The sequence below is a fragment of the Melozone crissalis genome, unplaced genomic scaffold (assembly GCF_028551555.1).
Source record: "Melozone crissalis strain CALT ecotype California unplaced genomic scaffold, PUWL_Pcris_2 ptg000012l_1, whole genome shotgun sequence".
NCBI classification, from domain to species: Eukaryota; Metazoa; Chordata; class Aves; order Passeriformes; family Passerellidae; genus Melozone; species Melozone crissalis.
This window is the reverse complement of record NW_026535790.1, coordinates 1630769-1735254: the sequence shown is the minus strand read 5'-3', so window position 1 is coordinate 1735254 and position 104486 is coordinate 1630769. Positions and strand designations below refer to the sequence as shown.

General features: G+C 57.5%; 8 protein-coding genes across 9 annotated transcripts in view; 5 read left to right on the top strand and 3 right to left on the bottom strand.

Annotated features, from left to right (window-relative positions):
- FBXL16 (F-box and leucine rich repeat protein 16) overlaps positions 1 to 11665 on the bottom strand; it is a 15325-nt gene extending 3660 nt beyond the window's left edge. The window contains exons 1-2 of the mRNA XM_054270891.1: positions 11364 to 11665; positions 635 to 1345 (exon numbers count right to left, since the gene is read on the bottom strand). Of these exons, the coding sequence (XP_054126866.1) occupies positions 635 to 1330 (696 nt within the window). The 5' untranslated portion in view covers positions 1331 to 1345; positions 11364 to 11665. The remainder of the gene's footprint in view (positions 1 to 634; positions 1346 to 11363) is intronic.
- Positions 11666 to 20321: 8656 nt separating this feature from the next.
- On the top strand, positions 20322 to 23711 carry METRN (meteorin, glial cell differentiation regulator). The gene is made up of 4 exons (XM_054270904.1): positions 20322 to 20407; positions 21331 to 21752; positions 21867 to 21926; positions 22662 to 23711. The coding sequence occupies exons 1-4, from the start codon at positions 20322 to 20324 to the stop codon at positions 22976 to 22978; spliced, it is 885 nt and encodes a 294-aa protein (XP_054126879.1). The 3' UTR covers positions 22979 to 23711.
- Positions 23712 to 32970: 9259 nt separating this feature from the next.
- On the top strand, positions 32971 to 35882 carry ANTKMT (adenine nucleotide translocase lysine methyltransferase). Its single transcript, XM_054270908.1, has 5 exons — positions 32971 to 33156; positions 33572 to 33676; positions 34277 to 34417; positions 34956 to 35006; positions 35554 to 35882. The coding sequence occupies exons 1-5, from the start codon at positions 32971 to 32973 to the stop codon at positions 35740 to 35742; spliced, it is 672 nt and encodes a 223-aa protein (XP_054126883.1). The 3' UTR covers positions 35743 to 35882.
- A 132-nt stretch (positions 35883 to 36014) lies between these two features.
- Positions 36015 to 56302, bottom strand: CCDC78 (coiled-coil domain containing 78). Its single transcript, XM_054271157.1, has 15 exons — positions 56219 to 56302; positions 55863 to 55985; positions 55589 to 55675; positions 55199 to 55399; positions 50520 to 50663; positions 50389 to 50442; positions 49676 to 49764; positions 47932 to 48001; positions 47116 to 47241; positions 46091 to 46302; positions 44974 to 45109; positions 42785 to 42828; positions 40567 to 40633; positions 38945 to 39045; positions 36015 to 36933 (listed from the first exon to the last, which is right to left on the bottom strand). The coding sequence occupies exons 1-15, from the start codon at positions 56249 to 56251 to the stop codon at positions 36015 to 36017; spliced, it is 2406 nt and encodes an 801-aa protein (XP_054127132.1). The 5' UTR covers positions 56252 to 56302.
- An 8343-nt stretch (positions 56303 to 64645) lies between these two features.
- IGFALS (insulin like growth factor binding protein acid labile subunit) lies at positions 64646 to 67281 on the top strand. Its single transcript, XM_054270889.1, has 2 exons — positions 64646 to 64661; positions 65468 to 67281. Exons 1-2 carry the CDS (start codon positions 64646 to 64648, stop codon positions 67279 to 67281), a joined length of 1830 nt encoding a protein of 609 aa, XP_054126864.1.
- A 1721-nt stretch (positions 67282 to 69002) lies between these two features.
- On the bottom strand, positions 69003 to 72851 carry NUBP2 (NUBP iron-sulfur cluster assembly factor 2, cytosolic). Its single transcript, XM_054270907.1, has 7 exons — positions 72790 to 72851; positions 71410 to 71528; positions 70669 to 70867; positions 70296 to 70450; positions 70059 to 70169; positions 69731 to 69800; positions 69003 to 69193 (listed from the first exon to the last, which is right to left on the bottom strand). Exons 1-7 carry the CDS (start codon positions 72821 to 72823, stop codon positions 69051 to 69053), a joined length of 831 nt encoding a protein of 276 aa, XP_054126882.1. The 5' UTR covers positions 72824 to 72851; the 3' UTR covers positions 69003 to 69050.
- A 384-nt stretch (positions 72852 to 73235) lies between these two features.
- SPSB3 (splA/ryanodine receptor domain and SOCS box containing 3) lies at positions 73236 to 85618 on the top strand. Of its 2 annotated transcripts, none has more exons than XM_054270895.1 (7): positions 73236 to 73267; positions 76168 to 76301; positions 79489 to 79666; positions 81384 to 81571; positions 83340 to 83442; positions 84229 to 84354; positions 84584 to 85618. In XM_054270895.1, exons 2-7 carry the CDS (start codon positions 76188 to 76190, stop codon positions 84928 to 84930), a joined length of 1056 nt encoding a protein of 351 aa, XP_054126870.1. In that variant the 5' UTR covers positions 73236 to 73267; positions 76168 to 76187; the 3' UTR covers positions 84931 to 85618. The 2 variants fall into 2 exon arrangements, with proteins under 2 accessions (XP_054126870.1, XP_054126869.1); XM_054270894.1 differs by having other exon boundaries at positions 79486 to 79666.
- Positions 85619 to 96129: 10511 nt separating this feature from the next.
- Positions 96130 to 100518, top strand: LOC128933807 (nucleoside diphosphate kinase 3-like). The gene is made up of 5 exons (XM_054270909.1): positions 96130 to 96238; positions 96667 to 96797; positions 97180 to 97281; positions 98158 to 98270; positions 99560 to 100518. The coding sequence occupies exons 1-5, from the start codon at positions 96130 to 96132 to the stop codon at positions 99675 to 99677; spliced, it is 573 nt and encodes a 190-aa protein (XP_054126884.1). The 3' UTR covers positions 99678 to 100518.
- The last annotated feature ends 3968 nt before the right edge of the window (positions 100519 to 104486 follow it).

Below are 104486 nucleotides of genomic sequence, written 5' to 3'. Positions count from 1 at the left end.
GTCTTGGTTGGGTCCAGTCTTCTCCCTGGGACCTCCCTGGCATGGGTTTAACACCTGCCTTAGGTCACACCAGCGTGAGTGGGGAATGGGAGGAGACAGGCAGGGACCCCTGGCTGCAGCCCCAGCACTGTGCCAGGTGTTCCTGCAGGGTGGGGATTGATGCCGCTCCCAGCACAGGTGAGATGTGCCCACGGAGCAGCTGGTGCTGTGTTTGGCCATGGCACGGGGCAAGGATCTTGGTGGGGACCTTGCCCAGCCCCCTGAGTTACCCTATCTCTACCTGACCCTCAGCCCCTTGCTTGGGTGACCCCCTTGCTGGGGAGCAGCCAGCCAAGCAGGGATGCCCTATCCCCAGAGATTGTCACCCACTGTCACATCATCACCTCACCTGGCCCTGCCTTCCTGCAGGGATGCAGCCCCGACAGCCTCCTGACCCTGCACAGGCTGCACCCATCCCACAGCCCAGACAACAGGCAGGGCCTCCCTGTGCTGCCAGCACCTGTGGGGTGGCCATGCCACCTGTCTGCTCCTTCATTGTGACCACTCTGTCCACATGTGTGTCCCCAAGGCCACCAAGACTGACCCGCCACCAGCACACCTCAGTCACCCCGGTCACTTCAGCAGGGTCACCTACCTCCAACCCCGCATCTGTGATGGTCGACCTCTTAAGGCTCATGGACTTGACCCCCTTCTTGGAGAGGGGGTAGTTGTCAATGAACTCACAAATGTCCAGGTCAGAGACGCCCACGAGGCAGAAGCCGTCGAAGCCGCGGACGGCGAAGCCCTGCAGGCTGACGAACTCCTTCTCTCCCCCGGGCAGGACGTTGTAGAGCTCTTTGGTGTGCAGGACGGGCGTCAAGCCCACCCAGAACTTGGGCTGGTAGAGCACCCTCCGCCATGCCTTGCACACCTGCGCCAGCACGCACTTCTCGCACGCCGAAAAGTACCAGAACAGGCGGTTGAGGATCTTCTCGTCCACGGCCAGCTGCCTCTCCGAGGGCGAGCCCGGCAGCCGCTCCGGGGACGGCTGCTCCGAGCCCTCGCTGGCGTTCAGTCCCACCAAGGAAGCGCCGGGAGGGGAGGACACGCTGGCCAGGGTGGCCAAGGAGAGCGGGGAGGCCAGGCTGGGGATGGGCAGGTCGCTGCGGTGGGCTAAGGCCGGGCTGAGGATGGCAGGCACGGAGGAAGGCTGGCACAGGCGGTTTTTCACGGCGGGGGTGCCTTTGGTGATGCTGGCGGAGCCGAGGCCGTTGGCTTGCGTGGGGATCTTCACCAGTCCATTGCGGGGCAAACATGGGGGCTTGGTGTCGCCGTTTCTCGGGTTCGACATCTTCCACGGGTGTCTCTGTAACACAGGGTGTGGGGTCAGGGGCTCTGGGTCTGTGGGGGGGTGGTGGCACCAGGGAGGGGGGAGATCCTGGGGGCCCTGAGCAGGGTGGCACATGGGACCAGGTGGGCACAGCCACAGAGGGGACCTGCCTGGGACACAGAGAAGGGTCCTCCCAGAAGCCACATGGCCCTGGTGCCCCCTGTGATGAGGGACAGATGGGGATTTGTCCCTGGGTATTCACATCCCTCTCTGAGCCTAGAAACAAGCATGGCTAGTGGCAGACAGAAAAGGATCCACAGGCTGGTTTGGGTTGGAAGGGACCTCAAAATCCACCTCATTCCACATCCATGCCATGGCCAGGACACCTTCCACTAGCCCAGGGTGCTCCAGCCTGGCCTTGGGCACTGCCAGGGATCCAGGGGCAGCCACAGCTGCCCTGGGCACCCTGTGCCAGGGCCTGCCCACCCTGCCAGAGAACAATTCCTTCCCAACATCCAGGCCCATATTTAGGCCCTGCAAGGTGCTCTGAGGTGTCCCTGGAGCCTTCTCCTCTCCAGGTGAGCAACCCCAGCTCTCCCAGCCTGGCTCCAGAGCAGTGGGGCTCCGTCCCCCAGTGCATTTTTGTAGAGGGCAGCAGGCAGAGGTGCCTGTGCCCACTGTGCCAGCCAAGCCCTCAGCAGTGAGCCTGTGCCAGCCGTAGTGGAGCCTCAGGCAGCACCCGGCAAACTGGGCTGATAAATATTGCAGTGGCAGCAAGGCTGGCTTCCCAAGGGCCCCCCTCACCCACCATCCATTATTCAATGCATTTCCCTCTATAAATATGGAGCTGAATTATTGATGGGGGCTCAGCCCCCTCCCCCTGCCCAGCCAGGGCCTGGCACAGGGCCCTGCCTGGCTCTGCCTGCCCTGCCCGTGCCCCACATGCCAATGCCACACCAAACCCTGCCAAAAAGCTGATCCTGGCAAGCCCTGAGGGCACGAGGAGCTGAAGCACGGGAGTGCAGCTTGCAGTCCATGGAGCAGGGCACAGGGAGATCCCCTGAAGGCCCAAGGGGTGCTTGGCACCTCCATCCATCAGTGACAGGTGCTGGGGACCTTCCTGCCTGCCAGCTCTTCCCAGACCCGAGATTAAAGCAAGGGATTATTACAGCTGCTTGATTTGGGATGGAGAAAGTCAAGCCCTGATGGAGGGACACTGAGGGAAGGGCATCCTGCTCATGGCCAAGCTCCGTGGCCTGAAAGCAGGATGCAGCCCAGACCCCTGCTGCTGCCCATCCCTTTCACTCTCACAGCATCCCTTGTGGGAATCCACAAAATCAGAGGGTTTTGGGAAAGCTGCAAAAGGCAGGCCTCAGAGAGAGCAGGACTGTGATTGGAGCTAAGCAGCAGCCATGAGATTGGTCAGCAGAAAAATTATGTAAAAAGTAGAAAAGCAAGGACAAACAGAACAATGGTCTGTGTATTAATGCTTGTCTAGAATAACTCCCTAAGCTGCAGAAAAGTTTATCTAGTGAGATGTTAGGAAGTTTTAAGCTTAGTAATGGAGCTCTGTGTGTTGTGTTTCAAGGCTTACAAGCAGGTATTGTATTCGAAATAAGCAAGAATTGTTTAACCAAAGGTTATAGTGGTTGGATAGAACTACTGTCAATGTGCTTTTGCTTTGTGTGATTGGCCAGAAAACTTTTAAAGTTGTAACATTGAGTTTTTGATCTGCTGCCTGGATGTGAGCTGCTGGCATCTTCCCATTGTCATACCCATGGAATGAGACTGATGCTGGAAAATCAAACAGCTCAAGGCACGTTCCAGCAGTCCCATCCCGCTGGTGATCTGTACATCCGCAGCTGGTGATATGCCCGGCCTCATCCAGCTTTCCTGGAGCACACAGGGAGGGCTCAGCCACCCAAAAAGGAGCTCAACAGCACATCCAGGGGCCGATGGCACACCTGGAGAACCTGAGGGATGCAGGCACACCTGGGATGCAGGGCACAGGGCACCTCCCGTTCCCGGCACGGCGCTGGGGGAGCCGCGGTGCCAGCTGAGGTGCCCACAGCCAGCCCGGCTCGGTGGCATCGTCCCGCCACGCTGCAGCCCCCTGGGACGAGCCCAGCCCTGTGCAGACAGCCTGGCGCCGCTCCCGGCTCGGATGCAGCCGCTGCTGCCTCCGCTCACGCCGCCCGCCCGATGCTTGGACATGTGTTAGATTCGCTTGAAAGCAGCAGAAGGGGAGGGGAGAGAAGGGAGAAACTCGAAACCAGCGGCTCGGCTGCAATCAGGGAGGTAAACAGAACGTGCAGCGGGTGTCTCACAGAGCACCAACCCAAACAGACGATGGCCAGGTGGCACGGGAAGTGTCACTGCAGAGAGTGGCACCGAGCCCCAGAGGCGCTGGGCACATTGGCCGGCCCTGGGCGTTGGGGAAGATGAAACAGGAAAGCCTTATAAATATGATTGTCTGGCAAAAGATTTTGAGAATATAGAAACTACAAGCAAGATTGAAATGAAAGCAAGCTTTGAGATACCTCAGTTACTGAACAACTGGAAAACAATGGTGTGGCTGGGTGAAGGTAATCTCCTTTTGATGAAACAACACCCTCTGCTTGCAGACAGGCCCAAGGGTCAGAGCAGACCCTACAGCTTGGCAGAAGGGGTCCAAAGAGGAGTTTATAGGGTTTAAAATGTAACACAGTGTGGTAATGTAATGATTCTTATAGGCTGTATGGAAATGCTATAGGATTTGTGTCTTGTACTAGATTGGTTTGTGAGAATTAGAATATTCAACACAGAAGAAGATTTATTGTATTTTAATGGGAACCTCACTCTCTTACCCTCTTACCCTCTCATCCTCTCTCCTCTCTGGGGCCTGCTCTGAGCTGTGTTTGGCAGCTCCCAGCAGGGCCCTGCCCCCAGGCCCTTTGCAATAAACCCCAAGTTCCTGACCTGGCTGCAGAGATCTCTCATTTCCATCTGTCCTGACCGTGCCACCCCCCGTCACTCCAACACTGGGGACAGGGCAGGTGGTGGCACCAAGCCCCAGAGCCGCTGGGCACAGGGACAGGGCAGGTGGTGGCAGAGGGGCAGCGCAGGGCCTCGGCAGCCCGAGGGGACGGTCACAGCAGGACACAGATGCTGACAAGTCACTGGACTCACAGCAGCCAGCAGGAGGTTTTGGCACAGCATCCAAAACCTGCTCAGAGCTCGGCTGGTCCTCGAGGCTGAGCTCAGGGGGCTCAGGGGGCTCGGGGGGCTCAGAGGGTCCAGCAGCTTTCCCGGGAAAGCTGAGCCAGGCCCCTGCCCAAGGAGCTCAGGCTGCCTGAACAGAGCACAGAAATCCCGAACCTTGAGTGAGTCTGAAGTCACTTCAAAGAGAAAAACGGAGAGAGATTCGAGCCTCTGGGCACGGGAGGATCTGGGCAGCGGTGGGGGAAGCCAGGCAGGCATTTCTCTCTGGGGAGATGAGCAGGGAAGAATTTGGGTGCTCCCAGCACCCCCAGGCACTGAACTGTGCTTGGGGAAAGACCCCAGTGTGGAGAGGGTTTGGAAAGACCCCAGTGTGGAGAGGGTGGGCTGGAAGGGGAGGGGGCCAATAGCTGCTGTCTGTGACACCAAGGGCAGGGCTGGCATCTGCCCTCCTGTGCCATGGGAGACCCCTGGCCTACAGCCAGGAGCCCCCCAGCTCCTGCAGCCCAGGGATAAGGCCACACTGCTCTGATGCCAAAAATGATGCTCCCACAGCCCCTGGGGGTCACAGAGTCCACCCTGCACCTCCCCAGGCACTCCCAGAGACAGGGATGGACAGACAAACCCAAAGCTGTCTGCCTTGGAGGTGTCAGCACAGACCCTCCCACATGTTCCAACAGTTCCATGAACACCTCCAAGTGCTTTTTGGCCACTCCAAAGCAACAGGAGAGCAGAGATTTGTCCCTTTCCCTTCTCCCTGTCATCTCAGTGTTTGCAGATTGCATGACTGGGCCAAGCACACCATCATCATCATCATCGAGATTGTTCAGCATTTGATACAATCACTCTTACTCTGGGGTCGCACAGGAAGGGCTCAGGTTTGCAGCCCCCCTTTGCTCTCTCTTGGGGAGGCCTCTCCCAGCCATGGAGTGCCAGCCCCAGCCCAGTGGGAGAAAACCTGACAAGAGCAAAGGCCAGAGCCCTCGAGCTTCCCGAATCCACTGCAGGGTGCACATTTCTCAGGATACGTCACTGTCAGGGAGGTTTGGGGGGGTTTGTCACCCACGGGAGCGATGATGCAGTGCTGGGGGGCGGGATTGACGCAGGGAGAGAGAAACGAGCTGGGGTCTGAGAGCCTGGCACCACAAACACTGCACTGTGAGCGTGCTGGGATGAACACAATGGAAACTGCCTGGGAAACAGAGCCTGCCCAATCTGTTGGCGAGTTCACTGTCTGCACGTGGTAGTGCAGAGGGATGAAGGCCCTGAGACACGGGCAGGGCCTTCACCCACCCTGTTAGTGCACGGCCTGGGGGATCCCCGGCTCCTGGAGCAGTTATCCTGTGCAGCAGGGATAGGGCTGGGCTCGGGTCAGCCGGGTTGGAGCCGGATCGGAGCCAGGGGAGATCCCGGGTTGGGCGGCGTGGGAGGCCCCTGACAGCGGGCGGGCTGGGTCAGCACCGGGGACAGCGGCCCCGGTCATCGGTCCCGTTCATTCGGTCCCGCTCAGCACCGCGGACAGAGGTCCCGGTGAGGGGCCCTGGTCCATCAGTCCCGGTCAGCACCGGGGACAGCGGCCCCGGTCACCGGTCCCGGTCAGCACCAGGGACAGTGGCCCTGGTCCATCGGTCCCGGATGTCAGCACCGCGGCCAGTGGCCCCGGTCATTCGGTCCCCGGTCATTCAGTCCACCGAGGACAGCGGTTCCGGTGAGTGGCCCCGGTCAGCACCACGGTCAGCGACTCTGGTCAGAGGCCCCGGTCAGCACCAAGGACAGCGGCCCCGTTCATTCGGTCCCGGTCAGCACCGGGGACAGCGGCCACCCCAAGAACACCGCGCTCGTGTCCCTGTCCCTGCCCGCATCCGGCCCTGTCGCGCCGGGCCCTGGGAGGGAGGATCCAGCCCTGCCCCACCGGCTCCTTGTAAGGGAACCTCCATCACCCCTCAGGGCCCTGCCAAGATCCAGGATTGCTCCAACAGATCCTTGTAAGAGATCCTACAGTAACCCAGCAGGCAGATGAGATCCTAGGGATAATCCATGAGTGCCCCACAGACTCTCCATGGGACCCTGCTGTCACCCAGCGGGACCCTGCTGCCCCCAGCCCCCTCGGAGCCTTGGTATGGCCCTGCCAGGACCCAGAGCTGCTGCCAAAAGGCTTCAGGTGGCAGAGCCCGTGCGGAGCGAGCAGCCATCGCTGCCTGCTCGCACTCACACACACATGGGCTGTGCACACACGCACACGCACACACAGCCCCGGGCAGGGGGTGCCCTGGCACAGCCTGGCTCACACTCACACTCACACTCACGCTCACGCTCACACAGGATGCACACACACACACACACACACACACACACACACAATCCTGCTCACACTCACACACACTCACACTCAAACTCACACACTCACACACACTTGCACTCACACACACATGGATGCACACACACACTCACACACACAATCCCGCTCGCACTCACACACAAACACACACACACAGGATGCATACAAACACACAAGCCCCACTCACACACTCACACTCATACGGGATGCATACACACACAATCCCGCTCACACTCAGTCACACACACACACACACACATACTCACACTCTCAGCACAGCCGGGCCCGCTGCGTGCACGCGCTGCCGGGGTTGCATCAGCTGAATTCATTACCCGGCTATTTTTACTAATGCAGCAAATCAAGTCTCTGTACCGGCGGAGCGCACAGCCCGGCACGGAGCGCTGTGCCGAGCACGGGCCCGGGCTTTGTGCAGCCTCCGGGGCGCTGAGCTCGCTGGGGCTGCCCCGGGCGGCGGCGGGGCCGGGCTGGGGCCGGAGCTGCCTGTCGGAGCACACGGCAGGGATGAACACATGCACACATCCCCTGCAGAGCTGCTGCGCGGGTGCTGCTGCTGCCCCCGGCCCTGATCCCGCTGGATCAGAACGGTGCACAGCACCCAGCTCCAGTCTGGGTCTCCTCAGGGGGTTTGGGTCACCCCAGCAGTGCAGAGGAGCTGCTGGAGACTGGAGGAGCCACTGCTTCTCCTGGAGATGCAGGAGCAGAGGAGAGATGCTCCATGCCTGGAGATGCTGTGTGTGTCTGTGTGTGTGTGTGTGCACAGGTGGATTTGGGCTCCAGCACTCACACAGGTGAGCTGGGACAAGCTCAGAGCACAGCTCCAAACTCAGTGCTGCCTCTTCCTTGCTGTACAATCCAGGAATTCACAGTAAGGAAAGGCCTTGCGTCTCCAGCTGACCCTGGAGAGCTGCTGTTTGTGTGATGGGAGCTGGGAAAATCCCTCCTGGGGCTGCCCTGAGAGCTCCAGGGGAGACCCAAGGGCTGAGAGCAGCTTTCCTGCTCCCTTGGAGGCTCCCAACGGTGCCAAGGAGCTCATCCCACCTTGCAGTGGACCAAGAGGCTCGGGAAGGGCTGGGGAGTGACTGGTTTGAGTCCCAGTGCTGGGGCTGCTTCTCTCAGTGCCAGCCAGGCTGGTGAATCCATGGCTGCCTCTTGCAGCTCATGGCCAAGCAGAGGAGCTGTCACGGCAGGAACCCCCAGCACAGCAACCTCTCAGGCCCCACAGCCTGCCCAAAGGTCAGGCTCGGGATTTGCAGGGTCAGCCCCATCCCCTGGGAGCTGGGAAAAGCTGGCTGGGGTGCCAGCACCAAGCTCTGCTCAGGTCCCACTGCTTTGGGGAGAGAGCAGCTCCTGTCTGGGGGCACTGGGAGAGCAGATCCTGTCTGGGGGCACTGGGGGATGCAGCTCCTGTCCCCAGCCCTCAGCGTGGGGGGGAGACAGAGCTCCAGTCCCAAGCCTGCCCAAGAAAAACTTCCTCCCAACAGGGCTCCCTCTGCCCACCAAGCCCCTCCTGCAGCAGCTCTCAGCTCTTTGCTGAATCCCCTTCTCCCAGAGACAGCAAATCCTGACCTCTCCTTTCCCCAGGCAGCCCCTTGTCCCCTTGGGAGGAACCCTCCACCCGAAAGGAGCACGGGAGGGACAGACTGAGGCAGAGCTGGAGCCCTGCTCCCTTCCCCTCCAGCCTCCTCTGGAGATCTTCACTCTCACACCATGGAAAGGTGTTTGTACTTAAGCCAAGCTCCTCCCTGCTCCCCACTGAGGCAAGGAGGGAGCAGCTCCTCGTGTGCTGAGTCCTGCCCAGCCTGGCCTCCTCTCACTACAGCCCCATCCAGAGCCCAGTGACCGCTCCCAGCGTGTCCCAGCCCTTCCCTCTGCCCAGCAAGGGCTGAAATGCACAATCCCCCGAGGAGCCAGGAGAGCTGTGTCCAAGCACAGGATGTGGATGAGCTCCTCAGGTCCTGCTGGGGTTTGTGCCTGCCCAAACCCTTCAGCCCCCCAGGCACGGTGACAGCCACACGAGCAGTGATGGCACTGATGGCACTGGTGGCACTGATGGCCCTTTTTCCCTGGCCTTGGGGTCAGGCAGGGGCCCTTGGCACGAGGCTGGTGGGACACCAGGACAGGCAGTGTCCAGCCCTTGGTGGGCTGTGGGTGCTGAATGCCAGCACGGGCTCCAAAAGCCAACAGGCACCATCCTGCTCCTGCTCCTGGTCTCCTGCTTGCCCTGTCCGAGAGCTGGGCATGGATCACCCCTCCAGCAGGGAGGAGCGGGTCCTGCTGAGCTGTGCCCTCCCCAAACCCTGCCCTGCTCCTCCCCAGCTCCTCCCGTGGGCCCGGAGCCCCCAGCACACGTGGCTGTCCCCGTGGCAGGTGGGCAGGGGTTGGGAGGGGGATCTGCCAAGGAGCTCTGCTGCCTGCACACCCAGCGCTGCTCCCTCCCACAGCTCAGCTCCCACTCGCCTCCCAAATCCCCTCTGGGGGTGCAGCTCCTGCTCAGGCACTGCTGGCAGCTGCAGGAGATGGGAGATGGGGACACAGCTCCAGGCAGGACCAGGTGGCTTTGCCACGGAGCTGCTGAGCCAGGCACAGCTTCAATCTGCAGAGCAGAGGGGCAGCATCCAACCTCCAACCTCCAAACTCCAAGTGCTCCCACTCCTGTTGTCCTTCTGTCTCCCCACATGATGGTCACCACGGCTGTGACCCCACTGGAGGGGACAAGGGAACCCTTTCCCCACTCTCACCTTACCCTGGCCCCAGCGAGGGTCACCCCTTCCCCAGGAGCAGATTTGGGGTGGCAGGAGGGTCCCAGTGCCAGGGGTGCCCATCCTGCTGCTCCCCTGTGCCCTGGAGCTGCTGGCATGGGCAGGGGAGCAGGCAGAGGGATCGATGTGGGGGAAGCCAGCTCGGGGAAAAATAGATATCTAGCTCATTAAAAATGGATGCTTGAGCGAGTCCTCCCCACTCCAAAGCCACCTCCCTCCCTCTTCCTGGTAGCCAGAGTGAAATCAGCCCCAGCTTCAGAGGAGGGGAGCTGCCAGCACGCACGGGGCTCGCTCTGTGCCCGCTGCTCCAGCCTGCTGAGCACCCCGGGGTGCTGTGACACCCCAGGCCCTGGGCACAGGGTGGGCATGGAGAGGCCCTGCCACCATGCTCTGCCCTCCCCTGGCAGGCACTGCCACGTCCCAGGGGCACCAGCAGATGCCCAAGAGGCACCACCTCAGCCCATGGCACCCCTGGATCCCCACACGGCCAAGACTTGGGGGTATCCAGCTGCTTGCTGCCAGAACCCCGTGCCTCAGTTTCCCCAGCCATTCCATGGGGTCGAGTCTGCCTGGCCCCCAGCCCCACACGCTGATCCCCCTGCCCCTCCTCATCCTCCCCACCAAAACAAACTCCTGTTCCCATCCTGGGCTGATGGGAGATCCATGGATCCATGCTGGGGTCTGCAGGACCCCCCTCAGCCCCATCCCAGCCAGGGCCTTTCCATTCCTCCATCCCCCTGGGCTCTGGGAATGGGGGGGGGGCTGCCCCTGTCCCCCATCCTTGGTTGGAGTCACCCTGCATCCCCAGAAAGCCACAGCGAGCTTTTGGGGTGTTTGGGTGTTCGAGTGCAGCCTCGGGGATGCCAATGGTGCCACCAGGGAGGACAAGAGGAATTCTAGAGGCTGGAAGGGGGCAAACATCAACCCCACACTGGGACATCCGTGTCCCTACAGCGATTGCCCTTCCACCCCCATCCCAGGATTTTAGAGGAATTTCAGAGGCTGGAAGGGGGCAAACACCAACCCCACACTGGGACATCCACGTCCCTACAGCGCTGTGCCCTTCCACCCCCATCCCAGAATTTTAGAGGCTGGCAGCAGAGGTGGAAGGGGGCAAACACCAACCCCACACAGGGATATCCATGTCCCTACAGCAATGTGCCCTTCCACCCCCTTCCCAGAATTTTAGAGGCATTTTAGAGGCTGGCAGCAAAGATGGAAGGGGGCAAACATCAACCCCACACTGGGACATCCACGTCCCTACAGCGATGTGCCCTTCCACCCCCATCCCAGAGCAGTCCTGCCTCCCTCGGGATGCCCTGATCCCCCTTTCCCTGCCTTCCCCACCCGCTGCTGCCCGGCCATGCTGGGGAGGGGGGGACGGACACACAGCACATCCCATCCCATCCCATCCCCTCGCCCCCCACATCCCCCTCCCCACAGCGAGGGGGCGGAGGGGGCAGCACCGCGGGGCGGGGGAGGCTCACAGCGACCTCCATCCTCTGCCGAGCCGTGGGAGGCGGGGGCGGCGGGGGGGCACCGGACCGGGAGCCCCGGGGCCGGGCCGGCTCCGCTCCGTTATATAACGCGGCTCCATGATGCGGGATGCGGCTGGGGCGGCCGCGCTGCCGGTGCCGGGATCGGTACCGACAGAACGAGCACCGGCACCGACCCCGGCATCGCCATCGAGCCCGGCACCGGCTTTGTGTGGGAAAGGCTTTTCCCGAGCGGCTCTTACCTCCAGCCCTGTCTCCCGAAGCTCATGCCATGCCTTGCGCCCGTCTTCTTTCTGTTGCAGCAAAAAAAAAAAAAATCCCAGCGGGAAGAAAACGGCGAATAATCCCCCCCAAAAATCCCCGTTGGCAAAGGGGCCGGATCCCGCCCGGCCCCCGCCCCAACCCCGCCAAACAACAGGAAAAATAAGCGGGGAGTGGAGGGGGGGAATGGGGCCGGATCCGGATCCGGGGGGATGGAGAAGGGGGGCCCTGCTGCCAGCCAGCCCCGGGAGCGGGGAGCACACGCACACGCGCGTTCGCACACACGCACACGCGTGTCACCGGCCGAGCCCGTTAAAGGGACACCGACACCGGCGGCGGGGACGGAGCGGCACCGGGAGAGGCGAGGTGAGGGTGCGGGACACGGGAATGGGGCTGGGCTGGCAGCTGGGAGTGCAGGCAGAGAGGGTGGTGGGTGGGGGAATGCAGGGGTGGAAGGATGGGGGATGGAGGGAGGGATGGATGGATGGATGGGGGGATGGAGAGGTGGAAGGATCGAAGGAGGGATGGAAAAATGGAGGGAAGAATGGAGAGATGCAGGGAGAAATGGAGGGGTGGAAGGATGAATGGAGAGATGAGGATGGAGGGGTTGGAGAGGATGGAGGAATGAAGAAATGGAGGGGAGAATGGTGATGGAATGAAGAAATGGAGGGGAGAATGGTGATGGAGGGGTGGAGGAGGAAATGGAAGCATGGATGGAGGGAGGGATGGAGGGATGGGGTGGCTGGAGAAATGGAGGGAGGGAGGGTTGGAAGGCTGAACGCAGGGATGGGTGGAAGGCTGGATGGACAGACGGATGCTTGCTCTGGCTCTCTCCCCAGCAGGGCATGGCAGGCTGGAGATCCTGGTGCACATCCTGCTGCAGACCCTGCTCACCCCAGCAGCCACCTCGGGCTCTGTGACAGCCCCTGGGGCACAGCGGTGACACTGGACCCTGTGCCAGCACCCCCAGGGGCAGTGGGCACCCATGCCAGGCTGCTGTGCCCACATCCTGGGGGAATCACCCTGTCCAGGCTGCTGTGCCCAGATCCTGGCAAGAATCACCCAGCCCGGGCTGCTGTGCCCACATCCTGGGGGAATCACCCATGCCAGGCTGCTGTGCCCACATCCTGGGGGAATCACCCATGTCAGGCTGCTGTGCCCAGATCCTGGCAGGAATCATCCATGCCAGGCTGCTGTGCCCGTGTCCTGGCAGGAATCACCTGCCCCAGCCACCTCTGGCACTGAGACCTGCTGGGGGTGTCCCACTGCTGTCCCCCATGTCCCAGCACCCCCAGCCTGGCCCCAGCTTCCCCCTGCTCCCCAGACTGGAGGGAGCAGCTCAGCTGGCACATTTAGCCCTGTCCCCTGTGCCTTGCCCTGGCACAGCCCCGTGAGCAGCAGGTCCAGCCCGGCCCTGGGGAGGCGCAGGGAGCGGCTGCAGCCGGCGCTGCCTCCTGCTTCCATTATTGATAAGGCAGGTTGGGTTTCACCCTGCAGCTGGGAGGGGGCTTGGGGGAGGAGACTGTGCTCACACACTCACACTCACACACTCACACTCACACTCACACTCATACTCTCACACTCACACTCACACACTCACACTCACACTCACACACTCACACTCACACTCTCAGCACACCCTGCCCAGTGGGTGACACATGCTGGAGGGGACAGCACCTGCAGGGATGTGTGGATCCAGGCCTCTTGCTGGTGCCTCGTGTTTCCCCATCCCCTGAGGAGCTGCAGGTCCTTCTCCCCACAGTTCCTCATCCCCTCAGCAGTGCCCTGTGCCCCGTGGTCCCCAAGGAGCTGTTCCAGGGGAATTGGGACCTGCAGCAGCCTGGGAGCAAGGCTGTGGTGCAGCCCTTGGGGACACCCTGCACCCAGAGCACGCCAGGTGGGAGGCACTGGGAGCCACTGGGGCCCTGCATGGTCCCTGATGTCCCCTTCTCCTGGCACATTGTCACTAACCTTTGCCACATCCAGGACTCAGAGGGGACAAATTGTTGTGGCCCCATGTCCTGGGCACATTTTCATGCCAAGAAAGCTGAAAACTCCTTCAACAGGAGTCACCCCTGGGCAAGAGGAGACTCCAGGTGTGTGTGTGTCCCTGGGGAAGGGGACACAGCTGGGGTGCCACCAGTGCAGGGGTACCCACACCTGGGTGCCTGATGTGGGTGCTGCTCACCCCAACTCTCCCTGCAGCCACAGGGTGTAGGAGTGACAGAGGGTAGGGTGGTGGGGTTGGAGACAGAGATCTCTGCAGCCAGGTCAGGAACTTGGGGTTTATTGCAAAGGGCCTGGGGGCAGGGCCCTGCTGGGAGCTGCCAAACACAGCTCAGAGCAGGCTGAGAGAAGAGAGGGGGAGAGAGGATGAGAGGGTAAGAGGGTAAGAGAGTGAGGTTCCCATTAAAATACAATAAATCTTCTTCTATGTTGAATATTCTAATTCTCACTAACCAATCTAGTACAAAATACAAATCCTATAGCATTTCCATACAGCCTGTAAGAATCATTACATTACCATACTGTGTTACATTTTAAACCCTATAAACTCCTCTTTGGACCCCTTCTGCCAAGCTGTAGGGTCTGCTCTGACCCTTGGGCCTGTCTGCAAGCAGAGGGTGTTGTTCCATCAAAAGGGGATTACCTTCAGCTGGCCACACCATTGTTTTGCAGTTGTTCAGTAACTGAGGGATCTCAAAGCTTGCTTTCATTTCAATCTCACTTATAGTTTCTATATTCTCAAAATCTTTTGCCAGACAATCATATCTATAAGTCTTTCCTGTTTCATCTTCCCCCAACAACAGGTCACCATCACAATCCTCCTGAGCCCCCTGCTCCCTGTCCCCAGTGGTGGTGCCAGAGTCCCCACGCTCAGGCCGGGCTGTCACCAGAGCTGGGTGACAATGGCTCCCGCAGCCCCTGCAGCACCCCGGGATGCCGGGTCTCGCCCCCAGGGTGTCCCAGGGCTCCGGGAGGCCGGGCCGGGCCGTGCCGCTGCCGGAGCGGCGGGGCCGGGCTGGACCGCAGTGCGCCGGGGCCGTCGCCGCAGCAACCGCCGTCGCCTAGCGCCGCTGTCTCCCGGTAACCCGTCGCCTAGCAATGGGGGATTTTTCACAGCTCGGGATGAAGAGTTGAAAGTTATTTTTAGCCCGGGTTGCGAATCAATAGGCAGCTCCATTCGCTGCCCGCAGGATGCACACGTGGGAAGGGGGGGAGCAGGGGGGTCTGTCCAGCCTGGGGTCACCCCCGGCTCAGCCCCATCTGTGCCCGCCCCACAGGGCCCAGAGCTCTCCCTGCCGAGGGTCTGATTCCCCCTCGGGCTCCCCCATCCAGGCCATGTGTGGGTGAGGACGTGGTGGCTTTCAGGCTTCTGTGGGACCCTCACAGAGATGGGGTGGCCACACTGCTGCAGGGACCACTGGACCCTCTTCTCACCCTGGGGACCCTCATCTTATTGTGAGGACTCTCAACCAACCATGACAACTCTCCAGCTTCTGAGAGCCTCATCCTTTCATGGGAACCTACTCCCACTAGTGTGGACCCCACCTTGCCATAGGACCCTCACCTTACTGTGGTGACCCCCATCTTGTCATGGGACTCCATTTTGCCGTGGGACCCCCACTTGGCCATGGGACCCGCACCTTACTGTGGTGACCCCACTTTCCATGAGACCCCCACCTTGCCATGGTGACCTCCACCTTGTCATGGTGACCCCATCTTGCCATGGGACCCCCACCTGGCTATGGGGCTCCTACCTTGCCATAGGACCCCTGCCTGGCCATGGGACCCCTACTTTGCCATGGGATCCCCACCTTGCCATGGGACCCCCACTTGGCCATGGTGATCCCCACCTTGCCATGGTGACCCCATCTTGCCATGGGACCCCCACCTGGCCATGGTGACCCCACCTGGCCGTGAGATCCCTTCTTTTCCACATGGACCCCTACTTTGACATGTGGACCCCATCTTTGCTTTGGGGATCCCCACCTTGCTGTGGTGGGGTTCCTTTGCTCTGCCCTGAGGACCCTCACACCTCCTGAGAGACCCCCTGAGCTCCCCAAGCCCTCCCAGGGCACATTCCTGCTCTCAGGGACACCATCCTGGGGGTCTGGGTGAGAGGGGACACAGAGAGGGGACAGAGCCGGCTGGGTGCCATGCAGAGGAGCTCAGGGTGTCCCTGCACATCCCCAGGGATGGGGTGGTAGCTGAGCTGAGGTTCCTGAGCTATTTTTTCAAGCCAAGGTGGGTGCCTCCCACAGGCACAGCTCCTTCGGGTGCTGGGAGAGCTCCCCACGCAGCCCGGGGGGATGGGGAGCTCCATGGGGACAGCCTGGGGACCCCAGACCCTGAGCAGCCCTCCAAGCTGTCCCAAATGTCCCTTCTGCCTTTCCAGGAGGGTTTTTTTGGGCACAGCCTAGCCTGGAGCATCCCTGCCCATGCCATCCCCACAGTGGCACAGCGTGGAGTGCCCAGAGCCACCCACAAGGACATTTTGGGGGCAGCGTGGAGGTCCCAGGGACTTGCCAGAAACTCCAGAAGTGGCAGGGGGAGCTGTCTAGCAAAGAGAAACTTTGGGGTGACCCATCAGGGATAGACAGGATCATTGAAATCCAAGGAAGCTCCTGCAGGAGTGCTCTGAGAGCGGCAGATGGGTCAGGGACAGAGCAATCCTGGTGAGTCACGGCGGATCCGGAGGGGACAGAGAACGCTCAGGGAGCTGCAGGAATGTGTCTGGTGGGGAAAGGCAGGGAGAGCTGGGGCCATCCAGCCTGCAGGAAACCTTCTGGCATCCTGGTGGCACCTAAGGGACCTTGGGAGGGTGGCAGAGAGAGCTTTGGCCAGGAACTGCAGAGGGAGAAGAAGGTGTAGGAGTGACGGGGGGGGTAGGACCGTCAGGATGGAGACAGAGATCTCTGCAGCCAGGTCAGGAACTTGGGGTTTATTGCAAAGGGCCTGGGGGCAGGGCCCTGCTGGGAGCTGCAGCCACAGCTCAGAGCAGGCTGAGAGAAGAGAGGGGCAGAGAGGATGAGAGGGTGAGAGAGTAAAAGGGTAAGAGAGCGAGGTTCCCATTACAATACAATAAATCTTCTTCTGTGTTGAATATTCTAATTCTCACTAACCAATCTAGTACAAGATACAAATCCTGTAGCATTTCCATACAGCCTGTAAGAATCATTACATCATCATACTGTGTTACATTTTAAACCCTATAAACTCCTCTTTGGACCCCTTCTGCCAAGCTGGCAGGGTCTGCTCTGACCCTTGGGCCTGTCTGCAAGCAGAGGGTGTTGTTCCATCAAAAGGGGATCACCTTCAGCTGGCCATGCCATTGTTTTCCAGTTGTTCAGTAACTGAGGGATCTCAAAGCTTGCTTTCATTTCAATCTCGCTTATAGTTTCCATATTCTCTGAATCTTTTGCCAGGCAATCATATTTATAAGGCTTCCCTGTTTCATCTTCCCCAACAAAGGGGAAGCAGTTTTCAGCTGGAGGAGGGTGCGCTCAGATGGGATAAAAGGAGGAATCGCGCTGCGGGGGAGGCGCTGAGGAGCTGGAGGAGCTGTGGGTGCCCCGGGGGTGGGGTGAGATGTCCGTGCCCGGGGCAGGGCTGGCACCGGGGGCTCCTCGGAGGTCCTGGGGGATGAGCTGAAGTTCTGTTCCCCTGCGGGACGCGTTTTCCCCAGCCCCAGCCGAGCCCCCCGGGTCCCCTCTGGCCACGGTCACCAGAGGGCACTGCGAGCCCGAGCATCCCCGAGCGGCCCCGGGGCAGAGCGGACACGCAGCGGGGCCCGGCGGTCTCGGGGAGCTCGGACCCTCCCTCCTCCCCAGCGCCACGGGCACAACCAGCCGGGGACAGGGAGGGGTGGCCAGGGGACACGGGGGACAGCAGGCCGAGCTGCGGGCACGGCTGGCTGCTCGGTGTGTGCCCGGCGGTGCCACCCCACGGGCTCTCCCGAGCTCTGAGACCATTGCGGGTGCTGCGGGAGCCGTGCCCGCTCCGGCTCAGCCCCCGCTGCTGTGTCTGCTCCGAGGGGGCTCCGGGACCCCCCGATGGCCGTGCCCGACCGCGGGGTGCCCTCTACCCTGCTCCACAGGGCTGCTGGAGCAGCTGGGGCCGGGCTTTCCCCAGTGACACCAGTTAAGGTGGGTCGGGGGCTGTGGAGGGGGCCAGGGGCGCAGCCTCACTCCGGGGCGCTCCTTCAGGGCAGACACTGCCATGTGGCACCGTGTGCCACCTCCCTGCATCCCAGGGTGTTCCGAGGGAACATCCCACAGGGTGCTGAGCACCGCGCTGGGGTCAGTCCCGGTGGGGAGAGGTCACCAGTGCCTGGTGCCACCCTGCCCCTGGTGCCACGCATCCCCTGGTGCCACCTCGGACCTGGCACCTGGCCAAAGCCATGGTGGGCTCCCTGCCTGCCCAGCTCCGAGCCCAACCGGTTCCACTCCCTCACCGTGTCACCGTGTCGGCTCTGGGACCGTGTCCCCGCCATGCCGGGGTCTCTGTGGTCCCCCAGGGCACAGCCAGACCCTGGGCCCAGCCACCCCCGGCAAACCCCCGATGGCAGCTGGTGGGCTCAGCCCAGCGACCCCCAGCCCGGCCCCCCGACACCCCGACATCCCGACCCGCTCCACCTTAACCCACTGCCCCTCCGGCCCCTCATTTGCCACGGATTCCAGCAGCATGACTTCTTTCAGCATCATTTCATGGCCAGAGGGCTGTGAATCCTCCTCTCCCCGCCTGCCTCCCCCTCCCCTTCCCCCCTTCCCCTCTTTCTTCCCACCATCCCAATTTACAATCCCTCATTTCCATTCCGCTCCACCCTCTGGCCGGGGACTTTGTTCCCGGCCTGTATCATCCCATCCCAATTGTTCCGTGTTTATTTCAAACATTTTGGCGGGCTGTCACTGGATGGAAACTTAATTAATGGTGTGGTCTGCAGTGGTGGCACAATAGCGGCGGGAAGGGAGGGGGTGGAAGGCAATCCCCAGGTTTGGAGGGGGGAAATTCGGGGTTCGGATGTGCCCGACCCCCGTGTCAGGCCCGGTGCCACGTGCCCGGGCTCCCCCGTCAGAAAATGTCTCCGTGGGGAGGGGGATGCTGCTGGTGATGGGGGAGGATATAAGGAGGTTGGGGGGGGAGTAAATTTTGGAGTACGCAGTTCTAGGGGGTGTAAAGCAGGGGGGTCCAGTGTGGGATGTGTATGGCCTGGTTTGTCTGTAGCCTGGGGTGTGTATAGGGTGGGGTGTGCATAATTTGGGGTGTATGGAGCCTGGGGTGCAGGGACCCATGATGTGTGTAACTCAGATCTGGGGGGTGTGAGACTTTTGGGGTGCACAGTTCTGGGGTGGGGGTAAACCAGGGGGCTGCAGTGTGGGGTGTGCATAGCATGGTTTGCCTGTAGCCTGGGCTATGGGCTGGGCTGTGTAAGGGTTGGGGTGTGCACAATTTGGGGTGTATGGAGCCTGGGGTGCAGAACTCGGGGTGCAGGGACCCGTGGTGTGTGTAACTCAGGGCTGGGGGGTGTGGACTCTTGGGGCGCACAGTTCTGGGGTGGGGGTGTGTAAACTGCAGTGTGGGGTGTGCAGAGATTGGGGTGCACCCAGCCTGGGGTGCCCCACATGTGCATGCCTTGGGGTGCCCATGGCCGTGGGTGTGAATGTCCTGGCCTGGGGTGTGTGCAGATGTTGGGGTGCACAGTTCTGGGGGGATGCACAAACCAGAGAGCTGCACTCTGGGGTGTTCATAGCCCAGGCCATGCCTGTGCCTGGCTGTGCACAGCTGGGGTGTCTATAGACAGAGCTGGAGTGTGAAAAATTGGGGTGTACCTGGCCTGGGGTGTCTATAGCCAGGGTGTGCACAGTTGGGGTGTGCACAGTTTGGGATGCACACACAGTTGGGGTGTTCACAGTTTGGGGTGTTCACACTTAGGGTGTGCACAGTTTGGGACATGCACAGTTTGAGATGTGCATAGTTTAGGATGTGCACAGTGTGGGGTGTGCACAGTTTGGGTGTGCATCGTTTGGGATGTGCACATTTGGGGTGCACACAGTTTGGGTGCACACAGTTTGGATGTGCACAGTTTGGGGTGTTTGCAGTTTGGGATGTGCACAGTTTGGGATGTGCACAATTTGGAATGTGCACGGTTTGGGGGTGCACAATTGGGGTGTGCACGTTTGGGATGTGCACAGTTTGGGCTGTTCGCAGTTTGGGGTGTGCACAGTTTGGGGTGTGGACAATTGGGGCGTGCATATTTTGGGGCGTGTACAGTTTGGATGCTCACAGTTTGGGGTGTGCACAGTTTGGGCTGCGCACAGTTTGGGTGTCCACAGTTTGGGTGTTCACAGTTTGGGGTGTGGACAATTGGGGCGTGCATATTTTGGGGCGTGTACAGTTTGGGATGCGCACAGTTTGGGATGAGCACAGTTTGGGCTGTGCACAGTTTGGGATGCGCACAGTTTGGGTGTTCACAGTTTGGGGTGTTCACAGTTTGGGGTGTGCACAGTTTGGGTGTGCACAGTTTGGGCTGTGCACGGTTTGGGGTGTTCCCAGCTCGGCGTGCTGTAGCCGTGGCTGTCACAGCCTTGGCCCTACAGAATTCAGGGTGCACCCCCGGGTGTGGATCTGACCCTGGGGTACCCCAGCCCTGCTCCGGGTCCCGTCCCCTGCCTCAGCCGGTGTCCCCATGCGGACAAGCCCGGGGGGCTCCGGGGATGCGGCTGCGGTGGATGCCGGTGGCCCCGGCCGTGGGGAGGGGGCCTGGGGGGGCGGCTCCCGTGCCCGCCCCTGCGCCGCCATTGGCGGAAAGTTCGGGGCGCGACGCGGGGTGGTGGCCGCGCTCCCCCGTCCGTCCCCGCGGCCCCGGCCCCGGTGCGGGCAGCGCTGCGGGCAGGGCCGGGCCGGGCCGGGCCGCCCGGGGCCCCGCGGGCGCGGCCATGTGGGCGCTGCGGGCGCTGTGCCTGGCCGGGCTGGGGGCGGCCATCGGCGGCGGGGCCGCGGATCAGTGCAGCTGGAGGGGCAGGTAGGCACCGGGAACACCGGGAATACCGGCACCGGGAACCCCGCACCGGGAACCGGCACCGGGAGCAGCGGCCCGGGGCGGGCGGGGGTGGCACACGCGGGTCCTGGATCAGGCAGGTTCGTGGGGGATGGGCATTCTGCTCTCCCCGCCCCCCCATCTCCATCTCAGGGCTGAACCCCTCCCGCATCCGTGCTTAGGGTACGGGTGGGATGCTGGGAATCCGCGCCTGCCTCAGTTTCCTCAGCCCTGGGTGCGGCTCCCCCCCGCTTTGAGGGATGCTGGTCCCCCCGGGGGGCTCCGCGCCTCTCCGGCACCCCCTCCCTGAGCCCCCCACCCGTGAGACCCATCCCTGCGGCCGGCGGGACCCCCGGCAGGGCCCTGAGCATCGCCCGAAGGCGCCGGACTCGGAACAAAGAGCCGGGGCCCGCCAGAGGGGCTGCCCCACGCGGGGGGCCTGGGGAGACACGGGGGCCACGCAGCCACCAGCGCCCTGTCCGGGACAAAGCGGCCCCCGAGTGTCCCCGCTGTCCCCAGGCCAGAGTCCAGGCCTATCCCCCCCCCGTGCCGCGGGAAAGAAGCGGCTCCAGGCATCGTGTGTGAGAGTGGGACCCCGCATCCCCTGGGGATCCCCAAAGTGGGAACAGGGGACCCCGAGTTGTGGCCACCCTGGGGGTGGTTTGGGAGCCCACACTGCGTGTGAGGGGGTCTGTGCTGCTGCACCCCCCGCCCCTTAACTCCTTCCAAATAGTGCTGGGGGAACACAGGCACCCCTAAATGATGCGGTTGAACCCCAAGTCCAAGTTATCGAGGGTTTGGTGCTGTTCCTGCCTCTGTGGAGGGGCTGCTCGGGAGTGCGGGGGGACACGGGCCGGGGGTCCCTGTCACTGGGGGTCCCTGTCACTGACGCGGTGCTGTGCCCACAGCGGGCTGTCACAGGAGGCTGGCAGCGTGGAGCAGCTGTCCCTGCACTGCGCCGAGGGCTCGCTGGAGTGGCTGTACCCCACGGGGGCCCTCCGCCTCCGCCTGGCCCCCCGCCTGCCGCCCACCAGCGCCGCCGTCAAGGGCCGGAGCCCCCCGCGCGTCACCGCCTGCATCAAACCCAGCGCGACCTTCCGGGGGGCTCAGCTCTACCTGGAGAGGGAGGGGGGCCTGGAGCTGCTGCTGCCCGAGGCGCCCCGGCCCCACGCCCGCTGCTTCAGCTGGCTGCCCCACGAGAAGGTGGCGCTGTTCCTGCAGGCCACCCCGCAGCCCGACATCAGCCGCCGCATCGCCGCCTTCCGCTACGAGCTGCGGGGGGACTGGCTGGCCCGGCCCGCGCTGCCCTCCGCCAGCCTCGGCAGCGAAGGTGAGCCCGAGCCCTGCCTCAGTTTCCCTGGCCCTGCAGGGTGCCCGCGGGTGGGGAGGGGCTGGGTCGGGTGTTGTGTCACCTGGGGGTGACAGGCTGTGCTTGGCTCCGCAGGTGCGTGCCGGCCGTGCAATGACACCGAGATCCTGATGGCCATTTGCACTAGTGACTTTGGTGAGTGCCACCCTGGGCAGGGGACGGGGGATGGACCCGAAAGGGAAACTGGGATGGGATGGGATGGGATGGGCTGTGCAGAGTGCTGCTGGGGATGGGGATGGAGCTGGGAATGGGAATGGGAATGGGAATGGGAATGGGAATGGGGATAGTAATGAGAATGGGAACAGGATTGGAGATCAGGATGGAAATGGAGATTGAGGTGAAGATGGGGACTGGGGTGGAGATGAGGATGGGAACAGGGATGGGGATGGGAATGGGCATGGGAAAGGGAATGGGAATGGGAACAAGGTTGGAGATTGGGATGGAAATTGGGATTGAGATGAAGATGGGGACTGGGGTGGAGATGGGGATGGGAACAGAAGTGGGAATGGGAGTGGGAATGATAATGGGAAAGGCAATGACAATAGGAATGGGAACAGGGATGGGGATTAGAATGGGGATGGGAATATGGTTGGAGATTGGGATGGGGATGGAGATGAAGATGGGCACTGGGATGGAGATGGGGATGGGAACAGGAGTGGGAGTAGGAATGAGACAAGAACAGAGATGGGGATAAGGATGGGAATGAGAATGCAGGTGGGTACAGGGACTGCAATGGGGATGAGGATGGGAATGTGCACAGGGACAGTGATGGAGATGGGATGGAGACAGGGATGGGGACAGGACTGGGGATGTGGATGGCAGTGGGGACAGGGTCAGGGCCAAGCTGACAGCCTCCCACCTTCCCTGCAGTCATCCGCGGCAGCATCCGGAGCGTGTCCAACGACGCCGAGCTGCAGGAATCCATCATTGGGGTGAGCGCCACGCGCATCCACCGGCAGAAATTCCCGCTGTTCCAGGCAGGCGGGCGGCCGGGCCGGCCCGTGGGCAGCATCCGCACCCCCCTGCGCTGCGGGGTCCGGCCGGGCCCCGGCTCCTTCCTCTTCACGGGCTGGCTGCACTTCGGGGAGGCCTGGCTGAGCTGCGCTCCGCGCTACCGGGACTTCCAGCGCATCTACCGGGGCGCCCAGCGCACGCACCAGAACCCCTGCGAGTTCCCCGTGGACTGAGCGGCTCCGGGAGTGCCGGGGGAGCCGGCCCTGCCTCACTGAGAGCATCCCGGGGACACGGGGACGGTGCCCGGAGGGAGCGTGGCACACGGAGCTGGGCTGGGGCAGCACCCGCCGGCGGGCTGGGGGGTTTGGGGAAATCCTGCTGGAAGGGAAGGGATTTGCCCAGGGTGCCCAGGGAGCTGCCTGGGTGAGGGGTGCAGCAGAATGGGGAGCGGGGTGCTGCATGCTCAGGGGGTGCTGTGGGCACAGTGGGTCTGGCCAGACCCCGGCAGGGCTCGGGGCGGGTGGCCGTGGTGGCCGGTCCAGGGACACGGAAGGCACAGAAGGGAGTGGAAGGGCCAGGAGATGGATCTGTAAAGTTGAGGGGTGGAAGGGGGAGCAGGCAGCGGTGAGCCTGGCCCTGGCACGGGCAGGAGCTGCGGGGCGGATGCCAAGGAAGAGGAGAGAAGCTGAAGGGAATGAAGGGAACAGTGAGGTGGGAGGAAGGCTGGCGGGGGAGCAGAGGTGTCCTTGGCACGGTCAGGGCAGGACCAAAGCACTGACACAGGAAGGTGCCACAGGAACAGGGAGAGGTGACAGTGCCACCGTCCCTGGCAGCCCTGGGTGAGCAGGGCAGGCCGTGCCAGCCATGGGAACTTTGGACCTGGGGGTGGGGGGCATCGTATGTGCACTAAAGTTATAACGATACCAAATTTGTGACTTCTTTTTTATAAACTAAGCTGTATTTGTAGCGTGTGGCTCCTGTTTTTAACAAGCTGAGCAAGATGTTCAGTGTGTGCCACCTGCTCCCCTCTGTGCCAGCTCCAGCTATGACCCTGGGGCTGGAAACAGCCCTGATACCTGGACATCTCTCTGTATGGAAAGAGATTTATTGCAGTTTGCACATTCTGCACCCCAGCGATCCCCAGCACTTTGGGGTCCCTCTCCCCGGGTATCCCTGGTGTGGGGACCAGGGGCGGGTGGCTCCGTGCTGGGTGGGTGACCCTGCTGGAGGAGCCGCTGTCAGCGCTGATTCTCGTCAGAGCCAGCGGCCACAAGGCCTCTTTGTGCCTCATTGTGCCCGATTGTGCCGCGGCAGCATCCCAGCCCTGCCCTGCCCTGCCCACCCCGCCGGCCCCGGCACCGCTCCCCTGGGAATGCCGAGGGGGACGGGACCGCGGGGCAGGGCTGGGACGTGGGAATCCTGCACGGGGATGGGGAACAGAACCCCCGGGCAGGGAAGGGACACGGAATCCCCAGCCAGCAAACCTCGGCTGGGATGGGGCACAGGAGCCTCCCAGACAGGGATGGGACAGGGAGCAGCCAGTTGGGAATGGAGCACGGGAACCCCCCCAGATATGGGACATGGGGCACCCAGGTGGGAATGGGGCACTGGAATCCCCCTAGACATGGGACATGGGAATGGGGCACTGGAACCTGCCTAGACATGGGGCACCCAGATGGGAATGGGGCACTGGACCTCCCCTACACATGGGAATGGGGCACTGGAACCCCCCCTAGACATGGGACATGGGGCACCCAGATGGGAATGGGGCACTGCATCCCCCTAGACATGGGACATGGGAATGGGGCACTGGAACCTGCCTAGACATGGGGCACCCAGATGGGAATGGGGCACTGGACCTCCCCTACACATGGGAATGGGGCACCCAGATGGGAATGGGGCACTGCATCCCCCTAGACATGGGACATGGGAATGGGGCACTGGAATCCTCCTAGACATGGGACTCCCAGTTGGGAATGGGGCACTGGAACCCTCCTAAACATGGGACATGGGGCACCCAGCTTGGAATGAGGCACTAGAACCCCTCTAGATATGGGACAGGGGCACCCACATGGGAATGGGGCACTGGAACTCCTCTAGATAGGGGACATGGGGCACCCAGATGGGAATGGGGCACTGGAATCCCCCCGGGACATGGGAATGGGGCACAGCACCCCCAGCCAGGGACCTTTCCTCCCAACCATTGATGTCACAGGGCTCAGCACAGGAAATCTCAGCCCCTGAGCCCCCCCAAATCCCTCGAGCCCCCCAAACCTCTCAAGCAAAGCTCCTGCCACGTCTGCTTGTCATTAAAACCTTTCCAATTTTGTTTCAATAACACCTTTTCAAATATCACCAGCCAGGATGAGCTGCTGCTGAGTGCTCGGTGCCTCTGCTGACCACAATGTGCTTTTCCTTGCCAAAAAAAAGTTTCCAAAGAATGCTGTGGGCTTTGGAGCATAATTAAATATAAATATCTATATGTGTGTGTGTATAGAATGATCTGGCTGTGATAAGATCCTGGTGGGTTTGATACACAACACATGTTTTCCCTTGAGGAGAGTTTGCTGCTTGCTTTATGCTTTACTGCCAATTTTATACTTGGATATTTTCATTTTATCCTTTTTACTGCCCCATTTTGGGGCCGGGCTGGGCTCTGAGGGCTGGACCTGGCCCTGGGGAGGCTGGAGCTCCACGCTGGGCACTGCAGGATGCCAGATCCGAGCAGGAGCCAAGAGAGGCAGGGGGAAGGGGGAAGGAGTGGGAAACCCAGCGGAGGAGGAAAAATGAAGCTGGAAAAGCAATAAATGAGGTGCAGAGGGAATTGTGCTGCCCACGGCATCCTCTGTATGCGCGGGGGTAAATCACGGCTGCTCCGACCCCGCATTCCTCCCGGCTCAATGCCGGCGTTTAACCCGAGAGGCATCCGGCGCTTTTCTGCCCGCCAGCAAAACCTCTTGTTTTTCTTCCCATCTGTTTATTTGGCCAGAGCAGCTCGGTGTGCCGCTGCGGAAAGGGCTGGGACTGCGCTCCTTTGCTGGCATGGAGGTTTCTGGGCTGGTTTTGGTGCCCTCTGGCCCCTGTCAGGTTGGGTCGCTTCCCGCGGCTGTCACCGCTCAGCGCTGGGCCCTGGCCGGGGCACTGAGGCTTCCTGTGGGAGCATCGCAGGGATAACCATGCCTCAGTTTCCCCTCTGTGGGCTGGGGTAACAGCCCTTCCCTGGGGCTCTGGGAATCCCACAGCTCTGGGATCTCCATCCCAGCATTTCCCTGAAAGCAGAGCCCGGCCCTGGCCCAGACAAAATTCCTGCCCGGCCTCTTGGCACGGAGCTAGGCCGTGAAGGGTGAAAACACAATGAGACAAACTCCATGCTGGGGAATATTTCCTCCACAGGATGGAAAATGGGGTGGGAGGCAGCAGGGCCAGGGGAACCGGTAGGGGACAGTGAGTGGAGCTGGGGGGGTCAGGAGGGGCTCGGAGAGGGGTGACCACAGTGAGGGGTGAGCACAGTGAGGGGTGAGCATGGTGAGGGGTGAGGATGGTGAGGGGTGAGCACAGTGAGGGGTGAACAAAGTGAGGGGTGAGCACAGTGAGGGGTGAGCACAGTGAGGGGTAACCATGGTGAGGGGTGACCACAGCGAGGAGTGACCACAGTGAGGGGTGACCACAGCAAGGGTGACCATGGTGAGGGGTGAGCACGGTGAGGGGTGACCATGGAGAGGGGTGAGCACAGTGAGGGGTGACCATGGAGAGGGCTGAGCACAGTGAGGGGTGAGCACGGTGAAGGGTGAGCATGGTGAGGGGTGACCATGGTGAGGGGTGAGCATGGTGAGGGGTGAGCACGGTGAGGGGTGAGCACGGTGAGGGGTGACCATGGTGAGGAGTGACCAGAGTGAGGGGCGATCACAGTGAGGGGTGAGCACGGTGAGGGGTGAGCATGGTGAGGGGTGACCATGGAGAGGGGTGACCACAATGAGGAGTGTAACAGCCCCTGGCAGGACAGGGCAGGGTGGCCCCATGGTGCCCACCATGGACACAACCCAGATCTGCTCCAAAAGCCCCCCACTCACCAGCCTGCCCCACACGGGGTGGGATTTGGGGCAGCCTCAGAGAGCAGCGCCCCACAGCAGCTCCCTGTGTGCCCAGGGACGTGCCTGGGGCTCCTCATTCCGTGGGATCAGCCCCATTGTGCACCCACAGCCCAGCTCCAGAACCTCCGGGGGGCCGTGCAGCCCCTCGGCCACGCCGTGGGTGGGCATTCACACGGGATGGCAAACCCCGAGCGGTGGCACTGCCGCTGTCCCCGTCCCTGTCCCCATCCCTGTCACACAAAGGCAGCCGCCGTTTCCCGCCATTTCCCCCTCCAGCCCCTCTCCCCCCTCTCCTGCTCCCTTCGCCCTCCTCCTCCTCCTCCTCCTCCTCCTCCTCCTCCTCCTCCTCCTCCTCCTCCTCCCCGGCTGCCGGATGAAAGCCCGAACGTGTGAATCGCAAAGGGAGCCACAAAGGCCGCTCAGCCCCCCCCTGCGGCCCCCAGCACCGAGCGGGGACCCCCGGGACCCCCGGGCAGCCTGCCCACCCTGCCGGCAGCACCCCGGGGCTCAGGGGGTGCCGGGGGACACAGGGGTGGCTCTGAGATCAGGGATCCCCAGTAGGGTCAGGATAATGTTCCTGGGGTTCAGGGATGCCCTACACGGTCAGGGTGATGTCCCCGGGGTTCAGAGATCCCCAGTAGGGTCAGGATGATGTCCCTGGGGTTCAGGGATCCCCAGTAGGGTCAGGGTGATGTCCCTGGCGTTCAGCGATCCCCAGTAGGGTCAGGGTGATGTCCTTGGGGTTCAGGGATCCCCAGTAGGGTCAGGGTGATGTCCCCGGGGTTCAGAGATCCCTAGTAGGGTCAGGGTGATGTTCCTGGGGTTTAGGGATGCCCTACAGGGTCAGGATGAGCTCCCAGGGTTTGAGGATATCCCACAGGCTTGCATGATGCCCCTGGGACTATGGGAGCCCCATAAACTCAGCTAAAACCCCTGGGGCTCAGGGATACCCCATAGGGTCAGGACGATGCCTCTGGAGTTTAAAACTCAAGATGAAGCCCAGAGGGGTCCAGGATGCCCCAGAGGGTCAGGATGAGCCCCGGGGGGCCGGAGGAAACTCCACCCCACAGCCTTGGGGACTGATAACCCTGAGCGCACCCCCCATTGCTGCACCCCAAATCCCGGCATCAGCTCTGCCTCCAGCCCCATCCTGAGACCCGGGCAGAGCCAGGGAGGGATGCGGGGGCTGGAGGCGACCCCGGCCCGCCGCGGGGCCCCCTCGGCCCCTCACCCCCGTCCGGCTGCCGACAGCTGCAGGGAAGCGGCGTTCCCAGCACAGAGCCGCACATTCCTGGCGCTCGGGGCTGCTCTGCAGCCGCCGCGGCCCCGCCGGGGGAGGCTGCCCTGGGAAGGGGAGGATTAAAAACGCTTTGGCTGCAGTGACACATCGCAGCCGGTCCCCTCGCACGGCCATCTGCTCGTCCCGGCGCTCCGAGATGCTGCGGGCACCGCGAAAGGGCAGGAGGGACCGGGCACCCCCTGCTCAGTGCCAGGGCAGGAGGGACAGGGCACCCCCTGCTAAACCCAGGGGCAGGAGGGACCGGGCACCCCCTGCTCAGTGCCAGGGACAGGAGGGACCGGGCATCCCGGGCAGGGCAGGAGGGACCGGGCACCCCCTGTGTGAAAAATGCATGTATTTTATGATTGGCTTTTCGCAAATATTCAAATGAATATTATATGTGTTGTGTTAGAAAGTGATGCTGTATTAATTCTCTTAAGTACTGTGTTAAATATAGTTTTATTATAAAAATTGTTAAAATAGGAACTGTGCTATGTAGGATATTTTTTTTTAAAGAAAGGGCTTGCAGCGAGATAGCAGCCACAGGACACCTGAATCTTTCATAGAAAAAGAATTTATTGCCCTCTTATCAGAAGAAATGAACTTCTTCCCGCCTCGAAGGCGCTGTCAGGATTCAGAGGAAGAAGTTGATGATGACCAGACAGAATCCTGTGTTTGAATGGAATTTATGCATCATGTATGAAGTGTATGAATATGCAACAGGTTGTTGTTTTTAAGGGTTAATCCTAATCGTGCTGCCCAGAAAAGGTACCTGGACTGTCTGTAACTCTGTTTTTATTGTCTCATATTGTCCTAATTCAAATTATTATTACTGTAATTGCCTTACTATCTTTATAACCATTTTATTACTATTAAACTTTTAAAATTTTAAAAACAAGTGATTGGCATTTTTCACCCTCTGCTCAATGCCAGGGACAGGGCAGGAGGGCTCAGCCGTGCCCGGGCGTTTCCTCCTGAGTTCATTCACTCTGCAGCACCGCTCGGGCAGCTCCAGGAGCGCCTCATCCCCCACGGACCATCCTCCTCATCCTCCTCATCCTCCTCATCATCCTCCTCCTCCTCCTCCTCTCCTCCTCCTCAGCCCCCCGGCTCCCCTTGGCTCCGATTTCCCGGGATTTTCTGCTTTAAGCAGCTCCACCTGCCAGCAAGAAAGAGCAGAAGGCGGAAAATCGGGGTGATCCCCGTGAGCCCCGAGTTGGCCACACCGAGCCCTCGGAGGGAGCAGCCCTGGGATGTGTTTTGGGGACGGCTTCAGTTCCCCCAGTGCTGCTCTGGGGCCGTGATTAATGGGGTCTGGCTGTTGTTAGTGCCCCAAGATGTGTGTGTGGGGGTAGAACCCGTGTGTGGGTGTGTGTGCATCCTCATCCCGCTCCGTTCCCACAAACCAGGCGGAGGTGGGAGCAGGAACACTCCTGCCCTGGGCAGCTCCACAAAGAGGGGCTCTGCAGCACTGAGGAGGGGGGATCCCACTCCCCGACTCTGCTTCCCTGCACCCCAAAGCCATTCCCAGGATGGGGCTGGGGTCTCTCCTCCCCTGGGAACAGCCCCACAGACACTGAGGCACATTGTGAGGTTGGGGGTCCTGTGGCAAGGACATGGGGGCCACCAGAGCCCCCAGGCTCTCAGGGGACACCCTGATGTGGGGCTGGAGGGGGACCCCTAGAAAACCCCACTGTCACAGACATCTTTTTATGAGAAATCCTTTCCTTTGAATTTTTTCTCCTGGGAAGCTGGGAGGCCTCAAGAACAAAATGTAAACATTGGTTATCTGCTGCTGTGGAATGCAACAGGTGCATCTGTGATTGGCCCATGTTGGATGTTTCTAATTAATGGCCAATCACAGTCAGCTGGCTTGGACACTCTGTCAGAGACACAAGCCTTTGTTATCATTCCTTCTTTTTCTATTCTTAGCCAGCCTTCTGATGAAATCCTTTCTTCTATTCTTTTAGTATAGTTTTAATGTAATATATATCATAAAATAATAAATCAGCCTTCTGAAACATGGAGTCAGATCCTCGTCTCTCCCCTCATCCTGGGACCCCTGTGAACACGGTCACACCCCACAACTGCTGACCCACGGGCTGAGGAGAGAACAGTTCTGCAGTTTTCCTAAAGCGTTCTGATTTTATGGATTCCCACAGAGGTGACAGCAGGGACATCCCCGGTGACATGTGGCTGTGCTGGCAGGGGGCTGCGGCCCTTTGTGCCCTGCTGGACGGTGTTGTTCCGTGTTTGGGCTGCTTGGGGGGGGGGTCACTAACTGGGGCTGGGCTGGGGCTGCAGGGCCTGGGGCCCCCCCCTCCCAAGGCCTGGAATTTTCCCACATTGCTGCTGCCTTGCAGCCAGAAAGCCCTGGGGGGAGACAGCACAGCCCCAACAGCCCCACACGGGTGTGCACAGCCCTCAGCAACCCCAAACAGCTCCTGGAGCCCCTACAGCTCCCCAACAACCACAAACAGCCCCTACAGGTGCACACGGGTGTGCACAGCCCCTGTGACCATGTTCACAGGGGTCTGAGGATGAGCAAAGAAACGAGGATCTGACTCCATGTTTCAGAAGGCTTGATTTATTATTTTATGATATATATTATATTAAAACTATACTAAAAGAATAGAAGAAAGGATTTCATCAGAAGGCTGGCTAAGAATAGAAAAGGAATAGAATGATAACAAAGGCTTGTGGCTCGGACAGAGGGTCTGAGCCAGCTGACTGTGATTGGCCATTAATTAGAAACAACCACATGAGACCAATCACAGATGCACCTGTTGCATTCCACAGCAGCAGATAACCATTGTTTACATTTTGTTCCTGAGGCCTCCCAGCTTCTCAGGAGGAAAAATCCCAAGGAAAGGATTTTTCATAAAATGTGTCTGTGACACAGGCCCAACAGCCCCACATAGCTGTGCGCAGCCCCTACAGCTCCAACAGCCCCACACAGGTGTGAACAGCCCCCAGCAACCCCAAACAGCCCCAACAGCCCTACACGGCTGTACACAGCCCCTCAACAGCCTCACACAAAAGTGTGCACAGCCCTACAACCCCTACAGCCCCACATGGGTGTGCAGAGCCCCCCAACAGCCCCATGCACAGCTGTGCACAGCTGGTCACAAGTGCACCCCACCGTGCACACCCCACACAGGACTGTGCACCAACGCATAACCACACACAGATCCATGCACAGCCGGGCAGGAGTGCCAACACCCATGCAGGGCATGCACACCTGCACACGGCTGGGCACAGCTGCACCGGGCAATGCACACCCATGCACACCTGCACACAGCTGGGCACAGCTGCACCGGGCAATGCACACCCATGCACACCTGCACACAGCTGGGCACAGCTGCACACGGCAATGCACGCCCATGCACACCTGCACACAGCTGGGCACAGCTGCACAGGGCAATGCACGCCCATGCACACCTGCACACAGCTGGGCACAGCTGGACAGGGCAATGCACACTCAGCCCTGCACACCTGCACACAGCTGGGCACAGCTGCACCGGGCAATGCACACCCATGCACACCTGCACACAGCTGGGCACAGCTGCACATGGCAATGCACACTCAGCCCTGCACACCTGCACACAGCTGGGCACAGCTGCACATGGCAATGCACACTCAGCCCTGCACACCTGCACACAGCTGGGCACAGCTGCACCGGGCAATGTACACCCATGCACACCTGCACACAGCTGGGCACAGCTGCACATGGCAATGCACACCCATGCACACCCGCTCACAGCTGGGCACCATGCACACAGCCCTGCTCGCCCATGCACACCAAGGCAGCTGTAACAGCCCTGCAGGACTGTGCTCAGCTGCACAAACCTGTGCACAAGCACACACACGGCCACTCAGACCTGTACAACAACACCCACAGCTTCACACAGCTGTGTTCGTCTGTACACGGCCACATGCAGCCATCAGAACCCTTCACAGGAGTGTGCACAGCCCTGCACAGCCACACAGAGCTGTGTGTCACAGTACAGGCACACACAGCCACGCACAACTGGCTGTGCACAGCTGAACCACGACTCACTGCAGCACACAGTGTGCTCAGCCACACACACAGCTGGAATCAATCACAGCCCCACACAATTGCATGTCTGTGCAAACATCCACACAAACTGTGCGCAACACACAGAGCTGCAGTCACTCACAGCTCACACAACTGCACCAACTGTGCACAACACCCACACAAACCGTGCACAGCCTCACACAACTGCACATCCACACAAACTGTGCACAACACACAGAGCTGTTCACAGTACATACACGTGCTCATCGTGCACAGGACACAGCAGCACACCCCTGCACACAACAGCCATACACAGCCTGCACACACAGACACACACAGACACAGACACACACACACACACACACAAACAGCAGTGCACAGCCATTCACCACTCACAGCTCCACACAAACGTGTGCACAACAACCGTGCAGAACTGCCCTGGAGCAAAACCAGCTCTGCACAAACACACAGAGACACACACACACAGACACACAACTGTTGATACACACACACAGAGTTGTTATCACACACACAGAGCTGTTATGACATACACTCACACGTACAGCTGTCATCACACACACACTCACACACAGCTGTTATCACACACACACACACACACACACACACACACCTGTGCACACCCGCACACTCCATGCCCGGCTGTGTCCCTCCCGCAGCCCCGGGGCGGGGGCAGCGCGGATTCCCCGGGACCGTATCCCTCCTGTCCCCATCCCCGTGCCCGGCCCGTGTCCCTCCTGTGTCCCCGGCGTCCCGGCGGAAGGCGCCCGGCCGTGCTGCCCTCCCCTTCCGGCGGCCATGGATCCGGCCGTGGATCCGGGCTGGGATCCGGGCGAGCCGGGCGAGCCGAGCTGGGCCCGTCCCGGGGCGGCGCTGGGCGGCCGGGGGCTGCTGGCTCTGGCGGCGGCCAGCGGGGCGGCCGTGTGGGCAACCTGGGCCGTGCTGCTGATGCCGGGCTTCCGCCGCGTCCCGCTGCGCCTGCAGGTACCGGCACCCCGATACCCTGACCCCTGTGCCTGCCGGTACCGGCACCCCCGATCCCCTGTGCCTGCAGGTACCGGCACCCCGATCCCCTGTGCCTGCGGGTACCGGCACCCCGATACCCTGACCCCTGTGCCTGCGGGTACTGGCACCCCGATCCCCTGTGCCTGCAGGTCCCGGCACCCCGATCCCCTGTGCCTGCGGGTACCGGCACCCCGATACCCTGACCCCTGTGCCTGCGGGTACTGGCACCCCGATCCCCTGTGCCTGCGGGTACCGGCACCCCGAACCCCTGTGTCTGCAGGTACCAGTACCCTGATCCCGAGGCCTGTCCCCCTGACCCGCTGTGCCTGCTGGTACCAGCACCCCGATCCCCGGGACACCAACCCCGATCCCCTGACCCGCTGTGCCCCCGCAGGTGCCATACCAGCCCTCCAGCCCCCGGCAGGTGGCCAACACCCTGGCGCTGCTGCGGGGCCGCGCCGGCAAGACCGTGGATCTGGGATCCGGAGATGGACGGCTGGTAAGGCTCCTGGGGGAAATTGAGGTGTCCGGGGTGGGCCAAGGGCAGGGAGGGTGGAGGGGACACCCCCACCCTGCTGCTGCCGGGCTTCTGGCTGGGCTTCTGGGTGGCCAGGACCATCCCCGGTGGTCCCAGAGCACCCTTGATGGTCTTAGACAGCTGTAAGTGGTTCTAGATCATCCCAGGTGTCCCAAGGGGTCCCTGGGCTGTCCTGAATAGTCGTAGGCTTTCCTAGGTGGTCCTAGACTGTCCTTGGTGGTCCTAGACTGTCTTAAATATTCCTAGACTGTCTTTGGTAGTCCTTGGTGACCCAGCATGGTCCAAGGTGGCTCTAGACAGCCCCAGGTGGTTCTAGGCAGCCCTAGGTGCTCCAGGGTGGCTCTAGATGGCCATAGGGGGTCTTTGGCAGCCCCAAAAGATGCATGCAGGGAGCAGGGTGGCAGTGAAGGAATGGATGGTGCTGAGCTCCAAGGTCACCCTGCCTGTGAGCCAGCAGGATGGGGTGGGTGCAGCTGGGCAGCAGCCCCTGCCCTCCCAAATCCTGCCCCGGACTCAAAACTGAGCTGCTTTGATTTTCAGCCCTCCCTCTCTCCTGTGCAGGTGCTCGAGGCTTACAAGCAGGGGCTGAGGCCAGCCCTGGGCTATGAGCTCAACCCCTGGCTGCTGTGCCTGGCCAACTACCGTGCCTGGAGGGCCGGCTACCACGGCAAGATCTCCTTCCTGAAGAGGGATCTGTGGAAGGTAACAGCATCCCAAGGGTCTGGGTGTGCTCAGGGCAGGGCCAGAGCTCTGTTTGCATCTCCAGGATGGATTTACTGATGGCTGCTTGCTCCTTCGCCATCCCACACTGCTCCTGGGAGGTGGAAATCCATCGTCCTTTCCAGGGAGTGCCAGCTGGGAGGTGGAAATCCATCCTCCTTTGCAGGGAATGCCAGCCGGGGCAGCAGCCCGTGGCCAGTTCTGCTGCTTGGAGCAGCTCTGAGGAGAGGTTTGGGTGCTGCTGACAGGCTCACCTGTAGGCATGAGCTTCTCAGGCTGCCATGAGGTGTCTGCAGCCTGACCAGAGAGAATCCATAAGGGAATGTGGGTCTGGGATGGCGCTGGAAGCAGGTGTTTCCCAAGACGTGCTGCTTTCACACCCACACTTCCCCATCCCACATCTTTTGTGGCATCTTTGATCCCTGCAAAGTTTCAAAGATCACCCACAAGGTTTGGACACTCAAGCAGCTGTTCCTGCTCTGCCTGCTGCTCGTTATTGCCCTTTTCCTTCTGTTTTAAGGTGGATCTCTCTGACTGCCACAACGTGATCGTGTTCCTGGCCCCCAGCGTGGTGAGTCAGCCCCTCACACCCCGAGTCCTTCTGGGCCAGCTCCAGGGGGCTTGTCTTGGGAAACAGAGGTGAAATAAGGGTGGAATGGGTGGAATAAGGGGTGGAATAAGGCCAGGTGGGCACCCCTGTGGCTGAGTGGTTTGGTGCTGCACAAATTTGGATTTATGGATTTATGGAATGATGGAGGTTGGAAAGTCCCTCTGGGTTGAAGTCCTGCCATTCCTCCAGCACTGAGCCATGTCCCTAAGTGCCACATCCGTGTCAAAGCCCTGCAGGGATGGTGACCTCACCACTGCCCTGGGCAGCTGTGCCAGTGCCTGACCACCATTTCAGGGAGGAAATTTTCCCAATATCCAACCTGAACCTCCCCTGGCACAGCTTGAGGCTGTCCCTCTTGTGCTGTTGCTCCAAGTCCCAGCCTTACCCCGGGCCAGTACCAGCCCTCTGCTTTGAAGGGTAGATGTCCCAGAGGGTCCCTGGTGGCACTGCTACTGTGTGACCGTGTCCTAACGCTGCCTCCTGCCCCTGGCTGTGTCTCTCTCCCCAGAAGCCTCCCTTGGCCACCAAGCTCCTGGCAGAACTGCCCGACGACGCGCGGGTGGTGGCCGGCCGCTACCCCTTCCCCTCCTGGAGCCCCAGCTGCACCCTGGGCCAGGGCCTGGACCAGGTCTGGGCCTATGACATCAAGGAGGTGCGGAGGGAAGTGCAGGGCAGGGCCCAGCAAAGCCAGGTCTGACCCCAGCCTCATTAAGCCCGGTTTAACAGCACCCTCCTTAAGCCTGGCATTTTTAAGGGTCAGAGCCACTCCAGCCCTTGGCTCAGCTCAGGACAGAAGTGCTTGGCCAGCATTTGTCCTGGGGACTTGCAAGGTGGTAGATTTTCCAGAGTGTTGAGCAAAGCAAGAGAGGAGAAAATCAAACCTGGAAATCCTGGGGTTAACGCAGGATTTAAGGGATGAAACTCCAGTGCCTCTTTTTAGATGATTGCTGCTTTATTTCAATTGAAGTTTTAAAAATAAAGTTTTGATTGATTGTTCCTCTGAGGTTTTTGCTTTGTCTTTGAGCTGCTGGATGGTCCTGGAGTTGGAGCAGCTGCTGCTCCTGGCTTTGCTCTGCCATCCTTTCCAGCCCACCTCCTTGCAGGATCAGTTTGGCCCTGCTCATCAGTATAATATTCCATTTTCCACTCAAGCACAGAGGAAAATGGGGTTTTCCCACCACAGAGGCGCAGAATCATGGAATGGGCTGGGTTGGAAGGGATCTTGAAGGGATCTTGAAGCTGCTCTTGTTCCTCCCCATGCCACGGGCAGGGACACCTCCCACTGTCCCAGGCTGCTCCCAGCCCTGCCCAGCCTGGCCTTGGGCACTGCCAGGGATCCAGGGGCAGCCACAGCTGCTCTGGGCAGCCTTTCCCCACCCTCCCAGTAAAAGAGCAGCTCATCCCTTTGTCCAGGCCCAGCACAAATCCTGGTCTGAGCCAGCCTGGCTCTGTCTCACAGGTGAGGGGAGCAAGGCAGGAGCAGCCCTTGCTCCAGGTCCAGGTCTCATCCAGGGAAAATATTCCAGCAGGAGGAGGAAGCTGTCCCTGCAGCCCAGCAGTGCAGAGCTGCCTGGGATCCCTGCCTGTGTCCCAGGGGTGCTCAGGGAGGAGCAGAATTCCTGCAGGGCACAGCCCAGCCGCCGCTGTCTGGTCTCGTTTCAGTCCTGTGAATTCAGAGCAGAAACACCCACAAGGTTTCTCTGGCTGTTCCCACTCCCAGCCTGAGCAGGATCCGTGCCTGGCACTGCATGGGGCACAGACCTTCCCTGCAGTGGGCTGTTCCCAAGGCTGGGGCTGCTCTGCCTCCTGGCTGGCACTGCTGGCACCGGGCACTGGGGGCACCTCGCTGCCCTCTGCCTTCCTCAGGCGCAGGATCTCCTGCTTGTACCTGCAGTGGAACTGCCACTGTCACCACGAGCAGCATGGAAGTGCCACTGTCACCATGAGCAGTGTGGAAGTGCCACTGTCACCACTCACAATGGGCAGTGTGGAAGTGCCACTGTCACCATGAGCAGCATGGAATTGCCACTGTCACCATGTGCAGTGTGGAAGTGCCACTGTCACCACTCACAATGGGCAGTGTGGAACTGCCACTGTCACCATGAGCAGCGTGGAATTGCCACTGCCACCACTCACAGTGAGCAGCATGGAAGTGCCGCTGTCACCATGAGCAACGTGGAATTTCCACTGCCACCACTCACAATGAGCAGTGTGGAACTGCCACTGTCACCATGAGCAGTGTGGAAATGCCACTGTCACCATGAGCAGTGTGGAAGTGCCACTGTCACCACGAGCAGTGTGGAAGTGCCACTATCACCATGAGCAGCATGGAACTGCCACTGTCACCATGAGGAGCGTGTAACTGCCACTGTCACCACGAGCAGCATGGAAGTGCCACTGTCACCATGAGCAGTGTGGAAATGCCACTGTCACCACACACGTGGAAACCCAGAGCACACAGGGAATATTTCTCTGTCTGCTCTGGGGTGCCCTTGTCCCCAGGGCAGCACTGACTCTGACCCTCATTCATGGAGAAAGTTTTCTAGATTCGAGATAGACCGGAATCCACAAAAGTGTGAAATAGATTATAGAGAGCAGTGTAGGTGTATCACGTGGTGAGAAATTGAGGTTTTGGGATTTTTGGTATCTTCTGGATGGAAGCAAGATGGAGGGCACAAGGTGTTGTCCTGGGTTTCTCCTTCATACTTCTTCTTCTTCTTGGGTTTGAGTGGCATTTTGTAATTGGGTGGAAAAATCCCCATTGTGGGCTCTTTGGGATCAGTTATCGGGTTAAAAGGGAAAATAATCCAGGTGTCAGTTCTTAAATTGATAGTTTAGTCTTAAAAGACCTTGTACCAAGAGATTGTTGGCCATTTTGTGCCGTGTTGCTGAACTCACAGTAGTGAAACTGTTTTACTGATAAGAAATAATAAATACCTGAGTCCAAACATGAATTACTATCTCAAGTGCCTTCAATCCAGACTCAGAGAAACCCACAGCTGGCACCCCCACACTGCTCCCTGGGCAGTGAGCCATGCCAGGAGCTGAGCCTGGCACACAGATCCCACAGCCTTTCCCAAGGAAAAGGCGTTCATGGGCTGTGCCAGGCGAGGGCAGAGCCTGACCCAGCCCAGGGCAGGAGCAGGGGGATCGTGCCCTGCCACACCTGCCCTGCTGGTCCTTCCCCTCCCTGCTGCTCTCCCTGCTCCAGGGCAGGATGGGCCAGGGAAGGGGAACACAGATCAGGGGCAGGACTGAGGTTAGAACCTGGGAATAAAAGAACTCTGAAGGTTTTAGGCTTTAGGTTCAGCTTTGGGTTTTAGGTTCCTGTGAAGGTTGCAAGGAAACCTTTAGAGTGCCTTCCAGTGCTTAAAGGGGCTCCAAGAGAGTGGGAGAGGGACTTTGGACAATGGCATAAAGTGACAGGACACAGGGAATGGCTCCCACTGCCAGAGGGCAGGGCTGGATGGGATATTGGGAATGAGGAATTGTTCCCTGTGAGGGTGGGCAGGCCCTGGCACAGGGTGCCCAGAGCAGCTGTGGCTGCCCCTGGATCCCTGGCAGTGCCCAAGGCCAGGCTGGGCAGGGCTGGGAGCAGCCTGGGACAGTGGGAGGTGTCCCTGCCATGGCAGGGGTGGCACTGGATGAACATTTGTGTCACTTCCAACCCTTTCCATGATTGTGACTCCTCCCAAGGATGGGTGAGCACACAGGATGGACACCTGTGGTGTGTGGGGAGTGTCTGTCCTGCTGTCCTATGCCCTGTGCCACAAGAGGTGGTGGCAGCTGCCTGCACAGCTGCAGGAAGCAGTGGGACATGGGCAGTGCTGTGGCAGGGCCAGCAGTGGGCATGGGCCAGCACTGGCACAAGCCTGGAGAGGGCTGTCGCCCCCTGTCACCTGGCCAGGTGCTGGTCGATGTATCCCTGCAGCTCCAGCACCTGCTCCTCTGCCACCACAGCCCGGGTCAGCAGCTGGCTCCTCTGCTGCTCCAGCTCCTCCTGCAGGGCACACAACATGGAGAAAACGTGGGAAAAAAGAGATCTGTGCAATGGGAGTGATGTTGCTCTGCCCCTCTTTGCTGTGTGTGTCTGACCTTCCGACCACTTCCCCACCACTCCAACCTCTCTGCCATGACACCTCCCTTCTTTTGGCCACAGAGGCAGGCTCCATGCAGGTGTGGAGCTTTATATCCCCAGGGATTGAGCTTTACATCCCCAGGGAATGAGCTTTACATCCCCAGGGATTGAGCTTTACATCCACAGGGAATGAAATTTACACCCCCAGGGAATGAGCTTTACACCCCTAAAGAATGAGCTTTACACCCCCAGGGAATGAGCTTTACATCCCCAGGGAATGAAATTTACACCCCCAAGGAATGAGCTTTGCATCCCCAAGGAATGTTGGAGCACTCCTTCAGGTTGCTGTGCACAGGGAAAGGCAGCACATGGAAGGGAATACCCAGGACCTGGAAGGGAATATCCAGGACATGGAAGGGAATACCCCTGCAGCAGCAGGAACCAGCCTGGGAAGCTGATTCAGATTCAGCCTAGGCTTGAACCAGGTCAAATAGAATCAAAGAATCGTGGAATTGTGTAGGAATTCACAAGGATCCAGGTGTTAACCTGGCACTGCCAAGGCCATCACTGACCCATGTCCCAAGTGCCACATCCACATGTCCTATAAATCCCTTCAGGGATGGTGACCCCATCACTGCCCTGGGCAGCTGTGCCAGTGCCTGACCACCCTTTCCATGAAGGAATTTTCCCAATATCCAACCTAAACCTCCACTGGCACAGCTTGGGACCCTTTCCCCTTGTCCTGTCCCTGTTCCCTGTGACTCCCTCGGCTGTCCCCTCCTGTCAGGAGCTGTGCAGAGCCACAAGGTCCCCCCTGAGCCTCCTTTTCTCCAGGCTGAGCCCCTTCCCAGCTCCCTCAGCCCCTCCTGGTGCTCCAGCCCTTCCCCAGCTCTGTTCCCTCCCCTAGACACCCTCCAGCCCCTCCATGCCCTTCCTGTCATGAGTGGCCCAGAACTGCCCCCAGGACTGGAGATGTCCCAGCAGTGCCAGCACAGGGCAACAATCAGCCCCAGTTTATTGCAGAGATGCCAAAAGGTTGTTCTGAAACGTGGGCAGGACTGCCAAGGAGCTGCTCTCCTTGCTTTAGGAGCAGGGAGAGTAAATTAGCCTGGAGTCAGCACCAGCTGGGAGGGCTGAGGCCACAGCAAGGCTGCATGGAGAGTGATTCCAGGGAACGGGCACGGCCCCGGGGCTGCCAGGGCTCCAGGAGGGTTTGGACACTGCTCCAGGGGTGCCCAGGGTGGGATTGTTGGGGGGTCTGTGCAGGGACAGCAGCTGGGCTGGATGATCCCTGGGGTCCCTTCCCTTCCCGCTCAGGATTTCTGTGACTCCATGGAAGTTTCCCCCTCAGGCTGGAGCAGCCCCAGGGCAGGGCTGAGGCAGCACATCCCTGCCTGGGGGTGGGAGATCAGCTTTGCCTCCAGTGGCTGTTCCAGCCTTTACCTGGGTGTTGAGTGTGAATTCCCGGAGCTTCCTCCTGACCTCTGCCCAGCCCTCCTCATCCAGCTGCCTGTGAGGGAAGAGCTCACATGGATCATGCCCAGACACCAAATCCAGCCCCTGCAGGGACCACACAGCTCCACACAGGTCACACAGCTCACACAGCTCCACACAGATCAAATATACAGATATATAAATCTATATGTGTCTCCATGAATGCAGACATACATACACACACATATATGCATAAACTCACATCTACATCTACAGCCATACATACAAATTCACCATTTTAGGTATATGAACATGTGTCAGTTATTTACATGTTATTACTTATTAATAAAGGCACTAGTTACATATTTAGAAAATCTGTTGAGTAGAAATATTGTTCTGATACAGATGTGGCTGATGTTACCAAGTCATTTTCTGTAGATGCCATTTTAATATTTGGGAGTATTTTTGCATTCTTTTTTTTTTTTTTAAAGGTATGGGGAAAGAGAGAAGAGAAATGCAGCCAGGAAGTTAGGATAAAAAGGAGGCTGCATCCTCCAAAAATTAGAGAGATCCCAGGGAATGCCCCATGGCCTCTCCCTTTATTCGAATAAAGCTAAAAGGACTCCTATGGCTCCTTTTTGGACATGAACCTCTGGTGTTTGTGGATTCATTTTCCCAACAGCTGCCTCCGAGCCCAGCCCAGGCTCTGCAAAGATGAGAAGCTGTGAGAACTGGGGCTGGGGGAACACCAGAATTCCCGGGATTAGGGCTATGGGAACACCAGGGCTCTCATCTCCAGCTGGAGCAGCCAGGTAACAGCACACTGTGGGAATCCACAAAATCAGAGGGTTTTGGAAAAGCTGCAAAAGGCAGCCTCAGAGACAGCAGAACTGTGATTGGAGCTGAGCAGCAGCCATGAGATTGGTCAGCAGAAAAATTATGTAAAAAGTAGAAAAGCAAGGACAAACAGAACAATGGTCTGTGTATTAATGCTTGTCTAGAATAACTCCCTAAGCTGCAGAAAAGTTTATCTAGTGAGATGTTAGGAAGTTTTAAGCTTAATAATGGAGCCCTGTGCATTGTGTTTTAAGGCTCACAAGCAGGTATTGTATCCAAAATAAGCAAACATTGTTTTAACTGTGTTTATGGTGATTGGATAGAACTACTGTCAATGTGCTTTTGCTTTGTGTGATTGGCCAAAAAACTTTTAAAGTGAGTTGTAACATTGAGTTCTTTGTCTGCTGCCTGGGATGTGAGCTGGTGGCATCTTCCCATTGTCATAGCCATGGAATGAGAGTGATGGTGGAAAATCAAACAGCTCAAGGCACATTGGTGATTTGTACACAGACCCTGGCTGGTGACACACACAAGTTAACCCAGCAGAATGTGGAGCGTGTGGGGTCTCATGGCAGCTAAAAAAACCCCAAATGATGAGATGCATCACTGAAATTCAGGTTCTGGACCTTGCATGCCCTGCTCCTGTGGTGCCTGCCCAAATTGCTGAATTTACTCACGGTCCATTGCTATTTTCAGTGTGGAATACATGGCAGAGGCTGGTTGAGGCTCAAGCTTTTGCCTGAACCACTCCTCCAGAGCCCAGGGGCTCTGGCACTCACCCACTCCTCAGTGCTGGCATCCAGCTAATGGAATATCTGACATGTTTTCTAGGTGACCACGTATTCTAAAGTGCTGAAAACCCCAGCTCAGGTTTCTCCTGTGCTTTGTTCCACCCCTCCACAGCCATAGCTGGTTGAGTTTTAGCAGGATAATGGAGCAGGGGAAGAGACACATCAAAATTTAGCAATTTCAGGGTTTGTTGGGAGGCCAGGGAGGTGTCAGCACGGTGGCACCAAAGGATTCCAGGCAAACTCCTGCACTGGGAAGGAGGAAAAACAGGACTCTCTCAAATTGGTGGTGTCTCACGGGCCTCTCTCAGGTTGTGATCCACCAAAGCACTTGGGCATGTGCTTAACTTCGGCTTTCAAAGAGGTCAGTGGGGCTAAAAACACGATTAAATCAAATGTGTGCTTAAGAGCTTTCTTGGATCCAGGCCCAGTGACCAAGTCCCTTCCTGCAGGAGAGGGGACAGCTGCCTCTTCTCCCAGAGCAGCCCCAGCAGCTCTTTCCCTGCCTATGGCTGCCTCCAGCCATGCAAACAGCATCCCTCAACCCATACGTCCATGGGAATGTGGAATGGCAGATATCCCAAGGCAGAAACAGCACTTACTGCTCCGGGGGCGCTGCGAGGGCAGAGGCTCCTTTCAGGCTTTTCTGGAGGAAAAAGAAGAACAGAATTCCTGTGAACACGAACACATTGCAATCCCAGATCCTGCCATCATCAAGACCTTAAAGCCCACCCAGTGCCACCCCTGCCATGGCAGGGACACCTCCCACCATCCCAGGCTGCTCCCAGCCCTGCCCAGCCTGGCCTTGGGCACTGCCAGGGATGCAGGGGCAGCCACAGCTGCTCTGGGCACCCTGTGCCAGGGCCTGCCCACCCTCACAGGGAACAATTCCTTCCTAACATCCAACCTAAATCTCTCCTTTGTTAGTTAAATCCATTCCCTTTGTCCTGTCACTGTCTGCACATGTAAAATGACATTATCCCTCTTTTCTTTTGTGCCCTTGGAAGTGGCACAAGGTATCCCAGCGCTCCCACAGCCACCAGTGCCCCGCCAAGGAAACCAGGGGTTGTAGAGTCTGAAGGTTTCAGGTCTCCCCTCCTCTGAATTTCTAAATAAATGCATCCTGTGCAAATCAAGGCCCACATTTGCCCAGGGGGAGGACATTTCCCTATCCCTGGCAGTGCCCAAGGCCAGGCTGGATGGGGCTTGGAGCCATCTGGGATGGTGGAATGTGTCCCTGCCATAGCAGGGGTGGTGTCACTGTCATATTTCCTGAAAAATCCTCTTTACCTAGGATTTTCTCCTGCGAAGCTGAGAAGCCTCAGCTTCTCCTGTGTTTACTACTCTAAAATGTAGTCTAAAGATTGTTTACCCAGCATGGGAATTGTTTTAATTAATGACCAATCACGGCCAGCTATGTCAAAGCTCTGAAGAGCCATGATTTTTATGATCATTCTTGTTAAACCTTCTGTATCTTTCTCTATTCTTTAGTATAGTTTCAGTATTAATATAATATAATATAATATAATATAATATATGCTAATAAATACTATATGTATTTTATATATAGTATATATTATTATATACTATGCTAATATATATATTTCAGTATTAGTATACTATATATAATATATTAAAATATATCTATAAATAGATATTGATTATATATTTATATAATGAATTATACATAATTTATATATAATTTATATATAAATATATTTACATATAAATTATATATAAATATAATATATAATATAATAGATATTAATATATTGTATACATATATATTAGGAGATTAATAATACAGTATTTATTAGTATATAATTATGTAGTATTTATTAGTATATAATTATATAGATAATATAAAATATAGTATATATTAGTATTCTTTAATATAATATAATAACATAAAATATTAAATCAACCTTTAAAAAGCACAGAATCAAATTCTCATCTCTCACCTCATCCTAAAAACCCCTGCAAATACCACAAATAGTAATCCTGATTGTGGCATTGATCACTCTTTCGAGGAGTCACAACACAGGGGTGGAAGAAGATGAGCTTTAAGGCCCCTTCCAACCCAACCCATTGCATGATTCCACGATTCTGTCACATGGAGGTGACTGTTGTGTGCCCTGCCTGTGGCCCAGGCACAGCAAACTCTCAGGGAGAGCGTGGCTGTGGCACCTGGGGACATGGCTGAGTGGCGGCCTTGGCAGTGCTGGGGGAACTGTCACAGACATCTTTTTATGAAAAATCCTTTCTTTAGGATTTTTCCTCCTGAGAAGTTGAAAGGCCTCAGGAACAAAATGTAAACAATGGTTATCTGCTGCTGTGGAATGCAACAGGTGCATCTGTGATTGGTCTCATGTGGTTGTTTCTGATTAATGGCCAATCACAGTCAGCTGGCTCGGACAGAGAGTCTCAGCCACAAGCCTTTGTTATCATTCTTTCCTATTCTATTCTTAGCCAGCTTTCTGAGGAAATCTTTTCTTCTATTCTTTTAGTATCGTTTTAGTATAATATATATAATAAAATAATAAATCAGCCTTCTGAAACATGGAGCCAGATCCTCATCTCTTCCCTCAACCTGAGACCCCTGTGAACATGATCACAGGGAACAGCTGGCCTTGGTGATCTCAGAGGGCTTTTCCAACCTAACCAATGCTACAAAAGCCCTGAGAGGGCTTTTCCAACCTAACCAATGCTACAAATGCCTTAAGGAGAGGGCTCATGGCCCTGTTCCCAGCTCCCTCCCTCCCTGCTGCAGCTCCTGCAGCTCCAGCCTTGCCTTGCGCTCCCGCAGGCGGTTCAGCTCCCGGGAGCTGTTTGCCAGCAGCTCAGGGTCAGTGATGGTCAGGTGGAGCTCGGCAGGGCCACAGTCCATGGCAGTGCTGCCCAGGGCGCGGATCTGCTCCTGCTGCAGCCTGAAACAGCACAGGGTCACTGTCTGTCCCTCTGGGTGACACCACCAGAGCTCTGCTGCTCCTGGGGTGCCGCTCACTGGGACCCGCTGGCTCTGGCCACCTGCAAAGGGAAAGTGGGAGAGTTTCTGAGGGGAGCTTGTCCCAGAGCTATTTGTGGCTTTTCTACCACGGGTATTTCTGCTGCTTCCCACGGCCCAAGCTGCCGAGAGCGCTGCGAGCGCCGCAGGGATGGGCTGGGAGGTGGAGCTATTTGTGGTACCTCTGCCTTTCCACACCATCCGCCGTGGGCTCAATCTCTCACCCTGCGTTGGGAGTGGGAGGAACATATGTGCAAAGCAGCTCCACGGGGTCCAGAGCACCCTGACGTGCAGCTGGAGGCAGCTTGGTGCTGGATTGCCAGGAGCAGGGGGATCAGTGTGCATTCAGGAGCAGGGGGATAAATGTGCATTCCAGATTGCAAGGGGCAGGGGGATAAATGTGCATCCCAGATTGCCAGGAGCAGGGGGATCAATGTGCATTCAGGAGCAGGGGGATCAATGTGCATTCTAGATTAACAGGACCAGGGGGATAAATGTGCATTCCAGATTGCCAGGAGCAGGGGGATCAATGTGCATTCTAGACTGCCAGGAGCAAGGGAATCAATGTGCATTCAGGAGCACGGGGATCAATGTGCATCCCACATTGCCAGGAGCAGGGGGATCAATGTGCATTCAGGAGCAGGGGGATCAATGTGCATTCTAGATTAACAGGACCAGGGGGATAAATGTGCATTCCAGATTGCAAGGGGCAGGGGGATCAATGTGCACTCCAGATTGCCAGGAGCAGGGGGATCAATGTGCATTCAGGAGCAGGGGGATCAATGTGCATCCCAGGCCCTCTGCTCCACTAGGGAGCCTTGCCTGCCTCCTTCCAGGGCAGGATTGGCTGCTGTGGGGCTGTTCCAGCTGGCCCTGAGGAGGAAGAGGAGGTGCTGGGGTTTACCCATAGGCAATGAGCAGGTTCTCGTGTTTCTTGGCCAGCTCCTTCAGGCGTTTCCTGTAGCCCCGGGCTGCCCGGGCCAGCTGCTCCTCACGGCGCCTGTAGGAGGCCTGGATGTCCCTGAGCATGCTGTCCACAAACCTCTGCATGGCAGCGTGGCCAGCTGGGGCTTTGCTGGTTCCTGGCACGCTGTTGGGCTTGCTGTCCATGTAGTTCTGTAAGTGCACAGAGAGAGAAATCCAGGGGGAATGGCTTCCCACTGGGTTAGAGGGGATGTGGGAATTAGGAATTGTTCCCTGTGAGGGTGGGCAGGCCCTGGCACAGGGTGCCCAGAGCAGCTGTGGCTGCCCCTGCATCCCTGGCAGTGTCCAAGGCCAGGCTTGGAACAACCTGGGATAGTGGAAAGTGTCCCTGCCATGGCAAGGGAGATGGGCTTTAGGGTCCCTTCCAACCCAACCCTTGGACAGGGCTTGGAGTCACATTCTCTAGTGGAAGGTGTCCCTGCCCATGGCAGGGGGTGGCACTGGATGGGTTTTAAAATCCCTTCCAACCCATTCCATGGTTCTATGGCAGCTCCCCTGTGCAGATTTCCTGGATTGTCAGTGAGCTTCTGCTGGGACTTTTCTTGGTCAGATTACAGGGATTAAAAAACCCCTTTCTTTATATATTTACTCTAATTTATTTGCCGCAGCCTACAAGAGGAGGGTGCCAGTATGGAGATGTCTGAGGGAACAGCTGGAGCTGGGCCAGGGCAGGGTCAGGCTGAATTTTGGGAAAGGTTCTTCACCCAGAGGGTGCTGGGCACAGCCCCAAGGCTGCCAGAGCTCCAGGAGAGCTTGGACAGGGATGCCCAGGGTGGGATTGTTGGGGGTCTGTGCAGGGCCAGGAGCTGGATCCATGATCTTTGTGGATCCCTCCCCACTGAGGATGGCTCTGTGCCCCTCCCGGGTGTGGTACCCACAGCCAGGTCCCCCAGGCACTGTGCCAGCCGGCACCGATGGCTCTGTGCCCCTCCCGGGGGTACCCACAGCCAGGTCCCCCAGGCACTGTGCCAGCCGGCACCGATACTCCTCGTTCAGCTCCTTCAGCTGCAGCTGCAGCCGCGCGTTCTCCGCCTCCACCTCGTGCAGCCGGGCCTGGGCTGAGAGCAGCGCCTGGCACAGACACAGAAACCCTGCTGAGACACTCCTCAGGGCTGAGGGCCTTCATTCCCAGGTATCTGCCTTCACTACAGCTGGGAAGCTCCCGGGTTTTCAGAGGAACCCACTGGAAATATTTATAATCCCCATTCCCCTGCCACTTTCTGTCATTTGCCACCCCGCACCCCGGTGATGCCACCAACTCTTTATGGAAAACCAGCAAGCAAAATTCCTCCCACCGGCTCTGCAGGCAGCGCTTCCACCACGTGCAGGGGGAACCTGCACGGGAGAAGCTGGGTGTGCTGTTGGGAATTTGGCTGACTAGAGACTGGAAAAGTGCAGAACCGTGGCTGACTCCAAGTCCTGCACCTGCTAGATAGTGTGTCCTTGGGCCTAGCTGTAGTATGATAACAAGTGGTGAAAGAGTAATGAGAAAAGAGAGATGTAAACCCTAAGAAATGAGGAAGAGTTCATGGTATAGTTTAACCAATAGATTGCTTGGCTTACAGAATATTCATAAGCTTATTATTTGCTGTATAAGTGTTTGATGCTTTCTTTAATAAACTGGACCTGTGATGAACCAGCTGGTGTCCTGGTCCCCTTCCTACGACAGTGTGCCAAGCTCCCTGCGGAGGGAGAGGAGCTGGGGGCCGGGATTGGGGCACCCCAGCCTGGAGGATGCTGTGGGGCGGCATCCCTGCTCACCGCTGAGTGCTCTGCCCGCACCGCCCCGGCCGCTCCCTTCGCCTCCTGCAGCTCCTGCCCCAGCGCCAGCCTGCACACACAGCGGGAGAATGGGGTTATTGAACTGCCCTGACTCCTTCTCTGTGAAAAATGCGTGTATTTTATGGTTGGCTTTTCGCAAATATTCAAATGAATATTGTATGTGTTGTGTTAGAAAGTGATGCTGTGTTAATTCTCTTAAGTACTGTGGTAAATATAGTTTTGGGTTATAAAAATTGTTAAAATAGAAACTGTGCTATGTAGGATACTTTTTTTAAAGAAAGGGCTTGCAGCGAGATAGCAGCCACAGGACACCTGAATCTTTCAGAGAAAAAGAATTTATTGCCCTCTTATCAGAAGAAATCTGATCAGAACTTCTTCCTGCCTCGAAGGCGCTGTCAGGATTCAGAAGAAGAAGCTGATGATGACCAGACAGAATCCTGTATTTAAATGGAATTTATGCATCATGTATGAAGTGTATGAATATTCAACGGGCTGTTGTTTTTAAGGGTTAATCCTCTGTTAATGTGGGTCCTTTTTCGGGCTCCTGCTGACCAGAAAAGGTACCCGGACATCTGTAACTCTTTGTCTCTATTGTCTCATATTGTCCTAATTCAATTTGTCCAAGTTATTATGACTCTAATTGTATTACTAATTTTTTAAACATTTTATTACTATTAAACTTTTAAAATTCTAAAAACAAGTGATTGGCATTTTTCATATTCTCCATCCCATCCCAAGGCCAGGCTGGATGGGGCTTGGAACAACCCTGGATAGTAGAAGGTGTCCCTGCCATGGCAAGGGAGATGGGCTTTAGGGTCCCTTCCAACCCAACCCATTCTGGGGTTCTGTGATTCTCCATAGGTCAAACACAGGCAGCTTTGGGAAGAAAATCACTTTGGAATGACAGAAATCTCCCAGCAGCAGCTGCCAGCCTCCAAATGTGCGCAAACCAGTGCCACAAAACCTCTCCCCAGTGAGGATGAACACCCTGCACAGTTCAGAGGGTCGGGTCCTGCAGCATTCCTGATGGGGCAGTGTCACAGACATCTTTTATGAAAAATCCTTTCCCTAGGATTTTTCCTCCTGAGAAGCTGAGAGGCCTCAGGAACAAAAGGTAAACAATGATTATCTGCTGCTGTGGAATGCAACAGGTGCATCTGGGATTGGTCTCATGTTGGATGTTTATAATTAATGGCCAATCACAATGAGCTGACTTGGACACAGAGCTGAGCCACAAGCCTTTGTTATCATTCTTTGCTATTCTATTCTTAGCCAGCCTTCTGATTAAATCCTTTCTTCTCTTCTTTTAGTATAGTTTTAATGTAATATATATCATAAAATAATAAATCAAGCCTTCTGAAACATGGAGCCAGATCCTCATCTCTTCCCTCATCCAAGAACCCCTGTGAACACGGTCACAGGGCAGCCCTTCCTGGGACATCAACCCCATTCCAAGGAGATGGAAAAGCCCCTCTGTGGGCAAGGGCTGGGCTGGATTAATCTCTGGGATGTCACACTTTGCTGTGTGTCACAAAGTGGATTTTCAAGGTGTCCCTGGACACCACCAACTTCCATCTGACAGCTCTGAAGCGCTTTGAAACCATCAGGTTTTCCTTCCAGGCCTCATTCCTTCCCTGTACCCCACAAGGCAGGCTGCCTCCCCTCCTGCTCCGTGGGTCACATCCAGTCCCACAAACACCAGGCCAAGCACAGGGACACTCACACTCGCTCCTCCAGCTTCTGCTGCTGCTCCTCCTGCCTTTTCTTCAGCTTTTCCAGCTCTGCTTTTATGCGATCCTGGTTTCCAGGCAACTGAGGGACAAACGAAGAGGAAGATGAGGCAGAAGGCTGAGTGAAGAGAGGACAAAGTGGGGAGAAGCTGGAGCCGAGCCCTTGTCCAGCCGGGCAGTGTCATGCTGGGGGAGGGCCTGGTGGGGCTGGGAGGGGCAGGAATGGAGTTTGCTGCCAGCCAGGGCACGTGCAGGGGCACATGTGTGGCTCTCACGTTGAGAGGCAGATTCCAGCAGGAGCTGGTGGAGGAGCCCAGGCTGGTTCTGCAAGGGCTGCAGATGGGGAGGAGGCAGGGACCATCTCTGCGCGCTCAGTTTTGGGAGCTTCATCACCCCCAGATTTCTCAAGTGTGAAAAGAGGAAAAAATTTCTCCTCTGCATTTGGTGGCTTCTAAGCTGCTGCCTGTGTTCCCCTGCCAGGGCACGGACCCAGGGAATCACCTCTGCCCTCCCCAGCTCTGCCTGCACATCTGCAGCTATTCCTGGCTCGTTTTGTAACTGCAGGGTTTAAAAAAAGGATTTAAAATGAATCAAGGCATCAGCTGATCCACAAAACTCAAGTTAGCAGCAGGAGGTGCCAGCCAGGGTTGGAATCCATCCCCCTCTGCTTCCCAGGATCCTGCAGCAGACCCCTGCACACACTCACGTTTCTTTCCAGCTCCTGCTGCTCGTGCTCAGGGGCGGCTGCATCCTCGGGCTGCTTTGGGGAGAGACAAGAAGGGGCCTGGTGGATCCCTGTTCTCTGAGGGGCTGGTGGGAGGGCAGAGAGTCCCTCACCTTGTCCCTGTGAGCAGAGTGGGGCTGTCCTGCTGCTCTCCCTCTTCCCAGCCCCGGGGAGGAGGGATGGGCCAGGCCAGGGGGGAGGCTGCTCTCCTTGGCCAGGCTGAGCAGCTCCTGGGTCAGCTCCTCATTCCTCAGCACCTGCAAGGTCAAACAAGAAGGAGAGAACTTCTGAAATCCCCCTTTGGCCAGCACATCCCTGCTGCTCCTGGTGGGTGCTCCAGGCAGGCAGCCTCTGCCCTCCCCAAATCAAGTTTGAATTTTGGTTCTGTCTCCCATGTCCAGAGTGATTTTCTACTTTACATGGAAATGCACTCCAGGCAGCAGAGTTATTCCCACGGAATGTTATCCCTCTGCACATCTCACACTAAAATCCACACTCAAACCCTGAGCCAGCCCTGGCACAGCTCTGCCACCACCTCTGCAGCCTCCAGCTCCCTCCTCACCCCCACCCTGCACCCTCCATTCAGCTTCCCAACCCTTCAGGAACGTCCTTCCCCATGGAGCAGCTTTGAGCAGTGCTGGGCTCCACAGCACAAGGAGAAGGGCCAAGTCTTCTCCATCCATTCATCCATGGATCCAGGAATCCATGGATCCATGGATCCATCCATCCATCCATCCATCCATCCATCCATCCATCCATCTACGGATCCATCCATCCATCCATCCATCCATCCATCCATCCATCCCTGTCCATCCCTGTCCATCCATCCATCCATCCATCCATCCATCCATCCATCCATCCATCCATCCATCCATCCCTGCAGATGACACATTCCCAGCTGGATGGGATTTCTCCCCAGCCCACAGCCAGTGTGGGCAGTGTTTCAGAGCAGTGCTGCTGCTGTGGAGTGACACATTTCCAGAAGATAAAGAGGATGTGAACGAGGAAAGCTCCGTTCCAGGTGATCTGGAGGGAACACTGGGGGAATTCATGTCTCCCGGGAGGGTTTCTGTGTAGATAACAAAGCTCTGATGAGGTTTGTGGCTGGGGACAAGCTTGAGTAATTGTTACCATGGCAGTGAATCGGAGGATGGGAGGCAGAGGTCATCTGAGTCATCCGTGGAGAGAATAGCTTATCAAAAGATAGCGCGGAGCGGGCTGGGGGAGAGCGGGGAGAAAGGAGCTGACAAAGAGGTGAGAGATACAGCTGTGAGACCTGACAGCTCGGCACAGACAGCTCCGCTTGTTCCCGGCTCCCGGCGATCCATCTGCAGCTGTCACCCTGACAGTTTGATCGCAGGGGTCACAGGGACCGGTTTAGCCAAAATAAAAAAGGGGCAGTGCCCGGTTTGAGTTGGGCTCCGCTGCCTTTCCAGGGCTCCCGAGCCTGGCGCGGCTCCAGGGAAAACCCAGAGCGCGTTTGGGTCCCCTCGGGGGCTGCGCCGAGCCCGGGGCACAAAAGGAGAAGGAAACGGAGAGCGAGGGAAGGTCAGAGCCTTGAAAAGGAAGAATTTACAGCGAGTGAGGAACAGGCCCCGAGTGCCTGCCCGACATCTCCGGGAGCCCTTCCCGGGCCGATCCCGCGGGATCCCCGCACAAAGGAGCCGCCACAAGCCCGGGCTGCGGCTGCTCCCGGCCCCGGGGCCGTCAATGCGCTCCGAGCCGCTCCTGCGCCCAGCAGCCATGACAACATATTGGCAAGGTCACAAGTAGCACTTGTAATTGGGAATGTGTAAAGGGCTCATTGTCTGCCCCAGAGGAGCGCCGGGGAAGGGGAGGGGGCAGAACCGCAGGCTGCTGTTCCCGTTTCCTTTGGGAAAGTCCGCGCTGGGAAAATAATGAGCAAGAGGCCCATGTCCCGACAAGTGCCAGGCTGCCAAGCTGGAGCCTCGCTGGCTTCAGGCGGGGATTTTTGGGAGCGGGAGCCAAGGAACTGGGGTAAACTCCTTGGCACATGGAGGACATCCAAGGAATTCACCTCTGGCTTCTGGCCCTGCTTCAGCACTCGGAGCAACCTGCTCTGGGAAAGGTTTCCCGTGGCAGGTGTCGCAGACAACTTTTATGGAAAATCCTTTCCTTGGGATTTTTCCTCCTGAGAAGCTGAGAGGCCTCAGGATCAAGATGTAAACATTGATTATCTGCTGCTGTGGAATGCAACAGGTGCATCTGTGATTGGTCTCGTGTGGTTGTTTCTAATTAATGGCCAATCACAGCCCAGCTGGCTTGGACACAGAGCCCAAGCCACAAAGCTTTGTTATCATTCCTTCTTTTCTATTCTTAGCCAGCCTTCTGATTCTATTCTTTTAGTATAGTTTTAATGTAATATATATCATAAAATAATAAATCAAGCCTTCTGAAACATGGAGTCAGATCCTCATCTCTTCCTTCATCCAAGACCCCCTGTGAACACTGCCACAGCAGGGGCTGGAATCAGGTGGGGTTTAAATTCCTTCCACCCCAAAGCATTCCTGGACTCTACGGTTCCTCAGGATGCTCTCTGGCACAGAACTGAATCCACGTGCTTTCACCTCTGTGCCACCCCGGGATCCATGTGAAAACCGTGTGTTATTGCCTCCAACCCGCTAAACCCATCATTTAGAGATGTCAGCTGCCTGGAAACGCCGGTTTTGACAAACACATTGCACCCCCTTGGGGACGAGAGGCAGCCGAGAGCGCTGACGGCTGGGCCGCTCCTCCCTGCGCTGCAGCGGGACCGCGGGCTGGGATCCCCCCCTGCAGGAGCTGAGCTGTGAGGAATCCCCGATTCCCGGCTCCTGGGAGACAAACGCTGCCTGCCCGAGGGTGATCACTGTCCTGCCCTGCACAGCCCATGCGGACACTGGAGCAGGGCAGCATTCCTGCCGCACATCCTCCCTGGAAAACCGGGTCACTGAGCTGCGGCAGCAACGCTGCTGGGGGAGGGAGGGAGCAGCATCGTGTCACTCGTTCCATCCATTCAAAAACAGCAGAAGCGGCAGGGGGGAGAGGAGGGGACAGAGGAAGGGCTATTGAAGTAGCCACAAAAATACACAAATCTGGGTCCAAAACCTCCGGTTAATCCTTGCTGAGCGAGCAGGCAGCGGGAAGGTGTTTGTCCCTTAAGGAGCCGTCGGAAACTTGCTTGAATTCGGGGTTTTTAGAAACTTTCCGACCTGAAAGCTGCCGGGCCCCTTCCCGCCGGCCGCAATGAGAGCGGCTCCAACCCGTTCACGTGCGGGCTGCGCAAGCCAAGCAGAAAAAAGGGAAACAAAGGGGGCTGGCAGCGCCGGGGGAGCGGCCCCGCAGCCCCGCCGTGACCCCCGGGCAGCGCCGGGGAACGGCAGGGAGGGACGGAGGGAGGGAGGGATCTGCCCGGGGGGACGGGACCGGCGGGGCAGCCATGCCCTGTCCACAGTTCTGTCCTCATCCCTGTCCCCAGCTCTGTCCTCATCCTGTCCTCAGCTCTGTCTCCAGCCCTGCCCCCAGTTCTATCCTCAACTCTGTCCCCATCCCTATCCCTATTCCGGTCCCCAGCCCTGTCCCCAGCTCTGCCCCCAGCCCTATCCCCAGCTTTGTCCCTAGCTTTGTCCCTAGCTCTGTCTCCAGCTCTGTCCCCATCCCTGTCCCCATTCCTGTCCTCATCCCTGTCCCCATTCCTGTCCCCATCCCTGTTCCCAGGCTGTCCTCATCCCTGTCCCAAACCTTGTCCCCATCCCTGTCCCCAACCTTGTCCCCAGCTCTGTCCCCGTTCCTGCCCCCATCCCTGTTCTCAGCCCTGTCCCCAACTCTGTCCCCAGCCTGTCCCAGCCCTGTCCCCATCTCTGTACCCATTCCTGTCCTCATCCCTGTCCCCATCCCTGTCCCAGCCCTGTCCCCATCTCTGTACCCATCCCTGTCCTCATCCCTGTCCCCATTACCAGGGCAGGCCTGCAGGCCCTGTGAGGAGGAGCTGTGTCACATCAACCCCCAGGGACAATCCCCAGCCCAGGCTGTGCCTTGTCACAGCTCAGAGCTTGGACATGTCCTGGGTGTGCTGGGACCCTGAGCCCCCCTGGGCTGGGCTGGGCCCCCAGTGTGGGCAGCAGAAGGGGGGATTCTGCCCCTCTGCCCCCTCAGGTGAGACCCCACCTGCAGAGCTGCCCCAGCCCTGGGGAACAACAGCAGCAGGACCTGGAGCTGCTGGAGAGAGTCCAGGGGAGCCCATGGAGATGCCCCAAGGATGGAGCCAGGCTGTGAGAGCTGGGGGTGCTCACCTGGAGAGGAGAAGCTCCAGGAACACCTCAGAGCCCCTGCCAGGGCCTGAAGGGGCTCCAGGAGAGCTGGAGAGGGACTGGGGACAAGGGATGGAGGGACAGGACACAGGGAATGGCTCCCACTGCCAGAGGGCAGGGCTGGATGGGATATTGGGAATTGGGAATTGTTCCCTGTGAGGGTGGGCAGGCCCTGGCACAGGGTGCCCAGAGCAGCTGTGGCTGCCCCTGCATCCCTGGCAGTGCCCAAGGCCAGGCTGGACAGTGGGAGGTGTCCCTGCCATGGCAGGGGTGTCACTGGGTCGTTCTTGGTGACCTTTAAGAGATACCTCAAGAAGAACCTTGGTACAATTGCATGAGAAACCTCGCTGGCCCTGAGCTGTGATGGGGCTGCACAAATGAAAGCCAAGCAAGGCCCCTGCAGGCAGGGAAGGTGAGGTGGAGCTGGAACTGTGGGATAACCCCTGGGATGAGGTGTGGGATGATCCCTGCAGCCTCCTCACCTCCTTGTCCAGCTCCCTGCCCAGGGCCAGGTAGTTGCTCTTGAGGATGATGAACTCCTGCCCCAGCTCCTGCCGGCTGCTCTCCAGGCTCTGCAGGCGCTCCCGGAGGGAATCTCGCTCCTCCCGAAGGGAATCCCGCTCCTCCCGCAGGGAATCCCGGCCCTGCTCCAGCTCCTGCACCTGCCTCTCCAGCTCCTGCATCTGCACAGCGACAGCAGGGTCAGGGCAGCGCAGCCAGCCCCAAACCAGAGCGGATTTCACGGGAATTCCTCGGGATCTGGGGATTCAGCTCCCTCTCGAGCCAGGAGGAGATGGCAGCAGGGCACAGGTCTGTGCTGGGAGCTGCAGAGCTGAGGGAAGGGCTGGAAGGGGCTGTTCCCAAAGTGGTACCATGGTTTTCAGCTGGAAGTTCTCTGTCTCGTAACGCTCCTTCATCCTGTTTGTCTCAATCTGGAGATCCACCAGGTCCTTGGAAATCTGGGGGGCACAAAGGCAGTGAAGGCCATGGATGAGTTCTGAGGCCAGTGAAGGCCGTGGATGAGTTCAGAGGCCAGTGTGATGTTTGAGCACAACACAGCTCCCCCAGAAGGAGGAATTTTCAGATTTCCCACTGTGCATCCAGTGGCCATCACAGCTCAGTTCCCTCCAGCTCCCAAAGTTTTACCTTCAGTTTTTCCTCTTCACTCAGGACCATCCTGGCTGGGAAGTCCATGCTGGAGCCAGGCAGTTCCTCCATCTCCTCCTGTGGGTCTCCAGGCTGCTGCCCCTCCTGGTTCCTGTCCTCCAGCTGCACCTGGGGGCACAGAGCAGCTCCAGCTGGGCCCTGCTCTCCCCCTGCCCATCCCAGCCCTGCCCATCCAGCTTTTCAGAGCCTGGACAGATCCCAGCCAGACTTCAGCAGCCATTTCTCCCCTGTGGGGAGGATTTCCTTGCCAGAGTGCTGATCCACGAGCTGGGGAGGGGCTGCAGACGTTCACAGCTGGATTTTTGGGCAGCAAGGTGCTCTGTCAGGATACTCACACTCTCATTCTCTGCAGTAATTCCAGGATCCATGTGCTCAGAGGCCAGGGCTCTGCTCAGGGCTGGGCAGGCAGTGACTGAGGAGCCCAGGAAGGATCTCCAAGGGATTTCTCCAAGGAGGTTCAGCACTGTTGCTACCAACTCTGGTTACCAGAGGCTCCCACCTGCATTTTAAGGTGGCTCCAAACCTTCCAGCCACCCTGGGTGTTGGAATTCAGGACATCCCTCTGGCTGCCCTGGAGGGCTCAAACCCCTGCCAGGGAGCTCAGAGACCTTGGCACAGAGCCCAAGACCCCTGGGACTTTGATTTTAGCCATGGAAAAAATTACCAACCTTACATGAGGATCTGCAAGCCATGAAAGTCTAAGTAGAATGATGGTTAGTTTGTCATGGGGTGAAAAATAGATTTTTGGGGTTTTTAGAATGGGGGTTCAGGGGACAAGATGGAGGAATCTGGGTGTGTCCTGTCCTTCTTCTTCTTGTTGTTGTCCTCCATTTTATGGGTGATGTTGGCACTTTTGGATTGGTTTAAGGTAGAAACTCACTGTCTAACATAGGTGATAGGTATTGGGAAGTAATTGTAAATAATGTACGTGTAGTTTTTAGTATAAAAAGATAACACCACCCCAGGGGCATGCAGAGTGCCTGGACCTGTCCTGCTGAATGGACCTCGGCAGAGCAGGAGAAAGAATTTTATAGATAAGAAACAATAAACAACCTTGAGAATGAGAAATGAAGAGTTCTGACTCCTTCTTCAATTAATGGGCTGGGAAAAGAGATTTTCTAACCCATCTCAGGTCACTGTGAGCAGCAGAGATCCCAGAGCTGGGAGCTGCTGGAGGGAGAGCCCTGGCACTGCCCAGCAGGATCCTGCACCCCCAGGGAACAATTCCTGCCCTTTATCCCATCCATCCCAGCCCAGGCTCTGCAAGGAGCAGCTCAGGAGCACCCAGGGCAGGCAGGGAGGGGTGCCAGCCCTGCAGGGACCATTCCCAAAGCTGGCTGCAGGGATGGGCTCCATCTCCAGGGCAGGGACATTCCAGGGCTTCAGGGGCTGACAGGAGAGAGGGAGAGGGAATTTGTACAAAAGTGATAGGACAAGAAGGGGGATCTTAAAGTAATAGAGGAGAAATTGAGAATGAATAAAGAGCAGGATTAGATGGGATATTGGGCAGGAATTGTTCCCTGTGAGGGTGGGCAGGCGCTGGCACAGGGTGCCCAGAGTAGCTGTGGCTGCCCCTGGATCCCTGGCAGTGCCCAAGGCCAGGCTGGGCAGGGCTGGGAGCAGCCTGGGATGGTGGGAGGTGTCCCTGCCATGGCAGGGGTGGCACTGGACGGATTTTAAGTTGCATTCCCACCCCAGCCATTCCCTGATTCCATGATTCCAAGGGCTGATTAACCCACTAAACAATCCACCTGCTCCAAGCCCATCCCATAATATCTGATTTTCTTCCAGGGATCTTCCCCTGCATCCCTGCACTCCTTGAACGTCCCGTGCCACCTCAGGCCCCAGGATCTCTGAGCTCTGGGTCAGCAAAGACCTTTCCCAATCCACCCTTCACATCAGAGCTGCTGTGTGGGAACAGAGGTTTCAAAGCAGAGATTGCACTGAAACCAGCCTGGATCATCCCAGGCAGAGCCAAATCTGGGCTGTGCTGCTCTGGGGGCTGCTGCTGCCTCCAAACTGGGACCTGCAGGCTGGAATGGGACAAATCCCACAGCAAAAAGTGTTTGGAGAATCCCCAGGGTCAGAGTGAGGGTAACAAGAGAGGATAACATGGAAAACCTTGAAAAGGGTGAAATCAGATGGGCTGGGAGACCTTCAGGGGGCCCTTCCAACTCAAAACTCTTCCATGGTTCTAAAATGAGTTCCAGCTCTTAATCTCCTCATTTTGGGCTTATTATTGCTGCTATTTCTGGAGAGTGGGTGAGTTTAGGTAAGAATCTGTCTCCCCCAGAAAAAAAGCTTTGACAATATAATGTTCAAAAAAGCCCAGAGCTCTGAATAACTCCTCAGGATCTGTCAGAGCTCAGCAGACGGGAGGGAGAGGGGCCATCCATGACGAGCAGGGCTCCTCACCTGTGCCAGGCTGCTGGGGGAGCCCCCAGACCCCCAATGAAGGTGGGCAGAGGGGCTGAGCACTTGGGGGGCTCAGGGGAAGGAGAAGCCAGCAAACCCTGCAGGTCCAGCTTGTTTTGCTGCAGAAGAACTTAACAGACCTGAAGTAATTTCATTAAGGTAATGGAAGTGTTGATGAGAATTCGCAGTCTCTTCACACCCAGCCCGAGCTCGATTTGCACCCTGCCCACGGCTCTGGGCACGGGGTGAGCAGCAGCAGCAGCTCCGTCCTGGGGGGGTTTGAGCCCCACATGGGCACCCCAGGGATGGGCACCCAGGGATGGGCACCCACAGCCCCACAGAGGAACCCCAAGGATGGGCACCCACAGCCCCATGGGCACCCCAGGGATGGGCACCCCCACCCCAGAGCCCCAATGGGCACCCCAAGGATGGGCATCCACAGCCCCAATGGGCACCCCCACCCCACAGCCCCACATGGGCACCCCAGGGATGGGCACCCCAAGAATGGGCACCCACAGCCCCAGTGGGCACCCCAGGGATGGGCACCTCCACCCCATAGCCCCAATGGGCATCCCAGGGATGGGCACCCCAAGGATGGGCACCCACAGCCCCAATGGACACCCCAAGGATGGGCACCCCAGGGATGGGCATCCACACCCCACAGCCCCGGGATCTGCCCCGGACCCCCTGATTTGGGGGAACAGCTCCCCCCATCCCATTGCTGCGCCGCAGCGAGCCCGCTCTAATTAAGGGCAATTAGCATATACAAACACGGCCTTAATTATGCAATATAGCACCTGTGTGCCAGGTGCCCTACCGGCACCAGGAGTGACAGTCACCCCTTTTCCCGGGGTCTGGGAATACAAAGCCAATTTTGTGCCGGGCAACACCACCAAAAGCAGATTGGGGCCGAGAAATGAAGTTTTGGGGTGACGCTGAATCTCCAGCACCGCTCCGGACTGAACCACGGCCAAACCCCGGCTGTGTGCTGAGGCTTTGAGGGGAGGGCTGTCCTTGTCAGGATCACCTTAAACCCACCTTAAACCCACCCCGGGAGCGCGGCTTTAGGAGATGGAGCCGCTCCTACACCCAGGGGGCTCCGGGAGGGTTTGGGGTGCCCCCTGCTCGTTGTGCCCGCTCCTCCAGCCCTGGCAGGGTCACCCATGGCCCTGTGCCCCCCAGGGACCCCGGGAGGAGCAGGGGAGCAGCTCCGGCACAGCCGCTCGGGCTCAGCGCAGTGATGGCTCCATCTGGCTTCCAGCGGCTGCAAAGGAGCCCGAGCCCGAGCCCGGATCAGCCAGAGTGCCCCGGGATGCCAGGTGTGAAAAATGTGCATTTCATGATTGGCTTTTCGCAAATATTAAAATATTATATAATATATGATATACCTTTAATATAATATAATATAATATAATATAATATAATATAATATACATAAATTATAATATAATATAATATAATATATATAATATAATATAAATAACATACTATCATATATAATATATCATATATAATATATTGTATATTATATATTATATATTATATATTATATTGTATAATATATAATTAGAATATTATATGTGTTGTTTTAGAAAGTGATGCTGTATTAATTCTCTTAAGTACTGTGTTAAATATAGCTCTAGGTTATAAAAATTGTTAAAATAGAAACTGTGCTATGTAGGATATTTTATTTAAAGAAAGGACTTGCAGGGAAATAGCAACCACAGGACACCTGAATCTTTCAGAGAAAAAGAATTTATGGCTCTCTTATCAGAAGAAATGAACTTCTTCCTGCCTCGAAGGCACTGTCAGGATTCAGAGGAAGAAGTTGAGGGTGACCAGACAGAATCCTGTGTTTGAATGGAATTTATGCATCATGTATGAGGTGTATGAATATGCAACAGGCTGTTGTTTTTAAGGGTTGATCCTCTGTTAATGTGGGTCCTTTTTCAGGCTCGTGCTGCCCAGAAAAAGGTACCCGGACTGTCTGTAACTCTTTGTATTTATTGTCTCATATTGTCCTAATTCAAACTGTCCAAATTATTATTACTCTAATTGTATTACTATTTTTATAACCATTTTATTACTATTAAACTTTTAAAATTTTAAGAAAACAAGTGATTGGCGCTTTTCACACCACGGTTGCCCGACCCTCACTGCCCCTTGGATGGGGAATCCCTGGGCTCCCACTGATCCCCCCCAGTGAATTTTCCTCTTTATTTCCAACCTAAACCCACCCTGTTCCGGTTCAAAATCGCCACCGTGTCTCCTGGCTTGAGGAAAAGCTTTTCTGTGATTTTTCCAAGCCCTGAGCTGCCACAAGGAATTCTCCAGGCTGGACAGGCCCAGCTCCCCCAGCCTGGGTGGGGGAGAGGAGGGAGGGAGCTGCAAACCTCTCTGAGGTCCCTCAGAAGAGCAGCAAAGGTTCTTCCAGCCCCCAGAAGGAACAGCAAAGGTTCTTCCAGCCCCCAACCACCTCCAGGGTCCCCTCTGGGTCTGCTCTGGCCCAGCCAGGCCTGTCCTGTGCCAGGATCCCCTCCTGGGGGTGTTTGTGTGCTCTGGGGGTTGAGGGGGAACCCTCCCCCTGCCCTGCCCCATGCTGGGTTTGTGGGTGCTGTGGGAAATGGATTTGGAGAGAGTTTTTAGGGTTGGATAGATGGTTTGCATGGGATGTGTTTCTATGTAAACTTGGAGATAAGAAATGCCTGGGTCAGAAAAGGGATGGCAGTCCCACAGGCTGCCAGCACCCACTGCCACCCCACATCCTGTTTGTCACCCCCTGGCACCTCCTGGCGCTTCCCTGCAGGGCTGGGAGGAGACTTGGGATGGGGCAGGGCTGGGATCTGGGGCAGGAGGAAAGCTCTGCTCCCTCTGCCACCTTCTCATTGTCCCTAAGGGGGAAAGCTCTGCTCCCCCTGTCACCCTCCCACCCCGTCCCTCCCCCTGGCACCCCAAGGACCAGGCTGCTCCCTCCGTGCCTGGCTCTGGAGAGCTGGGCTGGCACATGGAGAGCACCTCTCCCCTCTCCCTGCCTGCCCTGGCACATGGAGGGCACCTCTCCCCTCTCCCCTGTCCCTGGCACTGCCCTCAGGGTGGGTTGGGCACGGTGGTGCCTCCCTTCCCTCTGCCCTCCCCACCCAGTTCCACTGACAGCTGCTGCTCTCCTGCCCTTCCCTGCACCCCAAATCCCCTCCCAGGGCCCCCCTTTCCCCACACCTCAGTGTTTGGGAACTTCCCATCTTTGCCCCCAGCAATGGCCCTGACCTGCCTGAGTCACCTCTCCAGTCCAACCAGCCTGGCCAGGCAGGTGCTGGTGGCACCACGTGTGCCAGCAGGGCACAGCTGGCATCCCTGGGGCTGCCAGGACATGGGCACCTTTCCCAGCTCCCACACGAGGCTCTGCAGCCCTGGCAGGGCAGCTGGGGGCACTCAGAGGTGCCCATGGGGACCTTTAGAGCAGCTGCCACCACTCCCCAGTGCCCACCTCCAGGAGCAGGGTGACCAGAGTGACCAGGAACATGGGTGAGCATTGGGCATGGTGCCACTCGTGGGGCTGGGTCCTGCTGGTGTCCCTGTCACCCCTCCCCTCTCTCTGGGACACGTTTTTGGTACTGAACGAGGAGCGCTGGTTACCCTGGCAACACGAGATGCTCTCCTCCAGACAGGGACAATATTTGGCAAGATTTGCTAAAAATACTCCCTAAGTCAGCTGTGACAGTGCCACCACACGTGTCACCTCCCTGCTCCCCAGGCCTCCTTGGGTGGTGCTGCCCCTGCTGGTGTCCAGAGTGTCCCTGGTCACTCACCCTGCCTGGTGGGGCCCTGCTGGGTCCCAGAGCAGGTGTGGCCCAGCACTGTCCCCTCCCCAGCCCGGGGACAGCAGGGACAGCTGGTGGCATGTCCCACCCAAAGGGACTGGGAACCTCCCTGGGGAGGGACTGCAGGGGCTGCTGGGGAAGGTAAATGATTCCTTAGAGTTTAAATAGCTTTAAAAACTACTTTTTAAAGATTTTGCTGCTTTTCCCTAATACCATTACAGCCTTCTCCACGGCAACCAGGGGAGGGGCTCAGACTTTGCTCGGGGCTGGGAGTTCATTGCTGGAGGGGTCACACAGGGGTCCCCATGGCCAGGGACACGCTGGGAGGGAGGGGACAGGAGCCACAGCCAGGTCCCCAGGGTGGCTGTGGGCACATGGGGGGCTCGGGGTGCAGCTGCAGGGTCCCAGCAGCTCCTGCCACACCTGGAGCCCAGGCTGCCAGGGGGGTTTGGGGTGCAGACAGGCCTGGAGGAGCTGCCTCAAGGAGCTGGTTGCAGCCAACTTTTATGGAAAATCCTTTCCTTAGGATGTTTCCTCCTGAGAAGCTGAAAGGCCTCAGGAACAAAATGTGAACATTGATTATCTGCTGCTGTGGAATGCAACAGGTGCATCTGTGATTGGTCTCATGTGGTTGTTTCTAATTAATGGCCAATCACAGTCAGCTGGCTCAGACCCTCTGTCCAAGACAGAAGCTTTTGTTATCATTCTTTCTGATTCTATTCTTAGCCAGCCTTCCGATGAAACCTTTTCTTCTATTCTTTTAGTATAGTTTTAATGTAATATATATAATAAAATAATAAATCAGCCTTCTGAAACATGGAGTCAGATCCTCGTCTCTTCCCAAATCTAAAAACCCCTGTGAACACTGCCACAAGGAGCTCTAAAGGTGGAGATGGGCCCAGCTCCTCCCTGCAGCACAGACACTCTGGGAGGGATTTCCTTATTTACCCTCCTTATTTTCCCATTGCATCTCATTTGATATTTCCCCTGGGAGGGCTGCTGCAGGCAGGGATGAACCTGCTCCCAGCTGCAGGCAGGGCTTGTTTAAACTTCCCAACGAGGTTTTGTGGGTTTTGGCTGGCTGACCTGTGCTGGTTCAGCTCTTTTTAGCTTCCAGATTGATTACACCTTGTGTCAATATGTGCTCAGTGCCTATTAGTGGGTGCATGTATCCCTATGCCTCATTTCTCCCTCCTGATCTATAAATTCCCAGAAGAGAGGATTAAAATAGAGGGGGAGGAGGATTCCACTCGGGGCCAAAAGGGAAGAGGGGAAGCAGAGCCTGTGGGAAAGTTGGGTGGCAAGGTTGGAGCCTGGATGTTTCCCTCCAACCCCTTTCCACGGGCATGGCAGTGCCTGGTGAGGGGCTGGGGAATGCCAGGCTCCCAGGAAAGGGGCAAGGTGGGGTGCCCATGGTGTGGGAATGGTGGGGAGGGAATCCCTGCTCCTCCCAAAGCTGCCTGGGGGAACCAGAGCTGGGAAAAGCAACTGCAGGGCAGAAATTGCTGGTGCTGGATGTCAGTGGGGCCAGCCTGGTGCATCTCCAGGGAGGAGGGACAGGGGAAGGTTCAGCCATGGCTTTTCTATCTGGCCACAGGGCTCCTCTTGCTGGGGCTTTTCCTTTCTATTTCTTTCCTGGAAACTGGTAAAAGATTCCACAGAGCCTGGCTGGAGCCTGGTGGGGAAATAACCTAGGACACAGGATGAGGTCAGTGCCCAGTGCCTCCCCGGGGTGGTTTTGATGAGCTGCCAGGGGCAGAGTGTGATGTGCCAGCCCTGGAGCATCACCTGCCCTCATCTCCCTGCCTGGGGGCTGCTGGAGGAGCAGGGGACCCCCAGAGCCACCACCCCACACGGGGACCCTGCCTTTGCTCTCAGTTTCCCCTTGGGCACAGGGGCACTGGGCACAGCAGGGTGGAGAGATCCCAGCAGCATCCCCAGCACAAGGCAGGACAGGAAGGAAAATGGGAAAATGCCCAGTAGGGGCTGAGGGTTTTAGTGCCACACAAGGAAGAGTTTTTCCCCCTTTCCCATCACCATAAACCCTCAGGAGTTTCAGCCCATCCTGCACTAAGGCTGACCCCCAAACCTCAATCCCCGCGTCCTGTGGATGCTCCAAGCCCCAGCGTGTGGTTTTTGTGTCCTGATGGGGAGTGAGGAGCCACTGCCAGGGGTGATCCCAGGGCAGGGAGGGGTCAGCGCTGCTGTTCAGGAGCTCAGGGCACGGTGCTGGGGCACCCTCTGAGGTTGCCCCATTCCTCCCTCCATGCTCAAAGCCCGCACAAACCCCACCTGTGGCAGGTCCCCCTCAGGTTCCCGGACACCTCGCTGCGTGCCCTTGTCCCCAGCTGCCCCCAGGCAGTCCCAGAGCCCGTCGCGGTGCCCGGGGCTCCAGCAGCAGTGGGGTTAAGCCCGGCCGGGCGGGAGCCTGGACAGGCGTCAAGGTGGTTGCTCCATCCATCCCTGCGCAGTCCGAGGGGCCGGAGAGCGGAGCGGGAGCGGGAGCCCTGCCCTGCCCTGCCCGCCGCCATGAGCGCAGGCAAAGGTGAGGCTGGAGCTGCCCCTCGGCCTGGGGGGACCGCAGGGACCGGGGGGGACACGCTGGGGCTCTGCCCGGGCTCCGGGCACCCTTGGCTCTGCTCCTCCTCCGCTGCTAAGCAGACATTTTGGGGGTCCCGAGCTGCCTGGGGGGCTGCAGGGGCTGCGGGGCAGAGCCCAGACGTGGATGGGAGTGCGGGGATGGGCAGGGATCGGGCACCGGTACCGGGATCCTTCGGTGCCCAGCGAGTCCAGGGACACCGGGGGGGAACGGGGAGAGGGGTCCGGTCCGGGGCCCTTTCCCCATGAAAGGGAGGAGCTGCTGCTTCAATATGGGGATGAATTCGGGGAGTCCCTGCACCCGAGGGGTCACAGCAGCACTGGGGGGGGGGGGGGGGGGGGGGGTGGTGGGATCTTGGACCGTTTCCCAGGGGATCCAGCTCTGAAAACTCCCGCAGCTGCAGGGCCGGGAGTGACCCCTTTATTCCACCCAGTCCCGGCGGTGCGGGCACCCACCAAGGGGTAGCACAAGGGGTCTCACGGGGGTCCCACGGGGGTCCCAAGGAGGTTCCAAGGGTGTCCCAAGGGGTCCCCAGGGTGTCTCAAGGGGGTCCCGGGGGGTGTCCAAAGAGGTCCCAAAGGGTGTCCCACGGGGGTCTCAAGGAGGTTCCAAGGGGGTCCACAGGGTGTCCAAAGGGTGTCTCAAGGGGAGTCCCAAGGAGTCCCAAGGGGGGGTCCCAAGGGGGATCCCAAGGGGGTCCCCCAGAGCAGCCGCAGCCCTGCCCTGACGCTGTCCCTTCTCTCGGTCCCCAGCAGGCATCCCCCTCCTGCTCCCCCTGGCCCTGCTGCTGGCCGCGGCCTCGCAGCCCCCCGGCGGGGACCCCCCGAAGGACGGGGGGGACGGGGAGGCCCCGCGCTGCCCCAGCCCCTGCGCCTGCAGCCTGGACGATTACAGCGAGGAGCTGAACGTGTTCTGCAGCGGCCGCAACCTCAGCCGCCTGCCCGAGGACGTGCCCCACAACGCCAAAGCGCTGTGGCTGGACGGCAACAACTTCACGGTGCTGCCGGCCGCAGCCTTCAGGAATCTGTCAGCCCTGGATTTCCTGGACCTGCAGAGCAGCCAGCTGGGCTCCGTGGAGCAGCACGCCTTCCACGGGCTGCGCAGCCTCTACCACCTGCACCTGGAGCGCAACCGCCTCAGGCACCTGGCCCCGCACACCTTCCTGCACACGCAGAACCTCGTGTCCCTCAGCCTCAACAACAACCACTTCAGCAAGGTGGAGGAAGGGCTCTTTGCAGGGCTCTCCAACCTCTGGTACCTCAACCTGGGCTGGAACTCGCTGGTGGTGCTGCCCGACAAGGTGTTCCACGACCTGCCCAACCTGAGGGAGCTGATCCTGGCTGGCAACAAGCTGCCCTACCTCCAGCACCAGCTCTTCTGCAGCCTCACCGAGCTGAAGGAGCTGGACCTGAGCGGGAACGCGCTCAAGGGCATCAAGATCAACATCTTTGTCAAGCTGCAGAAGCTGCAGAAGCTGTACCTGAACCACAACCAGATCAACGCCATCGCCCCCCGCGCCTTCATGGGCATGAAGTCGCTGCGGTGGCTGGACCTGTCCCACAACCGCCTGGTGCAGCTCTACGAGGACACCTTCCTGGGGCTGCTGAGCCTGCACGTGCTGCGCCTCTCCACCAACTCCATCGCCGGCCTGAGGCCCAGGACCTTCAAGGACCTGCAGTTCCTGGAGGAGCTGCAGCTGGGCCACAACCGGATCCGGGGCCTGGCCGAAAGGAGCTTCGAGGGGCTGGGCCAGCTGGAGGTGCTGAGCCTCAACAACAACCAGCTGCAGGACATCAGGGCCGGGGCCTTCCTGGGGCTGCACAACGTGGCCGTGATGCACTTGTCAGCCAACTGCATCAAGGTGCTGCCCGACTTTGTCTTCAAGGGGGTCACCAAGCTGCACAGCCTCCACCTGGAGCACAGCTGCGTGGGCAGGATCCGGGCCAACACCTTCTCGGGACTGTCTAGCCTGCGGCGCCTCTTCCTGCAGCACAACAGCATCTCCCTGATCGAGGACCAGAGCTTCAGCGACCTGCACGAGCTCCTGGAGCTCGACCTGAAGCACAACAGGCTGAGCCACCTCTCGCCCCGGCTCTTCACGGGGCTGAGCAACCTGGAGTACCTCTTCCTCTCCTCCAACCAGCTCCTGGACATCTCCCAGGACACCTTCAGCCCTCTCCAGAGACTCTTCTGGCTCGACCTCTCCCACAACCAGCTGGAGACACTGGACAACAGCGTCATCTCGCCCCTGGCCAACCTGCGGTACCTCAGCCTGAGGAACAACTCCCTGGAGACCTTCTCGGTGTCATTCCTGTGCCCTCCCTTCTCCCTGGAGCAGCTGTGGCTGGGGGGCAACAACTGGCACTGCAACTGCTCGCTGAAGGGGCTGCGGGACTTCTCGCTGCAGCACCCGGCCGTGGTGCCGCGCTTCGTGCAGTCGGTGGCCGAGGGCGACGACAGCCACGTCCCCATCTACACCTACAACAACCTCACCTGCCTGCAGCCGCCGGGCCTGGCGGGGCTGGACCTGCGGGACACTGCCCAGGAGAGCTTTGCTCACTGCTGAGCTGGGCTGGCCCTCCCAGGGACCTCACCCCGGCCCTGTGCCACCCCAGCCACAGCACACATTTGCCACCACCTCGCTCAGAAGGTGCTGGATGGGCACCAGCCCCCCCTGGGCTTCAAACTGAGTATTTCAGTCCTTTCATATTTAAATAGCAGCCCCCAGGGCAGAGCATGGTTGCTCCCAGCTCCCGGCAGGAGAATCTCTGGATGGGGGAATGCTGCACCCCCAGCGCTGCAGCCACAGCAAGGGGCAGCCCTGCCCAGGCCAGGACTTTTATGAGACAAAACAAAGCGTTTTCCTGCCATGGAGCAGCAAAAAAAGCCCCCCCCCGAGTTCAGGGAAGGGGCAGAGGACTTGCTGCAATGATTCCTTGCAGCAGCAGGTGTAGGCAGGGCACTCGTTGCTCACCTGATAAATGGCAGCAGACAAATAAACCTTTGGAGCTATTGCAACCCACCTTGTAAGTTATGTTTTTTCCAAAGCTCGTGCTGCCCACGGCCAGAATTTCTCCCCAGAGCCCCTCAGGTGAGGGATTCAGGCTCCCAGGGGGCTCCCAGCATGTCCTGCAAGCTTTGGGGGGGGGGGGTGTTTGTTCCCAGGGAGGGAGCAAGAAATGCCCAGCTACCCCACAGAAGCCAACAGCCCTGACAGATTGCAGCTACTGCCCAGCTCTCCAAATCCCAGATAAGTGTCCAAAGGTCAGACCAAATTTTCCAGGAAAATTGCACGAGGGGAAAGCTGCTGGGGTGTGGGTCCTTGTGCAGTGGGAGCAGGGCTGGGTGCTGCTCCTTCTCCTGCCTGCTGGAATCTCCTCAGTGGAAATCCAGGATTTCCCAAAACCTCAGTGAGGGGGAGCCCCAAAGGCAGAGAGGGAGGCAGGCAGGAGGGCTCAGAGTCCAGGAGGGAGGGAGGTGAGATGCAAGGCCACCACCTTCACTGCTTCTCCTCAAGCCTGCAAGAGGAGGGCAGCTCCCATGGGAAGAGGTGCAGGGAACAGGACACTGGGAAGTGACAGAAGCAGGAACCAGCTGGGGACACAGAGGAGCCCCAGGCTGGGGAACAGCTCCATGAAGGGCTGCCAGGGCTGGCTCACAGCAAGACAGATCCTGATGCTGTTATAGGAGAGATTTAGCTGAATTCCAGCAGGGAAACCAGGGAACAGCAGGAAGCACCTTGATGTATGTGAAGGGCCAAGACTCAGAGATACAGCAAGGCCTGAAGCCATGGAAAAACAGAACTTTGCAGACCTGCATTTTAAGAAAAGGTTTTACTGCCTGGAACCTTGAAAAACATTCCTGAGTCACAGAAGCCCAGCAGGCCCGAGGGCTCCTTCCCAGCACGATGGGATGCAGCTCCCAGCCAGCTCCTGGAGGAGTTTGCTCAGCCCAGCCAGGGTGTGCTGTGCCCTCATGACCCATCAGGGACCAGGGAGCTGAGAATTCCAAGCTCAGGGCCTCGCCTGGCTCCACAGGGAGCACCCAGCACGAGCCAGCCCTGTGTGATCCATCAGGCAAGGGCAGCAGGAGAAGGCAGCAGCACATGGAGGATCAGGTGGTCAGAGCCATGTGGGAATGCTCAGGGAAGAACAGCACTGGACACTGCAGCTCCAGAGTGTCTCTGAGTCTGAGGGGATGTGGCTTCTTCCCTCTGGGACTGCCAGCAGCAGCAGGAATCTGTGCTCCCCCCTCACACCCCAGTTTAACAGTTCCTGCAGTCCCTTCCTGCTGCTGGGGCTGCCAGTGTGGCACCAGTCCAGCTCCACAGCCTCCTCAGGAGCTCCTCTGCGATGTGTCCAAGATCTGCTGGGCAATGTGAGTCAGGGCAGGGAAGGCAGAGCTCTTGGGAAACTCTTGGATGAAGTCTCTGCCTTCTTCCAAGCTCTGGCTGAGCTGGGGGTCCAGGGGGACACAGCCTGTGGGGCAGACAGGGAGAGTGAGAGCTGGCTCCCTGCAGGGCCCAGGTCTGCAGGCAGGGATAAAACACACACTGCCCAGTCAGCTCCAGGGAAAATGGTGGGGAAGAGCCACCACTGCCCTCCCTGGGCTCTCCAGGAGATCATTCTCACCTGCAACCCCTTCCTCTGGCTCCAAGAGCCCACCCCACCCTGGTGCTTCATGAGAGGGGCTCTCCCACCTGATCCCAGCCCTGCCCAGGGACAGGGCTCAGCCCTCAGCCCCCATTTCTCAGGAAGGCTCCAGACATTCCAACGTGGCTCTCATGGAGCTCCAGGCCTGTTTACACTGTCACCACAATGCCAGCACTCAGAGCAGGCTGCTGGCACCTCTGCCCCAGCAGGGCCAGGGGCCCACCCTGACGAGTTTGGATGGCAGAGAAGCAAAGCACAAACCTCAGCTCAGCTCCCAGCCCAGCCCAGCTGCTCCTGGGATGTTCTTTCTCTGTGCTCAGCCCTCCCAGAGCACGAGCAGAGCTCTGCTGCAGAGCCACTCACCCAGGAAGGGCACCCCGGCGTGCTTGGCCAGCTCCTCGCCTCCCCCTTTGGAGAAGATGTTTGTGCATTCCTGAGGAAGAGGAGTGAGTCAGGAAGGCCAGAGCCCTGTGGGACAGGGCAGGAGCTGCCAGCCCTGAGCAGGGCCAGCTCCCCTCCACCCTGCAGCCCCAGGCATGCCCTGTGCCCTGCCCTGCGCTCTCCTCAGCACAGCAGAGCACAGAGCTGGCTCACAGCATCACCTGGTGCCACTTCCCAATTCCCCACCCCAGCACCCCAAGAAGGGCCCAGAGCAGCCCCAGGGCTGCACAGGAAGGTCAGCAGAGCTCACAGAGCAGTGGGGGCACACGAAGCCGCTCATGTTCTCCACGATGCCGAGGATGTGCAGCCCTGCCTTCCTGCAGAACGTCAGCTCCCGCCTCACGTCCCCCACGGACACAGCCTGGGGGAACAGCAGCACTTGGGGATCCCTCTGGGCACCCTGTGCCTCCAGAGCATCCACAGCCAGCCCTGTGCACACCTGGGGGTGCATTTTCCCCCTGCCAGGAATTCCAGCCCCGTGTCCCACCTGAGGGGTTGTGACCAGCACTGCCCCCAGCAGCTGGTGGGGCCTCAGGGCCTCCACGGTGGAGATGTGCTCATCAGATGTGCCTGGTGGTGTGTCCACAATGAGGAAATCCAGATCCCCCCAGGCCACATCGGTGACAAACTGTTTGATCAAAGCTGTGGGAATAAAAGGGACAGATAAAAAAACCCCCAAACCACAACTGGTTCAGCAGGTGGCTTGGGAGCCATGGGACAGGAGAGGGGACAAGGCTGTCTGTCAGCATGCTGCACTGTCCCCATCTGAGTGACTTTAACCCATTCCTTCGTTCCCCCAAGGAATACCCTCTCCAGGAGGGCTCACAGGGGGTTCCCCCAGCAGCAATTCCTGGTGTTACCGTTTTTCTTGGGTCCCCTCCACACCACGGCGTCGTCGGGGCGCTCCAGCAGGAATCCGATGGACATGAGGGCGATGGCCTTGTCCTGGCCCACGAACACGGGCACCCAGCCACTGTCACACTGGTGCACAGCGCTGTCCTGCACCCTCAGCATGCGTGGGATGCTGGGGCCACACAGGTCCACGTCCAGGATGCCCACCTGGGGACAGGCACAGCCCCTCAGACAGGCTCAGAGCCCCCGGCCACCCCGCTTCCACAACAGCCACGTTTGAAAAACACAAATGTTTTAAATTTCATCTCCCTCCTGACCTCCTGCTCCCCAAGGAGCATCCCCTGCGTGTTTCCAAGTGCTTTATGCCAGAACCCAAGTGGCACAGGCTGCACAGAGCCTTTAAAAAGGTCCTCAGGGAATTCAATGTCTCCTGCCCACACACTTCCTTTGTATCCCCATTTTAAGAGTCCTTGAGCTGAGCTCACCCACTTCACCCCACAGAGGGAGTGAGGGTGACAACACAAAGCAGCCAAGTCATGTCCCAGTGCCAATTTCAACACTAAATATTGGGTGATTTAATAAAATAGACAAAGAGAAATGAGCTGCAGTGCCTGAACTGGATCACACCGTCACAGAGAACCCACACGCTGCCCACCAAGGACACCCACATGGAAAGGGTGGGCAGAACCCAGCCCAGCTGAGGGCAGGAAGGGCCAAGGCAGAGCTCAGCACCCCAAAGGTTCACTCACCCTCTTCCCAGCGTGCCGCAGAGCCAGGGCCAGCTCAGTGGAGAGGGTGCTCTTCCCAACGCCGCCCTTCCCTGACAGCACCAGCACGATGTGCCGCACCCCGGCCAGGTTGGCTCTGTCTGCAGGGGGACACAGAGCCATGGAATGTCCTCAGAGGGGAGGAACCCCAGGGATCATCCAGCCCAGCCCCTGGCACTGCACAGACCCCCCAACAATCCCACCCTGAGATCATTATCCAAGCACTCCTGGAGCTCTGGCAGCCCCGGGGCTGTGCCCATTCCCTGGAGAGCCTGGGCAGTGCCAGCACCCTCTGGGGGAAGAACTTTCCTGATGCCCACCCTGACCCTCCAGCCATTCCCTGTCCCAGAGATCAGAGCTGCCCCTCAGGAGGAGCTGCAGCCCCGTTGAGCTCTGCCCTCAGTGTAAGGCAGTGGGAAAGAAGAGGTGGACATGCCACAGGCTTTTTGTCATCAGAACAGGGACAGAGGGAACAATGGCAATAAACACCGTGTGTGGGGAGCAAAGGCTGGTCCGGATGACCTAAGTGGAAATTGGGCAGCAGAGCAATAAACACGGGGCTCGTGAGGCTGAGCCGGGCCATGGCCCGGGGCTGACGGTGAGCTCAGGCCCTTGGCGTTTCCTCTCTCCGTGCCACACCAGTCGCTTCCTGCCGGCCCCTGCTCCTCTCCAGCCCTCCCCGCATTCCCCACTGTGCTCTCAGCGCTCCCGGCTCTGCTTCGGCCTCAGCTCCCCGGAGCAGGAGCGCTCGGGATCGGAGCCCCCGGTGCGGGGCAGCACAGGGGAGGCCGGGCCGCTCCAGCCACAGCCGGCGAAGGCCCCGACACGGACGGGCCCGGACTGGACACACCGGGGCTGGGCTGGCCCGGCAGCAGCGGCACCGGCGGCATGGAGCCCGCACGGACCATGGCAGAGCTCATCAGCACCTCCGCCGACGGTAAAGGCCACGGGCCCGCACCGGGGAGGGGGAGAAGGGGCCGGGGAGGGCAGACGGGGCCTCGCAGCGAGGCGCGCCCGGGACACCGCCCGGTGACAGCCGCAGCCCGGGCCGGGCCCGCTAACATGGCGCTGTCTGCCGCGGGAGCCGGGCCCGGGCCTCGGGCAAGGCTCAGCGTCACCTCCCGGTAAGCGGTGCCCGCGGCTAAGGGAGCCCGGCCCGGCCCAGCGCTCCCTCACCAGAGTCGGGCCGAACACCGCGACACCGGCTCGGCCCGAGCACCTCGGAACTCCGCGGAGCCGGGTCCTGACCCCCCGCCAGGCCGGGTCATTCCGGCTGGGACGCCCCCCGAGAGGCAGGTAGGGCCCCCCAGGCCGAGCCCCCGGATCCCGGTTTCCCCCGGCCGCGGCCTCCCCGCCGCTCACCCCCGGCCGTCTCCTCCATGTTGCCTCCCCGCATCACCCGCTTCCGTCTTCCTTCAGCACACGGCCCGCCCTTTCTGACTGACAGGTGTTATGTCCAATCGCAAGGCGCACTTTCACCGGACAACCCGCCCTCCAGAGCTTTACAGCCAATCTACATCTCGTGCTCCCTTCGCAACACCCAATGGGCTTAGTGCTTTCCCTTCGCGAGCGGCCGCCCAATGGCGCCGCTCTCTGGCGATTGGCACACTGAACAGCCAATAGAGCCGGGCTCTTTCAGACCCCGCCCCCTTCGTCCTCCTCCGCGTGTGAGTGACAGAGGGCTCAGCCAATGGCGATGGAGCACGGCGCGGCGGCAGCCAATGAGCGCTCGAGGGCGGTGCCGGGAGGGGATTGTTTATGTCCCGGGAGAGGAAAGTAGGTCAGAGCGCCGCGGGCCGGGCCGGGCCAGTGCTGGGCCGGACCGGGTCAGACCGGGCAGGTGAGCTGGGGGCTCGGGGCACGGGCCGGAGCTGGGAGCCGCGAGCCGGGGTTGGAGTTTGGCTGAGGGCGGGCCGGGGCTGTGCGACCCGAGCGCCGTGGCCTGGCCTGGCCCGGCCCTGTCCGGAGGCCTCAGCTGGCAGCACAGCCGGGCTGCGCTGCCCGCCCTCGGTGGAGCCGCTGTCTCCGCGGCCCGGGAGCCGAGCCGGGCCGGGCCGGGCTCCCCGCCGTGGTCCCCCCGCGCCGCTTGGTCCCGGGGCTGTGCGGGTCACGCCTCGGGCCCCCGGAAAGGCCTCAGCCAGCCCAGAGAGGGGTGAGCGGCTCTTGGTGGCAGCGCTGCCGTGACAGCGGGAGCGGGACAGGGACCGGCCCTGTGCTGGCACTGCTGAGACAGCTCCGGTCCTGGGACAGCTCTGGTCAGGCCGGACACTGAGGGGCTGGAGGGGTCCAGGGAAGGGAACAGAGCTGGGAAGGGGCTGGAGCGCCAGGAGGGGCTGAGGGAGCTGGGAAGGGGCTCAGCCTGGAGCAAAGGAGGCTCAGGGGGGCCCTTGTGGCTCTGCACAGCTCCTGACAGGAGGGGATGGTGGTGGGTTGGGCTGTGCTCCCAGGGAAAAGGGACAGGACAAGGGGGAGCAGCCTTAGGCTGGGCCAGGGGAGGGTCAGGTTCGATACTGAGAAAATTTCTTCATGGAAAAGGGGATCAGGCACTGGCACAGCTGCCCACAGGGCTGTGGTGGAGTCACCATCCTTACATGGTTCCGTGGTGGCCTCAGCAGTGCTGGGGGAATGGTTGGACTCATTGATCCAAGAGATCTTTTCCAGCCATAACAATTCCATGTCTGACTCTGCCATTGGTGCTGGGATCTCTGTGCTGGATCTGAGTCCCAGCCTTAGTGAGGGCCTGAGGGAGCAGGGCAGCTCTTTAATTGTCACTTCTACACCTGCCAGAGTCCTGGGTTGTTCTTCTCCTCTTGCAACCCCTGACCCTGGAAGGGCAGGAAGGAAACTCCTGCAGCTCCAGCTGCACAGAGAGCTGGGAGCAAGGCCTGAGGCTGCTGTGTGCCCAGAGCCCAGAGTCTGCAGCCCTCCCTCCCCTTGGTGCCCTGTGCAGGCTGCCCTAGAACAGAGACTGAACACAGTTACAGAATAAAGCAGGGATTTGTTAGGAGGCCTCAATGGATCCACCTTGGGCAGCACAAGAGCCCAGCCAGGGCTGCACCCAAGGTGAACCAAAATAGTCACAAAATGCACAGAGTCACAGGGTCTCTCACTTTTATAAGTTCTGCTCCATTTGCATATTGGAGTTAATTGTTCAATTCCAGCTTTAGCCCATGCAGTCCCATCCTGCTTGTTTTTCTCTCTTCAGTCCATATTGTTTATGCTCTTGGGCCTGAGAGTTGGATCATTTGTCCTTGATCCCCAGCTAGAGAAGGAATTGTTTTGTCTCCCTGCTCTGTGCAGAGAGCTCACCATCCCCTAATGTGAGGCTCAGAGTTACACACTAAAGCAGCACTGAATCTCAAAACTATAAAAGCTAAAACCTGAGGCCTCACTTCCCTTTTGTCCTTGAGGCAAGTTGAGGCAGGTCTGGCACAATCCTGGTTTCCTTCCAGTGTGCAGGAAAGTGATTTCTCTTCCTCTCCAAGCACTGAGAGCAAAGTCTTCCATCAGAGGGCAGCTGCAGGTGGGACACCCTCCCCTGGACACAGCCAGGCTGCAGGGGCTGGGGCAGTGCAGGTGGGCAGCATTCCCTGGGGACAGACAGGCTGCAGGGGCTGGGGCAGGAGCCAGGACAGCTGCTGCAGGATCACTGGGCACCAGGGGGGCTGTGTCTTGGGGCAGCCTGGGACTGTGGAAGGTGTCTCTGCCCATGGCAGGGAGTGGATGAGATGAGCTTGAAGGTCCTTCCAACCCGAAGGACTCTGATTCTGACAGCCCTGAGGCTCCCCAGGCCAGGTGGGAGGTGGCTGCAGGACCCAGTTCCTGCAGAGGGGCAGCTGCTGCCACCACAGCTGGATGTTGGGAACGTTCGTGGGGCCACCTGAACACTGGCTAAGGGAGGAGTTGACCCTGGGTGGAGAAAGAGGTTGGAACTTTGCAGAGGCTCTTCATGGGCATGGAACTGTGATGGTGTTCACAGGGGTTCTTGGGTTGGGGAAGAGAGGATCTGACTCCGTGTTTCAGAAGGCTTGATTTATTATTTTATGATATATATTATGTTAAAACTATATTAATAGAAGACAAGGTTTCATCAGAAGGCTGGCTAAGAATAGAATAGCAAAGAATGATAACAAATATTTGTGGCTAGGGCTCTGTGTCCGAGCCAGCTGGACCATGATTGGCCATTTTATAAATATGGCCATTTTATATTGGCCATTTTATATATATATGGAAGTGACAATTCCAGCAGTAGAAACCCTTCTCCAGCTTTGCTGAGCACCCACAGCAGCCCAGCAGAGCTGCCCTGCTCCCCCAGGCCCTCACTAAGGCTAGGGCTCAGATCCCAGCACCAATGGCAGAGTCAGACATGGAATTGTTATGGCTGGAAAAGATCTCTTGGATCAACGAGTCCAACCATTCCCCCAGCACTGCCAAGGCCACCACTGACCCGTGTCCCCAATATATATAAGAATATAGAAACATCCAACGTGGGCTAATCACAGATGCACCTGTTGCATTCCACAGCAGCAGATAACCATTGTTTACATTTTGTTCCTGAGGCCTCTCAGCTTCTCAGGAGGAAAAATCCTAAGGAAAGGATTTTCCATAAAAGTTGTCTGCAACACAGAACTTCCTCTGCTGATCTTGTGCTGTTCCCCTGGGGCGTTTGGTGTCCCGGGGAGGTGCCAGGGGTGTGGCAGAGGTGTGGCAGCAGTGTAACCATCCCTGTGTTCCTCCCAGCCTACCTGCGTGGGGGCAGCATGGCGCGGCGCCCGCGGAGCAGCCGGGCCTGGCGCTTCGTGCTGAGCGGGGTGCGGCGCGAGGCCGACGGCCGGGCCGGAGCGCGGGGCTGGGGCTACGACTCTGACGGCCAGGTAGGATGGGCTGGGGGCTCTGGGTGCCATGGGGGTGTTATCTCATTGCAGGGGGTCCATGCTGGTGGCTCCTTATTGCAAAAGTTTCATATCTTCTGTTGGGGAAGATGAAACAGGGAAAGCCTTATAGATATGATTGTCTGGCAAAAGATTTTGAGAATATGGAAACTATAAGTGAGATTGAAATGAAAGCAAGCTTTGAGATACCTCAGTTACTGAACAACTGGAAAACAATGGCATGGCCAGCTGAAGGTAATCTCCTTTTGGTGAAACAACACCCTCTGCTTGCAGACAGGCCCAAGGGTCAGAGCAGACCCTGCCAGCTTGGCAGAAGGGGCCCAAAGAGGAGTTTATAGGGTTTAAAATGTAGCACAGTATGGTAATGTAATGTTTCTTGTAGGCTGTATGGAAATGCTATAGAATTTGTATATTATACTAGATTGGTTAGTGAGAATTAGAATATTCAACACAGAAGAAGATTTATTGTATTGTAACGGGAACCTCGCTCTCTTACCCGTTTTACTCTCACCTTTTCTACTCCCTTACGCTCTTACCCTCTTACCCTCTCATCCTCTCTCCCCCTCTCTTCTCTCAGCCTGCTCTGAGCTGTGGCTGCAGCTCCCAGCAGGGCCCTGCCCCCAGGTCCTTTGCAATAAACCCCAAGTTCCTGACCTGGCTGCAGAGATCTCTGTCTCTGTCCTGACCATCCTACCCCCCAATGCTCCTACACCTTCTTAGTGTTTTCTCATGGGTGGCTCCTCTGAGCACTGACTCTTTCTTCTTAAAGCAGCCAACTGACCCCAGTTCCCTTCTCAGCCAGCCACCCCACTCTTTTATAGCATCTTCTTCTCATTGCTTACAGTGTGGCCTGTTAAAGTCAGACCTGCTCCTAATCTTTGATAATTGGCCCAGGGATAAGATCACTTTCTACACTATCTTTATTTTCTTATATTATCCCCCTACAACAGGGGGCGTTTGCCTGCCCCTGATACCCAGTCTAAACTGGCCAAAAGCAGCCAGGATTCAGTAATGGTCAGTATTGATACTAAACTAAAAAGTTTTTCAAGCATAGAATGGGTGTGTCATACATAAAATACATATAGTATTTTTATGTTGTCGTTAGGTTGGATGTGACACACACATGATCAGGGTCCAAGAAGAAAAAAGTTTTTTATTTTGTGTGTTCTGTAGCTTATATACTTTTAACCAAGCATGATCTTAAGTCATTAACTACATCACAACAACTTATTATATTCATTGGTGCAAAGCAATTAGCATCAATATAATTGGCAAAAGTTTTACAGACATTTATTAAGGCACATATACACATCTACTTATGCATGTAGTCTAGCTTATAAAAAAATTAATGTATCTTTTCTAATCTCTTTCTATGCTGATGGCCTTATTTTCTTTGCTATGGATACACCTGACAATCATCAATTGTTATTTCTTCTATTAACTCAGCTTTGCTTGCAGGCCAGCTGTCAAGCCCCTCCATATTTTTATAATTTTTTTTGGAAGCAGAGCTGTATATAAGTGTTTGAAGTGGATCAGTTCCCTAATCATGCTGGCTGTGCTCCCTCCTGGGCTGTGAGGGGCTTGGAGTGGTGGTGGGGACTGCAGGGCAGCATCTTCAGGCTGAAATTTCCTCACATTTCCTGCTCTGCAGTGTGAACCCCACTTCTGAACCTGGTCCAGGTGTGCTGGAGGTGGGAACACAGCAGGGAGAGCAAGAGTGAAACAGTGCAAGGAGTGACTGATTCACCTCTGCCATCCTTCCCTGTTTCCCTAATCCTTCAGTGTGTGAGCTGAGTTCCCTGTGCAGAGGTGGGACACAAGGAGCTGCTCCAGGAGCTCAAAGCCACACTGAAGCCAGGAGGCTCTGCCAGAGCACAGTGTCCAAACCCAGGCACTGTGCTCCCTGAAAATGAGCAGTTTTCTGTCCCTGCAGCCAGGGGAATGACAGGATTTCTAGGCAGCAGTACTTGAGAAAGTTAGAAGTCAGGAAAGGCAGAACCCAAGCTCTTGGGTCTGCAGGCCTGGGCAGTAGGTATGTAAGCCCAAGAAGTTTCAATTCCCTGTCATACACAGCTGCAAGAACATGAGTTTAAAAGATTTTTGTCATTAAATGCCCCTGACCATGGTTAATAACAAGCAGGTACACCTGAGCAGCACATAAACCTGGAGTAACTCTGCAACCAGTGGGAAGAGAATCCCTTAGGCAACACCATAACACAGGAGTGAAACTGGGCTGTGGCTCTCACCACGTCCAGTCCAGGATCACTGTGGTCTCTTGGCACTGGGGAACAGGAAATCAGGTTTTTGTGTTCATGAAAGTAAACAAAAGCCCTTTCATCCTGCCCTGGGTTCCCTGTGGGCCTGTCTGCAGTGCTGGCCTGAGGAGCTGCAGCCATGCTGCTCACCTGGCTCCCTTTGTCTGCCCTTTCTCCTCCTGTGCCTCTTCACAGCCTCTCCAGAGCAGTGCTCAGCTCTGCCATGGCTGGAACCTGCCTGGTGAAAGCCAAAGCTTTAGCACAGCATTTCCTTCAGAATGTGTGTGTGTACACTTGGGCTGTCACCCTGCTGTGACAGCTGCGTGTCCCTGGCAGGCACACAGGCTGTACCTGCCCTGCAGAGTGCTGACAGGTCCCTGAGGCTCAGCAGGCACTGTCCATGGCCCAGAGCAGGGTGGTTCCATGGGCACAACTCCCTGTGTGACACAGGCCTGGGGATGTCCCAGGGCAGGGTGATCCCATGGGCACAGCCTCTCTGGGTGTGACACAGGCCTGGGGATGTCCCAGAGCAGGGTGATCCCGTGGGCACAGCCTCTCTGTGTGTGACAGGAGCCTGGGGATGTCCCAGAGCAGGGTGATCCCATGGGCACAGCCTCTCCCTGTGTGTGACACAGGCCTGGGGATGTCCCAGGGCAGGGTGATCCCATGGGCACAGCCTCTCTGGGTGTGACAGGAGCCTGGGGATGTCCCAGAGCAGGGTGATCCCGTGGGCACAGCCTCTCTGTGTGTGACACAGGCCTGGGGATGTCCCAGGGCAGGGTGATCCCGTGGGCACAGCCTCTCTGTGTGTGACACAGGCCTGGGGATGTCCAGCAGAGCCCTCAGGGAGCTCTGCCAGCCCGGCTGCCATGGCCAGGGTACCCAGCCATGAGCATTCCTGTTCTCCCCAGCAGCACAGCGACTCAGATTCAGAGCCAGAGTTCTCCTCCCTGTCTCCCTCCATCCCAAGTGCCATCCCTGTGACTGGAGAGTCCTACTGCAACTGTGAGAACCAGAGTGAAGCTCCCTACTGCTCCAGCCTGCACGCCCTGCACCGTGTCCGTGACTGCCGCTGCGGAGAGGAGGATGAGTGTGAGTGTGAGGGGCTGGGGGATAACGGGGCCTCTGCTGGAATTTGGGGTGTCCCCAGCAGGTTTGGATAGTGCAGTCCTGTTCAGCACAGCCTGAGTTCCCAAGCAGCTCCCAGCTACAGGCTGCCTTAGCAAGCTTAGGTGATAGCAGCTCTTTTAGTGATTATCAGCTTATTGTGTGATTTCAGCTCTTTGCTTGCTCGGTGCCTTAGGCAGACGCAGGGATGTTGTGGTGCAGTGTAATAGCCTGTTTCAGCTATCCCAGGTGTGCCATAACCTCTCCCTTCCCCTTCCTTGCCTCCTGCTAAGTGCTGTCTGTCAGTCTTGGCATTCCAGAAGGGTGTTGTGTGATTGGCAGAGTTCAAAAGATGCCTCTCAGCCCTGGGGACATTGGGCCATGCAGGTGTCATTTGTCCCCTGAGACTTCTCCCCCCATACCTGGTTGGTGGGATCCCTACCCCTTCCCTCCCCCTCTCCTTGGGGTTAAAAGACACAGCAGCCACGGGCTCAGGGAGTTCTGTTGGAGCTGTTGCTGGATTCAGAGGCCTGTGGGCCAGAATAAAGCTCTGGATCCAAATCCTCCATCAGAACCAGCTCCTTTCCTTCACCTCGTCTTGAAGCCTCTCCACTAGAGGTAAACTTGAGCTCCTGCATGCCTGGACTTGCCCCAAGCGCCCAGCTGCAACATCCAGGCAGCCAAAGGTGTCTCTGGGGTGAAACCACCACACATCCAGCGAGCCAGAGGTGTTTCTGAGGTGAAACCACCACAGCTGCTGCCTTTGGTCAAGCAGCAAGGGCCAGCCCAGCCCAGGCACGTTCCATCTGGTAATACAGGGAGAGAGAGGAGAAGGCTGTGTGAGGTTCCACAGCCATGTCTTTATTGGCTCTTCTGCCAAGGTTCTCAGGGACAGCTCTTCTGCTGAGCTGGGCAAAAGTAACCCTTTATATAGGGTACAGGGGTTTTAGGAATTGTCCAATAGTAAGGGTCAAAGGAAAGTGACCTATAGTCTTACAGGGAGATAAGCAAGGGTCTGGAGGGGGAAGAGGAGCTTCTAAGGTCCAGCCATCATGACTGGGCATTTCCTATCTTAGGCTGCTGAATGCCATGGTGGGATGGCCCTGGGCCTGCTACAGGAGGTCCCCTGCAGTGTCCTGTTCCTGTCCCAGCGTCCCTGTGTGTGCCCCCTGAGGCACAGAGGATTACCAGCCCCTGGCTGCTGTCGTGTTTCAGGCTCAGGGCTGATGCTGTCACGGCGTCAGCGCTCACCCCTGGGACCTGCTTTCCGGCCTGGATTAGGCCCCAGTGACACAGAGCCCTGCTTAGGGCCCTCCTGATCCCTGCAGGGGCTGGCAGGGTGCCTGGCTCAGGGCACAGGGTGGGCTTGGGCTGGGGGAGAGCCTGTGGCAGGGCAGAGCCACCCCTTCATCCCAGGAGGAGTGTGGGGAGAAAGGAGGCTCTGCCCCTGTCAGCCAAAATTTGGCCTGGTGAATGCTGACATTGCAGCACTGATCCATCCCTGGTGGGACACTCAGAGTAGTTCAGACCTCAAGCAGTTCTCTGATGTGCACAGCTTAACATTTATCCTCTTAAAGAATGAGAGAAATAGAAACAAACCCACTAACAGGCCTTCAAAACAAACATCTGCCTGTGCTTTGGCTTGGGGCTCATTCCCTGAGTGTCTTTGCCCATCCTTGTCCCCTCTGTGCTTCCTCAACAGATTTTGACTGGGTGTGGGATGAGCTGAACAAGTCCACGGCCACGCTGCTGACGTGTGACAACCGCAAGGTGAACTTCCACATGGAGTACAGCTGTGGCACGGCCGCCATCCGCGGCAACAAGGAGCTGGCAGAGGGCCAGCACTTCTGGGAGATCAAGATGACCTCCCCAGTGTATGGCACTGACATGGTACGTGTGGGGCACCAGAAATGCCCAGGAGTTTGGACAGGGGCTGGCAGGATGAGGTTCCACCGTGGCAGTGAGGTTTGAGGCTGGCTGGAAGTGCACAAGTCCATGGGGAGCTGATGAGATGCATCCCTGGGATCTGAGGGAGCTGGCTGGTGGATGAAGTGGCTTAGCCACTACCTGTCATACTGGAGAAAATGTGGCAGCCTGGTGAAGTTCCAGTGACTAGAAAAGAGGAAATATAACCCCCATTTTTAGAAAGGGAAATAAGGAACATCTGGGGAAGTACAGGCTGAGCAGTCTCACCTCTGGGCCTGGCAAACATGGAGCAAATCCTTTGGAAGCTATGCAAAGAGGGGATGTGATTGATGGCATCCATCATGGCTTCATTAAGGGATTCTGTGGCCTTCTGTGATGGGGGTGCAGTGTTGGTGGAGGAGGGAAGAGGAACTGATGTCATCTACCTGAACTTGTGCAAAGCATTTGGTGCTGCCTTGCATGGCATCCTTGTCTCTAACCTGGAGAGACAGAGGGACCACTTGGTGGGTATGGAATTGTCTGGATGAGCACAGGCAAAGAGTTGGGAGTCAACAGAGACCAGTGACAAGTGACATTGCTCAGGGGCTGGCACTGGGAACAGAATTGTTTCACATCTCTGCTGGGGACATGGACAGTGGGATCAGGGCACCCTTGGCCAGACTGGTGCTGACACCCACCTGTGTGGGGAGGTGACACCTGGAGGGGAGGAATGGGGCATCCAGAGGGACCTGGACAGCCTGGAGAGGGGGGGCATGGGAAAAAAGTTGACAAAGGCCCAAGGGCCAGTGCTGCACCTGGGTCAGGGCAATCCCAAGCACCAATTCAGGCTGGGCAGGGATTGGAGTGAGAGCAGCCCCGGGAGAAGGACATGGAGGGATGGAGGACAGGAACTGGACATGGCCTGGCCATGAGGACCCAGAACCCCCCTGGGCTGGGCTGAGCCCTGGTATGGGTAACAGGAGGGGCTGGATTCTGTCCCCTCAGGTGAGACCCCACCTGCAGAGCTGCCCCAGCCCTGGGGAACAACAGCAGCAGGACCTGGAGCTGCTGGAGAGAGTCCAGGGGAGCCCATGGAGACACCCCAAGGATGGAGCCCTTCTGGAGCCAGGCTGGCAGAGCTGGGGGTGCTCACCTGGAGAGGAGAAGCTCCAGGGACACCTCAGAGCCCCTGCCAGGGCCTGAAGGGGCTCCAGGAGAGCTGGAGAGGGACTGGGGACAAGGGATGGAGGGACAGGACACAGGGAATGGCTCCCACTGCCAGAGGGCAGGGCTGGATGGGATATTGGGAATTAGGAATTGTTCCCTGTGAGGGTGGGCAGGCCCTGGCACAGGGTGCCCAGAGCAGCTGTGGCTGCCCCTGGATCCCTGGCAGTGCCCAAGGCCAGGCTGGGCAGGGCTGGGAGCAGCCTGGGACAGTGGGAGGTGTCCCTGCCATGGCAGGGGTGGGATGAGATGCACTTTACAGTCCCTTCAAACTGAAACCATTCTGTGACTCTGTGAACAGGACAGGGACCTTCTGCAGCATTTTACCTTTGCCTCCTCACTTAGCAAAGGAAATCAGAGCTGGGAGCCTTCAGTTCCACCCTGAAACCTCCAACTTGGCTTCACCAGTCCCTCTGGGTGTTTTGGGCTGAGCCAAGAAGAGGAGAGAAGAACTGGAGGTGGAATCTTGCTTGTGTCTTGTTTGAAAAGACACTGAGTTTGTGCTGTCCCTCCCTGCTTTGCCTGGCAGATGGTGGGGATTGGGACATCAGATGTGAACCTGGACAAGTACAGGCACACCTTCTGCAGCCTGCTGGGCAAGGACGAGGACAGCTGGGGCCTCTCCTACACAGGTAACACAGCCAGGGGAGCTGGGTGGGCAGCAGTGGCAGAGGAGGTGCCACCAGGCAGTGAATCCCTTTGTTAAGGACACCAGAGCAGCTGCTGGCAGCTCCCAGCCCTTGGAGCATCTCTCCTGGCCCACTGTCACAGAGATGTTTTATGAAAAATCTTTTCCTTAGGATTTTTTCTCCTGAGAAGCTGAGAGGCCTCAGGAACAAAATGTAAACAATGATTATCTGCTGCTGTGGAATGCAACAGGTGCATCTGTGATTGGTCTGATGTGGTTGTTTCTAATTAATGGCCAATCACAGTCAGCTGTCTGGACTGTCTCAGTCACAAGCCTTTGTTATCATTCCTTTTCTATTCTTAGCTGGCCTTCTGACGAAATCCTTTCTTCTTTTAGTATAGTTTTAATATAACATATATCATAAAATAATAAATCAGCCTTCTGAAACATGGAGTGAACATTCTCATCTCTTCCCTCATCCTCAGACCCCTGTGAACACCATCACAGCCACTTTTTGCAGAGCCCTTAGAGCTGGTGTGGGACCCTGCCAGGGCACCAGGGTACTACTGTCACATCAGCCCTTTGGGGTTTCAGTGCTGCTCCCTGTGCTCTGGAGTTGTAAAACCTCACTTTTGCCTTTCCAGCAGCCCCTCTGGGATGGGAGGGCAGGGGTCAGAAATGCAGGGATGTTTCTGGCACTGAGCGAGGCTGTACCAGCAGCATGGCAGTTGGGATGAATTTCTGGAGTGCACGTTTTCCACAAAATGCCATTTTTTGGGTGTGTTTTCAGGACTGCTGCACCACAAGGGGGACAAAACCAACTTCTCCTCGAGGTTTGGCCAGGGCTCCATTATTGGGGTGCATTTGGACACGTGGCACGGGACGCTCACCTTCTTCAAGAACCGCAAGTGCATAGGTGAGAGCCAGGGATGGGGTGGGAGCACCTCGAGTCTGGCTGCAGCAGAAAATGCTGGGAAAGCAAGGTGTGAAGTGAGTGGGAGGAAGGTCATGCTTGTTGTTGAATAGATTGGGATTTTGGAAAACTTTTCCCAACAGCTTTACAGTTAATGGGTTTGGGGGAGGTGGGAGGGGGGAGATCCCTGTGTCTAAGCTAACGTGCCCTCCCTGGTGCTGTGCCCTGGCAGGGGTGGCAGCCACAAAGCTGCAGAACAAGAAGTTCTATCCCATGGTGTGCTCCACGGCGGCCAAGAGCAGCATGAAGGTGATCAGGTCCTGCGCCAGCCGCACATCCCTGCAGTACCTGTGCTGCTTCCGCCTGCGCCAGCTCCTGCCCGACTACGTGGACACGCTGGAGGTGCTGCCCCTGCCCCCAGGACTCAAACAGGTGCTGCACAACAAACTGGGCTGGGTCTTGAGCATGAACTATAGCACGTCGAAGCCTTCCTCCTCCTCGTCCTCGGGGAGCGACTCGGACAGCTCGTGCGGCTCGGATGCGGAGGCCTGCCAAAGGAAGAGGTGCAGGAGGACATAAAGGCTCTGCACAGCACATGGGTGGGCTTTGTTGTGGTGTCTGCAAGGGCCAGTCAAGCCTGATGCACCTCTTCCTTCTGGGGACATCCATTTCTACCTGTTGGCAAAGATTACTCCAGTGCTGTGCAAATCTTTGGCCTCGACATCCATCACAGGCAGTTAGAAGAGCTGCTGGCTCCAAGAGATGCCAGCTCTGACACAAGAAATTTGTGGTGAACCATCTGAGCTTCATCTCCTGACTTGCTTTGGAAGCCAGCACCTCTTCCCAAAGGATCTCTCTTCTCCCTGTTGGCACAGACAACATTTAAGAAGTTGGACTTGATGATAGGAGTTGGACTTGATAATCTTCTTGGCTCCCTTCCCACTCAGGATGGTCAGGCAGTCTCCTGGTTGGAGTGTGCTGGATTCCAGTCAGATACAGACCTGACTCACTGAGACACAATCCCAGCCCGTCCTCTCCTCTCTGTGTGTGTAGGTTTGGTGTCTGCCATGATCTTGTCCTGCTCTGGGGCACGATGGAGCAGCAGCTGCAGGGAAAGGGCCCCCACAGACCCTGCCAGGAGCTGAGCTGTGCCTGCTGTTCCTCGAGCCCCTGGGGACTTTTAATTGCTTTGCATGTTGGTTTCTGCTGCTTCTCCTCTGTCCAAGACTGTGTTAAACTGTAACAATAAATGTAGAAGCTGTCTGTTGTTCCTCTTGGGGCCCTTGAAGGCAGGAGGCTGCAGGTGCTTGTCAAACATAGCCTGGGCAGGAGTGTGGAGGGGAAGGTTGGGTGTCAGAGCTGGAGGAGGTGAAGGCAGCAGAGATGCCCCTGTCTCTGCTCTGGGCAGGGCTCTTGTGCTCCCCCCTGAAGCAGAAGCCTGGCTGGGTGGTGTTCAGTGGAGCCAGGCTGGTGCCTGTGGCTGTGCCCTGGAAGGGAGGCTGCAGGGTTTAGAGTGCCTGTCCTCTGGCAGGTCACACTGGGAAAAACACCCCAAACCCCCAGCCCAGAGCCTGGCAGTCAGAGCAGCCCCTCCAAGCCTTTGTGGTCCTGCTGAGGGGAAATGCTGGGTTAGGATCTGGACCAGTGCCTCACCGTGCTGTGGCCTCATGCCAGTGCCAGGGATGGGCTCTGTGCTCCCACAGGGCTGGTGCCAGCCCAGGCCCGTCCCTGCAGGGCCTGTGCTCAGCCTGGGGGGCTTTCCCAGCCTTTGAGCTCCCCTCTGGTGGGCTGAGGGGTCAGGGCTGAGCTGGTGCTGTCAGCCTTGCAAAGGGCACTGCGAAGTGGAACAGGGCTGAGGTATGGATGGGAAATGGCTTTTACCCAGTTCTCTGTGGGTTTCCTTCCCTCATGTTCCAGCTGCTGCCTTTTCCTCTGCTCCCATCACAGACCCCCACAGGCTCAGGTAAAACTCCTTGCACTGTGTGCACTTCCCTGCTGAGCTCATTCCCAACCATGAAACCAAGCTGGCTCTTGCTGCTCTGGGGCCAGGCTTTGAATGAGAATTTCACTGCAGCAGGTCAGGCTCTGTGCATGCCCTGGGCTGGTGCTGCAGCCAGAACAAGCTGCTTTGCTTTTACTCTTCCCCAGAACCGACTCAAGCAGCAGCAGCTGCAGGCAGAGCAGGGAGGGACATGCTTTGGAGGGGCTCTCCTGCTCCTGTAGCACTGGTTGTAGGAACAACTCCAGGGGTTCTGTGTCACTGTGGAAAGCCCCAATGAACAATCCCAAACCTCAGCAGGCACCCCTGACCCACCCCCATCCTGGCTGTGCTATTTCTGGGTAATAATGGAGCTTTGGGAAAGGAGAATCCCATCCTAACCCACCATTTCCCATGGATTTTCTAGAGCACAATCAGCATTTTCTCGTGTTGGGAGTTCAGTGAACAAACTGCCCTGCCCTGAGCTGTGTTACCCCAAGGAATGGTTCCTCTCCTCTCAGCTGGGTTTGACAGCTGGCAGATGCTTTCCAAAGTGACTCAAATAGGACCCACATGTCCCTGGAAGCCACAACAGGATCTACAGAAACAGATCCCACAAAGAGCCAGAGCAGGACATGGAAGGTCAGGACACACTGGAGAAAATACACGGCCTGTCCAGCACCTCACCTGCAAGGACAGAGCTACAGCAGCCCCTGTTCCAGCATTCCTCAGCTCTCACAGGAGCCAGGCAGCTTTCCAGGCAGCAGGAGAAAAGAGGAAATGAGAGCCAAGAGGGTGAAGAAAGCATCTGTAAAGAGACATTTATTGATGTGCAAGTCTCTGCTCTGAAGGAGAATCAGCTGCTTCCCCTGGCTGGGCTCCCAGCTGCAGCTCAGCCACAGCCAAGCCTGGCAGATAAAGGAGTGACCAACAGCAGCCACACTCCCTCTGTGGGGAGCAGGACAGAGGCAGAACAGCGCTTGGAGATGTGCCCCAGCACAGTGGTCTTGGCCACTGCTGTCCCATGTCACTGGGATGCTCAGAGGGTGTCACTTGTCACCTTCTGTGCTGCACTCTCCATAGGCACAGTTAGCACAGATGCTCCAGAAGACCCCAATCTTCCCTGCAGGACTCAATCCCATTGTTACAGTGAGGAGCCAGGACTGAGCCTTCATCCAAACACATCAGGATGGGGGAGACAAAGCTCAGAACAAACAAATCTCTCTCACTTGGAGACAGACCTTGCACTCATTCAGTTGTGTGCTATCCCTCCAGAGAGAGCTGTAAGGCCACTTCACAACATCCTAGCATGGTTTGGGTTGGAAAGGACCTTAAAGTGCATCTTATCCCATCCCACTGCCATGGCAGGGACACCTCCCACTGTCCCAGGGTGCCCCAAGCACTGCCCAGCCTGGCCTTGGGCACTGCCAGGGATGCAGGGGCAGCCACAGCTGCTCTGGGCACCCTGTGCCAGGGCCTGCCCACCCTCACAGGGAACAATTCCTAATTCCCAATATCCCATCCAGCCCTGCCCTCTGGCAGTGGGAAGAAACTCATCATCCAGAGAGGCTGTGCCAGAGACCAAGGCTCCAGGACAAGGAAAAAGACAGGAGAGTATTTGACTGCATGAGATTATATAAAAAAAGGTTCTGTCAGAGTTCCTCATCCAGTAGGAGTTTTATATGATTGATATTCACAAAAACAAGCATGTGCTGATAAAAATGCACCTTCATCCACTGGCTGAGCTGCTGTCAGAAGGGTCAGAGCATCCCAGCCTAATCCTGCTCCTGCCATTCTCTGTCAGGAACAGCAGAAAGCTCAGGGCTGTGGGGGGAGGGAGACCTTGGTGAGCTAAAACAGTTCTTTGAAGGATCAGGGAACAGGAGAGCAAGGTGTGGGGTACACCATGAGGAGAGCTTGGTGTGCTGTGGAAGGCCCTCTCAGCTCTGGAGTGACACATTCTCTGCCTGAGGGGCTGCAGCTGTCAGACTGCAGCAGCAGCAGCCACTGGGACATCAAACCAGAGCTGAGGGACAGACCATGGGGCACAATGACTGCCCCAACAACCACTGAGCCACCCTGGCTGGGTGGGCAGCCAAAGGAATCCCCTGGGGAACACCCAAGGTGATGTGAGCAGGGCCTGGGAAGGGAGACCACAGCAGGGAGAGGCCTGGGAAAGCCCACAGGAGGGTGAGCAAATACCACTGGAACAAGGCTCTGGTATAATCACACACCCAGATACAGGGCTTGCTTCCCTGGAGAGCTGGTGGCACATTCAGAGTTTGTTTGCTCCATCAACACAGAGCTTTTGGTGAAGATTCCCCTGACAGCCCTCCCTGCCCCTGCCCTGCAAGCTTTAACAGGCCACAGAGGGCTTTGAGGGCTCACCTGGAGCAGGGAGGGGTTGCTTCTACTGCTGCTGCTGCAGGGCTGACTCTGTTCTACTGCTGGAATTGTCACTTCCACACCTGCCAGGGTCCTGGGTTGTTCTTGGGAGGGCAGGAAGGAAACTCCTGCAGCTCCAGCTGCACAGAGAGCTGGGAGCAAGGTCTGAGGCTGCTGTGTGCCCAGAGCCCAGAGTCTGCAGCCCTCCCTCCCCTTGGTGCCCTGTGCAGGCTGCCCTAGAACAGAGACTGAACACAGTTACAGAATAAAGCAGGGATTTGTTAGGAGGCCTCAATGGATCCACCTTGGGCAGCACAAGAGCCCAGCCAGGGCTGCACCCAAGGTGAACCAAAATGGTCACAAAATGCACAGAGTCACAGGGTCTCTCACATTTATCAGTTCTGCTCCATTTGCACATTGGTGTTAATTGTCCAATTCCATCCTGCTTGTTTTTGTCTCTTCAGTCCATGTTGTTCATGCTCTTGGGCCTGAGATTTGGATCATTTGTCCTTGATCCCCAGCTAGAGAAGGAATTGTTTTGTCTCCCTGCTCTGTGCAGAGAGCTCACCATCCCCTAATGTGAGCCTCAGAGTTACACACTAAAGCAGCACTGAATCTCAAAACTATAAAAGCTAAAACCTGATGCATCACCCTGGCATTAAGCTCAGGGCTTCTTCTAAAGCCTCTTTCTGCCAAGGGCTAATATTTTTCCCCACTCAATCTTCTTTCCTTTCCTGGACATCTCCAGAGCATGGGGGTGAAAAGCTTTTCCTGAGGTCATCTCTCCTCCTTCCCTAGTGCTGAGTCACCACTGCATTCACCACCAGGACACATTTTCATCTGCAGACACTCAAAAGCATCTTGAGACACACAAATAATCTGGGTGCCACTGACAGCTTCAAGGACAAGGCTGGCAGGCACAGACAAACAACCCTGTAACTTTCACTGAGGTTTCCCAAGGCTCTGAGCTTGGGATGTGAGAGAATTATTCACTTTTCTGGGTGTTTTGTTGTTGCCCTTGTCAGAGAGCTGACCAAATTGCTGCTACACACAGCACATGGTGTTACCCCATGGCTGCAGCAGGCAGAGAAGTGGGAGGTGACATGTGCAACACATGGAGCGAGGCTCAGGAGAGCCAGGACAGCCCCAGGTTCTCACCCTCATCACCCCTGCTAGCCCTGGTGTCACTGTCCCTGAGAATGGCCAAAAAAACCTGGATGTGGTACTGGCTGATATGGCTGAGCAGGCTGTGGTGTTTGGTCAAAGGCTGGACTTGATCTTGGAGATCTTTTCCAACCTTAATGATTCTCTGAAAGCACACAGGGGTTGGACACTTCCCTGGGAGAGATGAGCCCGGGCTGGCCCGGCAGGGCAGGGAGCTGGGATGGGAGAGGAGGGAGCAGGGATGGCAGAGGAGGGAGCAGAGATGGGAGGGGAGGGCAGGGATGGAGGGGAGGGAGCAGGGATGGGAGGGCAGGGAGCAGGGATGGCAGAGGGAGCAGGGATGGCAGGGGATGGAGCTGGGATGGCAGGGGAGGAGCAGGGATGGCAGGGAGAGAGCAGGGATGGCAGGGGAGGGGTGGGATGGGAGGGAAGGAGCTGGGGTGGGATGGGAGGGAGGAGGGATGTCAGGGATGGAGCAGGGATGGCAGAGGAGGGAGCAGGGATGGGAGGCATGGAGCTGGGATGGCAGGAAGGGAGCCAGGATGGCAGGGGATGGAGCAGGGATGGGAGAGCAGGCAGCAGGGATGGCAGGGAGGGAACCAGGAAGGAGTTGGGCCAGCAGGGGATGGAGCCAGGGGGGAGCAGGGATGGCAGAGGGAGCAGGGATGGGGCAGGGGAGGGAGCTGGGATGGAGCAGGGATAGCAGGGGAGGGGATGGAGCCCAGGGGGAGGGGATGGAGCCCGGCTGCCCAGAGCTGTTTACTCAGCTGCTGCAAAGCTGCTCATGGTTCTTAGCTCCCTGTAAGCCATGGCTCCTAACCCCTCTTGGTTCCTGCATGCTCAGGCAGGGCAGGAATTTAGCTCAAGGGATATCAAGGCAGGATTTAGATGGTGTTTGATGTACTTTGTGGCTGCTGTGGCATCCCAGGGAGCACTGCTGGGGGACACAGGCTCTGCAGGGAACTGAGGGAGAGCCAAGAGCCCCTCTCACAGCTGAGCAGCTGGGGGTGGGTTGGAGAGGGGAGGCTGTGTTCAGGCCCCTCTGAACAAGGGGTTCAAAGAGTGCCCAGAGCTGGCAGCTCCCCCTCAACCCCACTGCCAGGTGAAGCTGAAAGCAATGGATGCAGCCTGACCCAAGGCAGCCACCCCCTCCCTGGCACAGCATTCCTTCACAGAGCTCACACACGTGGGACTGGGCCATCAGCTCAACCCCAGTGACAGAAAGCTTCAAGGACCCCAGGTTTTACATCCAGAATCTCCTTGTGAGGCAAAGGAGGTTTCCTGGGAGCTGGGGCTCTGCACTGCCAGGCTCAGGGGGTGCTGCCTGCCCTGCCCTGGGCACAGGGCTCATGCAGGGCCTCACACACTCACACCCAGGGCTGCTGTGTGTAAAGAGGGCAAGGTCAGGCTTAGTCCCACATCTGCCACCTCTGATCTGACCTGGAGCAGGAGATCAAGGTGTGGCAGCAGGTCCCCTGTGAATGAGACCCCAAACCATGGTGAGACCCACTGGCTGCCTCTGCTGGCAGAACTCCACAGGCCACAGTGGGATTTTATATAAAAATATTTGTCCTCACAGGCTTAGGTGAGGAGCTGAAGAGGTGGTGAGACAGGAGTTGTCCCTGAGAAATCATCCCTGATGCCCCAAGGGCTGGAGCCCCTCTGCTCTGGAGCCAGGCTGGGAGAGCTGGGGGTGCTCACCTGGAGAGGAGAAGCTCCAGGGACACCTCAGAGCCCCTGGCAGGGCCTGAAGGGGCTCCAGGAGAGCTGCAGAGGGACTGGGGACAAGGGATGGAGGGACAGGACACAGGGAATGGCTCCCACTGCCAGAGGGCAGGGATGGATGGGATATTGGGAATTGGGAATTGTTCCCTGTGAGGGTGGGCAGGCCCTGGCACAGGGTGCCCAGAGCAGCTGTGGCTGCCCCTGGATCCCTGGCAGTGCCCAAGGCCAGGCTGGGCAGGGCTGGGAGCAGCCTGGGACAGTGGGAGGTGTCCCTGGACATGGCAGGGGTGGGATGGGCTGGGCTTTCTTCTCTGGCCTTGCAGGGCACTGGATGGACTGGGAACTTCTCAGGGGAGAAGCACAGGCTGCCCAGACAGGTATAAATAAAATGGGTAGCACGGCACAGAAGTGACAACTAACACAAAGCTCTGCTCCAAAGTGCAAGTGTTTCCCTGGGCTGGGTACCCTGAGTGTTTCTTTCCAGGAAATCTTGCATGGACTCCATGAGGATGGAAGAGCCAAATGCAAGGAAAGGCAAGGTTTGAGCTGTTCCCTCGGAGGAATCAGCACTCTCCTGGGGTGAGAAGTGTAACCCTGGAGACCTTCTGCTATACTCACACAGCTATTCCCATTTCTGTATCAGAGCTTTGTTCCAGGGTGGAGCAATGGCACTTTGGAATGGATCCTCTTTTCTGTTCCATGTTCCCTTGCTGTGGAGCCCTTTGTGTAGCTCTGGCTCTGACATCTGTATTCCCTGTGTCCAGAAAAAGGTGCTTCAGGAAATCCTCTGGCTCTACCAACCCCTCTTTATCCTAAAAGGTGAATTATTTCCAGCAGGATCTGTGGTCCAGGATGAAAGCAGACAGGTCTGCAGCTGTGCAGAGCCCACACTGTGAGAGGCACCAACACTCCAGGCAGTGCCAGTGCTATGTGAAAGCTCATGGCTGAACTGAAAGGAGAAAATCCTCCCCAAACAAGCAAAAAGGTGCAAAAAGAGCCTGAGAAGGGAGGTGGGCAGAGCCTGAGAAGGAACTCCTCCAACTGCAGGAGTTGCTAAGTGTGATGAAAAGAGACAAAAAGCCTTTGTCTGCACTGCACAGGGTTGCATGGCCACCTTATCTGCTCCTACATGCTCTGGAGTCTCTTACATAAGCACAGGATCTGCAATGTTCCATCCAGCAGGAGCAAAAATAGAGCTGTGCCTCCGCCTGCCATTGCTGCAGTGGGGGCGAGCAGGGGAGCAGCCCCTCCCTGCCACATTGAGCCTTGCCACTGAAATCAAAGGTCTTTGGTGCCACAGGGTAGCTGGCCTTTCAGGTTCCCACTCAGGAGTTCAAAAAGTGATCACTGAGCTTTCTAAATGATGCAGCAAATTTGTTCAGATCTCCCCTTGCTCAGATCCCCCTGTTCAGCCCTTCCAGATGTGCAGCTGCTGCCTGTGGCACCATTCCATGCACACATCTGGGCTGGGAATGCTGAGCACCCAAGTGAGAGCTCTGCAGGAAGGATTTGTAGTCTCATTCTTGCTTACTGCAGCTTCCAGTGCTCACCCTAGATACACACCTGCCTAAAACTGTGCTAAAAGACACTGGCTCAGGAAGAATCTGCCTGGGAATCAGGCCCAGCTCCACCTTCCAAGCTACTCCCCACATTTCTGGGGCTCCTGGAGAGGAAATCAAAGCTTCCTCCCCACAGCACTGCATTGCCAGAGAAGTTGAGGAGGACTCACCCAAGCACAGAGTGTTTGACATGTTTCTCCTCCAAGTTCTGCTGCAGGGAAATGCCTGAGGCTCAAAAGAACATTTACAGTCCAAGGAAATGAAAATCTGCACCAGGATCTTTGAGAAGACCTGTGGAGAGTGACAGAACAACCCTGATATGAGAAAATGAGGTGTTTCATCAGCATTGACAAACAGCAGAAATAAAATGAGTGTGAAATGAGGGCTGCTGCCTGTGTTAGTCTGGCTGCCTGCAGCACACACGGGTGCTGGCTGGGCTGGGCACTGAGCTGCTGGTTTCATCACTGACACCTTTGCAGGCTCCTTGAGAAGTGTCTTAGAATAAATCTTATGGAATTGACAGCAACATTATTATTTTTGAACCAGCCTTCTGTGAAGGAAGACTGAGATCAGCCATGGGGCTGGAGTTAGGAAGCTTTGACACCTGCCACACTCCTTCAGCCCCACTGCCACGCCTGTGTGGAAGAGGTTTTACAGCTCTCTCTGTGAGCCAGAGAGAAGCTTGATAAGAGGATCCATGTTTGCCCTGGGAGAATTTCCTACCAAGGTCGTTGACATAGAAACCAAGAAAAAAAGAAGGAAAAATAAGAGAAATCTGTAGCTGTCTATTCCAATGAGCACTTTGTTTGTCTTTCCTGACCAATGAGTAAAGTGTAAACTTATGAGTTGTGTAAGAATGTATAAAAAGCACGCATGCTAAAATAAAAACAGGTTTGAAGCCTTCTGAAAATGGAGCATTGCTTTGTATTGTGACCATCTCAACTGTGACACTCCTGCACACCAGGCTGGGCACACACAGATGTCACCGGACAATGTGCTCTTCATTAGTGGCTCTGTGAGCAGCTCAATGAGAGCTGACACCTCATTGCAGGCCCCGTCCTCAGAGCACTCTGCGACCTTTCCACACCGTGTGAGGGCTGTTCCCTGCACAGACACCTGCTCCAGACGGGGTTTGATCGAGATGTTCCAACAAAACAGCCCGGCTGTCTCCAGGAACGCGAGGGGAGGGCTGACAACGCTGCCTGTGCCCCTGAAAACCCCAGCGATGTTTCAGGGATGCCCGGACGGGACGGACCGGGAGCGGCTCCGCGCTGCCCGCGCTCCCTCTGCCGGCACCCGAGCCCGGGAACAGGCCGGGAACAGATCGGGAACAGACTGGGAACAGCACCAGGAACAGCCCGGGAACGGACTGGGAACAGCCTGGGAACAGACCTGGGAACAGACTGGGAACAGCCCGGGAACAGACTGGGAACAGCCCCGGAACAGACCTGGGAACAGAGTGGGAACAGACTGGGAACAGACTGGGAACGGACTGGGAACAGCCCGGGAACAGACTGGGAACAGCGTGGGAACAGCCTGGGAACAGACTGGGAACAGACCTGGGAACAGACTGGGAACAGCCCGGGAACAGACTGGGAACAGCCCCGGAACAGACCTGGGAACAGAGTGGGAACAGAGTGGGAACAGAGTGGGAACAGACTGGGAACGGACTGGGAACAGACTGGGAACAGCCCGGGAACAGACTGGGAACAGAGTGGGAACAGACTGGGAACAGACTGGGAACGGACTGGGAACAGCCCGGGAACAGACTGGGAACAGACTGGGAACAGACCCGGGAACAGCCCGGGAACAGACTGGGAACAGCCCGGGAACAGACTGGGAACAGACTGGGAACAGACTGGGAACAGCCCGGGAACAGACTGGGAACAGCCCCGGGAACAGCCTCTGAATACAGCTCTGGGAATAGCTTTTGGGAACAGCCTTTGGGAATAGAACAGCCTCTGGGAACGGCCTTTGGGAACAGAACAGCCTCTGAATTCAGCTCTGGGAACAGCCCCGGGAACAGCCCTGGGAATAGCTCTGGCACCGCCTGTGCCTCCCAAGCAGTGCCCACGGCTCCACAAGGGACAGAGTTTATCCTACAAAGGCTTTTCCACGGGCAGAATAACAACCGTACTGGAGCAAAGGGGTCAAGCTTTCCTCAGGCACAGCCATGCTCTGGACCTCCAAGATACAACCACTAATTATTGATTGGTACAAACGTGGGAATGATTTACTCAAGACGATGTTGGATAAAGCAGCTGGGTCCCTGCTGTTTGGAGACAGATCCCTGCTTGTCCCAGAGAGAGCTGAACAGAGGAGAGGGAGCAGAACAGTGTCTCTGAACACAAGAAGCAGGATGGAAGGAGAGCCAGCACTCCATGAGGCACACGAGCAGCTCTGGGAGCAAAGCCAGCCCTCCACAGGGCACCTGGTGCAGGTATTTCATGTGCTGGTGTTTCCAGAGGCTGATTTTGGAGGGAGCTGAACCAAGAGGGGAGTTCCTGAGCACAGGAAATGGAGCCCTGGAGTGCAGTGCTAACGAGCCCTCAGGCCGAGAGGGCACTGACAGCCGGGTCTGGCAAATGGAACATGGAATCAGTGCATGGCCCTGGGGAATTCACAGCTCCTCTTCCTGAGCTCCCTGCCCGGGCCAGAGGGGCTGCTCAGTACCACAGCAGCCGCGCCACACCGGCCTGGTCTATAGTGTGCAGTAACGACCGCAACGACAGAGACAGCGGAGGCAAAAGTCTCATAAACACCCGGGACGCTGTGGCAGCGGCACAGGGGAGCTCAGAGGCGGCAGCAGGGAGGCCGCAGCCGGGACATCTCGCCCCGGTGGAGCCCGGTGTGTCTCCCCGGGCCTGCACCGGGCCCCGGCGGCACCAGGCCCCGCCTGTTGCCATGGGAACGGGCCGTTCCCGGTGTCCCCGTGTCTCGGCCCCGCCGCTCCGCGCCCGCGGCTCGATGGTTCCGCGGGGGGCGGTGACAGCGAGGGGGGAGCGCGGCCCCTTTAAGAGCAGCGCCGCCATGATCTGCCTGGTGCTGGGGCTCTTCGCCGGCCTCTTCCACAATGGTACGGAACGGAACGGGACCCGCGGCCGGGGTCTGAGGAGCAGGGACCCCCACTCCCCTTGTGCCTGAGGGCCAGGGACCTCCCTTCCCCGGGAGAGACTCCGCGGCTGAAGGCTCAGGCCAGGCCCCGCTGTCCCTGTGCCCTCTGCGGCCAGCACCGCCCTGCCCTGCCCTCCCCTGAGGGAACCTGGGAACACCCTGTGCCCCCTGGGAACCCCCTATGTCCTGTGCCCCCTGGGAACCTTCTGTGCCCCCCGGGAACCCTCTGTGTCCTGTGCCCCCTGGGAACCCCCTGTGCCTGGCACCCCCTGTGCCCCCCGGGAACCTCTGTGTCTCCTCGGCTGAGGCCCTGCCACCCCCCCTGTGCCCACTTGGCTGAGGGCCCGCAGACGTCCCCTTCCCCCTCAGAGCTCTGCCCTGTCCCTGCAGCCCTCGGCGGGGTCCATGAACGAACCTTCGTGGCCATCAAACCGGACGGGGTGCAGCGGCGCCTGGTGGGGGAGATCATCCGGCGCTTCGAGAGGAAGGGGCTGCAGCTGGTGGGGATGAAGCTGCTGCAGGTGAGGGCCGGGCCCAGCCAGCCTGGGGGTCCCTGGAGTGGAGGAGCCCCTCGGGCCCCCCAAGCCTCGGCTGTGCTGGTGACTGCTGGGGTTCTGTCTGGTGTCACTCCAGCACCAAATCCTCGCAGCTCAGAGGAGAGCTGGCCCTGGGAGGGTGATTCCAGCTGTGGGGAGCATGTCTGCCCTTGTCTGTGCCCATACTCCAGGCTGGCACTGTAATCCAGCAGCTGGAAATGCCTGTCTGTGTCAGGCTCCTGCTGTTTCACTCCTGGAATTGGGCATCTGTGCAAGAGCTTCATTCTGTTGATTTCCTGCATCCCTGAGGTGCAGCCCTTGCCCGGGTGCCCCTGAGGGAGCAGACTGAGCTGTGTGCTCTGTGCAGGCCTCGGAGGAGCTGCTGAAGGAACACTACAGCGCCCTGCGGGACCGGCCCTTCTACGGCCGCCTGGTGAAGTACATGAGCTCCGGGCCCATCGTGGCCATGGTGAGTGCTGCCAAGGGACAGGGACACACTGCCAGGCGTGTGCCTGCTGCCACAGTGGAACTAAGGTGATATTGTTTTGCAGAGATAACCAAAAACTCCACAACTTTGTGAAAGCTGTAAAGCCAGTATGTTTATTACAGTGCTGGATGCATGTGGAGATTACTCTCCTTAAAAGACATGCACACCTCTGGGAACTTCAGGTCCCTTTTTATCCCCCTCTCAAATACATATATGTATAATTTCACAATTGGTTCACACATACTCATTTTTATGAATTTTGAGTGACATTTGCTGCTAGTTCTTCTTTATCAGAAAGAATTCCTAGGCCAGGTTGAGCTGTTCTCACAGCAGTCTCTCTTTATCACTCTCTGTCTCCCCCCCTTATCTCTGTCCTTCACTGGAGCAGTTTCTCTGAGCCTAGGCTTTGCAGTCAGGCTACATAGCTGTGTTTTCTAACTGTAGACTCAAAGATTTCACCTAAATCAAAATGGATTTCTACTCTGGAGAGTTTTTACTCTGTCTCAATATCCCCACTCAGAGGGTCTCTTGAAGCTGTTCTGAACTGCAGGGATGTTTTCTGTTGAAAATTAAATCATAGAATGGTTTGGGTTGGAAGGAATTTTAAAAGTCTTGTTCCACCCCCTGCCATGGCAGGGGCAGCACCTTCCATTAGACCAAGGTTGCTCCAAGCCCTATCCAGCCTGGCCTTGGGTGCCTCCAGGGATGGGGAGAAATCCACAGACAATTTGGATTACTTTCCAAAATCAACTTTGGAAGAATAATGTGGAGACATCCTTTGCTGTCTGTCACCAGGGTGGGGAGTTCAGAGGGCAGCTGTGACCTGTGGAAGCTGATGCTGCTTTTGCTCTCCCTTAGGTCTGGCAGGGCCTGGATGTGGTGAAAACCGTTCGCTCCATGATCGGGGAGACCAACCCAGCTGAGTCCAGGCCTGGCACCATCCGAGGAGACTTCTGTGTTGAAGTTGGCAAGTGAGAGCTGTGGCATTTTCTTCCCTCAGTGTTTCAGGGCATCCTGTCCAGGCATTCCTGTGCTAAGCTTGCCAGGAATGAGTCTGCATTCCCAGAGCAGAAGTTTTATGCTCAGACCAGAGCTGAGCTCTGCTTGCCAGGGTTGGCTTTAATAGGAGGAAGAGCCTGGGTTGTGTCTTTCCTTCCTTCTGCATCCCCTGTTGAAAGCAGGTGGGCTTTGCCTGTTTTCCTCTGCTAATCAGGACTGTCAGGTTGTGAAGAGGAAGGGAGGCTCCCACTCAGTCCTTTCATGGGAGCAGGTGAATATCCATGGCTGGTGACCTTGGGTGGCCCCAGCCTGGCTCGTGGCACACACAGCTCTTACTGAACCATCCTGCCTTAGATCTGTTTCCTGGTGTCTGACACCAAACCTGCTTTGATGGAAGGGGGAAAATCTGGAATCCCTGACATAAAAAAAGCATGTCCCAGAGCTACAGCTACTTGCAGCTCCTCCTGTAGCAAATAAAAGGCTCCTCAGCATAGGAGGGGGGAGTGTTGGGAACTGGCACTGCTGGAAGGATGAGTGGTGTGGGATAGGAAGGGATATTGTGGTGTAGGAGTGTCGGGGAGTAGGATGGTTGGGACGGAGACAGAGATCTCTGCAGCCAGGTCAGGAACTTGGGGTTTATTGCAAAGGGCCTGGGGGCAGGGCCCTGCTGGGAGCTGCAGCCACAGCTCAGAGCAGGCTGAGAGAAGAGAGGGGGAGAGAGGATGAGAGGGTAAGAGAGTGAGGTTTCCATTACAATACAATAAATCTTTTTCTGTGTTGAATATTCTGATTCTCACTAACCAATCTAGTACAAGATACAAATCCTATAGCATTTCCATACAGCCTATAAGAATCATTACATCACCACACTGTGTTACATTTTAAACTCTAAAAACTCCTCTTTAAACCCCTTCTGCCAAGCCAGTAAGGTCTGCTGCAACCCTTAGACCTGCCTGCAAGCAGAGGGTGTTGTTCCATCAAAAAGAGATTACCTTCAGCCAGCCACACCATTGGTTTCCTGTTGTTCAGTAAGAGATCTCAAAGCTTGCTTTCATTTCAATCTCACTTATAGTTTCCATATTCTCAAAATATTTTGCCAGGCAATCATATTTATAAAGCTTTCATGTCTCATCTTCCCCAACATTGTGGGACAGGACTGGCTCCATCACTTGAATGAAATTGGTCAAGGGGGAATTTTGCAGGCTGCAGCATCCCTCTCCCACCTTTCCCAGCTTCGTGAGAGCTTTCTCCTCACCCACAGGAACGTGATCCATGGCAGTGACTCAGTGGAGAGCGCCCAGCAGGAGATCTCGCTGTGGTTCCGGCCCGAGGAGCTGCCGTGCTGGGAGGACACGGCTGCACACTGGATCTACGAGTGAGCAGCAGGCCCAGGGCAGCTCATCCTCCTGCTGGGACACAGCACATTTCCATCCATCTCCTGGCAGCTGCTGGGCTGGCTGCAGATCCTCTGTGGGATTCCTCTTCTGCCTGTGGATGCTGGGAGCTGGGCTGTGTGTGGAACTCTGCTCCATCTCCTGCCAAGGGCAGCTCTTTGTTTTTTTTCTCTCTCTGCTCTAGTAAGTAGTTGGTGTTGTTGCTCTGTTTGCTGCAGCATCTTAAATCCCAAGTAGCTCAAGCTGATTAATTGTAGCAAAACTTGGGCTCTTGGCTCATTCCTGGGTGTTCTCATCCCTGCCTGGAGCAGGAGAATGTGTTTTCCTTGCTGCTGGGAGAGGTGCTGGTCACAAGGTGATGGGCTTGACAATTTACCTGCTTTTCTAGAAGGCTTTTCACCAAAGGCTCTTAAAAAATCAGGCTGATGTCGGATAAGGGAGCAAATTCTCAGTTTGGAGTTCATTCCAAGACAAGGAATGAAGGATGGGACAGTTCTCTCTCCCTTGGTGGGAGCCCTGGGTGCTGGGCTGGCAGAGCTCACCCAGTTTCTGATGTGATGAGTGAGTCCATGGAAGGAAGATTCTCCAAATGCTGCTAAACACACAATTCCTCAGGCTCTGCTTCCTGGGCTGTGGCTGTGAGTGGGAAGCAGCTCCTTCAGGTCTGCTCTGGTTCTCTGGGGCCAGAAAGACACAGAAACAGCCTGACCCTGCATGGCCCTGACCCAGCCTGACACCAGCCTGTCCCTCCCTGGTCACTGATGTGAGGCAGCAGCCACAGGAACAGAAGGGGGAGAGGGGGCAGGGAAGGGTTTGTGGATCTGGGGCTCAGATTTAGGGGAGTATTCAACTCTCTCTTGTGCACAGTCTGTGCAGTCCTGGCACTGAGCTCTGTCAAGTGCCAACATCTTCCTTGTCCCCCTGAGAGTTTGTAGAGGAGCTTTCCTGCTGCGAGGGTATCTGGAAACCAGTTTGTAACGGGCTGGACACCACCTGTGAGCTGTCCCTGGGCCACCCAGCTCCTCAGAGCTGTGCCTGAGCTCCCTGTGCAGCCTCACCACAGCACAAGGACAGGGACAGTGACATGGACCCCTGCCATGGAACAGGGACACTGTTAAACCAAGGGAACAAGATCCCAGGGCTCTCCTGTGTGCAGGATGAGCTTGACCTGTGCCCTGCAAGCCTGTCCCTCTGGGTGCTCAGCTTTGTAGGTGCTGGGGAATGGGGGCAGCTCTGGGGAAGCAGAGTGAGGTCACCCCCAGCCCTGCTCTGTGCTGGCCCCAGGTGTGGGGCTGAGCAGGGCAGGGGTGGGAGGTGTCCCCCAGTGAGTGGGGCTGTCCAGCTGCCTCAGCCAAGGCTCCTCCTGCCTTGGGGCCTTCTCCAAGCACTGTGTCCAGCTCTAAATACCTGACAGATCCCATTTGCTCCTGCAACTTGTCCACTTGGCTGAACCTGGAGTCTGGCTGCAGGAGAAGGCACTGGTGAAGACTGAGGTGGGAGGAAGGCCATGTTTGTTGTTTAACAGATGCATTGAGAAGAGCTGCTGGTACCAAGAGCTGCCGGCTCTGGCACAGGAAAACTCTGCCCAAATAGCTGAGCTTCATCTCCTGCCAGTGCCTCCTCCTGAAGGATCCCTCTTCTCCCTGTCTGCACAGACAAGACTGAGGATGCCTCCTGGTTCAAAGTGCACTGAACTCCAGTCAGATACAGACCTGACTCACTGAGACACAATCCCAGCCCGTCCTCTCCTCTCTGTGTGTGTAGGTTTGGTGTCTGCCATGATCTTGTCCTGCTCTGGGGCACGATAGGGCAGCAGCTGCAGGGAAAGGGCCCCCACAGACCCTGCCAGGAGCTGAGCTGTGCCTGCTGTTCCTCGAGCCCCTGGGGACTTTTAATTGCTTTGCATGTTGGTTTCTGCTGCTTCTCCTCTGTCCAAGACTGTGTTAAACTGTAACAATAAATGTAGAAGCTGTCTGTTGTTCCTCTTGGGGCCCTTGAAGGCAGGAGGCTGCAGGTGCTTGTCAGAAATAGCCTGGGCAGGAGTGTGGAGGGGAGGGTTGGGTGTCAGAGCTGGAGGAGGTGAAGGCAGCAGAGATGCCCCTGTCTCTGCTCTGGGCAGGGTTTTGTGCTCCCCACTGAAGCAGAAGCCTGGCTGGGTGGTGTTCAGTGGAGCCAGGCTGGTGCTGCAGCACCCCATGCTCAAGGCAGCAGAAACAACAGGGGCTGTGCTCCTGCAGGAATCACAAAACCCCAGAGTAGTTGGGGCTGGAAAAGATCTCTGGAGATCACTCAGGTTCCTGTCAGAACAGGGTCACAGGAATGAGTCCAGGTGGGTTTGGAATGTCTCCAGAGCAGGAAATTCCCTGCTCTCCCTGGGCACCTGCTCTGTGCTTTGCCACCCTCAATGTAAAGAAATTCTTCCTCATGTTGAGGGGAGACTTTTTGTGCTTTACTTTCTGGCTGTTGCTCCTTCTCCCTTTGCTGGGCACCACTGGAAGAGCTCTGCCCATCCTCTTGGAGGATGCCAACCCATGTCAGACCCTGCTTTCTGCTCCTGGGGCCTTTCCCTGGATTGCCAGCTAAGGAGTTGGGTCTGAGCTGCTGCTGTCAGCCAAACAAACACAGAGCATTTGAAAATGAAAGATGGTTACAAATTTTATGGGACAGGAAATGGCTTTTGATCTGTTCTGTCCACAGTTTTTCTCCATGTTCTCTCTTTGGACCTGTTCTCTCCACAGTTATTCTCCATGTTCTCTCTTTGGATCTAATCTCTATTTGGGCCTGTTCTCTCCACAGTTTTGCTCCCAGGTGTGTCTGCTGGGCTGCTCTCCAGCCTCTCATCCCCCAGACTGTGTCCAGCCCTGTCCAGGTGCAGGTTCCAGCACTGCTGCTGTTGGATCTCACTCAGGCTGTGCCTGCCCAGCTCCCTGTGAGGCCCTCTGGGGCTCCACAGCCCCTTCAGGTCACTGTTGTTGGCTTAATATATGGTAAATTCCTGGATTTGGAGCATTTATAAAAGCATTCAAGAGCCCTGTGTAACCCCACTGGTGACTGTCCTTTGTCCCTGCCCTGGAAAATCCAGCTCCATGGCAATAATGGGATTTTCTCCTTTCTCCCTGGATTTGGAGGGGTCTCCTTTCATTCCAGCCTCATCCCAGCTTTGCTGCCATATCCAGCCACCCAAATCATGGGATTTTGGGATTTTTGGATCTTCCTGCCCATCTGGATGTCCTAGCCCCTTCCCACCATCCCTGGAAATTCTGGGAAAACCAGGCTGGATACAGGGAAAGCCACTTAGGGCCATTCCTGATGTGACCCCATTTGCTGGAATCCTTTGAGCTTGACCTGGCAGTGCCTCTCACCCATGCCAAGGGTGGAGCCGTGTGAGGCACAGCTCATCCAAGAGAGTGCTGGAGGTGGTACCAAAGCTTTGCTAAAACCCCAAGCCACCCCATCCACTGCCTTCCCAAAGGTGGCCGGGAGGAGGAGCTGATACCTCAGAGGGACCTCAACAGGGGCAGAGGAACCTTCTGGAATCCAGAGCAGGCTCCTGCAGCTGGGGAGGAACAACCCCAGGCACCAGGCTCTGTGGGAGAGGAGTGACACTGAGTGCTCCTGACCAGCCCAGGGGGGTCCTGGGGGGTGAGGAGGGGATCCTGCCCCTGTGCCCAGCCTGTGAGGCACAGCTGGGATGCTGTGTCAGGACAGGAGGGACATGGAGCTCCTGGAGCAGGCCTGGTGGGGGCTCTGAGGATGCTGAAGGAGCTGGAGCATCTCCTTATGAGGAAAGGCTGAGGGAGCTGGGGCTGCTCAGCCTGGAGAGGAGCCCCAGCTGAGAGGGACCTCAGCCCTGGGTGTCCCTGTCTGTCCCTGGGTGCAAGGAGGGCTCAGAGCAGGGCCCAGGCTCTGCTCCAGGGCCCAGCAACGGCACCAGAGCCACGGGCAGAGACTGAGCCCAAAAAGTCCCAAATGAACACAAAAAACTTCCTTGTACAGTGGCACAGGCTGCCCTGTAGGGAGTGGAGAGAGGGAGTGGAGTGTGTTCCTGGAGGTGTTTCAGAGCTGTCTGGGCTGGCCCTGCCTGAGCCAGCAGCTGGGACCAGGTGAGCCCCTGAGGGCCCTTCCAGCTGAACCATTCTGTGGCTCTGGGCAGTCACTGCCTGAGCCTCTCCCAATGGGAATGAAGCAGATGGAGCAGGACCTTCCCCTGTGAGCCCACCCTGGCTGTGACTGCTGCCTGCATTGTCTCTCAGGGGTTTTCAGCAACTCCCTAAACAACCTCCAGGATTTCAACACTGAAGCGGGACTGACAGGCTTGTGGCATGTAGGGTCTTCTTCCTTTAGTCTGCTTGAGAACTGGGACATTTATCACCCTCCACTCAACAGAGGCTGCCCAGACTCCCCAAACCCTGAAAAACTATGGAGAGGTGGCAGGGTGACACCAGCAGTGCCCTGGGGTGGAGCAGTTTTATAAATGCTCCAAATCCAGGAATCCCATTGTGTCCTGTCCAGCCGGAGCATCCCGAACAGGTTCAGGGGCTGCTGTGAGTCTGCCATCTTCCAGCACAGGCCTGCAGCCTTATCCATGCGAGCCCCTATTTAGATATATCAGATTATTCTGTTGTCCCTTATCGTTACATTCCCTACGTCGCAAATCATTCTATGGAAGAAACCTCAGCTTCTTTAAGGGACACGAGGGGCAGGACGAACGCAGCTTCCTGGAGGTTTCACGCCACTGATTCCTATGAGGCTGCACAAACGCTGCTGTGTGAGTGAAGCGGGCTCGGGCAGCCG

Bases quoted from the DNA above. Each gene is read 5' to 3' on its own strand.
- LOC128933807 (XM_054270909.1), top strand. From the start codon at position 96,130: ATGGTTCCGCGGGGGGCGGTGACAGCGAGGGGGGAGCGCGGCCCCTTT. The intron at 96,239-96,666 runs GTACGGAACGGA...CTGTCCCTGCAG, and splicing joins CGCCGGCCTCTTCCACAATG to CCCTCGGCGGGGTCCATGAA. The intron at 97,282-98,157 runs GTGAGTGCTGCC...GCTCTCCCTTAG, and splicing joins CCGGGCCCATCGTGGCCATG to GTCTGGCAGGGCCTGGATGT.
- SPSB3 (XM_054270894.1), top strand. From the start codon at position 76,188: ATGGCGCGGCGCCCGCGGAGCAGCCGGGCCTGGCGCTTCGTGCTGAGC. The intron at 76,302-79,485 runs GTAGGATGGGCT...TGTTCTCCCCAG, and splicing joins GCTACGACTCTGACGGCCAG to CAGCACAGCGACTCAGATTC. The intron at 84,355-84,583 runs GTGAGAGCCAGG...GTGCCCTGGCAG, and splicing joins CAAGAACCGCAAGTGCATAG to GGGTGGCAGCCACAAAGCTG.
- CCDC78 (XM_054271157.1), bottom strand. From the start codon at position 56,251: ATGGATCCTGGAATTACTGCAGAGAATGAGAGT. The intron at 55,676-55,862 runs GTAAAACTTTGG...TGTGCCCCCCAG, and splicing joins GTGAAGAGGAAAAACTGAAG to ATTTCCAAGGACCTGGTGGA. The intron at 45,110-46,090 runs GTAAACCCCAGC...GTGCTGTTTCAG, and splicing joins AACCTGCTCATTGCCTATGG to GCTGCAGCAGGAGCAGATCC.
- NUBP2 (XM_054270907.1), bottom strand. From the start codon at position 72,823: ATGCGGGGAGGCAACATGGAGGAGACGGCCGGGG. The intron at 69,801-70,058 runs GTGAGCTCTGCT...CCTCTTCCTCAG, and splicing joins TCGTGTGCCCCCACTGCTCT to GAATGCACAAACATCTTCTC. The intron at 69,194-69,730 runs GTGAGTGGCTCT...TCTGCCCCACAG, and splicing joins CGCCGGGGTGCCCTTCCTGG to GCTGTGTCCCCCTGGACCCC.
- METRN (XM_054270904.1), top strand. From the start codon at position 20,322: ATGTGGGCGCTGCGGGCGCTGTGCCTGGCCGGGCTGGGGGCGGCCATC. The intron at 21,753-21,866 runs GTGAGCCCGAGC...TTGGCTCCGCAG, and splicing joins CGCCAGCCTCGGCAGCGAAG to GTGCGTGCCGGCCGTGCAAT. The intron at 21,927-22,661 runs GTGAGTGCCACC...CCTTCCCTGCAG, and splicing joins CATTTGCACTAGTGACTTTG to TCATCCGCGGCAGCATCCGG.
- ANTKMT (XM_054270908.1), top strand. From the start codon at position 32,971: ATGGATCCGGCCGTGGATCCGGGCTGGGATCCGGGCGAGCCGGGCGAG. The intron at 33,677-34,276 runs GTAAGGCTCCTG...TCTCCTGTGCAG, and splicing joins GATCCGGAGATGGACGGCTG to GTGCTCGAGGCTTACAAGCA. The intron at 34,418-34,955 runs GTAACAGCATCC...TTCTGTTTTAAG, and splicing joins TGAAGAGGGATCTGTGGAAG to GTGGATCTCTCTGACTGCCA.